General features: G+C 44.0%; 1 protein-coding gene and 1 long non-coding RNA gene across 2 annotated transcripts; both read left to right on the top strand.

Annotated features, from left to right (window-relative positions):
• Nucleotides 1-3,429: 3,429 nt before the first annotated feature.
• On the top strand, nt 3,430-78,664 carry LOC146177000 (putative thiopurine S-methyltransferase). Its single transcript, XM_084581438.1, has 8 exons — nt 3,430-3,575; nt 48,455-48,547; nt 62,825-62,954; nt 68,839-68,891; nt 71,274-71,348; nt 72,751-72,836; nt 77,151-77,195; nt 78,467-78,664. The coding sequence occupies exons 1-8, from the start codon at nt 3,430-3,432 to the stop codon at nt 78,571-78,573; spliced, it is 735 nt and encodes a 244-aa protein (XP_084437564.1). The 3' UTR covers nt 78,574-78,664.
• Nucleotides 78,665-89,533: 10,869 nt separating this feature from the next.
• Nucleotides 89,534-97,824, top strand: LOC146176999 (uncharacterized). Its single transcript, XR_014701598.1, has 3 exons — nt 89,534-89,754; nt 94,507-94,575; nt 95,523-97,824. It is a non-coding gene; the product is annotated as an uncharacterized LOC146176999 (long non-coding RNA).
• Nucleotides 97,825-109,660: the final 11,836 nt, after the last annotated feature.

Here is a 109,660-nt window from a genome sequence, read left to right as displayed (position 1 = left end):
AAGCTCATTGGGCGCAAGTGAGACAAAATGTTGGCTGATAGAACTATCATATATTTTTTTATAAGTTAAGTCATCTTGACATGTCGTGTTATGTGAAACTAATGGCGGAAAAAGTATGTTAGTATTTGAAAACAGTGTGTCACAATATTGTATTTTATCTATTTTTTTCCTTCCTTAACGTTCCTGCCATATACCACCACATGCAAATATGCGTCGGAAGAGAAGGCGTCCAAATCGTTTTTTAGGCGGTAATTGCCACAAAGCCTGTGTTTAAAACCCATACTTTTTTCCACAATTATGGGACCTTATCCACAACAGCACATAACTATGGTACAATCGGGATTTGTTATTATTAGCGCGTTTAGTTCAAAAGTCAATTTATCGCTGGTCACGTGGATCAATGAGCCATGTCTAAAGGGGCACTAAAGCGCAGATAAGAAAGGTCTACATTATTTAGGTTGCTAGACAATAGGTGCTATTGTCATATAGTAGTATCCCGTTCTTCCCAGTACGCCGATTGTTATGTGAACAATGCTTTTTTTTTTATTTCATATATTTCACTTAATTCTGAAAACCTGCCGCAACTATCGTGATCGCCAAGCGGTCGAAATTTCCTGGGTCATACAGTACACATCTCTCATAGCCTTAGTAGCTGTGGGATCTTAAAAAGGCACTAAAGAGAAAAATGAAGTGGGCTTGCGTCAACAAAATGCCAGTTCTGGTTACAAAAAAGAAGCTCTTACTGAAAACACAGCTGGAATAAAGTAGTAAAGAGGAAGAACCGAAATACAGGTATCGCTGCCACAACCGAAACGGCCGAGACTCGCAACTTCAAATAACGTGACGCGCAAGGGATCCCGGACACTGACAAATGCAAATTACATGGCCCGTTTGAATGCGGTAGTAGGTTTTGTCTCTAATATGCCAACATGCTTTATCACACGTAAACGACGGCGAAAAGACAACGTAAATGTGGAAAGGCACTAATAGAAATATGCTTGGCGGCTACTTCAGTTTCGGTTATAGTCCGGCTGAGGCACTTCGTGCGTGCTCATATAGTTTCATTTTGTGCCGGCGGGGCCAGAAATAGGAGCTAGGAGCCGCAGATTCACCTACCCTAAGTGCGTATCGAATGAAGATCATGACTCGGCACGCACCTGCTCTTTATTCTACGCTCCCCGCGCGCCAGCAATCACGGAGTCTCCTCTTGCGTCATAGTGTGCGTCATTCTACCCTACTACGTAGTAAGAGACAACAGTTTGAATTTGACCGGCGGGAACAACAACAAACCTCAACTTGTTATCGTAATATCTCAGCAATAATTCAATTATTTGCTGCCAGATCTGCGGCGACAGTATGACCAGATAGCATATTTGGGTGTCTTTAGTGTCCCTTTAAGCCCCATAAATCAAAACTAATCATTAAGGCCACGCTGGCATTAAAATATTTTATCATTTTTACTAATTCAAGCAGCCCGACTAAAACAGCAAAAGAGCCCTATTGTGACATTGGCTGGAAGTGACTACAAGTATCAAAACAATCATTGTGCAAATTTATATCTCTATCCTGAAACGCAATATTTTTAGGCAGCTCATACACATAGTTGATGCAAAACTGCACTCCTTGTAGACACCGAGAAAGTTAATGGCAACATCGTCAGTATTGATTACTAGTACACATACAAGGTAAACAATGACATATTGAAATGCCAGTGAGAAGGCCAGACAATTTGCTGTTAATAACAGTATCCAATTCATAAAGATAAATTTTAGGGTCACTGTGCCACCTTAATACCAATGCAGTCCCGAATTCAGAATTTAAACTTCACCACGACTTGAAACATTTGGCGGAAAAGGGGTACATACCTAAATACTCAAGAAAAACTCCCACATTACCATCACAATGTTTCAAGCTTTTATGCAGTACTCAGTTAAATAATACATTATTAACCTCTCTTATAAGCTAAAAGCTGGGTAAACACAAGAAGAAGGAACAGGTTATACAGTACGAGGTCGGCAAGTGCTAAGGAAGATACCGTGAAACAAAACACTCTCATGTTTTCCGGTGAGAGAAAATGAAACCGAACTCGGCAGTTCCGGTTTAGAGGTGTTTTCATAAATTAAATGTGTAGATTTATTTTCCTTTAATTTTTTACTCCCTTCCCAAGCGGCTAAACTTGAGAACTTCTGTTAATGGCAAAGCATCTCTTTTTGCGTCGTAACTCTGTCATGCGCAAGTTGTTTTTTTAATGCACAATCCTTTCCCACATAATTCATTTCAGGAAGTGCGACGTAGCGGCTTTTCTTGCCGCATTTTAGCCGGCATAGGCTCAAATAATCTAAAAAGCCAACAAACAGTTATATCTTTCTGGCGCGGTTAGCCTTTGCGTCAGTAATAGTAGCGAGGTAACATTCTTTAAGTCTCGGTGCTTCTCCGCACCTAAGCAGTAACTTCCCTGCCCTGCAGCAGGCTCATCCTTATTGCAGCACAATTATCCCTTGCCTCCGCGGTCAATCACCGGCATCCAACAGTCGCCTGCGTCGTCAGCTTCGCCTTTTCCGGATTCAATACGGAATGCTTTATCGGTTTGTATACCTTACGACTGGTCATCGGTGGGTTTCCGTTGTTCCTCACTCTCTCCATCGTCGAATGTTTGAGGCTTACCATGACAACGCCACTGCCGGTCATTTGGGACACACAAGACGTACGATCATATAAAAAGCCGCTACTTTTGGCCCGGGCTTTCTACAAGCGTCGCCAAATACATACCATTTGCACCATGCCAACATCGTAAGGGGTCAATATGTCTTCTTGCCGGCCATCTGCAACCTCTTCCTTGCCCATCCGCGCCTTTTGATTTAGTCGCCATTGACTAATTCTGTCCCCTACCTCTCACGGCCGCCGGTCATTGTTGGGTTGCAGCCGCCCTTGACCATCGGACGCGCTGCGCTGAAACAGCCCCTCTATACACCATTTCCGCTTCTGAAGTTGCCGAGTTTTTCCTGCGAGCGATCGTCTTGCGTCATGGTGCTCCGCGTATCTTGATTGACGACCGTGGGAAGATATTTCATTCCCGTGTCCTGGCGAAGTACTCCACTCTGCCAACACCGTCCACAAGACATCTTCTAGTTATAATTCATCAGACCAATGGTCTCATCGAACGCTTTCACCGCACCTTGTCCCACAGGATATTCATGCACGTCAGTCCTGACCATAACAACTGGAACACCATTTTTCATTTCGTTACCTATTATTATTATTATCATTATTATTATTACCTGTGCCTATAATTCCGCCGTTCAACGAACCACTGGCTACAGCCCGTTCTTCTTAGTTTATGGCCGTCAGCCAACCACACTATTCGACACCACCTTCTTCTCTGCTCCTGCCTCTCCATCTGTATCGTTGGCCGACCAGTTTTATACACGTATGGCCCATTATCGGCAAATTGCTCTCCACAACACTGAAGCCGCCCAGCAAGAACAGAAGCAGCACTATGACCAGCACCACCACACTGCCTCCTTCTCAACCGGTGGTGAAGTGCAACTCTGGACACCGATCCTCACTCCTGGATTGTGAGAGAAGTTCCTTCATCGCTATATCAGTCTTTACACCATGCTCCAGCAAACCTCTCCCGTGAACTACCGCGTTGTCCCATTGCATACCGTCTCCAATCGGCGTCGGTGCTCAGAAGTTCATATTTCGCGCACGAAGCCGTGCACCCGCCGACCCCCTTCCATCTAAACAGCGTCCAGGGTGGCCGCTTCTTTGCCGGGGGGATTTGTGTGAGTGCGGTGCCAGAACTTTCACCTCTTTCATCTGTACATACGCAGCATCGTCATCATTCACCGGTTTTCGCAAGATCACGCGCAGTGTTCCAGACTGTGGCTGGAATAAAGACGTTTGTTCGAGTGGTGGCTCCCAATATATATCACCAGAAGTCACGCCATCCACAATTAACACCTTTATTTTCAATATCTCATGGTGATCTCGGCTTCGTTCCATCTTTTCGTTTCTGCATCAATCCAAAACATTTCTGTCAAAAAGCCGTTTCACGGTAGAACCTTTTCCAAATAATACGTTTGCGAAAATAGATTCTGTTAGAGTTTAAAATTTTTGTTATGGCGACAATTCGTTCTAACGCAAATTTTTATTCAGCAAAGACCTGAAACTCTGAGAAGCAGTAAAAGAAGCAAAGAGTAATCAAGCTTTTGACGATACTTTGTTTTCTATAGTAAGCCTTGTTTTTATATTTTTCCACATTGATTCACAAATGTGATTTAGTACAAATTTTTTATTTCTATTTTTCATTTTCGGCTGAAATGAACATTCAGGAAGACTGTTCATTTTGCTTGAATTTCTTGTGATGGGTGCTAGTACAATCATCGCAGTTACATAGTCAGAAATAAGTGATAGAATCTACAAAAATGCAAGGCCGTTCTACTGTAAGACAAATACATAATCATTGCTTTCTGTATCTTTGAGGTGCTTTTCCATAGGTGGGCTGTCATATAAGGACCCCGCGTGAAAAACTATTCACAGGCCCTCTAATTACTGCTCACATATTGCTAGTTGGCTGTATATAAAATTGCCCTCAGGAAATGCACTTCCAGATTATTTGCCAACATAAATGCCTAAATTTGTTTTCACAATGAACCTACGCTTTATTTCAGCTACAACTTAATGGCGATGATGGAGACTAAAAAAGCAGAGATCTGAATTATTTCTGCAAATTTTATTTTTTATATTTCGCTGAAGCCAGCCAAATACTTCTAAATTTTTGCGTTATTTTTTTTCCCACTTTTTGTCATGACAAAGTTACAGGAATGTGCTTTAATAATCACATCGGTCTCCATTGTGGCGATTGGAAGCGAATCGTCTCGGCATTTTTGAAAGGGATGTTTAGCTTCACTAGTAGCTTTGTGTTTCTAGGTTTTAGCCTTTCTGAGAAGCTGTATTAATGTAGCTTCAAATTTCCAACATACTGCGTGAAAATTAAAAAATTGCAGGACTTCTATATTTACTGCAGCATTTGTCCTCTCATTTCATTCGCAAAACAGATATTCTTGAAAAAAGGAAATTCTTGACGCTTATCGAACAACATATTGCATATTTTACAGGTATGGAGCTACTACAGTGTTCTTCAATCCATTGGGAAGTAGCAAAAGGTATATTGGAGGCTCTAATAAGATGCAAAAGTTCGCCTTTCGCGGATTACAGAGTTTGTTTATAATCCTTCATTCAAATCTGGGTGGACAGTATATGTACATTCCTGAGGAGAAACACTATACAACACGCAGCCACTGGCGGAGATAGGGAAAACTGTATCGGTTTGCCATCTAGCCACAATGACAGGGAACCGAAAATGGCAAATGCGTGCTGAGGATAAGGGGCACCACCAATACTGTGCCGATTCCAAATATCTTTGCTCAAAGGTTCGCAAATGCAGATTTCCAGCACACCGCCTTTGGTTCGTGTTGTATGCAACCTCTTGTCATGAATTTAAGTTTTCTGGAGAGTAAGAGATGTAGAAAATGCTTGCAGCAGCAAAATGGGCCTGTGTCAACGGCATCAGCTCTGGAAGGCTGCGCCAGATGCAGCTGGTTCACTGTTGGCGTTCACTTTAAGAAATATGACGCAATGCTGCTTGTATTATAGACACTCACCTAGTGTCCTTAAAAAGAAACTCGAAACTCGAAACGCATAACACGCGTATAAAGGAGCTCGCAAAACGTTAGCACAACCAGAAACTAAAACTGGCCATCATGCACACGTTTGAAAAAGCTATGTAGTTATTAATGATCACTAAAATTGGAAGTTTACTAAGTTTGCAGTGTGATCAATAATAGACCTGTAAGGACATATACGCTCCTCTTTCACTGTTGGAATCGACACGTGGTGTTCTGTTCCCTTACCCATTTTTGTTCTTGTTTTTTATTTTTTCCTTCGTGCATGTGGTGTGACCTTGCAATAAGTTAGAAATGATAGCCAGCAGCTACTCCGCGTTTCACTCGCAGGCACGAAAAAAAAAATCGCAGCAGTCGTACATCTCTTTCTGTCTGACATTCGCCCTGCGACGCACAAGTACAGCGGTGAAATCACAAGGTCGAAGGACTGTTTCGGTACATACCACAGTCATTCGAAACCCCACGAAAGCAGCTGCGAAGCTCTTTGCTAACAGCGGATTACAACGAAACAGCCACAAAGCCCCAAGAGAACGGTCGTTAAAAGTAGGCCAGTGTCGGCATGTTGTGTTTGGAGAAGCGTTCATGTGCAGCATCCATATTTTGCAAATAAGGTGCTCTCGTTCTGATTATGTGCCAATGTTCGCCTAGATTCCGACAATATTCTTGTGGATCACCACTAAGAATTTATCAACTTGGATGTCAGAAACACAATAAATTCGTTGAACCGCTCGAGAACGCCAATCATTTTAAGGACTTCCATAATATTTCCACATTAAATCATAAAATTGTTTTACTCAAAGCAGTCATTTCGTGCCAGTAATACATTTAGAACCATTCATACTGACTTCCGCAGCATAAAAGCACTAAACAAAACACACAAAGGGCCCACGCAGCTCGCCATAAAGGGTGATATAGTGGCTAAACAGTGGAAAAGAGTGGTCCGAATATTGTTCCTACGTTGGCATCTGTGCAAAGCGCTACTTTTATCAAGCATCGCCCGCAATTCACGCCAGTAAATGGCTAATGATCATCTACAATGGCACCATAGTAGGCGACGCCAGTGCACGGTTCAATATGGGTTAACAGAGTGTTAACACTTATTGAAATATTCTGGCTACCCTCTGTCAGATCCATTAATATACTAAGCCATTTATTTTGCTTTTAAAACAGAAGTGGGAAATTACTAGTGCAAAATGAGGTTCAATTTTGTTTTAACCTTATGTGATGTTTGCTCTCTAATGCGTAATTTTAGTCATCACTTCAAATAAACATTCACATAAGACAGCAGTATTTCGATGCAAAAATACTGCTGTCTTATGTGAATGTTTATTTGGAGTGATGAAAAAAATTACGTATTAGACAGCAGTATATCGATGCAAAAGCCCCGCCGGGGTGGCGCAGTGTTTACGGTACTCGACTACTGTTCCCAAGGACGCGGGGTCGAATCCCGGCATCGGCGGTCGCTTTTCGATGGAGGCGAAAAGCAAGGTCCCCGAGTGTTGTGCGATGTCAGTGCATGTTAAAGAACCGCAGGTGGTCGAAATTTCTGGAGTCCTCCACTACGGCATCTCTGATAGCCTGAGTCGCTTTGGCACGTTAAACCCCACTAACTAACCAACCTATTTCGATGCAAAACATTTTCACTTGAAAGCAGCAAAACATATTATTACTCCACTTTATCTGTACTATCAGCAGCCATGTATTGAAGGAATGAGAGAAAATGTTTCAGGGGAATTTGTTTTTATTCAATAGGTTTGTGCGCAGCACGATAACTAGATCCATGTTATTTCTTGCACCCTTTTGCTCTAGCGTGCCCGGCAATCATTTGCTGATTAACCCTAGGTTTCAAGAAGTACACCCATGTTTTCAAGTATACCGTCGGTAAACACCAGAAAAAAACATAGGCCTTACTCCAGGACACTGAAACAATGTCTATATTTTCAAACTAACCAGCCGAGGGAGCATAAAGATGACAGTACAAATATAGATACTGCTGAGCCCAGTTCTATAAGCACGCTTCACTAAGCAAAATAGATTTATGTTACCTTGTTTACTGGAAAATGAAGCAGTATTTTACCGCTGTGTTGAGCAATAAGTATGATGTTGCGGTAAAATGACACACGGCTGACAGATGCCAAAAACGAACTGGAAACGCCTTCAAAACCTTTGTATGCGAAAAGCTCGAGAGCCTCTGCTCAGAATAATGCACAGCGTCTGTTTCTTTACGCAAATGTTTTCAACCATAATGTTTTAGAGAACTGTTATCAAGTAATTGAAGCGGCGATATATTTACCATCTGTTATAGAAAGCGATCATATAGCACGAGGAAAATTGAAACAGCACTGAAAATAAACTGGAAAAAAATCCAATTCTCTTAAATTGAAATAAATACATCTTGTTATTCTAAAATATAAATCTATAACAACTATATGAGAACAAACTATGTGCGTTGCATTGCATATAAAGGATCAAATTTACCGGCGCGAAAGCCTTTAAAATATTATGATCATCATCATCAGCCTGACTATACCCACTGGAGGGCGAAGGCCGCTCCCATATTTCTCCCCTTAACCTGGTTCTGTGCTAGCTGCATCCACTTGACCCCCGCGAACTTCTTAACCTCATCCACCCACCTAACGTTCTGCCGCCCCTTGTTACGCTTTCCTTCTCTTGGAATTCAGTGTTACCCCAAGCGTCCGTCGATTATCCTCTCTTCGCACTACATGTCCTGCCCATGCCCATTTCTTCTTAATTTCCACCAGAATGTCGGTAACTTGAGTTATTTCTCTAACCCACTCTGCACGCTTCCTATCTCCTAATGTTACCCCTACCATTTTGCGTTCCATAGCCCTCTGGGTGGTCCTCAACTTAAGTAGAACTCTCTTGGTTAGCCTCCACGTTTCAGCCCCATAGGTGAGTACAGGTAAGATGCAACTGTTGTATACTTTCCTCTTGAGCGATACCGGTAAACTGTTAGTCATAATCTGCGAGTGCTTGCCAACTGCGCTCCATCCCAATCTTATTCTTCTTGTTATTTCTTTTTCATGGTCCGGATCTGCGGTTACTACCTGTCCTAAGTAGACATAATTGCCTACTACTTCCAGTACTTCGCTACCTAATGTAAACTACTGTTTCTTCCCGAGGCTGTTGAACAGCACTTTAGTCTTCTGCATATTGATTCTTAAGCCTACCTTTCTGCTGATCCTGTCTAGGTCTTCAATCATTATTCCCCCCCCCCCCCCCCGAGTTCATCCCCCGAGTTACTAAGTGAGGCAATGTCATCCGCAAATCGCAGATTACTGATGTATTCTCCATCTACCTTTTCCCTAAACGCTCCCATTCCAAGTCTCTAAATACCCCCTCTAAGCAAGCTGTAAATAGTACTGGGGAGATTGTGTCTCCTTGCCTAAAACCTTTCTTTATGGGAATTTTGTTACTTTCTTTATGCATAACAATGGTTGCTGTGCAGCTACTATATATATCTTCCAGCACTTTCACGTATGGCTCGTCTACCCCCTGATTTCGCAATGCGTGCATCACCGCCGATGTTTTAACTGAGTCAAATGCTTTTTCGCAATCAATGAATGCTATGTATAAAGGCTGATTATATTCCGAGCTTGTTTCTATCACCTGATTGATGGTATGAATATGATCGATAGTAGAGTACCGTTTCCGAAGACCTGCTTGATCCTGTGCTCGATTGCAGTCTAAGGTTGTGTTGATTCTGTTAGCGATTACCTTAGTAAATACCTTATACGTAACAGACAGTGAGCTGATTGGTCTGTAATTTTTAAGGTCCTTAGAGTCCCCTTTCTTATGAATGAGGATAATGTTTGCATTCTTTCATGGTTCCGGTACGGTCGATGACACCAGGCACTGCGTATACAGGGTGGCCAGTTTCTCTAGCACGATATCCCCCCCGTCCTTTAGCAAATCTGTACTTATCTGATCCTCTCCAGCTGATTTTCCCCTTTTCATAGTTTCTATTGCTTTCTGAACCTCGTCCTTCGTCACCGGTGGAACGTCTGACTCTTTTTCCCTGCCGCCAATCTCGTTACGATCCTGACTACTTTGGCTGCTGTAGAGATCTGTATAGAACTCCTCGGCTACTTTGACTATGTTGTCCATATTCGTGATGACGTTGCCCGCCTTGTCCCTTATCGCATACATCTGGTTTTCGCCTATGTCCAATTTCTTCTTTACCGCTTTAAGGCTTCCCCCGTTCTTTACTGCATGCTCAATTTTGTCCATGTTATACTTCCTTATATCAGCCACCTTGCGCTTATTGATTAGCTTTGATATATCGGCCAATTTGATCTGGTCTGTTGGATTCGAAGCTTTCATACTCTGGCGTTTCTTAATCAAATTTTTCCTCTCTTTAGACAGCTTAACGGTATCCTCTCTAACTATCCTACCGCCTACTTCTACCGCACACTCAGTAATGATATCTCTGAAATTATCAAAAAGCAAATTTTCTGGTGATCGTTGCCGACACTTCGCAAAAGAAAACTGTTTGGATCGGTTGTGGTGGATCAACAGCTAAAAGCGACAAAAATATAAAAAATACAACATTCTCGTCGCATGGCGCCCCGCATCACAGATTTCGCTGAGTACTTTGCGTTTAAACTGGCTTACAGTCATGCAGCTGCGGAAAAGCGCGCGCTTCTAATTGTGCTTAAAGACCTAATAAAGACAAAATTCTTACTTTTCGGTTGGCATTGCGCTGCTTAAGATGTCAGGCTTGATATTTTTCAATGAGAATTCTCACAATGAAGACTTCTTCGTCAGTTTCGCCTGCTGAGAAAAAAAAGCTGCATATTGCCCATACTGACATCGAACACGTCGCATGGTAGAGTAACGAGGAGACGACAAGAGCGCTTGCTGTCGAAAGATAAGGTATGCAGCCTATCGTGGTCTTATTGAGAGAGATAAAATTTCGAAGGGGCGAAGCTAAAGTTCAGCTTCGGCATGGAAACATGTTCGGAAAGCTCAGTACGTAAAATCAGAAACAAAAACCTGGCTTCAATCCATGCTGTGAAAGGTGGTTGGATAACGAAGCAGCAGTACGAAACCCTTTTATCAATTGAGATATAACTTAAACATTAATGCATGGGGTTTAAGAAATTCTGGATTCTTTACTTTCCATAGTTGCTGGAATGAACTTAATGAGTTACCAGACTGACCCGTCTCCCTGTTATATATGAAAGCGCGGTGACGCCACTACGTGATTTCTATGCCGTTACATTAAGTACATCCCCGTAACAATATGCTTCTATACTATACCCTGAAGCACGCGAAGCTTATTTTCACCTATTTTTGCAGAATAGCAGCCCGTTGAGGATGTAGAGGTAAATGCTAAAAGAAAAGGCTTGAAACCAGAAAAAAAGTTATTTAGATAGAATGCATGCTTTTCGCTAAATGGGGTCCCAAAATTTTAGCCAGCATCAATTGGAAACAATCAATAGAAACGCAATGCGCACTATCACGGCCTTACCAAAACTTACCCCTATCCCTATTATCCAAGAGTTTGCACAGATAAATACGTTGACAGAAATAATTGAACAACGAGAGGCAACAAGGGATATGAAGCTAAAGTATGTTATGCCCATAGCATCCTTGTACAATGAGGTGGCAGGTCGAACGCCACCAATGGCTGACCCCCCTCCGTGGGAATTCACGACTATTACGACAAACAAGACCTCTCGGTTTCGTCGCAAAGAAAAGCTGACATCTCGACCTCTGGTTGATGCACTTCCAGGTACCTGCATTGCATATACGAACGCATCAATTATAGAAAATGGCGGTAGAACAGCAGCTACTAGTCCAACACACAGCGAACTAAAGGTACATAAAGAATATGTTTTAGAATACCCGGACCTGCTTGTGATGGAACTCTATGCAGTCCGCGATGCTATGGAGGCCATAAATAAAATAGATTCGATAACAGAAGCCCACATCTATACAGACTCCTTAGCCGCCATAAAACAACTAAAGAAAGTGACGAAGACGCTTTGTGTTACCCAGGAAATCCACGCACTCAATAAAAAAACAAAGATAAGCATCCAGGTACATTGGACACAAGAAAATGTTGAGAACGCTGAGCAGAAAAAGTTGACCACCTCACACACGAAGTTCCAAACACTAATGCGCCCCCGCCAGGCTCCTTTTCGATGCCCGCTCCGCTGTTCCCATCTTAGCATCCTCTTTAAGGAAAAGTACACGTGCTCTTATTCCTCCGTGTACATTCCCACTCCCTCGTAACTTAACGAGATTGGAGGAGGTTTCTCTTAGAAGGATAAGAGCTGGGGCGGCCCTTACCCCGTCGGTAAAATGTCGATGGGAATCGCAAGCAGACATCAGACCAACGACATGCGCGAAGTGTTCCACACCAGCTGTAGAAGTGGATTTTCGCCACCTGCTATGGACTTGTTCAGGGACAAGGGCATCAAGGACACAGGTTCTGCGCGAAGTGGGACTAACCACAACAAGGGAAGAGGACTTTTCTAAATGGCTCACCGACAACGGTAAGAGCGGGAGCCTGCTCCGGTTCCTCACGGAAAACCATTTACTTGAGTTTATATAATATGCCTTATGCCAAGCTTGCGTACAAAAAAAAATCAATTGTAACTCAGTTAAGTTCGTCGCAGGTGACATATTTACCCACTTTCTCCGAGAAAAATGTCTGTATGACGCTTTTGCACTGATAAGATGGAGCACGAAGGGGCAAGGCGCTGTATAATAATTTTAACCATTCCAACAGGTTTGCATTGCAACTTCATTAAATGAAAAAAAATGAGCTAAAAACGAGTAAATTGCAACTGGAAACTGTCGTATGCTTTTCTTTATTGAATTCACTATTTTAATGACAAAACAGTTTAAAAGCAAAAATAAATAGCCATGTTCCAGTTGATTATATTTCATACGACGTTTTTCAATAGGGTATTTTGCCAGATGAATTGAAAGAATCCCGTGTTCCGTACTTTAAAAGTGACAGCCGAATGTAAGTTGCAGACCACTGTCAAAATTCATTATTTTCTACCAGCTGCAAACTACTGGAGCACACACTTACTACATAGCTGAACAACTGCTTAATAATCGTAATAAATTCTCAGCATGGCTCTGGACGAGGAGTTTCGACTACACAAAATCTGGTTGTTATTGTGAACGAAAATGCCAATGTACTTGATGACGGTGGTCAGGTGCACAGGGTATTTAGACTTCTCTAATTTTTCTTATCAAGTTTCATATTATAAACGGAAACCAAAGCGCGATTAATTGGCACACCGCTGGAAATAATTAGCTTGAATACTCATATTTAGCAAACGGGACACAGTTTGCCAAAATAAATGAAGCCAACTCACGCTTCTACAGGTACGCTCAGAGGTGCCTCAGGAATCGGTTTTCGGTCCAGTACTATTCAATATTTATATTAATGATCTTGGAGAATTTTTGAAACCCAGTGTCAGTGTGTGCTTTTCACTGATGAACGCATTCCTTTTACCCCAATCAAATCATTTGGCGGTCAGCTTATTTTGAATGCTCACCTCTAGCTGCTAGCAATAGGGTGCAATAAGCGTGAAATGGTAATTAGCTTTGAGAAAACAATTACACTCTATGTAAAAAAAAATATATGCAAGAAAAGTTTGCGTACCAGAGCAGCAACAATGTAATTAGGGGGGGGGGGGGTAAAGTATATAAGTACTAGGTGTCACATCAAATGCCCGGATAAAATGGACAAATCACATAGCGAGTATCGATGCTCTACCTCTTTCAGGAAGCTTTGTTTATCAAGTTTCGTATGTTTACATGTACAAGCGCTTTCAGGCAAAACCCATATAAATTCAAAGTCAGACCAAGCCTCGAATGTGCCTGAGTTGCACGTGATCGCTACACAAGAAATTACTCACAGAACCTTGAAACAATTTAACACTCTGCCGTTTGCTTTACCTTTAATAGGTATAAGCGACTGTACTCACCATCCGCCATGTTGCAGCTTATAAAACTGGAGCCATTGGTAGGCACAAGAAACAAGTTCAGTTCAGTCGTTCAGTCGTTTCCGACTCTTCGTGACCATATGGACCATGTCACGCCACGCTTTCCGGTCTCTCACTATCTTCTTAACATCATATAACTGCATCTGCAGTGCCTCGAGGATGCCATCTAACCATCGCGTTCGCTGTCTACCCCTTCTCCGGCGACCCTCAATCTTTCCCAACATCAAATCTTTCTCCAGCGACTGCTCCCTTCTCATCAGATGACCAAAGTAGCTGAGCTTTAACTTTAGAACTTGACCCTCCAATGAACAGTCAGGGTTTATGGTCGACAATATCGACTGATTTGATCTTCTGGCAGTCCAAGGAACTCTCAAGAGTCTTCGCCAGCACCACAATTCAGACGCGTCAATTCTTCGGCGGTCAGCCTTTTTCACAGTCCAACTGTCGCATTCATACATCATAACTGGAAAGACCATAGCACGAGTTATACGGATCTTGGTAGGCAGACTAATGTCTCTGCTCTTTGCTAGGCGGTCAAGGCTAACCATTGCTCTCTTAGCACGTCTAAAATCCTTGCAGTCACTATAATTTTCTCGACAAGGCATCCGAATGAAGAATATATCGCCAAATATTCTAAGCGACTCTCACGCCATAAGCACATCGTCTGTTTTGTGTCCATTTTTGCGCGCACCGACACATACAAATATCATTTTTCCTATGAACAGTTCCGAACGAAACGCTTTGCCCCACAATGCTCAATTCTTTCATACCCCTATTGCAAAACGCAGTGCCTTTCAGTGTCGTCCACTGCGAAACCAGGACGCTTTTTACACTGGTTCCGCGGTGAGTTCTGCTTAGGACGCTGGAGGCCTCCGAGGTTCACTGGAGCAGTGACGGGAAGACACTGGTTCCACTGGTACGATGGGGGAAAACGCTGGGTGCGCCTCTGGCATCCACCCGGCCACTAGGAGAAGCGCTGTGATTACGCTGGTGCCGCACTGAACCCAATATCATTTTGGAAATAGTCGGAAGCCCGGAAACTGGCCGGCGAGAAATAAGACGCATATGAAAATAATGGTCCAAGTAAGCGCTCTGTGCTTCGAACTCGTTGCGCACCTGAATAGACAACAAAGACTGTTTCTTTTTTTTTTTGCGTTCACACGTTTCGTTTGGTCGTTACGAGAGATTGAAGAGAGACCACGGTCGTGGCAGCTCTGATTCTCTCATGACACACTAACGATCAACGCATAAATAAACGTAAATTGAATAATGTGGGCTATCATCCGAAACATACTTCACAGCTCTTTTGACGGAACTCTAAAATGACGACTATTGCCAAAATTCTCACTGCGGGCCGAGTCGCAGGCTTAAAACAGCGCTTACGCGCCGCACCGCGGTTCAGTATAAGGTACACAAAGAATAAATAAAGCGAAGAAAAGAGTAATTCACTGAGCGAAGGGCTAATGAGGAAACAAAAACACAGCGCTTGTAATCTAAAATACTTTACGTGTTTCTCCAGCTTTCGCGCTGTTTCTCGCTCGACGTATGAACCAGCCGAGCCGTCGATCATCGCAATGTTTACCTTCGTGTTTACATAAAATAAGATATAGTTACTAGTAAAATAGTGTTATTGTAGCTCCGCTGCCTGTTTTGAAGCTTCTTTGCACTTTTTTCTCTGAAGGTTTGCGCTACAGCTCCGTGTTGACCGAAAATTACTTCAGTTGTAGCAGAGCATGACTAAACTGACGGCACTGTTAATGTCACCAGCGCTGTGATCCTTCACATGTTAAAATGAATTCAATTCGTAATATATTGCGCATAGGCATTCAGAGCATATCGTTACATGACGTGAAACCAGAGAGCAAGCTTTAATAGCCAGAAAGTTGTAATTGTAAGAGTGGCACCAATGGCCTGCAAACTCTGAAACATGAACATCCAACATCCAACCCAGCTCAATTGGGGTACCCCGCATAATACCGATCCCGCAGGACTTAATTGGTTATAGGATCTCACTCGTCCACATGCTTGTCAAATTTCATGGTGTCGCTACAGCTAACATTTGAGCGTAATCTGGTTGTTGCATTTCCCACAAACACCATAAATTTTAAGTGCAGTAGATATTTTTTAATGAATATTTTCAAATTCATTAAGAGCGCATGTGTGTGTGTCCTCCTCTTCCCGGTCTGTCGTCTTATATAGCGCTCTTTCTCTGACAGCGAAAACAGCTGCCTGGTTTGGCAACCTTTGACCGCTGAAGTATCAACGAGATATCATCCCATGTAGTCTACTATTTGCGGTGCCTGCTGCACTCTTGTATGCACGCCGCGGATGGTGGTCGAATAAGCTTTTTTTTCCTTCCCGAAAAGGTTTCAGTTGCATAATCTGTTTTTTGTTTGAGAAGTCTTCACGCTAATATGTGAGCTCAGTGATCATCGGACTTGTGTCTGGCTTGCTTCCGTCTAGATTGTCGAAGTGTATGGAATTAAAGAGCTCATGCCGTATTATTTAGGCGTACACAGAGAAGCATATTGTTTTTCTAGTATGACAACTTGTTTTAGCAACAAGCGCTCCCTCATATAAAAATGTACATGTCCGATGTTTGCTTCCGCATTGTAAGCCTCGAAAGAGTGGAGGTGTTAGCGCTGTGTTGCTGATTTCTTAGCTTTCGCCCGCCGCTCTTTCTGTCCAAAAATAAGAGGTGAACCCAAGCAAGCATACAATAACGCGAGAGAGGAGCAAAGAACTTTTCACCGAAGCGGAGCCTTCTTGCATTTATGTACGCGTATTACTGAAACCGAATTATTTTCGGCTGATAAACATCTCTGCAAGCAAGGTAGAGACGCCAGATCGAGACGGCAAGGCAAGGGATGCCGTGCGTGGCGTTTAGTGAGATGGTGAACCAAGGTGCGTGCCACAGGCGACGCCGCGGTCTCATGACGAAGGTATGTACACGTGAAAGAAGATAAATGATAGAATAACATATATATGTATATATATATATAGAGAGAGAACGCTCCCAAAAGGCCCCGGTGGCCCACGTAAGGGTTTCAGGGTAAAGCGGCGCACAGCGGATTCGGCGAAGCGTGCCAGCTTCAGAGCGGGCCGCTTCAAAATAGCAAATCCCGGAGGCCGCATTGTTGCTTTCGGTTTCGGTTTTTCGCCAGCGTGTCGTAGGTTGATAAACAGGCGCTTGCGCCACTGGCGCGAAGTAGTTACTGGCATAGTTGAAAAGAGTGGAGGCAGTACCTGAAACAATACAGAACGATGTTGCTCGTGAGCAAAACACTCTCGCGCTGCTTTTGGAGGGCACGACAGGGACGCAAAAATTGTTCGCACGGGCATACTATGCTGTGGGTAAAGCAGAGCTCTTTAAATCGGGTGGTTGCGTTGCATGCCATCTAGCCGTGACAATTAATATTATTTGCACTTTATCTTGCCTTACTTTTAGCAACCAAATCATCTATATTCTGCTACTTCGATCTGTTTTAATTATTTTAATTACATACAAGCCTGAAGTTGAAATTTTGCTTGTAGATTCAACGCCATCTGGCGGAGTTGTGGAACCTCGAGCTGGGCCGCAAATGGCGTCGAGTGTCCTCTCTTCGTATATATGAATAAATTGAAGGCTGACAATATAATCAGTCTGGCCATGGCCAGAGCTCGAAAGAATGCACCACCGGCACCACCGCTTGTGATCATCTTTTGACCATTTCCGTCGGCGCCGCGAGGCAAAAAGCCTCACTATACGACGATAGGAGACCGTTGGTAGTTCTGGTTTCGTCGTCGGTATAGTGTGACACATCAGTGCGTCAATAAGCTAAGCAACCTAATAGCGCAGCCCACAGACTCTGACCGTGCATTTTTTTGAAGAAAACATACCTTACTCTATATCGCTTTGTGCAGTAACATCTTCATCATGCACCTCTACATGAGGGATGCCCACTGTATCAATCACCAAAAAAGAACAAGATACTTTTGCTTTGATATTGCCGCCTGCATTGTAGATGATGCTCCGCCACCTATTATCTTGTGACGTCAGACGAGAACTTCAAAATGGCTGTCGCTCCTGGTGGGAGGAGTTTCCCGAAGCTGATTTTTTCTTTTTGTTATGCGCCGCGCACTAGGCAATAAAACGTTGCAGGTAGAATCACAGATCTGTATATAATTCACAGAAGTATAAAAGGGCAATACCTCAAACGATCCTGTCATCGCCGCTGTAATAATTATATCTGACCCAACCCAATTGCGGGCGCTAGTATACGAAATGCGCTCGCGCATATTGGACTACGGAAATAATGCAGCTGTTGGTCCTCAATTGGCCGTAGAAGGGCAGAACACACTGGACTGTCTGCATACTAATGTACACGCATTCGTTCAGTCCTTTATTCGTATAAGACGTTGTCCAAAAATAATATGTGATGATTTGTATAATAGTTGTTAAAATCTTTATTAAGCAAAAATTCCTGGCTTCTGGTTCTCGCGGTATTGTAAACTGCGCTAAACAGACAGGAAGATGCACATTGATAACTGTTGCTTCCTCAGTGGTCGGCCCAAACAGCCTGCAACTCTTCATGCAGTATTGCTGTTCTAAATACGCAACTACACCGCCTGAACAAGACGGAACAAATTTATAATAGTGATTTTTGATGTATTTCTTCCTTATGATGTATGTTATGTGCAGCTTCCCCGGTTCTCGGTCGCGTATGTTTTTAGTTTTGGTATTATGTCATCGCTCATGCCAGTGTTTATTGTCTAATAAAATTTTTCTAAATGCATAAAATTATTCAGGCCAGATTTTATTTAATAAATTATTGTGAAGTTTTGTATCACAGGTTTTAGAAAGAGCAGAGCGGTATAAAATAATCGCCTAACCATAATCGCAAGTGGGAGAAATTAGACTAGGACTGCTCATCAATTTCCTCCTTTGGGCCCGTATGGAAATAATGTGGGAAGCCAAAGTTCGGCTCGCCGCAGTAGAACAGAAATTGGTCCTATGGCATTCATCTGAGAAGTTGACCGAAATCAAAACTAAAATTCCGCGCACTGTCAACTGTGTTCTCTGCCTATTATTACAATAAGCAGAAATCAGGGCACGGAGGCACTACCAGCGTACGGCGCACTAACCCGTTCGTCGTCATTCTACAGGTGTGAAAACGTTTCGGCAAGAGCTTCCGCTCTAGCGAAGGTTTCGTGGCTGTGTTGCTGTGCCCTCAACTACCATTAACTGCTTAGGCTTTTGAGCGCTTTTGCAGAAACTACTGTGTTCATCAGGTGGCATCGAACCAAATCCAGGTCCTGAACTGGCGCAAATTGTTAGGGATATTAAGGCCATAAAAGGCAAACGCCTGATAAATCTCGAAAACACGTTAGAAGCCGTAACACTTTTAGAAGCTAAAGTACAGTCTTGTAAAAGGTAGATGACTCGAATGATTTGTGTAACAGAAGTTATAGAAAGTAAATTGACGGTCTCAAAAACAGAAGCAGATGATCCAACTTGATAGTTTATGGCCAACCAGAAGATATAGCAGACGCAAGCAATCGCTCGAGCACCTAGTTAAAAAGTATAATTGATAAATATCTTCGACTTGGATCAAGGTGTCATTGAATGCACCCCTCGGTTAGGCCGACCGTAAGAAAAAAAAAAACAATATACCTGTAATTTTGGAACTAATGTATTCGCGACACAAATCAGCTATAGTAAAGTTTGACTAAAAGCTCAAAGAAACAGATTTTTCCATTAGTGAAAATTTTTCTTCAAGTTTTAAATAATTTTGAAAGAAAATCTTGAGCAGTGCTATGCAACAATTCTATAATCACGAAAAAGTCTCGCTTGCTTTCGAAAAATCGTTCATCAACATTCGCACCTAAATTTGCGATGGCGAAGCCAATGACTAAGTGCCCCTAGATAAATTTTAGCGCTTAGATCAAGAAATTTCTACTCAAGCTTCCGTATCAAATAACTTCTAGCCGCAAAACAAAAATACGAAAGAAGCAGCCATCCAATGCCTAGGGGAAAATACGCTCAAAGAACTAAAGATTATTAACGTGATGGCGAGGCCCTGACTCAACAAAACAAAGCTATTAGAAAACTTAATTGGTCGCGACCTGACGCAGTTTCTGCCACAGAAACTTGGCTTTCAAGCCGTATTTCAAGCCACGAATCGTAACCCCCGAATACTCAATTATCGAAGAGATCGAGGCTCCCGTGGCGGTGGCGTGGCCTTAAATGTTAAGAAAAGTTCACCGTTTGCTAAACTTCGTGTTGTATGTGTGTGTGTGTGTGTGAAAACCTCTATTCGGAGGAAGCTTGAGGTAGCCGGGGCCACCTCAAGCAAACACTAGGTGGGCTCCTCATTACAGGAGCCCATTAGCAACCGCTGGGGCTCGGGCTCGGTGGACCAGGGCCTTCTGGCTTGACAGATCGGAGCAGCCGAGCAGGGCTGCCTCCCATTCCTTCCGGGTGGGGTTGGGTTTGGGGGTGAGGTTCGGGGTTGACTGAAATGCCCACACCATGTGGAAGATGTCCGAAGACTTCTCCGCACAGTGTGGGTACTTTTCTGTACAGGCAGGATCAAAGTGTTTTAAAACTGCACGGCACAGCAGTGTTTTGGTGTAAAGGCGGAGGAGTGTGCGTTCCACCACCTTTGTAAGGCCCTTACAACGCTTAGGATAAATTGCATGGCCGAATTGAAATATTTCAGTAATTTTTCGAAAAGTGAGAGCCGGATTGGGTTCAAGATTCGTATCATAAGTGTCTGAAGGCGTTGCCCGGAGAGTGAGCGCGCGGACGGCGGCGTCTGCCGTTTCATTGCCTTCGAGGCCCATGTGAGCTGGAGCCCATACAATCGTTCGAGACGCGGGGGCCGCGAGGTAGTCACTGTTTTGAAGAACGCCGTGCGCAGAGAGGAATGTACCCCTGTTTAATATTTCTGCAGGCCCCTATCGAGTCGGTGATGATGGCTCGAGAGCCCTTGTCTGCGGCGGCTAACGCGATGGGAACTTCTTCCGCATGTGTTATGTCTTGAGGTCGGAACGTTAGGCCATTCACTGTGATTTTTTGATGGACGACTGCGGCTGTGTACCACCCCCCATGGTGAGGGCCGGAGGCGTCCACGTAGAATATTCCCTGTTTGTTCCCATAGTGACGGGCCAGTGTCTCCGCCCGCGCAAGGCGCCTGCCACTGCGGTCGTCACGTGTCATATTAGCCGGAAGAGGGCGTACGTGCAGGGCGTATCTCCAGATTTCAGGAATGCGTACGCGCTATTCCGTAAATGTTGGGTGGTGGATGTGTAGTCAAGCTAATAGGCGGCGTCCCGATGGCGTTTTTGAAAGTCTTTTGTATTGATTGGTCAAGTGCGCCTCTCGGAGTTCCGCGAATGTGTTTATCATCCCCAGGCACATACGACGCTGGTTGGATGTGTTGATAGGGAGATCGAGGCCACGCTTGTACATCTTTCTGAGGATCCCTTCGATGGCGTTCTCATTAAACCTGCGCAAGTGGAGGTAAGGAGTCGAGTAGAGTACTCGACTGGTCACGAATGCATGCGCCAGCCGCAAAACGTCTGTCCACCGTAACCCCATGTGTTTGTTGAAAACCCGGCGCACCATCCGGCCCACCTGGTCCCCCACCTTGCGCAGTTTTGCTAGTGTTGTATCAGCCCGTCGATGTTTGTGGATAATTAGACCAAGTACTCTAATCTCATCATTTTCGGGTATCGGACCGCTGGCCAGAGATAGTTCCATTTTTGTGGTGCACTTAGGCGACGGGCGAATGTGCACAAATTCGGATTTGGACGATGAGCATTGAAGGCCGCAGCAGCGGGCGTAAGCGTCTACGACCTGCGCCGCTTGCTGCAGGTTGGCCTCAATGTTTCCAACAGATCCGTGTTTGGCCCAGATGGTTATGTCGTTGGCGTACAGCGCGTGCTGGATGCCTTCGACCGTCGCCAACTGAGCCGGGAGTTTTATCATGGCCAGATTGAAAAGTAATGGCGAGAGGACAGCGCCCTGTGGGGTTCCTCTCGTTCCCTGTTTATATGGGCCGTGTTCTTCGTCTTGTATTCGGATGAAAGATTGCCGATCTGAGAGAAATGGCTTGATGTACTGAAATGTGTTATGTCCACAGTTTGTCTGGGAGAGATGTTGCAGTATGATTTCGTGTGTGGCATTGTCGAAAGCCCCCTTCAAATCAAGGGCGAGTACTGCTTTATCGTTGAAGGGATAGTCGACAGGGTTGAGAATTTCTCGGTCGAGTTGAAGCAGAACGTCCTGAGCGGACCTTTTCGGGCGGAAACCGAACATGGTGTCTGCGAATGTATGTTCATTTTCCAGAAACCCAGACAGCCTGTCCCGCACTATGGTCTCCATCAGCTTTCCCGCACAAGACGTGAGGGCGACGGGGCGGAGGATGTCTGTGTTTATGGCTTTCGGCTTTCGGAATGAAAGTTACCAAGGCGGTCTTCCATTCAATTGGTAGAGGTGCCTCACCAAGCCAGATCGAGTTAATGAAAGCGAGGAGGGTTTCGTAGGCGGGGTCGGGAAGATTGGCAAGCAGTTTCACAGTTATCTTGTCCCGGCCCGGTGCCCTTCCTCGTTTCATTTTAGCCAGGGCCGCCTTCAGGTCGTGCAACTGAAACGGTTGATCCAGATCCGCGTTCTCTGAATCTGCATACGAGTACGCGGGTCCTTCGTGGTCCTGCTTAGTGCAAAGATGCTGGTCGCGCAGTTTGCATGCCAATTTTGATGTATTTCCATCGAAGCTATGAATAGCTCGTTGTAGATTTTTTTGTGTTTCGGCTCGGGTTTGAGCCGGGTCAATTAGGGCACGGAAAAGGCGCCACGTGCTCCGGCTTGACATTTGTCCGCCGTGTTGCAGCGGTCTACCCAGTTCAAGTCGGCGAGTTGGGTCCGCGTACTCTGCCGCTCGCTGAGTGAGCTCGGCGATACAAATTTTGAGCTTTCGGTTATGGTTTTGGTGGCGCCATCTGCGGAGGAGGCTGTGCCGCGCTTCCCAAAGGTGAAGAAGGTGGTTGTCCACCTCTGGAGTGGCCTCCAAGAGCTGAATTTGTGTTTCCGCCAAACGAAGATGTGTAACCAATCCTTGTGCCCACGCGTGGTATCCTTGTTCATGGATAGAGGCCGAATTGATGTAGCTTTGCCGGAACTTATTCCAGTCGGGGAGCCCAGCTTATGCGTGGGGTCTTGCCAATGGTTTAGTTCTTACAGTGGTATTGATAAGGCAGTGGTCACTACTGAGGGTTTCCTCGGTGTTGATCGATTCTGCGTGTACAATGTTTTTGGTAACGGTGAGATCCGGGCATGTATCCCGGGTCACTGAATTGCCCATCCGCGTTGGATATGCAGGGTCAGTGTGAAGAGTCAGGCCCAGCGTGGACGCGAGTTCCGCTAGCTTGCGTCCCCACTTCTCTTCACGCACGTATCCCCAGAGTGTACCGTGGGCGTTGAAATCCCCCACAATAACCAGGGAGTCCCTGCCCGAAGCCTTTAGAGCGCGGCAAAAGAGTGCTGCGAACGTTACATTTTGGAGTCTGGGGGAACAGTAGATGTTGAGTACGAGGAGTGGTGCATCTTGTTTCTTGAGCGGAAGAAGTGTCACCATCACGTAGGAATATTCAGTGTCAAGTTCTAAGTCAACTAGAATAGCCGTATAATTTTTATGCACGCAGACGCAGGAAGAGGGTTCCTGCTGAAAGGTGATGTAATTTGTGAGGGTGACGCCACTCCCTGGCTCCTGGAGGGCAACCACCGCGGGAAGAGAGGCGAAAGTTGAAATGTAAAGTCGGAGATCCGCCCTCTTTGCGCGGGAACGGAAGCCCCGACAGTTCCATTGGACAATTTGACGGGGATGGCCGAATTGATTCTTGGGGAGCGCATGATATTAGGGCTGCTCGCCATTTTAGGCTGAGGAGGGGTTGTAGTGACGCTGCTCTGGAACCAACAATCGCGGGAAGGGGGGCATCCTCCATACGGCAGAGCGAGCAGTTGTCGTCGTCTACCTCAGGGGTGCGTCTAGAAGTTTTGTTTGTTAGGACGACTAGGTAAGAGACCGCCGGGCCTGCGCGAGGATCGCAAGGAATGCGCAATTTGGTAATCATCGCGGGGATTGTCTCTTGCAATTTGGGGATGGCGTTGACCATAATTGAAATTTGATTTTCTATGGCAATGAGTCGCGCCTCTGTGGCCCCGAAGTGGGTCTCGAATGCTGCCTCCAAGCTTGTTACCGCCTTCGGCACCACGACCTCACTCTCGATTACCTCAGCCGCGGGAGGCGAGGGCAGAGAAGACTGTGTAATTTTGGATTCCAATTCGTTAATTTTCTTAAGCAGCATCTCGTTTTGGGCCCCGAGTGCTGCTATTTGATCTTGCTCGGCGCTACGCGCCCTTGGGAAGGGAGTGGAAAGGGGAAGAGAGAAGCAGCCCCACCCGAACCGCTCACCTGGTGTCCGTTTTGACTGTGTTGACCCAAGCCCTGGTATCACCGCGCGTTTCCGTCGCTTGTTTCGCCAGTCCGCCATGTGGTGGCGACACCTTCGATGGTCGTTTTTCAACACCTCCTGTAGGTGGGCTCTCGATGTTGGAGATTTTCTGGCGAGGCTGATCGCCGGGAGGCCCAACGTGGCGGCGTTTCTTCTTGGGCGCCATTTTTTTCTTTTTTATCTTGGGTGTGCGGAATTTTGCCGCACAGTCGCGAGAGTTGGTGGCATGGGAGCCACCGAACACAGAACACCGCGGAACACAGTTGTGAGGAGCACTCCCTTCACTAGCAGAGCTTGGAATCCGAAGAGTCCACAGGTGTTCGACTGCAGGTTTGGACATGCATCCGTGCGATGCCCGACGGCCCCACACTGGCCGCACGCAGGGATCGTTTTGTAATAGTTTCGCACAGAGACGAACATGTTGTCGTAGTGCACGTAACGGGGCTTCTTTTTACCCGAGAAAGTGATGCGTGCCTTGCTGGATGTTCCGAGTTTCCGGATTTCCAGGATGGTGCCGGCGCCCCAGCAAACTCGGTCTTGGAGAGTTTCTGTGGTGTCCGAGTTACGGACCACGATCACGCCGTGGCATAAGTTGTGCCGTCTTGTCTCTGGTAACCCCAAAGCGGGATCGACCCCTTCTCGGTGTTTATTGCGAAGTCCCCGATGAGCTGGTCGGCTGCCTCGATGTCCGGGGTATGCACAATGATGATGTTTTGTTCTCGTGAGGGTAGAATGGAGACGGCGCGGGCCCGTTTCAGCCCGATTTACGCCGAAATGGCAGTGCCGTAGCCGGTCTCCGTGAACGCCTCGTGAAGAGAAACACTTTCTCTGGGCTTTATGACTATAACGTAGTCTTCGGGAGTCGGTTTGGGCATTGGGCGCGGCTTCCACTTCGAGAACGCCTTGTCCTTGCTTCCCGTGGCGCGCGTCGCGGGAGCGTTCATGTTTCCGACCGACGAAATGGCGGCCGGGGCGGCACCGAACGCCCATCTGATGGGCTTTGTCTTGGGAGCGGCATGCAGCCGCTTATAGTAAAGCTTTACTCCGAATTTTCAATATAACCGTCGAATTTGTCTCCGGTGGTGGGTACCGAGGTCCACAACATTACCTCAGGGTCGTAGCCGCGTATTTGATCCGCGGAAGTCGCGATTTTGTCCTCGGAGGGCCGATTCCGCCAGGCCAGGCGTCGGCGACACCGTTAGGCTTAACGACGACGCCAACTTACTCGGTCAAAAAATGGCCGTAGATTTGAAGAAAATCGGCCCATCTGGACGACTTTTGTATCAAGTTGTTCCGCTTCGTTTTCCGGATCGATCAATGCCAGTTTTGCCGGGGTAAGATGATTAGGGACGTGGCCCCAGCCGCAAATTGGCGGAGCCGAAACACACGCGTCTGCTCACGCCGCGCGATCGCAGCGCCCCCCCTTCCTGTTGTATCATGTATCATTCGCTGAAGCTGCGTTTTGCAGACTACTGTGCAGCAACGCTACAGTTTTTCTTGAGTGTTATTACAGAATCGTGTTTCTGGACATGAAAGCATTCTTGCCATTCCTGGCTACTATTATCAATATGCTTCAAGCTCTACAATAATCTCACGAATGATATTAAACTTTCCGGCGTAGATAGAATAACTATGCAACAAACATAGGCATCCTCAAAAGCTTTTTATTTTTTTGGCCTAATGTTTACGTTCAATATTCATCAAATCATTATAGGAATCACGCATAAGTAAGTAACATCCAATAATATCCTTGGTCTTATAGTAATTAGAAACCGTTTTTGGGTACATGAAACACAGACAGAAATTATCGAAGGCATATCTGATCACAACAAGCCCATATGCTTGTTACCACTTCACTGTTCAATAAAAACGAGAGGAGGCATGCATGCTGCACTAAGTTTTTAAAAGGCAGATGACTCTGGCATAATAATTAGCTACCTCGCACAAGAATTCGCAGGTTTGACTGAAATAACATCGGATTCTTCTATCGGTAATAAAGCAGTCTGGCTTCATATTATTTCTAGAATTTTCCACAGTGCATCCGATCATGTTTTGTTAAAAAACATGCGCCCACAATGGAATAACCATTGAGTAACCAGATATGTCCTACACGCAAAACGTCATGTGATAACTGTATGCAACTTTTCAAAACATTACATTAAAAATAACCGCTCATATCCATCTAAAACTTCCAAGCTAGCGTGCGCAATAGCGAAATTGAAAAACACAAACAAGCAGGTCAATTAACGCTTTTTTCATTTAACGCTGCCTAACTTGTGGAGGAGTAACGTACATAGATTTTGTAATTCTTGTCGTATTACTAATGTTGCGTTATCTGAATTTTCTCCGATTAAAAAGCTAATAATGCCAACAGGTAAAATAAATTTTGAAGCAAGAACCTGAACTACGAAGGTCGGATCCAATGTTCGCGTGGGCTTTATGCTGCAAAAGCCATTATCAGCGCATGCGCAAAACCAAGAGATGTCACGCGCAATGCAGGTGGCCGCCTTCGCCACAGCCGTCGCCGACTGCGTCGCCTGATCTTTCGCCGCAGCCGCGCTCCACTGCGCGCTCGCCTCCTCGCCCTCATTGACCTTTCGTTGCAGCCACGTGTTTACTGCAGTTACTACACATGCGCAAGGAGGGCTTTTCGCAAGTCCTACATATGGTGTCGCCGCCACGCGGCTATCTCTGGAAACGTCCAAAGGGTGGTAGCGGGGGACGGCCCGCACCTCCGGCCCATCTATGCTGTCTGTCGCAATGCGTACTCTTTTTAGTGTGCCGCTCTGTTTTGAGTGCTTTTTTTGACGTAACCACAGATTATTTAAATGTCCACGTATGCGTATGAAAAATGCAATATAGGTAACCAGGAAATTCAGTCGCCAAGCTTCCACTTCCTGTCCTTCGCTCACAGCACTCGAACTGTGCTACCAAAGACGACATAAGCCTGCATACCTACATATTTTTCTTCAAGATCGTAAGCCCAAGAAAAAATTGAATTGCAAATATCTGCATTGGCAAGCTCGTTAATTATAGACATCAGGAGCATTTAAAGCAGTGCTAGAAGATCGGACACGAAGAATAAACACTGAAAAGACATGAGCTGCTATTTGTTTTTGCATTATTTCATCGTCACTGCTCTCCTGCGTAACTTCACTGTGAGCTACCTGTCCTTGAGAGCAACATTTTTGTCGGCAACCGCTGCTGCAAATACCATACAGGTACTTTGTGTCCAATGCTTGGAGTCAGAAGCTACCAAATGCACACTAAATTTGTGCTTGGAGTATATTTATGATGACGTGGGGAAAAGCTACGGCCATTATTATTTTTATTGTATGCAGGAAGTTGTAGCTGTTCTCTTTTTAAAACCACGACTGCGCCGATTATCAAGCAATAACTTCTGAAAGATACTTTCGTCAGGGCTTGTTCCCAATTTACTTCATTTAAAGTTGATACCTTCCACTGGTGCTCTAAAATAAATCGAATGGGCGGAAATAAGCCCTCTAGGCCATCATTGTTACTTTCCAGCGTCATGAATATATACATTATCAAGCAATCACTTCTGAAAAATACTTTCGTCAGAGCTTGTTCCTAATTTACTTCATTGAAAGTCGATGCCTTCCAGTGGTGCTCTAAATATATAGAATGAGCTGAAATAAGCCCTGTAGGCCCTCATTGTCCCTTTCCAGCGTTATGAATTTATACATCTTACTCTAGATATTCTTAATGAGATTGCCTTCCCAGATAGGAACACTGAATTGATTTGGGTACCGGCACATTCTGGCAACCCTGGAAATGAGGCGACTCGCCAGACAGCCCGACGTTTAGTCGGCCAGGCGGTGACCACCTCCGCTATAGGGACAGCCAAGGATAATCTCATATCATTTCACGACTTAGCCAACCACTTCCGCCTAGAACAAAGGAAGTTTCCTACCCCGAACAAGCGGCTTACAAAAAAAAAACTAAATGGCCTGAAGAAGGCTCCAAACAAACTCCTTTCCAAACCCGGTAGTTCTCTCATATATTTTTCCCAGCCAATTTTCTTCTGACTGTACACTGTGCGATGAGATAGCTATCCTAAACCATATACTCTGGGGACGCAAAAAGGACCCCCATCTCCAGAATTAGGAGAAATCCGGCATCCAGATGACTGGAAGACGCTGCTGCGTAGCTCGGTCCCGTGCGTACAAGACCGGATCCTCAAGCACTCCTATGAGGTCGCTAACAGGCTTGACCTGCTGGCCATCTAGTAGGGCAATGTAACTCGGCCCTCTATAACTATCCGGCGAAGTAAAAGTTTCTTCTCTGTCTCTGCCTGTTAAGGTGAACTCGAGTGAAAAGCGGACCCGGCCACTGAGGTCGGCGTACACCTACAATGGCGTGAACGTGCATTTTATAGTTAAATGAGTCCCAAGAATAGGATAAGGCCTAGGCGTATAATTTCTCGGCATCCCACTTGTTCGCGGCGCATATGTCTCTGCCGCCTTTCTTGCCGCGATTAGAGTAGCCTCAGTACAAGGCGTTGCCGCCGATTGATACCCTCGGTAGCTGAACGCTTTGCATATCGGACCAGCCATCCCTACATCGTGTAGTTTATACCGCACATGAATGTACGCGCACAAACTTCTTGTACGGTTACAACACAAAAGGGCCTAAATTGAGTTTTTCGCAACGAAGTAGCGCGCACGCGTCACAATTTTAATGGTCTCTGCCAGCGCAGCAGTTCCGCCGACCAGCCAGACCAACCTTCGGGCAGCGATATTGGATTTCCGTGGCGCCCTCCATAGGTCGTGAAACTTGCGAATAAAAAATTGCTTATAAGAGAACAGGCGTGCGCACTTGCCATGGAAAGAGAAGAGGGTGAAGCTGCTTCTAGGCGACGCAGAAAATCTGCCGATCCAGAAGTGCTAGCTTGGGAGTTGGCTGAAAAGCAGCGAAGAAATGGAAAGCTGCAACCTAAACGCACGGCCGAAACACTAGAAAAACGGGAGAAACGCCTCACTAAACGATGCAGAAAAGAAAGTGAAAAGCGGCTTTTAGCCGCGTCCGCACTATTGAGAGCTGAGAAATGAGTGAAGATAACCAAACAACTACGCATTGTGTTTCGCCTAAACAGCGGCGAAGAAAGGAATAGCGCACCCAAGTTTTCGACTCTGATATCCAGGCTTAACGAAGCTAAGCCACTGCCAATATTTTTTCTCTCGAACTTCACAAAAAGTATGGCAATCTTCCGCAATTCTGCAGCAATCCAACATTATGCATGCAGCCTTTAATCATGTCTGATGCGGGCATTCTTAATCTACAACTCACACTCAACACTAAAAAATCATGCGGACCAGATGGTATTTCAAACGAATATCTGAAGCGATACGCAGAATGGTGCATCAAATACTTAGGAATGATAATGCAAAAATTCCTTTCATTATATTTTTAGCCAATAATAGCAAATTAGCAAAACTTATTCCACTCCACTAGGCGGAAGGCACCACGTTATCCTCTAATTACAGAGCGATATCTCTCAATACAACGTGTAAAATGTTTGAGAATATCATCGGTAGGAACCTAACAAACCTTTTTGATACTCGCAACCTGTTGTTAGGAAATCAAGCCGAAATCCATTGGGGTTTTTCAACAATCACACAGCTTAAAGAGGTCGTACATGGTCTTGCACTTGGCATCGGTAACTGCAGCCAGGCTGATAAAACACTATTATACCCTTAAAAGCATTTGATCGCGTGGCATATAAAAACTAATTGCTAAGTTACTAGCTTTCATTATGTATAGGCAGATTTCAGGCTGGATTACATGCTTCTTAAGAAACCGACCGGAGCAGTTCGTACTCTTTTAGTGGACGTAATCAACGACAGTGCCCGTAACATCAGGGGCCTCGCAAAGATCGGGGCTCGGGCCAATATATAGTTATTTTCATTTAAGACGCTATCAGTAATATTGATGCGGCATCAAACCTTTCGCCGGTGATTGGATTATCTACAAATCTAATAAAAGTTACAAAACTTATATTTCACTCAGTGCATTTCTAGACAAGCTACCCGAATGGTGCAAAAAATGGCAAATGGCGTTAAATACAACTAAATCAACTTGCATGAAAATAACAAGAAAACAATGACCTTACGACTTTGCATACTATATAAACGGTGAAATAATGGAAAAAGGTTCATCACCAAAAGTACTTGGGTATCACACTAATTTATAACCACAGACGCCATGCGCAACCTAATAAAACCAGCACAGCATTACGCAAACAATTTTTTCTCAAATGTCTGCGCCTTGCACCCATGTCAAGAAAACTTCTCGCATACACTACTTTCATTAGATCAGTCTTAGAGTACGCTAACAAAGCTTGGTTTCCTCATTCCGTGACTATGTAAACAAAATAGAGAAAGTACAGCGTAAAGCTTTGCGGTACATTCAGAAAAAGTATGCGGGAAGTGGTTCGTAGACTAACAGTGGCGCCATTTTGGGCTTAACGACGCTATCATCTAGAGCGCACCTACCACGACTATAATATTTATTTCAGTTGATTCATGGCTACCAAAAGATGTAACTAGCAAAATGCATATCGCTCTCGCACTTTCTACCATCAAGGCATAAACATGCACCTGGTAAAACAAATTACTCATTCCACAACGACGAATTTACGTACAAGAAAAACAAACAAAAGCATGATTTCCTACTTCCTTCTCGTAATCACACAGTGGAATCGCCTAGATCATTCGATCATTTCATCAGAATCTTTATCACAGTTACGTCGCGGCTGGAATTTCTGTCATTCAATGAATAATATTCTTGAATAACCAATTAAACTCCCCGCAACATATTAATAGATTCAGTCAACAGTATCTCTTGCTGGGCTAGTTGGTCTGACATAGTGTTTAACCAAAGGAAAAAACAGCACAGCGCCTGTCCCGTCCGTCTTTCTGTGTGTTCTGTCTAATATTTAGCGCTGTTTTTTCCTTTGGGTAAACACAACATTAATAGATTGCTATCATAAAGGAAATATAGTTTCTTGTTTTTCATTTTTCTTGTTTCCAGTTTACTGAAAAACTCGCGATACACCTGGCTACTAGATATGTATTCAATGTTGTAATGTTTTTTTTATTATTATACCTGTACTAATTGGCATTTACCTTAGTTAAACCTATTTTACGCCATTGCGCGAATGCCCTGTATTTACCATACTGTTCCAAATTTGTATGCCTCACCTGCCTTGGCCTCAAATGAGACAGGCAGTAATAATAACAAACAAATAAAACATAAGCAATATTGCGTAAGCAAGCAACTGAAGTTTTTAACCGACATCGTTCACGTCTGTTTATGGAAAAAAACGTCACCAGACACAAAGTGAAACTAGTAGCGGCACCGGAGTGGTGCAACAGCGGATGTCGTGATAATAGTTGTGTCCTCGAAATTTTAAACTCTCGCTTTCGAGCGTCGAAAATGTATCAGAAAGCGTGTCAAAATTGACCGCTTTTCCTGCTGTGCCGAAGCTGGTCATTAATTTGGCTCGGGTCTCAACCTGCCCGTACAATGTTGTTTCACTACCCATTGTCAGCAGCCTATATTAATCCAATAAATTGTGAAGGTAAAAAAGCCAATTTTGAACTGTTGCAGTACAACAACGTGACACACATTGCCGCACCTAAAATCAGCATCTCTGCACAACTTAGTGCCTTTCGTGTTATTGTATTTATGTCCCGCATTATATACGGCCACATCCAGTTCATCCCCTGGATTATGGCTAGACCGTCAGGAAGACCTTTCTTTACGGCACCATGCAAAACATTTCTTTTAGATATGCACAGTCCCGATTAACTAGCGGTAATGTCGTCTCCTCTGCTGCGGAGAGTCCAGAAGAGAAATCAAATTGTTTTGACCATTGTTTCAAACAAAATTTAGGCGCATAGGTATGTACGAGCAGCATGAAAAACATAGAGTGTTGTTTTCCGCTAGAGATATCTTTTAAGAAGCTTCTAACCTACACTTGTCTGACATTCTCACACGAATTTATGTTGTTAATGTAAAATCTTCGATTCTCAAAACGTTTGAATCCACAAAATCGCTGTTTTCATCATGCACGGTAAACTCGATCAACGCTCCACTATAAAAAATTGGTTCGAGCCGGAAGCACACTTTATGATGACTAGTCTACCATCGCAGTGCCCACCGAGAGCGGCTGGCACGGTTTTTGGGCTGTACGCATTACTGGAAAGAAAAAATTTCCTTGAGCGTTCCAGGAAGCAGTAAATAAATTTCGCGAACACGCCAGACCAAATTCATATGCGCATAACTTCGTGCGTATCAGCGCATGTTCTCGTCACAAGTCTGGACTTTCATGACTCTATAGTTTTTGCAGATTATTTGCTATACCAAATTCATTTGGTACGCACAAAGAGGCTATACTATTATTTCCGTGTACATTTAAAATGCTTTCTTGTTTCTTTACTATCTAACAAGCGTAGCACAGGCTATCTTACCACTGAGTGACGAAAGAGTGGGTGGTACCTGCCTCCGTCGGTGTCATTCTTCCTCATTCAATCCAGCAGCAAGCTATCCACATGAAAATGATGATAACATTTTTGTCTGTAAGCCAGCCAGCCTTCGAGCCTCCCTCTTATAACGGGCGCCTGCCTTCCAGCTTGACTATTCTAAGCGTAAGGACAAACACCGCTGTAGAGTCTGACGAGGTCTTTCAGCTTTCCCATAAAGTATTCTTTCTGCGGGTTTAAATCGTTTATTTTTACAGCGTTTTTCAGACATCGATTACAGAAAAACATTTTTCACGCTTTAACAGCCTCCGGTTTTGGTGGTGACGTGGTTAGGTCGCTCGACAACTGTGTTTAAAGAGGCTGGATGGAATCCCGGCCGCTGTGGCCGCTTTTCGGTGGAGGCGAAAAGCAAGGTGCCCATGTGCTGTGCAATGTCAGTGCATGTTAGAGGGTCATACCATGGTATTCGGTATATTACAGTTTTGTAGTTTAACAGATATTAATGTACCTTATTATTGTATTTCCATAATTTGAATACCCTAGACTCAATCCTTATTTTGTGATAGGTGGATGATTGACACCGCGAGGCTCCTCCCACCGACTGCAATCGCCATGTTGAAATGCTTGGTGTTGTCACAAAGTGACACAGGCCACCGCACCGTCTGCGGCTGTGCCGGCGCCGATATGCTGCCAATATACTGTACTGTATTAACGCTTCCTAACCACCCTCAATAAACGTAACAAACATGTTTCTCAAAACAGAATATAGACTAGTGAAACGTGACCTAGTTCAAGGCCAGGCGTCCACCATCGGCGCGACCGCCGCCATTATCCAAAGGCTGCAGTGCCCCCGCCATGAACACCGCCGCGCAGGTCGTGCCTTCCGCGGAAGGCGTCCACGTGAGCGATGATCCCTGGCTCCAGAGTCAGAAAAACATGCTAAATTTTGTTTCACTCGTAATAATAATAGGCATTCGAAAAATGAATACTTCTTGTGAAATGCCGACCCATACGGTCGGAGTTGCTCACCGCCAGCGCGGTGTCCGTGTTTTGATAGGCTAGCTCCGTTGCTAAGGCGTCGCCAAATATATACTCACTTCCTTTATTATGAAGCAGTGGGGTTGAGAGTAAAAAAGTTTCATGATCGAGTGATCTATTTATTAAACGCTTGGCTGATCTGCTACAAAGTGTCGTCCGCTGTGGGTTTGAAGCGAATGTAGGCCTAGCGACGATTAGGGAGCATGCAGCTTGAGCGCCATCGTCCTTCGCGCTAGCGGGCGCCGTTGCAAGAAGCTTGCGGCTTCTGGTGCTGTAAGCCTCGTGAGCTTATAATCTACTAACATGATGCTGGTATGGAGAGTCTTGGGCATGAAAACGAGCAGCGTAAAGACGGGACGGCCGGGGTGCTAGGTGCCTCGATGTAGTGTGCCGCGTCCTGGAGCACTGTCGGGTGGTATCCGAAGGTCGTGCAAAAGCGCCGTCAGACGGCAATATTTACGTTGCGAATTTTATTCGTTTCTTTTGAGACATGTTTGAGTGTGGAACGTGTACGCAGTTCGAGCGGGTCAGGTCGTGTGGAATTCGTACTCGGGCGCCGATGTGCACTTGGGTCCCGCCCACAGATGCCGCTATTCCCTAGGTTAAAAGCGCTAACAGAGGTCGACTAAAATTTCGGTTTGCGCTAATTTCGGTAAGCGGCTTGATTATCTGTTTGGCCTACATTCTCGCAGCTTCGCGTAGCCGCCGTTGACACTGCTCGCGCACAGAACATGTAGCAGACTACACGGCATCGGCCCAGTCGTCACCGGCTGCACAGGTTGCCAGATCAGCTAGCTGGTAACGAAGAAAGGAAAATACTACTTTTAAAAATATCTGCAAGTCCGATAGAGCTGAAACTTTGAGAATTAGTTTCTTGGTACATCAGGAGTAAGAATGCCTTAAACAGCTTATATTCCATCATGACCCCTTAAAGAAACCCCGGGGGTCGAAAGTTCTAAGTCCTCCCATACGGCGTCTGTCATAGCATGAACCACATTGGGATATTAAACCCAACAAACCAAACCTACCTTCAGAAGGACGTATTTTTGAATCATGTGCAAAGGATGTTAACGTATTTATTTGGCTCTGTAAACATACTCCACGTTTCAGGCTCATAACATAATATTGGCAAAGACGATGGGCTCCCCTTAAACATACTCGCATATACCTTCCCGCTAGCCGAGCTGATTTAACACGCTCCATTGATTCAATAGCTTAGACTAACTGAAAATGGCGCTTACAGCTGTTACGATGCCTGTTTTTTGCTCCGCCACATCAAAAACGTAGAGAGAACTTCGAAAATTCAAAATACAATTTTTGTGTTTTTGTCCTTCCACCCTTCACTAGATCGGGCGAAGGCAAGCTGCAACAATTGAGCAAGTTCAATTCTAACGCATACTGCAGCGGCTGTGTCAGCCGTTAATAATTATGAGGATTATTAACGATGCGCCCTTAACGGTGCGAACATTCCCAGACACCCTTAGAGTGAGTTGGGGCAGCTGTTCCGGTCGCAAAGGAGATGCCCTCGACTTACGTGGCAAGCTCAGCCGGAATTCAACTACCTTGTAGTGGCAGAAGGGGGTGGCCATTTGGTGCCCAGCTGTCGCCGGTTCAAGCCAGAGTAAGGGTTGGAGTCAGAAGTAACAAACAAAACAAAGTTTATATACAGCAAGAGACGATACACAGGAATACATAAACACTAAAATTGCACAGACGAGAGGTTCACAGAAAAACAAACGCTAAGCATGCAATTACAGAGGTATTCAATAACACAGAGGATTTACAAGAGATCAATACGAGTGAGTTACAAAACTAAACACCAAATTGTTCACCGGACACTGTCGCAGTCCGACATCTCGAAAGTCACGATGTGGCCGCCATGCAAGACGAGCGCCGCTCCCTCGCAGGTCCGTGGGCTTGCCAGCAGCGGGAGATCCCCGGGAGTCCAGCCGAAGCACTGGCGAACACGCCGAAACCACTGGCTGACTGATTGACTCCACAAGCGGTGCGGTCTCTTTAAATAGGGCGCGCCGCGTCTGTCTGTCAAGGCGCGCTAAAGCTAGCGCACCTACACGCTTAGCTTCGCTGGTTGGAGCGCTCTCTTTTCCTCCCGTCGAGTCGCGCATCGTCATTGGCTAGGTCCAATAGAATGTTCTGGAGACCGCAGGCATTTTCCAGACTGATGAATCACCGTCATCGCAGGGTGATGAGAAGGAGGGTGACGGCGACGCGTACAAAGCTACGCGCGCAGGAGGTTTTTCTAGAACCTTGTGGAAGTTTCGATGCGGTGACGCGCTGGCCTCGCGCCGCGCCGGCTTAGTATACATGTGCGCCGATTTCGTGACAGGCTGCAATAAATGCATCCTCCAACTTTAACACCGTTGTGCTTCACAAGTTGCATTCCCGAGGTCTTGGTAACTGAACGTAGCAGAAACACGTGGCACCATGCGTCTAGGGTCGTGTTTTTGCCTGTATTGGTGTGTGTGCGTGCGTGTGTGTGTGTGTTTGTGTGTGTGTGTGTGTATGTGTCTGTGTGTGTGTGCGTGTGTGTGTGCGTGTGTGTTTGTGTGTGTGTGTGTCGTGCATCGTGCAGCCGTGTGCGCGCTATTGTAAACACTAGTGTGTCAAGTGCTCTGAAAAAGGGGTGGTATATTTTAGTCGTTTTTGCGCACGTCCGTATCTGCCAGCACATAAAGGGCAGGTGGCGGCGCGTTTCCGGTGAACAGAAAAAATCCAGTCGGCTTCGCCTAGTTCTGCAGGTTTTTCTGAACATTCATATCAGACCTCGACGGACGAGTAGGCTTTTCCGAAGACATGTACGGCGCTGAGACCGATGACAGTAGAGATTACTGGATCAACATGTGGAAGAAAGGCAGCGAGACATGGCAACTTCCACAAGTAACAAAGTGAGTATGTCCGCAAACCTGCCAGCTAAGGGAGAGTTTATAACAGTGTGTATCTGAACATCGGCTTCCCAAAAGTCGAAGCGGATAGATGATGCGCGTAAAACAAAAAGGAAGCACTAGGGTAGGACGAGATGATGAAAATGGTTTCACATCTATCAAAAAGGATTGTACACTGGTTGAGGGGCAGCTGCAATTTGCAAGCCAAGCCAGTGTTTCGGCAAGCAGGCTTCCCTTCGGCAAAACGAGGAGTCCCCTGTCAAAATGATGGCCTGGCTTGCGAACAGAGGCTCTCCCTCAACCTTTGATTAGTTCTTTTTCATACTAAGAAAGCGCTTGGGCTTTCGTATCCTATCCTGCGCCCTTGTGTATCTTTGAAGATAGAGGTCTCGCGAGCCAGTTCCTGAGCATTACTTCAGGGTACCACTAGTAAATAAATAATACGTCGTTAAACTTTGCAAGCTTTTGTTTCAGTTCATGTGATGCACAAAAAGTACGTAACAATAAGAAATGATTGCCTTTTTTCACTAAGCCGTAAATTTAGAATACGTATCTCCTCTCGGCAACAGTATATAGCCTTTTTCAAAAAATTTCTTTACAAATTAGAAGACCGGTGCGATGAGAAATAAGGGTCTCTTAAACCACCTGAGATAATCTCTGCTTAGTGAAGCGTTAAATTTGTAGTCGTTCAGTTCAGCCAAATTGTCATATCTAAAATCCCGGAAACTGCGCTAAATCAGTATTTCATTGCAAACGACCTACTGTATTGCAAGCGACTGCAAGCAACCTACGCAGAAAGCCGTTGAACAAAAATTGTTTCCTGCACAGTCATGGTACTCACAGCAAGCTCTTAGAAAAATCTCATTAAAAGCCCCTGGACAGTTAAACAGCCTCGTATGCATTGATTATTTTTCACTGGAGCTCCGTCAAGGTGCACATCGGAGTAATGCTAAGCGATGCATTGTGAGTGCAGCGGTGGCGTAGCGATAGAACATCCGCCTCGCATGCAAGAGGACCGGGGCTCAAATCCCGGTGCCACGCAATTCTCCACCGGAAGAAAAAAAAATCCGCGTGTTGATGGAATTGCATAAACAGGTTTGGGGTGCGACCTGATGCCGGTGAACACCTCCGGCAACGCACTCCCTCACCAGAAGAGGAGTTGGCCACCCTGGTGCAGTAATTGGCCTCAACCTCCTATGATAAGCTCCATAAAACCCCGGCCCTCAGTCACCAGCGGCTGCGGAACAACTTACCACGGCGGCGGTCAGACCTTTGACGCAGCAAGGGGTGCTAAGAAAGCCTGGCTCCGCTGGACAGGCCACCATTGGAAACTGACCCTGGCAACGTTTAATTCTAGAACCCTAGCTAGTGAAGCTAGCTTAGCAGTGCTGTTAGAGAAACTAGAGGACATGGAATGGGATGTCATAGGGCTTAGTGAGGTTAGGAGGCCGAATGAGGCATATACTGTACTTAAGGATGAGCATGTACAGCGTTATCGAGGCTTACAAGAGAGGCGACAACTAGGAGTAGGTTTCCTTGTCAATAAGTATATAGCGGGTAATAAGATGAATTCTATAATAATAATGAGAGGGTTGCAGGCATCGTAATTAGGCTTAATAAGCGGTATAAACTGAAGGTTGTACAGGCCTATGCACCTACATGTAGTTATGATGACCAGGCAGTTGAAAACTCCTATGAAGATGTAGAATCGGCAATGCGAAAAGTAAAGACGCAGTATACTGTACTAATGGGCGATTTCAATGCCAAGGTAGGGAAAAAAAAAGCTGGAGACAAGGCAGTAGGTGACTATGGCATTGGTTCTAGGAATAGCAGGGGGGAGTTACTAGTTGAGTTTGCAGAGCGCAATAACTTGCGAATCATGAATACCTTCTTCAGCAAACGGAAGAACCGGAAATGGACATGGAAAAGGCCTAACGGAGAGACTAAAAATGAAATCGACTTCATAATGTGTTTAACCCCCGCCATTATGCAAGATGTAGAGGTAATTGGGAAAGTGCGATGCAGTGACCACAGGATGGTGAGGTTCCGAATTAGCCTAAATCTGAAGAAGGAACGCAACAGATTAGTAAGAAAGAAACCCATCAACGAATTAGCGGTGAGGGAGAGGGCAGAAGAGTTCAGGATCTCGCTACAGAATAGCTTTTCAGCTCTAAGTGAGGATGACGACGTTACCCTAGAGGCAAGGAACAATAATTTCAGAGATATCATTACTGAGTGCGCGGTAGAAGTAGGCGGTAGGATAGTTAGAGAGGATACCGGCAAGCTGTCTAAGGAGACGAAAGATTTGATTAAGAAACGCCAGAGTATGAAAGCTTCCAGTCCAACAGACCAGATCTAATTGTCCGAGATATCAAAGTTAATCAATAAGCGCAAGGTGGCCGATATAAGGAAGTATAACATGCAAAAAAATGAGCATGCTGTAAAGAACGGAGGAAGCCTTATAGCAGTAAAGAAGAAATTGCGCATAGGCAAAATCCAGATGTATGCGATAAGGGACATGGCGGGCAACGTCATCACTAATATGGAAAAGATAGTCAAAGAAGCCGAGGAGTTCTATACAGATCTCTACAGTAACAAAAGTAGTCAGGACCGTAATGAGATCGGCGGTAGGGAAAAACAGTCAGACGTTCCACCAGTGACGAAGGACGAGGTCAAGAAAGCACTAGAAACTAAGAAAAGGGTGAAATCAGCTGGAGAGGATCAGATAACTACAGATTTACAGAAGGACGGAGGGGATATCGTGCTAGAAAAACTGGCCACCCTGTGGCCTGGTGTCATTGACGGTACCGGAACCATGGAAGAATGCAAACATAATCCTCATTCACAAGAAAGGGGACTCTAAGGACCTTAAAAATTACAGACCAATCAGCTTACTGTCTGTTACGTATAAGGTATTTACTAAGGTAATCGCTAATAGAATCAGGACAACCTTAGACTTCAATCAAGCAAAGGATCAAGCAGGGTTTCGGAAAGAATACTCTACTATCGATCATATCCATACCATCAATCAGGTGATAGAAAAATGCTCGGAATATAACCAGCCGTTATGCATAGCATTCATTGATTACGAAAAAGGATTTGACTCAGTTGAAACCTCGGCGGTGATGCAGGCATTGCGAAATCAGGGGGTAGACGAGCCGTACGTGATAGTGCTGGAAGATATATATAGTGTCTGCACAGCAACCATAGTTCTGCATAAAGAAAGTAACAAAATTCCCATAAAGAAAGGTGTTAGGCAAGGAGACACAATCTCCTCAGTACTATTCACAGCTTGTTTAGAGAAAGTATTCAGAGACTTGGAATGGGAGCAGTTAGGGATAAGGGTAGAGGGAGAATACCTCAGTAATCTGCGATGCGCTGATGACATTGCCTTGCTAAGCAACTCGTGGGATGAACTGCAAATAATGATCGATGACCTAGACAGGAAAAGTAGAAAAGTAGGCTTGAAAATCGACATGCAGAAGACTAAGGTAATGTTCAACAGCCTGTGGAAGGAAGAGCAGCTTACATTAGGTAGCGAAATACTGGAAGTAGTAGGCGAATATGTCTACTTAGGAAAGGTGGTAGCCGCAGATCCGGACCACGAAAAGGAAATAACAAGAAGAATACGATTGGGATGGAGCGCATTTGGCAAGCACTCGCAGATTATGACTAGCAGCTTACCGGTATCGCTCAAGAGGAAAGTGTACAACAGTTGCATCTTGCCTGTACTCACCTATGGGGCTGAAACGTGGAGGCTAACTGAGAGAGTTCTGCTTAAGTTGACGGCAACCCAGAGGGCTATGGAACGAAAAATGGTAGCGGTAACATTAAGAGATAGAAAGCGTGCAGAGTTGGTCAGAAAAATACTCAAGTTACCGACATTCTAGTGGAAATTAAGAAGAAGAAATGGACATGGGCCGGACATGTAGTGCGAAGAGAGAATAACCGATGGTCGCTGAGGGTAACAAACTGGATTCCAAGGGAAGGAAAGCGTAGCAGGGGGCGGCGAAAGTTAGGTGGGCGGATGAGATTAAGAAGTTCGCAGGGGTCAAGTGGAGGCAGCTAGCACAGAACCGGGTTAAGTGGAGAAATATGGGAGAGGCCTTCGCCCTGCAGTGGGTATAATCAGGCTGATGATGATGATGATTATGATGCATCATAAGAGCTTTATTTTACATTGCAGCAGTCTAACCGCGTTCACTAAAAGAGAAGAGATATGCATATAAGCATGTCAGACCACATGCAATAATATTTGCTTATCTCCTCGTAAATATTTCAATAAATGTTTACATTTTTCACATCAAAGCTTGGATTACAGTATTGTGAGTCTCTTTTATATGCTGCGAAAAAGAAGATAGGCAGTGACCCGAGAGGAGCCTTCGAGCTAGGCCAGACATTAAATCAAAGTTCACATTTTCGCCATGTTGTGCCGTCTTCTTGCTTGTCGCTACGTAACACATTGATTGGAGGTGCGGAGTATAATCCCCAATCTCATCTTGGAGCGTCAGCGATATCCGTACGCCAGCACCATTGGCCGAGAGTCCGGGGATATTCCCGCGCAGCTTCGGTCCAGCCTTTTCTGCCCAGACACGATCAGCCGTAACTACCACCGCTCAGCCTCCAACACGGATCTGAACACAAGGCGCACAGACGAACCAACCAGAGCCGAGACCAGACTAAAGACCCGAGGGAACCGATGTACATGAACAGGCCACCCCCGCCCAGCCGCCCGACGCGACCTCGAACCGTCTATGGTGGATGGCGGAGGAGCTCCATGGGAAGCAGATCACCCAAGCATCATCGTGGTCATTGTAATCGTGGTGGCACGCACATAATACTCTTCTATCGTTTCGTGAACCTCCTCATCGTCACTCACCACCAACTACAATGAAGCGATATGTACGATTGCTCGGTGGCCCAAGGAAGTGGTACGAAGAAGACTGGCTGTGGCGCAGGATGAGCTATCGCGCTAGTCCAGCCATTAAAGGGGTAATGACAGGGCCGATCGATGTATTGCTGTTTCATAGTTCTGGGAATAATATACAAGCCAGTAATGTACACGCGCAGTTTTAGTGCCTAGCAAGTGGCGCCTATTACAAAAAGAACGCGATAGAAATCGAAATCGACAAGCTCCTCCACAGAGAGCGAACGCCATTTTGAGACGGTTGCGTTAGGTCACAAGCATCTCAACACACATACACACACACAAGCATACGTGTGTGGGTGTGCCTAAGAAACAAATAAAGAAAGAAAGAAAGAAAGATGATACGCGGCGGAGCGTCTCTGCAATCAAGGCTGCAATATCAAAGGACACGTCTCTATTTTGTGACCATTGAAACCATGTATGTCCCTCATGCAGAAGTGCTTGATGAAGATGTTACCGCACGAAAGAGATATAAAGTAAGGCACGTTTTTTTTTTTCAGCATAAGCATGGTCACAAAGTGGGTTGGACGCTATTAGGTTCCTTAGCTGCTTATCGATGCACTGATCTGTCGCATTACACCCGCAACGACGCCAGCACGACCACTGGTCGCCTATTATCGTAGTGGGGAATTATCAGCCTCGCGACGCCGACGCAACTGATCAGCAACTGATCACCCGATCTGCTTTGGTCGGATCGCGTTAGGAGGCCAAGTGAGATCTTGACAACCGATGAGTGAACGGCTTGAAAGGCTACGCTCGTCTTACTATGATACTTCGTTAGGCGAGTTGGTAAGCATTCATTACAGTACAGCGCTTGTACTGTGGCTTTGTTTTATCTTGTCCTGTGTCTTTCCTGTTCGCGCTGTCTAAATTAACAATGAACTACGCTCGTCTGTAGCTTCAATGTGTTATAAAAAGAAAAACAAGCGACTACAATTCGTATGCTCCCCCTTCTCATAAGCAACGACTTTGGCTGGAGATGTTAGTGGACGCCGAACTACCCGCCCGTTCCCCAACGAGTAGGTGCAGTGCGAGTGCGCGGGGTTCGGGTCTAGAGTTTTGGCGATTACAGAGAGTGCATTCACAATCTTTACTGGTTGAATGTGGTCGAAGAGCGTAGTCCTGGCAGTAGTGACCCTAAATCGACGACTGCTTACATCACAAAGCGCATGCATATTTAGCTGGAAGCGCCGATGTGACAATGTCTGGCGAGCACAGCCGGCAGCTTTCGAACCCGTCGGATACGCTGATGGTGTGGGAAGTGAAGCGCATTCGACACGCGATGAATTCTGTGATGGCGGGACTAAAGCGGTGGTGGAGGCGCACGCTTTACAAGCCGAGAGTAATTACGTTTGGCTATCATGCTCATATAACAAAAAGTAAAGGTGCAGCGCTTAGTTTAAAAGTTTTGTCTGCTTCTCTAATGTCACAAAGTATGCTCTCATGTTGCATGTTTTATTTGAGATTTACTCTTAGTTTTGGACAGAAAGAGCGACGGGCATTTGGTCAGCAATCAGCAGTAAACAATGACCCCACTCCATTTCGCCGTGCTCACGGCGGAAAGGTTTTGGACATGCGCCTTTTATACGCAGGAGCGCTTTATTGGCACGCTAATTCTCATAACGTAAGAATATTATGCTTCTGCTTGTATTCTTAAATAATACAGCATACGGTCATCGATTTCACCCTCTCGATAATCTCTAGACGAAACAAAAAACAAGGTTACACATTACAGAGAAGGCTTAAAATAAAAAGAATACGCGAATAAAATATTTTTGCTAAAATAACGCTCTCAAAGACCACCGTCCACAGCTTGCACGCAAGAGCACAGCCGACACTGCGCGTAGATGAAGACACGGGAATGATACCTCGTTGTGACGTCAGCGGGTAATGGTTGAAATGCCAGAAATCTGCTTTCGATATTAATAATAAGATTCAGTTTAAAAATATCTGCTCAGCCAATTGAGTTCAAATTTCGAAGATTTCTAATTAAACGTGTATGGAGTGAAACGCAAATTTCAGTTTATGCTCATATATTAGCTGCCATGGATCCTATAAATCATTATTCATCCTTCGCTACGTTGTTCTTTAATCATGCTTAAAAACGCCATCCATTATGGTCGTTCTTAAGTGCCGCTTTTTCAATGCTTTGTGTGACTGCGAGCTCGTCTCGCAGTCTACGTCTCGTCTCGTCTACGACCATGTCTGAAGCTGTTCTGCAGTTCTCTTCTTACCCTCCTCAGTCCACCTTGTACTTGATCTTTGACTGTCTGATTTGTTGTTCTATAAAATACCGATGTCACTTTCAACGGCCTATATGACTTGATTCGACGTTTTTTTATCTTTGCCTTTATTTATAAGGCTAATTCTACTCTCTCGCCAGCTTGCTCAGACATCCTTATTCTTGACTGTGTCAATTAAAACAGCATAAAAGGTCGGTATTGTTTCTGTACTTAGCTCTGTTATTAGTTTAATCAGAATTTCAGTTTGGCATTTTGACACTGGCACTTTGATATTGACCCGATAGCCAGCTGCTCAAGCAAAGAAGCAAAAAGCAGGTGCAGTCATGAAAGTTTGTCGGATTTCGTGCAATAGACGTAACTGTTGATCAAACTAACTGGTTAACATGAAGATGATGCTGTCTCAGCACAATCGGGCAGCGCTGTGACCATGCCGGCGTCAAAAAAAATGTTAGTAGGGAAATATAGAACTGCTTGATAACCCATTTTGATCTGCTACTGCATGGTTCCGATGTTCACGGCTGTTCTCACACTGATTTGTCCCTGTGCGCAAAGCATGCGCATCGTCGTTGAAACGTGTAGTACCATGAAGCGCTGTCAAGACTATCTGGACATGAAAATCCACCGCCAGTCTCGAAAAAGTGCGCCAAAGACGTTGGCACCGCGATCAGCTCCCAAGCCTTACCACCTTTAGGCTACATTGTCGGTAATCAATCGTAGATCACAGTTCATTCCCGTCAATAACAACTTGTAGTAATGACTACCAATAGCGAATACATTAAGGGGATTGTGCGGTCGATACCGAGGTGCAGGTAGAAATGATAACTGCGACGGAAGCAGTCGTTTTTTCCACTGCCACTTTGCGGCTCGTAGCCGGCGCGACTCGCCTGGCGTGCTAGCCCCGCTTTTCGACGCGTCGGGCAAATATCAAGGATATATGTTATTATTAAATGGGCTCCTCAGTAAGCCGGCACAAAAATCAAAAGTTTTTCACATACTTTGTTCCATAGCGCCATCCGCCACCTCTGGGATGGGAAGCCAGCTAATCCAGCTGGGAAGCGGCGCGCTCTCTCCTGGTGCGCCAGTGAAAAGCTCTGCACGTGTGCAGCTGTCCTTTTGAGGCCTGAGGTTAGAAGGCAGTCTTAATATACTCCTTTTTCACGTTGTATGACTCTGGCGTAAAATGTGTCGAGTAAATTCTCTTTTGCTTTTTGGAATCCAGTCTGCATGTGCGCGCCCGCACAGAGTATATCCAAGCATTGGGAAATAAAAACACGCCAAGCGCGGAAGCGACGCGAGGTGAAGTAATTATTGAATGCAGGAACGAAGACTAGAAGAAGGCCATCGAGTCAAGTGAGCAGGCGCGCAGCCCAATCGATGAAGACGCGGCTGGCTACCCTGTGTCGGCTCTTCACTTTGTGCTAGTTACTTAATGTCAAAATTTGTAGTGAAGTCATGCTAGATACCTATGAACATGTTTTTATCGCAGAGACGTCTCTGTCGATGGGCTTCGCCTGGATCGTATGTTTTTGTGTTGATTACTGCGCACTCAACCAAATTACCCACAAAGATGTATGCCCGATGCCAAGAATTTATTACGCCCTTGACTCTCTCCAAGGCGCCGAATATTTCTCGAATTTGGACCTCCACTCAGGTTATTGGCAAATACCTATACACGAGGACAGTAAAGAAAAAAATCGCTTTCGCAACTCTCGATGGCCTTTACGAATTTAATGTTATGCCTTTCGGACTTTGTAATACACCAGCGACATTTGAAAGAATGATCGATACTGTGCTTCGAGGCCTATAATGGAGAACCTGTTTATATCACTTGGACGACATTCGTACATTTTCAGCAATTTTTGGCGGCCATCTCACGCGCCTTAATGTAGTCTCACGTGTCTCGTTTCAGCGGGCCTTCAGCTCAACACCAAGAAGTGCCACTTTGCACAGAAGGAAAATCAAATATTGGGACATCTAGTCAGCCATGACGGTAGTTGTCCAGACCCTGAAAAAATGTCTTGAACTTTGCTCGTCCACAACGGGCTACAAAATTGCGCAGTTTTCTCGACCTGGCGTCTTATTTCTCGCACTTTATACGCATTTTGCAACTATTGCTGCTCCCCATCATGAACTACTTAAAGCACGCAGCCCTTTCGTGTGGACTGAACAGTGCGAAACTGCTTTTAACAACCTAAAGCACGCCCTCACATCAGATCCAGTTTTTGGCCACTTCAGTGACAGCGCTCAAACCATGCTGCACACTGATGCCAGTGGTCACGATCTTGGCGCTGTACTTCTGCAGCGCGATGCAACTTCGCATGAAAAAGTGATTGCCTTCGCCAGTCGGACTATGACTCCAGCTGAGAAAAACTACACCTTTACCGAGCAGGAGTAACTTTCTGTCGTCTGAGCTATCCAAAATTTTCGCCTTCACCTATACGGTCGGCACTTCACAGTTGAGACCAATCACCATGCTCTTCGCTGGCTGTCTTTGCTCAAACAACTGACAGGCCGACTTCACCGTTGGATTCTACGCCTGCAAGAATACTATTTCGACGTCACTTATAAATCGGGTCGCCAACACCAAGACACTAAAGCTCTTTCTCGCTGTTCACTTTCGGAATCAACTTGCTGTTTTTCTTCCCAATTCATTGCCACCTCTGACCACAGCCGACCATCTCTTCCCCCGACGTATATCAAAAGAGTTTCTTTTGACGACTCTGAGAACAAACACGCTCTCCGCTCACAACAACTAGCCGACGACTACTGTCGTCGCACCATCGACCGCCTTATCGACGCTTCAGACCCACCCAATGCTCGGCTTCGCCGACAGCTTCGCAATTTCAAACTCGAAGATGGCATCCTACTCCGCTACGTGTATTGCCCTGATGGAAGTCGCTGGATCCCAGTCGTGCCGCGTGTGCTTCGCCCACGTATACTGGCGACTCTCCACGATGACGCTACTGCAAAAACATACGACCGCGTGAAAAAACGATTCGTTTGGCCAGGCCTATCTTCCAGCGTAGCCAAACGCAATTCGACGCAGTCGGCTTCGACTTATATGGTCCCCTACCTCTCTCCGATGGGGGTAACCATTGGATTATAACACGTGTCGACCACCTTACACGCTACACTGAGACAGCACCCGTACCGAGTGGTTCCGCTGAAGAAGTAGCAGATTTCGTTTTGCGATCAATTGTATGGCGTCATGGCGCTCTCCCGCTGCTCCTAAGCGACTGCGGGACGGCCTTCTTTTCGACAGTCTTTGTCCATGTTCTTCACGCGTCATCCACCCTTCATAAGACAACCTCAAGCTACCATTTCCAGACAAACGGTCTGACTGAGCGATTTCATCGCACCTTATCGGATATGATCTCCATGTACATCACACCGGATCATCAAATTTGGGACACTATTATACAATTCGTAACATTCGCCTATGATACAGCAGTACAGCGGACTAACGGTTACTCTCAATTTTTCCTCATTTATGGCCGTCCTCCCACTACAATTCTCGACAATTCCCTCTTCTCTACGCCCAACTAGTCCATATCAGTACCTACCCAGTTCTTATCTCGTATGGCCAGATGCCATACTCTTGCCCGCCTGAACACAGCAGCGTGCCAGGAAGACCGCAAGACTCGCTATGCTTCTACGCATCGCGTGTTATCTTTTCGTCCTGGTGACGAAGTACTGCTTTATACACCACTGCGCACCCCTGGCCTCAGTAACAAATTTCACCACCGCTACCTTGGTTCCTACGAGCTCACCAGCCAAACTTCTCCAGTTAACTGCAAAGTCACGCATGTTTATCCCCCAGCCGATCGACGCCACCGTGGAACTGAAATTGTTGATATTTCTCGCTTGAAACCCTTTTTGCGCCGAGGTGCATCGGGGTGTTAGGAGCGCTTCCGACCACCCGAGTACATTGTGTGAGCCTTCCGTGGATCTTTCATTTGTGCATGCCATGATCTTCTTTCATTTGTACGTACCATCATCAGCGTCCCGCGGCGCCGGATCCGGCACGCTCCTGGGTTCGTGATCGCAATAAAACGCTAGACAAGGCAAACTGTCCTGGCCGTCACCGCCTTGCCATCTTGACCTAGCCTTCTTTCACAATATTATGAAAGCAGTCCTGGATTATCAAATCAGCGCGCACAAAATTTCAAAGCGTGCTAGTTTAATTCAATAACTTGAATGAAACCACACTGCCGAACAATTGTTATTTATATTTGTTACGTGTGCGCCAAGAGGCGAGTAAAAGTGTCCAACCGACTTACGAAAAATGGCAATATCATGTGGCCTATTGACAAACGTTAGCAGTCAAAAATGTGGTTGATTTTAAACACTATGCGCGAAAGAATTTTCGCCAATTAATATCCATTCCCTTACGAAGAGCGTCCACATAATTTTGGGAAGATATCTGCGGCGCTCTTTCCTTAATATTTTCTATCGTTGCCGTTGTTACCTACACGACAGCGCAAGACTTCATATACACGCCATTAAATTCACTGCTGCACTTTCTTATCGCTGAATGCTTATCAAACATTTACTGCTACATTCATTGAATCCCTGCATTGAGCTTCACCTCTTCTCTACCACGCACCATCCTTTAGTGTGTACGTATATTACCAGCTATTGTGTTCTTTGCAACGCAGGTTACTGTCGAATAACCGAGATATTGTTCTGGCTGGAAAACACAATGCACAAGTGTTCATCCCTCTTTGCGGTAAAGCGCATGAACTGAAGTGGTAAGTGCATAATATCTTAAACTTTCGCTGTTTAAAGAGATCCTTTATTGTTAGAATGAATTAAAATTGGTTGAAAGCTGTCTCCATTATGGTCACGCACAACAGAAAATTTATTCGAGCCTGCGATTAGACACGAGCCCAATTTTTATATTGACGGTCTTTGATATAACTTGATAACATTATCCAACAAACATTTTAAAACCAAAAACATGGTTGGTTGTTTTAGGTTATAATGATCTATTAACTATACTCCTTGCAGCACAGCACATACAGAGTCAAAGCGGAAGCATCTAGCAGATTTTAAAGGACATATCAGTAAAGAATAAAAAGCAACAAGAATACAATCCGCAAAACAAGCATGAATTTGACTGCTATAATAGATTATTGTGATCTTCATAGATATCAATCCACAGAGCGGCGAACGGGCTGTCGGAAAATACTGCGATTGACCATAATGAGCGTATGGACGAAATGAGCCTCTACTTTTTTTTTGTCAGGCGAGTACACTTGAAGGAATTGTATCAAAATAGTTGTTTGTTCGTTTTGTTTGCATGAAGCAATATATAAGCTTAATCTGGAAAGCGACTATTGAGCGGTTCGTATTCTAGTGCAGAACATAAAATATTTTCCAAACTGAAGCGCAAGCGCCTGCAGCAAGACAAAGGCTAGATGCGAGAGTGCCAGAGGCTCTGACTAGCTGCAAAAACAGCAACAGCTGTTTGTTTTGAATTTCAACCCGTGTAGTTGCTTCTTTAGGAGCCAGTTAAAAAATACATCGTCGAAGCAAGGTTCGTGCACAAAATGTAATGCAGGCGATTATCTTCTTCTGCACATAGAATGGGGCCGGTGTGCGCCTTTGAACGAAAAGATGACACATGGAACAAATTATTGAGGGAAACGATGCTACGAAATACCTGCGAAAGCATTCAGCGCAGACCAAAACGTTTCCCACTATTTGTAGTAAATTACAACACTGTATTTTTGTTCTCGGTGCTGCGCTATAGCTTTTGTTTTATAAGCTCTCACGACTAAAATATATTATCTACCCAGTGGCACAATTCCAGCTCATTTTTGTTTTACACCAGAATATTGCTCTATTAGTAAATCAATACCAAGCAATAACGTGTAGGCACAGCTGTGCCACTACTGCTTCCAAAAATATTATTATAATACTCTGTAATGTAGGCAGGTACAGTGCGCGTCACTGTACCCGGAACAGCTTGATTGCTATTTTATTATCAAAAGAGCCCCAGACACCCGTATTTATCAGCCAAGAATTTGTGGCAATAAGATGGTCAACATGAGACGTAAATAATGCAGGATTTCTGCTCGGGCCAACTTAACTGCATTGACGCACGTTTCTCCGTTTTCATAAGCAGACTTATGTCGTCCTCATTAAGTAAAAAAGGGACCAGCTTCATTGTTCCAGCGGCAGTACTAAACTTTGTCGGCGGCAGTTTTGTTGATCAGGATAGCAATGCGAGCATCATTTAAATAGGAAACTGCGCCAAAAGCGGTTTGATGAAGTGGGATTATGCGATATGAGCAGCATGTGGACGCGGACGCGGATGAAAAAAAAAACTGCTGAACAGGCGAGAATTCAACGGAGACACATACGCACACACAGACACACGCATGGAAAAGAACGATGCTGCGCTGGATAATAATTTTTCATCGTTTTTTCATCATGTGTGCAAAACAACTATCTTAGCATTCCACTGTATTTTAAGCCGAATATCGCAAGGGAACCAAAAACAGAAATAATGATAGCTGTTGATTGATATTTCTTGACATATGGTTTCAGCAAAAAATACGAAAAGCTCGAAGGACAGATAGATGGATGCTAGTGACGAGCGAAAAAGTAGTGACAAATTGTAGTAGATAGCCCGACATGGTTGTTAAAATGAACGCGAAGTGAATATGCGTAATGGGTTGGCGCAGAATGGGCTCGGAAAGTGCCATAGGCCCTCAAAAGCGCCCATGACCTCTCAGAGTCACTTATCAGCGAATTTGAATGCAGGAAATAAAACGTTTAAGGACCTCGTCGTAAACGGAAAGAATCGACAGATTTGCGAGATAGTGCCAGCACTGGTGAAGGAGAGCCTCCGCAGCAGGAATGGTCCATGTTCGAGGACGACGCTCGCAGTCGCAAATTGTCAATTACTGTTAGATACTGGGTGTGCTGTCCAGCTTTTTCGAACAGCTGCATTATGACCATTAGGTCAGCAAGTCTGCTTAAGTTTCTAATATTTGGTGTCGGCTTGAGTTGTACAGACCGTGGAAAGCACCGCAGAGAGGGAGAGAGAGAGTGTGTGTGTGGTGTGCGCGTTTGTGTGTGTGTTGGGGCGTGTGTGCGTGTGTGCGTGCGGAAGACACACACACACAACCGACAAAGTGTAAAGTACAGGCTGGTCCCAACACCTAGTCACTAAAATGTTTATGCTCTGGCGTGCGAAAGGCTCTCGCGAAACGCGAAAGATATCTGACAAAGAGAGAGAGAGAAATAGAAGAACGGAATAGGCAGGAAGGTTAACTAGGCAATGCCCAGGCTACCGTACAAGTGCAGAGGGGCATAAACGTAGAATAAGAAACAAACCGAAAGATGACTGAGGAAATTGTGGCATGAAGCTAGGGTGGTGCCGCGCGCGTGTATTCCTTACTGTTGAAACGGTAAAATTCAAATCAATAAAAGTAGATTATTTGTCATCACCATTATCATCAGCCTGATTATACCCACTGCAGAGCCAAGCCCTCTCCCATATTTCTCCACTTAACCCGGTTCTGTGCTAGCTGCATACACTCGACCCATGCGAACTTCTTAATCTCAGCAGCGGTGTAGCGTGCGTAGCGGTAGAACATCCGCCTCGCATGCAAGAGGACCGAGGTTCAAATCCCGGTGCCGCGCAATTCTCCACCGGATAAAAAAAAAATCCGCGTGTCGATGGAATTGCATAAACAGGTTTGGGATGGGACCTGATGCCGGTGAACACCTCCGGCAACGCACTCCCTCACCAGAACAGGAGCTGGCCACCCTGGTGCAGTAATTGGCCGCAACCTCCTATGATAAGCTCCATAAAACCCCGGCCCTCAGTCACCAGCGGCTGAGGAACAACTGACCATGGCGGCGGTCAGACCTGTGCTGCAGCAGGGGGTGCTAAGAAAGCCTGGCTCCGCTGGACAGGCCGCCATCGGAAACTGACCCTGGCAACGTTTAATGCTAGAACCCTAGCCAGTAAAGCTAGTTTAGCAGTGCTGTTAGAGGAACTAGAGTGCATGAAAAGGGATGTGATAGGGCTTAGTGCGGTTACGAGGCCGAATGAGGCATATACTGTACTTAAAGGATGGGCATGTACCGTGTTATCGAGGCTTACCAGAGAGGCGACAACTAGAAGTAGGTTTCCTTGTCAATAAGTACATAGCAGGTAATATAGATGAATTCTATAGTATTAATGAGAGGGTTGCAGGCATCGTAATTAGGCTTAATAAGCGGTATAAACTACAGGTGGTCATCATAACTACATGTACTTATGATGACCAGGCAGTTGAAAGTTTCTATAAGATGTAGAATCGGCAATGCGAAAAGTAAAGACGCAGTATACTGTACTAATGGGCGACTTCAATGCCAAGGTGGGGAGAAAACAGGCAGGAGACAAGCCAGTAGGTGACTATGGCATTGGTGCTAGAAATAGCAAGGGGGGAGTTACTAGTTGAGTTCGCAGAGCGCAATAACTTACGAATCATGAATACCTTCTTCAGCGAACGGAAGAACCGGAAATGGACATGAAAAAGTCCTAACGGAGAGACTAAAAATGAAATCGACTTCATAATGTGTTCAACCCCCGCCATTATGGAAGATGTTGAGGTAATCGGGAAAGTGCGATGCAGTGACCACAGGATGGTGAGGTCCCGTATTAGCCTAAACCTGAAGAAGGAACGCAACAGATTAGTAAAAAAGAAACCCATCAACGAATTAGCGGTGAGGGGGAGGGCAGAAGAGTTCAGGATCTCGCTACAGAATAGGTTCTCAGCTGTAACTCAGAATGGCGACATTACCCTAGAGGCAAGGAACAATAATTTCAGAGATATTATTACTGAGTGCGCGCTAGAAGTAGGCGGTACGATAGTTAGAGATTATACCGGTAAGCTGTCTAAGGAGACGAAAGATTTGATTAAGAAACGCCAGAGTATGAAAGCTTCAAATCCAACAAACCAGATCGAATTGTCCGAGATAAGCGCAATGTGTCCGATATAAGGAAGTATACCATGGACAAAAATTGAGCATGCTCTAAAGAACGGGGGAAGCCCTAAAGCGGTACAGAATAAATTGGGCATAGGCAAAAATCAGATATATGCGATAAGGGCCAAGGCGGGCAACGTCATCACTAATATGGAAAAGATAGTCAAAGTAGCCGAGGAGTTCTATACAGATCTCTACAGTAGCCAAAGTAGTCAGGACCGTAGTGAGATTGGCGGTAGGGAAAAACAGTCAGGCATTCCATCAGTGACGAAGGACGAGGTCAAGAAAACACTAGAAACTATGAAAAAGGGGAAATCAGCTGGAGAGGATCAGATAACTACAGACTTGCTGAAGGACGAGGGGATATCGTGATAGAAAAACTGGCCACCCTGTATACGCAGTGCCTGGTGTCATCAACGGTACCGGAACCATGGCAGAATGCAAACATCCTCATTCACAAGAAAGGGGACTCTAAGGAGCTTAAAAATTTTAGGCCAGTCAGTTTACTGTCTGTTACGTATAAGGTATTTAGTAAGGTAATCGCTAATAGAATCAGGACAACCTTAGACTGCCATCAAGCAAATGATCAAGCAGGGTTTCGGAAACGGTACTCTACTATCGATCATATCCATACTATCAATCAGGTGATAGAAAAATGCTCGGAATATAACCAGCCCTTATACATAGCATTCATTGATTACGAAAAAGCATTTGACTCAGTTGAAACCTCGGCGGTGATGCAGGCATTGCGAAATCAGGGGGTAGACGAGCCGTACGTGAAAGTGCTGGAAGATATATATTGTAGCTGCACAGCAACCATAGTTCTGCATAAAGAATGTAACAAAATTCCCATAAAGAACCCAGTCGGAAAAAACTACAGAAAAGTTTCTGATGTTACGACAGAATTTCTGTGCGGTTTTTGACGGGAAACCTGTTGTGACAACAGAACATTCTGTAGTAACATCAGAAATTTCTGTAGTTACAACAGAAAAGTACTACAGAACTACAGACAACTGAATTTACTACAGAAAAACTACAAAACTACAGAAAAGTACTACAGAACTACAGAAAAATCTGATGGTTACGACAGAACTACAGGATGTTTTGTCGTATTTTTGACAAGGTTCTGTAGTTCTTTTCGACTGGGAAAGGTGTTAGGCATGGAGTTACAATCTCCCCAGTACTATTCACAGCTTGTTTAGAGGAAGTATTGAGAGACTTGGAATGGGAGCAGTTAGGGATAAGGGTAGATGGAGAATACCTCAGTAATCTGCGATTTGCTGATGACATTGCCTTGCTAAGCAACTCGTGGGATGAACTGCAAATAATGATCGATGACCTAGACAGGAAAAGTAGAAAAGTAGGCTTGAAAATCGACATGCAGAAGACTAAGGTAATGTTCAACAGCCTGTGGAAGGAACAGCAGTTTACATTAGGTAGCGAAATACTGGAAGTAGTAGGCGAATATGTCTACTTAGGACAGGTAGTAACCGCAAATCCGGACCATGAAAAGGAAATAACAAAAAGGATAAGATTGGGATGGAGCGCATTTGGCAAGCACTCGCAGATTATGACTAGCAGCTTACCGGTATCGCTCAAGAGGAAAGTATACAACAGTTGCATCTTGCCTGTACTCACCTATGGGGCTGAATCGTGTAGGCTAACCAAGAGAGTTCTACTTAAGTTGAGGACAACCCAGAGGGCTATGGAACGAAAAATGGTAGGGGTAACATTAAGAGATAGAAAGTGTGCAGTGGGGGTCAGAGAAATAACTCACGTTACCGACATTCTAGTAGAAATTAAGAAGAAGAAATGGACATGGGCAGGACATGTAGTGCGAGGAGAGGAGAACCGATGGTCGCTGAGGTAACAAACTGGATTCCAAGGGAAGGAAAGCGTAGCATGGGGCGGCCGAAAGTTAGGTGGGCGGATTATTTATCATCTGTATTAAAAAAGCATTCAGCACAAAATTTTACTCAAGAACCATATGATTACAACGTACCGTCAAAACGTGCTCTGCAGTACTTATTTTTTTCTTTGAAATAAGCAAATGTGAGCCCCCATGCAAGTTAAAACAAACCTTTAGATGAGAAACATCGCATGTGGCAAGCAAACATGTTCGATGTACATGACACATACACTCCTTTATTAAAATAGATGCAGTCAGCATTTTTGCTCCCCCCCCCCGCCCCAATCGTAGGAAGGCTCTTCATTTCATTAACAATGCAATGAGTGCATAGTGCTACACAAAACAGATGGTGCTTAGGGCCGACATTTAGGGCAGTCTTTGGTGATCACTCGCTGCCTGCTCGTCGCACAGCAACCGCAGCATATGACCCCTCAGGTTGTGTTTACAGACCGTGCAGACAGATACTTCGAAAGAATCGCGGTTCTCTTTGATATTCCTCTTCTAGCGCAGATCAACCGTTTGATTTGGTAGGCTGCCATTGCTGCGCTTGGCAACAACAGCACGGAATGATGGTTTCCCTAAGAGGACAGACCGTTAGCAACGGGAGGGCAGCTAAGACTTATCGTGCGGCTGTATATTTGGGTCTGCAATATTAATCCTCTTCAAAGTGCGAAGCTGAGAGGCAGCCTTATGGCGTCGTTTTTGTCCTTTCTGCAATTACAGTAAGATGTCTCAGCTTACTTCACCACGCACCAAACTGCCCAACAAACTGCGGTGAGCTAATTGTTGCCTACACTACATGTCGAATTCACCATGTTTTTTACGTGGCCGCCTCAAGTGGCACGAAATGTGGCGCCGAACTTTGGTCACTTACAGCAATGGAAGCATATCCTTTTCATAATGAAACGACATTTTGACATCATCATATATTGTTTACGCATGACGCATTTCCCGTCACAAAAAGGTAGCCAATCAGGTTTCAGGAGGCAGCTCTTGAAATTCCATCCAGGCCTCATGAGTACCGCTGCTGAAAATTCGTTTTCACGCCACGTCATTTTTACGTCACCGCAAAAAGCCATTTCGACAGACCGCAATTGCGAGACACAAATTTGAAACACCTGAATGTTCTGAGAACAGTCACGTGTGTCGAAAGCAGTGCCCCAGTGCTGTAAAATAAGTAACGCGGAAAGAAAACAAAATAAAGGCTAACCATTCCAAATCAGTGCGCTAACCTTGGAATATTTGCGAAGCCTTCCAAAAAAGCATCTAAAGAATTTCAGGTCACAGCATTTAGGATTTTAATGATTCCATTCTCGGACGGCTGCAGTACAGAACTAGAATTTGAATTTGTGACTGTATTATCTGTGCTTAGTAACGCGCTCACTATGTTTTGTTCTCCAGTTAGCGTGATTAAACATTTCAGATATTTATTTCTACTTGCCTTGAATGCGGCCTTTAAAAAGAAAAAGGAAACTAAACCTAAGGAATTTAGCACAACTATGTATTGTTGGTTGAGTAGCTTTGAATAAACGTCCTGTTGGAGAGGCGCTACGGTAGCACGTGATATGAATGAATATAATCGCGTTTTAGTGAACGATGTCTAGTCAATCTATAAATAGGTAATCGACGGAAATCAACACTTGATGCTATATTCGAGTTCTGAACGAAAGATTGAAGTGCACACTTATAGCTTTTTGTCTGGTGACGTGGGCGTAGGGGAACGCTTTAACATATACTGTGCATTGAGTGTTTTAAATAATATTGAAAAACATATCTATTTCATTGTAAAAGTGTTGAAATCAGAATTATAAGCTGCCTATGTTCATGTTTTTTATTGGTGTTGCTGAAATGCACCGTTGAATATTAGTGTTCTTATAGTTACTTCTCATGTAAAGAGGTTTGTCTCTGCTAAGCGTAATTTGCTGTGGTTGGCACCATTATTAATCTTGCACTAGTGAATTCTTGAGAATTAATAATTCTTCTCAGCCACGAGTTTTCATTGTAAATCATAGCTGCGTCAAAGATAAGGATAGTGCAGTCAATGTTGTGTTGCAGTGTCATTATAAATAGAAGAAAACAACAGGGAGCTAATACTGTGCCTTCAGGCATGCCGGATGCTACTTCAGCGCGTCCCTAATGTTTCGCTTCCGTTTGCACAAAGTGAAGCCGATTTTTCAGATAAGCTTGATGTCGTTGCATATTTAAAGAAACAAATATTATTTGTAGTTTGTCAGATATTTTTGATTGCTACACTCGTTCGAATCCCTTGGATAAATCGAGGAAAAAAAGGTCTTTTGCCTCTGACTGTCGAGAGCAAAGGTGAGCTAAAGCGTTCTTTAATGAAATGCGGTGTACTGGACGTAACCAGTATTGATGTTGATCGACCATAATGTATAGGCGATCTTTTACAATTATTATTTTTTAAATTATTTCCTGTACCCCTCAAGGTCAGAGGCGTTACAGAGAGGGAATGTAAAAAAACACACGAAAATAAATAAATTGGGAAATACAGCACAGCACCAATTTTAAATATTTAAATAACCCATGAGTATACAGTTCTAGCTATAGCTTCGTGAAACATCTCGTAATTATTATTTATGGCAATATCTGCTGGAAGGTGATTCAAGTCACGTGCGGTACGTGGCACGAATGACTGAAAAAAAATGATTGGTGTTACATGAATCGAAACCCACTTAATGTGGTTTGTCAGTAGGCTAAGATACACAAAATAGTTGATGGATGAGGCCAATGCGCACCACAGGATGATGGTACAAATTGTGAAACAATGCGATGCGAGATGCTTTTCCACGAAGTGACCGCGATGGAAGAGAAATACTAGATTTCATACTACCTATGCATGGTGTGCGGTTAAAATTAGTTACAATTAAACGTACTTAGTTATTCTGGACCATCTCAATTGCAGTAATATGACTGTCATAAGAAGCATCCAAAAATAGAGCTGCATAGTCCAGTTTGGAGCGAATTAGTGTCGTATAGAGCAGGATTTTCTGAGAAGAAAGAACATTGAAAACGTTGTGACGTAAATAGCCTAGCATGCGATTAGCGTTGCTGATTATGTGAGCAATATGCAGACAGCTCAGCTTAGGTTAGCAGTGATGTAAAAGGTAAGATATTTATATGATGTTACAGATTTCAAGGGTATGTTATCAATGTGGTACACAAGCGGGACAGTAGATTTTCTTAACACGCATTACTTGCATTCGTTAATATTTAGTTGCATAGACCATTCCTTGCGCCAGTTAGCTATAGAGGTAAGGTAAGACTGGAGAAAACTATCGTTACTATAGGTTCTTTCTTTAAAAATAACGCAATCATTCGCTAAAAGGAGATTGAGAGTTAACAAGCGGAGGAAGATCATTTATGTAGATTAAGAACCAAAACGGCAGAGAACTGAGCCTTGGGGAACGCCTCAATGCATTTTTGTAAAACCTGAATTAAGACCATTGGCGGTAACCAACCGCGATCGATTAAGAAGGAAGTACTCAATCCCTTTCAGTAGACTAGGGCAAAGGTTAAGGTTACTTAGTTTTATTAATAGGAGACTGTGACACACCTTGTCAAAAGCTTTACTAAAATCTAGGAATATATAGTCAGATAGTGATGATTGGTCAAGAATACCGTTTAAAGCATGTGTAAAACATATTAGTTGAGTTTCACATGCGTACAATTTCCGAAAACCGTGTTGTGCGAATGAGCAAAAAACATTTGATTCAAGAAAAATTATCAAGGGTTAAGAATATTACATATTATAACATTTTACAACATGTGCTAGTAAGAGAGATGGGCGGTAGTTCAAGGGAGATGTTCTGCTACCAGACGTAGACTGGAAGCACCTTCCTGATTTTCCATTTTTTTGGTAGTAATAATTGGTCATATGATTGTTGAAAAAGTTTAGTCAGCATAATGAAAACCTAGTCAGAAGCGTTTTTAAAAAGTTATCATTAATATATTCACAACCTGGAGCTGAATGAAGATTAAGATTATCAATGAGTTAAATGACACCAAATGTATGAAATAATAATGGAGACAAAGTTGTATAGTTGTGGTTATGCGTGATAGGTATGTGTGCATCAGAAATGACTGAAAAGTTCTCAGCAAAGGAATGGTTAGGAACTGAAGCAACTTGGTCTAAAGGAAGGGAGTCACCAGAAGTTCCGGTTAAAGTAAAATTTAAATCAGTCGTCGGATTAATAACGCGCCAGAATAGTTTAATATGTGTTGTTAGTAATGATAGACTTCTATAAGAATGAAAATGTTTCTTTAAATCTTTTATTGCCTGCATGTACGCTTCAGGTGCAGGCAAGTACGATGCCCAACATTCGCTAATAGGGGAAAGTTCAGCGATTCGATAAAGTGGTTGTTTTTGCTAGATAAGACCTTGATATGATTGCGGTACCGGAGAGCATTAGTGTGGTCGATAATGTTGCTCTGAGGAATGAATTGATCAGTAGAAAGTTTACTTTAGCCGCGAACATGTTCCAGTTGGTTTGAATAGTCAAACCAACCAAAGATGTCAAGAAAATTGTCAATAAAAGAAAATAGTTTGGAGTTGATAGCCTGAAGATTTGCTCGTGGATTATCACGTATCACCATTACCTTTTTGTTAGACTTTGGACATGTTAACTTAATGGAAAAATTGAGGAGAACGCGATCTCTGAGGCATGGCAGGTAAGTTACAGGTGAAACCTTGTCGGGTCCAGTATTCAGGATCAAAACAAGAGTATTGGCAGCATTATCGGTTAGTCTTGTTGTTTGCGTGCACATTTGCTGTAATGATAAATCTAAGCATGTATCTAAAAACTCATTAGGAAGAGATGAGGACGGTAACAAAATTGGAATGTCAGAGCTCCAGGTAATGTTAGCAAAATTGAAATCACCGGGTAGAAATAGCGAAGATGCGGGAAAGCATGAAGAAACTGAAGTATTGGCATCATAAAGTTCATCGCAGAATCTGGGAGAGAAAGAGGGTGGGCGATAACAAACTTCTGTTATAACCTTCTGACAATTATGCGTACCTACTACCCTTACAATTTCTCCATTAATGTGAACCTGTACACATATTGAAGTGATATTATTTGAAATTGCCAGCAGTACACCTCCGCTCCTCTATGTTCCACGATCGCAGCGAAAGAATAAAAAGAATGAGTGCTAAAAAGATATCAGAGTCACGAACATGCGTAGTTAGCCAGGTTTCGGTTAAAGCAATGCTTTTTGCAGAACACCTGTCTGTAGCTGATGATAGCGGGTTAATTACTCAGCTACTATTTGTAGGCGGCGCGACAATTAGTGTTCACAACTACATAGCTTACTATGCACTTCAATAGACACCTCTATTTTATGCACAAGTATTGATATCTAGTTTGTTTATCTGTTTATTTATTGAATTAAAATGCATTCACCACTTACAGAAGTACGTCTGGTACACTTGCAATTAATCATACAGATTTACGACCTCGAATCAACTCGGCCAATTTTATGTAATTCATACAAATATCTACATTTATCTGTAAAAATACCATCTCAAAGTGAATGTAATTATGATTCATAAAAAATGTATCTTATCTAAAATTCTCTACCTACTGCGAATTAAAACATGTATTATCCATCACGTGGTGTGAAGAAAAATAGGTAGTGTCAATGACTCGTCTCAGTTACGGCGCAGAGCAGTTGTGTTAGATAATAACTTCAGTTATAAAGAAGTGCCTAATGAAGAGCAGTATTTATATCCTCTGTGATCTTCCAAATTTCGATATTTATATTGTTTCGTCTATGATATGCTGCTTCATAATATGCCTTGTTTCAATTACTTCATTTGAGATTCTCTGTCGCACGCCAGTTTGTGTGTCATTGCTGCAATGGGCGGAATATCTGAGCAATATTATTTGCTCATAAGCTGTTGTTAAAATAACTGCTGCTGGTAAAATACCAGCGTAGGGCCTTTTGCCAATTTAGAGCGCATGTCTTTTAAAGAAACGCGTGTCAGCATCAAACCTGCTATAGGTGTTCACTCATTATCTACATCACATTTCAGCTTTTCCTATTGCCCCCTTCAATTTTTTTCATGCACGGGATCCAGGTTTCAGGTTAACAAATACATACCCAAAGAAACATTTTCACTATTTGCCTTTCTTCCTGCCTGCTCCACCCCTCTTACCCTTTCTTCCCTTCCCTTGCATTTTCTCCTTCGAAAGAAAACGTTCAATTGTCCCTCTAATTTTTTTTCGTGGCACGGGATAACAGATTTTAGGCTAAGAAATATATACCCAATTAAACATTCTTTCACTACTTACCCTGCTTCCCTTTCTTCTCTTCACTTTAAGTTTCTCCTTCGGAAGAAAAAGTTCATCTAAACCCTGCCAAAGTTAATCGCGATGCCCAGAGGACAAGTTTCATTATTGCAACGTTCGCTCAGTTTGCGAACTGAGGCCCTTCTCACACCGGCTGCACTTCGGTGCTACTATTCTTTACTAGCTGTGTACAAACAGAAATTGGGGTTCATACGACGTGAAATGCAAGACTAGCGTCGTTATTATTATATACCCTTGACTATTTGCTTAGAGTAGCTTCACGCCTTTTTCATAGAACGATAAATCTCTGAGTGGGGCTCTGGAGCGCCCATTAATGCGCGTGTACCTCTCGCTAACACAGTGGGGTTGTGTGCAACAGCCGCTTCCAGCTGATTGTATCTACGTTAACCGATGCGTCTAAGAATTGATTTAAATTTTTGGGGGTGGATGGGTCTGCACAGCGAGAGTTGGCGCTAATTACAACTATCTATCTGTGTTCCGCACGTGACTACTAACTACCGCTGTCGGTTGCTTCAGCAATAGTCGGTAGATCAGGTCACACCAGCATTTCGCTAGTCGTATGCAAATACTTCAACTTAATCGTTGACTTTGTAACGTTTCGGGCAGACATAAAGTGTGTCGAAATCTGATTTGAAAAAATTCTGAATTGGATCCTGGCAATTGCTAAAATTACATTCGCTAAATCTATGGAATCGATTCACCTAGTTGTCCAGAAGGAACCGGCACCGGCTATTGGGGTATGAAACATTAAACTTTTTTTAGAAACGAGCAAATATTTCAAGGTAGACGTGAAGCCACCTGCTTCTTATTTCGTTATTGTCCGTTTCCTTTTCTTTGGGATCTCAGTTGGGACTACGAACCAGCAAGGTTTTTCTCATTCGCGCCCTTATATCCGGCGCGGCATGCTTATGAAAAGTCTTTGGCAGGGTCCTACCTAAACAAATTACATTATACGAACGTCCAAAATGCTGTAAACGTCGACATCATTGTGACTGAACGGTTAAGGATTTCTTTCTCGGCACTACAGCCCAAGCTCCTCGGACAATGCACTTTTGTGCACAGTGGCGCTGCGACGTGGTAGCTACGTGTGGCATTCGAAACTCTCCCATAACGTTGCAGAGACGGTTAGCGACAAGTATTAATTGAAGTACTCTGTTATTTGTTAGACTGGCAAGCAACAATCGGTTAACACTACATTCAGCCACACATTCAGGAGAGTACTCATTTGAGATAAATGATTTCGACAATCTTACATTCGCCGAACCCAGAAAAACCATACAGGAATGTTGCATTCTTTAAGAACGTTGTTTGTTCGAATTTAAACAAATTTTGTGTGAAATCTGTACGCTGAGAATAACAGCAATACAATATATGCAGATCGAAATGGACACGACTTAATGTAACTTGTATTGCTCACTAGCTGGAGCACTAAATCACTGTTCGTGGTTTCGAGGATGTGTCCTTTACGTGTTTCTTTAGCTTAAGTCTTCCTCGTTCCCTCATTGACGACACCCACGCAACACCGCAATGTTAGACAAACGCTTATTCCCATATTTTGATGTAGAACATAGTAGAACAAGAAAAAAAAAGCGGGGTGCAGATTCCTTATTGGCATCCCTCGCATCACGACCACTCCTTGGCGATGCTCATCACGCAGACCCTGCAACATAGGTCAGAAGACCTATCTTTCGCTCTTAAATCTAGCTACCAATGTTGGGTGAGTATTTATTGCGATGTAGCACGAATTGAAAATACTGTTCTCCTTCCAACATTTGTTCTCTTCCTACGTACCTAATAATCAGGTTCCTGGACTTGGGTCATCGCGTGGTAGGCGTTGAATTTATCGAAGATTGTGTGCGCGACTACTTCTCGGAGAACAATTTGGAAATGGAGGAGACAACCTGCCCAGTCGCCAAGTGCAAAGTTCTTCAGGTGAGCAGATTGAGGTTTAGGCGGGAACTTGGCTGCGGCTTACACTGCTTTGTGTGACGTACTAGGGGCTAAGACATTGGACCTAACACCCGCACTCATAAAGGAAACAGCGTTTTTTTCTACCATCTCGTTATTGTACGCTGAATCTATGGTTGATGGCTTAGGTATAGACCGACTTTTACTGACCTTCTGAAGCCAGCGGATGTTAGCAGAGGTACAGTGAATATCACCACATTTAAACGTCGTGCGGAGCTTTAGACCCGAACGTCAAAACCAGTGCCGGTGGGGCTTTCCGTAATATTGTATATTGAGAAGAATATTAGACAAACGTCCTTGGCATATAGGTAATAATTACTAGTACATAAATTATCACTGGAAAGATGAAAGGTTCTTTAGTGCCTCTGACATTGCAGTGCATATTCTAAATTCAGTAAGGGTTTCAAAGCTAATGTCTTTTGGAAGGGCCCTTTATGAGTACTAGCAAAAATGTTTAAACTGAAAAAAAAAATAGCGATGGCATAAAAACTATAGAAAAGCGAAAGAGTTTTCTCCGGATAAAGCAGAAAAAACTCTACAAAATTAGAATTAATTTTTTTTATATAGCGTAAAGAAGCGCAAATATTAGTTTCTCAACTGTCGTTTTCATGTAATTAGGGAACCTGTTTCAAGCTGCAGTCACCCGACATTTATGATTCTGTTATTCGCTGTCAGTCTTTCATCATCATCAGCCTGATTATACCCACTGCAGGGCGAAGGCCTCTCCCATATTTCTCCACTTAACCCGGTTCTGTGCTAGCTAGCTGGTTAGCGCTTGGGAGACGCTCCGTAAGCTCTGCTGTGCCCCTCTGGGGCCAAACCTAGTTTCGAACAACTTTGCAGCCTGGAAAGGTGGTTCGTCTTGGTTCTCACTTTGAGCCTCGGCGGCAGAAGGCGTACAGCTTGCAACAATTCTGAACAAACTGAACCACCTCTGCAGGCTGCGAGGTTCGAAACGGGGTTTGGGCCCACTGCGGAGGAGGGGCGCGCAGCGGGGTTTACGGAGCTTCTCCCAAAAGCACACCCCTAGAAAAGCCGAGCGCCAGGCCGGGAGACGCTTGTACCAATTTTTACCGGTGGGTGTCCGGCGGTGAGTCTCGAACTAACCACCTCCCGCAGCTGAGTCTTTGAGTAAGGTCAAAGTAACTTTTAACAGATTCTGAGCAATTGCGTTTGAGGTGAGGACATTGTTTATGAGTAAGTAATGAAAACGACAAATTCAGTTTTGAAATTTTAATATTCAAGTGATAAGCTCATTTAGATCAGTCTGAACATAATACCTTAGTTTTAGTCAATATCATCGATGCGCATATACGATTACTCACAAAATGAGATAAATCGAAAAGTAGATTTGAATGTGTTTATGAGGCGATAAATGCGCAGTGAGGTTTATCCTTACATATGATAAACTGATAAACTGATGGATTTGGATGTGTTTATGAGGTGGCAAATGCGCAAAGTGAGGTTTATGCTCACATATGATGAATTGATATGGCTGTGGCTGAATAGTGGCGAGAGATAAGGTCATATGCTTAGATGGGGATAACGGACTTTAGAGAGCATTTAATCCCATTTCCAAATTTTTCAGAAATACGGTCTCAAAACTTGATGAGTTTAGAAATTGCCACCGAGAGAAAGGCTGTTTCTGGCATGTAGCTACCATGACTGTAAAATTTAGGACAATAGATAGGTTAATAGATATATACTTTTGGTTGATGGTAAACAGACCAAGATTTGATATTGATTCCGTTTTTGAAAAACATAATTGGGGGATGTCACTCAGTAAATTCTATATTAATCATCGTTGAGGTAGTTGCGGAATCTAGGCTTTGGTAATAAGTGGTCATCAACATCTTCTAATATATATGTATATCTGCCGTATTTCGCATGATCTGAAAAGGAGCACAAATTCCATCTCACTGAAAAAAACAGCTCTAAATTCAAATAGTTAGGACACAAATTACGAAGTTGTTGAGGTTTTCTTTTAGACCTGACATGAACAGTGCTGAAAATGTCAAATGGGCAACGAACTGATCGATTTGGAGACCGATTGTGCCCATTTTTGTGTGCTGAAATACTCTGAGCTGTCTTCAATTTTGTATGCAATATATTGATTAATAAAATCAAGTTAGCTCATTGTGAGAATATCTGACAGATGTGGTCAGCAATCGCAATAAAAACTTCAATCGAATCCAGGATTTGTATATCTCAAGCTAAGTTGCGGTCTAGGTTTGGACGCAATAAGACGATAATGACATTGATTGGACGAGTTGGTTCAAGATGATAATCTTGAAAGCGCAGGACACGAACTAAAGCTTGTTATAAGGCGAGCGTCGCATTGCGCGTTCAAATGGTGCGGATGCAGCTGATGTGGCAACGCAAAGTGGTTAGATGTAAGTGTTAGCGATGCTGAATGGGTTGCGATCAATATCAAAGTCAGAATTATTTATTCAAATATGACCAGAACGTGATAACCGGCTTTAAGAGTTTTTGTCCACTGCTCCTTGATATCATTGCGAGTAAATTCAATCTAATATAATAATAATTCTGGTCTTCTACCACAAGAAAATTGACCGCCGTTTTCACACAAAATATTTTAGGTTTGCAAAAATTACATAGTAGGGCTGTTATTTAGTGGAAGTCAATAAAAACCAGCACATGAGAGAAATTTAGGGGACAACACAGTGCCCTTAGAAGTAAACGCAATTGCGTCGTGCATGTGTTTCCGCGAAATAATGAGCTTCATTCGTTGCCTGTGGGTATTGCTCAATAAGAGCTTTAATTAGCAGTATAACGTTGCAGGACTAAGTCATTTTGTTCTTTAGTTGCGGCGCTTAATACTACTAATTCTTGGTTCAATTGTTACCTAACGTTGCCTTAATAATACATGCCTGCTATCTATTCTATGGAGTGAGGTAGCTAGGTAAGCGCACTAAGCCATCGCAGTGAACCAATCGTCATTGAGGAATATTTGGCGCAACCAACTGGATTAACAAATGGCAGCTATTCTATCCGACCTTTCGCCTTTTGTTTCTTAGCGCAAGCGTTCTAGAGCCCTAACTCCAAGGTTTCCGCTCCCGATTTTGGCCCTATCGGTTTTTCTGTTTCACTGAAGCTGGCCTTCGTGGGAGCAGCCATGCTGGGCACCATATTTGAGATGCGAATCAGAACCACCATCATGCTTAGGTCTTCAGTTAGACACAATACTACTACAGTATGCAAAAATGTTTAAGCCAATTGCCTATTGTTTAAATCAGCCACGTACATAATGTGGTTAAATGGACTGCCATTGTTAACGACGTGCAGAAAGTCTGGCATTGTTGGCATTGTCAGCGTAAATACCGTTAATGACTTTAAGAGTTGGTAATTGGTAGACGACAAGGCTGGACGCTGATTGGTTGGTAGGCTTTTGTGACATTATAGCAAATGTCTCGCCGTCATCAATGAGCCCTTCTACGTTCACTGAATAAATAAAGCTTCTCCCATATGCCTCGAAACAACACTCCACACTGCCAGGTGCTTCATTATAATCCTCTCAATCTGTCTGATATCATCCGCCTACCTTAATCTCTACCGCCCCTTACTGCACCCTGCTATAAGTTACCAACCGGGGCTTCACATTTGGATTGCGACGCTGCGTCCCTACTCTCTAGCCGGTGTTTTTAACATAGTGTTGTAGCTTGCGACGCTGCGCTAATTTGTATATGCCAGTGATAGAGTCACAAGGGAAGGCATTAGTTGTCATGGCAGTATTAGATTGCATTCCACATTGCAAGTCAATAATGCTGTCACTGTTCATTCCAGTTGTGAAGTATGGATGCGAGAGTTGTACTGTGAAAAAGGCTGACCGCCGAAGAATTGACGCGTTTGAATTGTGGTGCTGGCGAAGACTCTTGAGAGTTCCTTGGACTGCCAGAAGATCAAATCAGTCGATAATGTCGACCATAAACCCTGACTGCTCATTGGAGGGTCAAATTCTAAAGTTAAAGCTCAGCTACTTTGGTCATCTGATGAGAAGAGAGGAGTCACTGGAGAAAGATTTGATGTTGGGAAAAGTTGAGGGTCGCCGGAGAAGGGGTAGGCAGCGAAAGCGATGGTTAGATGGCATCCTCGAGGCACTACAGATGAAGTTATGTGTTGTTAGGAAGATAGTAAGAGACCGGAAAGCGGGGCGTGACATGGTCCATAGAGTCACGAAGAGTCGGACACGACTGAACGACTGAACTGAATGCTGTCACTTCAAAGCTTTAAGCATGAACAATAATTTAAAATGAACTTTTTTTTCACAATCGCTGTGGAATGCGCTTTGGGCGAGATTGCAACTCTTTTGAAACCTCACACCCCTGCTGAAAATAACCATACCACCTGCCAGCTGTATCTTTGGGAAAACACCTGTTAATTTGTCCCTTGCTTGATGACGCCACCAGACCAAATGACTTCTCTAGGCTAATGAGGACAATTCTTGAGATATGCTGGATTTTTACCAGAGCTGGAACATTTCTATCGATGTGTTCTGCTATATCGAAATAACAGAGCTACGAACTCGTATTTAGCTGTCATCACCGATCATTGGCCATTATTTTACCGGTGACAGCAAGAACCGGAAAGAGAGTAAGACATTCGCATAACTCATAGCTACGATTTCCAAACCTTGCTCGCTTATAAGCATTATCATTTTTGCAGCGTAAAGTTGCCCCCATTATGCTTAAGCGTGCTCTCCATGCGTAACAACTGAAGCGCTGATATGAATTATCTTCCGTAACGTTCGCCGGAACATGGTCGTATGCTCTGCCCATGCTCGACGTCAACAGCGCAATAAACGGCGAACAATCTTGTATTCTGAGCATGCGCGTTGTGGTACAGGTGAGGCTATATGATTTGCAGTGTGAATCCCCATATCTTATCGTCTAAAGTAGGCCCCGCGGCCCTCACCCATTCGCCAAGTGTACCCCTTCTCCCTCATCTGGAGTTGTGAAAGGGGAGGGAGGGCGGTTCTCCTTAGGCGCTAATATCGTGCTCTTCTACCCTTACATCCTCTGATCGCCCCCTCCGCCCTTTCGACAATAAACTCTATGCACACCAGCTGCTGGAAGCCGATATGACTTTCTTTATACTTACATTCCGTCCAAAATATGAACGCGTGGGCGGGCGGAAAATACAGCGCCTGTGGACAAATGACAGGACGGTGACACACACATTTGCGAAAAACATTACAGTACTCGTTCTGTGTATATCTACAGAGCGCTACGATCCTATATTGAAGAACAGAAAGCAACTGACCACGGCAAACAAGCTCTACACAGCACAGCTACAATACATGCACAAGGTGTTCGTTCAAGCGGTGCGAGGCGCACGCCAGTTGCGTTTCTTCGGAAAAAAACCAAGTGGAAACTCAATCTTTTCAAGTAGCCTTTTGCAACATTTAAGAGCGAGTCATTTTGCTTGCCACCTCCGGCAAATAGCTTCCGCTATGTCAGCGGGAGAGCTGAGGCATGACACCTCCCTTGCGTGTCCGAGAGGGCCTGCAGTCAGGCGCACCGACGGTTTGAATCTGTCAGCAAAACTCGTAACCGCGCTGCTTAGACTGTCCTGCGGCGGCTGTGAGCGGCTGCAGGTTTGCATTGAGCGCTGCGTCGTGGTTATGACAATGAGCATGATAGAGACTGAAAAACACTTGAGGTCATTTCCTGTCGACGTGTGAACAACTGCGGGGTTGTCGAGCCGCAGCATTCGCATGATTCAGATCTTTCGGTGGCAAATACCAGTTAGTTCACTCTCCTGATATAACAAGCCGAGAATCTCATTTCTAGCAATTTTTTTCACGCAGACATATCGCTTTCTATTCCAGACGCCAGACAATCGGCTGCGGGTTTTCATCTGCAGTATTTTCGTGTTCAAGAGGTAAACAAAACCCTTCATACTTGCCTGTCGTTGTTTCTACACCGAGCTAGCTGCCATACGGGGCAGTGCTGCTGTTTCGAAAATGTGTTGCATTTTACGTAAAAAAATGGTATGGAATTGACGTAGTAAACCCAGCAGAACACATGAAGGGTTTTTCACTCAGATATTGGTGAAGTTGTGTAACGAGCACGCTAGAGTGCATTGCGAATTAATACGAACAGAAGTCGTCCAAGGCTGTAGGACGATTAGGTTTCTGAATGGAAGTTTGAAGCCGTGGCTTGACTACGCTACGTAAAGCCGGGTTTTGTCATGTGTTTCTCGAGTTCCCAGGTCACCGTATATATCCCAGGCCTTCAACCACAACAAAGTAAAAGGTCAAAAGGGAAGGTCAAATGCCAAAGGTGGAGGTGGCAGTGTGAGAAGAGTGAGTTTAGGTAAGCAGGCGCCGTATGTCTGACGTGCGTTGTGTCATGTGAATACTAATGCAAAGTCTCGAACATATTGTTAAGTGGTGGCATAACAAGCGATGAAACACGGCGGCGCAACAGAAACATAACGACGTGATGACACGACGATGAAATATGCTTTAATGGCCAGCAGGCTTGGCGCCAGCGCTCCGACCCGCGCCACTGCCCGCTTCGTCATCTTCGTAGCAATATATAGGGGCGCGGAGCGCCTCCGTCCTTAGCCATGCCATGGAGCCAGAAGAAGAGCAAAAGAGTAGCCGTAACCAGTACAGTAGAAAGTTGGCTAATTCGGACGATCCAGCGGACAGTGCGTTGCAAGCAGAATTTGAGGATGGTACGAGCATTGCGTAAACAGAGCGGTCGAAACACCAAAACAGCGTGAGCAGCGAACACGTATCCAAACACATTGCTTGGATCCACACACATCCCAACATACTCGGTTTATTGAAAGCTAAGCAGCCGTATTTTTCCGCTTGCCTAGAGTACGTTTTACACCCGAGCTTGCAGATGGAAGCCACAACGATTGAGTTCTGCTTGGCTCGCTGCAATTATCGGAGGCTCCACAAACTGCAGCTTAGAGACATACAGCGGCGTTTTCTATTATTGGCGCTGGTGCTGCTTCCGCCGTCGAACCGCATACACCGAATGCAAACGCAAATGTACATTTGTGAGAATCTGAAAGACTTCGTGTGCGGGATGCCACGATGTTGCAAAAGGACTTCGTCTCGCTTCTTTCGTGTTTGCATCTTTATACCCATTTCACCTACGGTGCAGTGACCCAAAAAAATGGCCCCGGAAGAAATATCCCCGGTAAAAATGTCCCTATTTGCGAAGTAGGAAAAAATGTCCCCGAACGGGGCCGAAGTCTTGCGCTATATGACGTACACTGCGTTTCCCCGTGGCGAGACGCAATGATGAATGATGCATGTTAACTTTATTACAGTGGTTTCAGCTGTCGGCTTAGAATTGATCGCGAACATCGAACTGATGGGTGCATTCATGTCATGTCAAGTTCCGGAAGAAATCTTTTTAGGGCCGGTTTTGGCCTTGCCGCTTCTTCAGGGGACTTTTCTTCCGGGGACGTATCTTCCGGGGAACTTTTTTCCGGGGACGCTTTTACCTACACCCGGTTACCAGTGCATGTCATCTCTAGCACCGTAAATAAAACGGCATCAGGTAGCAACGTAGAGCAAAAAGAATGGCGTCCAGAGCAACTGAAATATATATTGACAAAAAGAAATCCTAATGGATCTCGGGCGATAAAGACACCTTTGGTCACTTTGTCATCGTGAACGTTAGGAAAAGCACCTGATACCTGGGTAATTAATTGTGAGGATGCCTTGTAAAAAGCGGCTGGAAGACACTTGCTCATTAGGGCAGCGTTATCCACAAAACTGTTGCTGTTCAGTAGACAATGCTTGAAAGCTTGTTTGAGGCGTACGTCACTGGATAAGGTATAAGATAGCAGGAAGCACTGTCAATTAAGCAGAATTATTCGTTGTATAAGAATGCCGTGCACTGCACAAAGGACTCATGCTTATTGCGGGGTCAGTATCACTTCATTTGCAATAAGTGTGAAAATAATAAAATGACCTTTTGGTGTCACCACAGTAGCATCTCTCAGCAATATTGTGTGAGGGCCCATCTATCATCTGTTAAAAAATTATAATATTACTGCGGGTTTTTCTTCCTAAGCAGTTGTACGTTTAGTGCTCTAAATATTGGAATTGGTATTGCTATTCTTCTATTCGAATGCTCTAAGCAGAACCGATGTGGTTCTTACTCCATTATTCCTCGTAGTTTACATCAAGCTGCTTTTGTCTAAATAAGTGAAACGAGCATTAATGAATGGTCGCTTTCAAAACGAATATTTTTGTGGCTATTATTTATCAATTTACTTTCTCTTCTGCTGTAGGGAATGTGCAGGACCCATGGATATTGTATGGGATAGATCTGGGTTCACTGCCATCCCAGAGAAAGACCGAGCGAAGTGAGTATACCTGTACGCTTAAGGGGTGCGTGTTGTTAAATTGTGCAACTTTAATGTCTCCTGTTTGAACCCACGAGCTATTCTTTCGAAAACATAAAACTGCACTGCGTAATTGTTGTTCCTGGACACTGTAGATAGTAAATAATTGTTTCAACATTTTCAGGCAGCATGCGTAAATTGTGCTAGGCATATTTGCTTAACGCATTTGACATGTGGAAACTACGTATACGAAGACGCGGGCCGCATGTTAGGTCGGGCTGTTTAATGTTTTTCACAACCATAAAACAAATTAACCTCGGAGAGCGCATTTTATTCGAAAAGCTTTTTGTTACTCCTCTGCGCGCTCCTGTAAAGCTGACTCATGTGAGCATTAACACCTGTGTTGCTTGCAAGGTCTTCAAATAAGGTATCAAGAAAATACAGAGTATTGATATAAAAATTTTCTGATGGTTGCTGCATAAGTTGAAACCTCAGGCTACGACGCACGAAGCGCGTTGTTGTGAATGCCGAGTCGCCATGTGATCTTTCGGAAGAGCTCGCAACAAGATGTTTTACTTAAATGATGCCTCCGCCCTGGCTGTCGCTTCGTTTATTGCTACTGTAAAGCACTCCGGCACGTGGTAATTTATAATGCATGTTTTTAATATTGGAGGGAATAAACATCTTTCACTCGTCCAGAAGCTCTCGTTCCGCTTGCTTCGTGACTAGCCACCTCTGCCAGCCGCTAGCGGGTGGTAGAGCACTTAACTAAAAAACGAAGCACTAGATTTTATATACGGCCTGGACAATAAAGATGCCGAAATAAGTGCTTTTCTCGCAGAGGCGAAATAAGTATTTATCAAAACAGAATGAACATAGCTCCCAAATATTATGATTTGTTTTATTGGGTTTAAAGTCCTAAAGCGACTCGTGTTGTGATAGACGTTTTAGTAGAGGCTTCTGAAAATTTCGACTACCTGGGGTCCTTTAACCTGCACTGACATCGCACTGAAGACGGGTACCTTGCTTTTCATGATGATTGAAAAGTGACCGTCGCTTCCGGAATACGATCCTGCATCATTGGGCACAGAAGTCGAGCGATATAACAATTTAACAACGCGATGGGGCTCAAATAATAAAGTATTAGGTGTGATTGTATGCTCATGGAATACCGCAGCTTGACGCCAAGAAAAATTAGGACTATTCTCGTTCTTCCGCATTCTACTGCATCGCGCCGGCTCGTACTAAACCCACGTTTTATTCCTCAACGATGCATCCGCTCAAAGTGAAGAGGTCGAGGCCAAATTAATGTTTCCACCTGGTTCGCCACAAAAGGTTTCCACTATATGCATTACCGAAGTTGAGCACGTACGTGTTTCTGCATGAAGTCTTGCTGCAAATTACAGTCATATTTCTTCCTTAGGTACGCTGCGGTCTTGAAGTCTCTTCTGGCACCAGGTTTCTCGTACGGTATGCGGGCGCTGGTTTATGATGTACCATCGTACAAAAGTAAGACTTGTTTTCTTCCTCCTTGAGTCATTCTCGATTTAGCAAACAGTGATGCTCCGTGCCGTACAAGAAAAACGTAATATTGGCGCCGTGAATATCAATAATCAAAATAATTATGAGCGGACAAACGAAGCAATTTTTGTTATTTTAAGTTTTATTACAAAAGCCTATTGCCGTCAGGTTACCGAATAAGATTTCAACGTGCGTTCGAGCGAAAGTTCAGACCGTCGATATGGGCTCACATAGCCTGTCTCGGTAAAGCGTTAGGCATGTCCCTGTTATGTTTGACAGTTAGGGCCATTATTGTTGTCCTGCTCATATCAACAGATGCGTACTTATCCCCTAGGTTGCCTTTGTAGTTGCCCTGCTTACTCCGTCAGTTCATAGAAGAAAGTAGGGCTCTTAAACTATAAAACGTTGCAAGGCTATTAGAGTAACTTAGTGTAGCGCTTTCCTCAGAGCCACGTAATAGAATCTACAACCTTTTGCCATTGGAATTTACTCAGAGAGTATGGTAATGTTCATTGTGTAATTTCATTGCATACCCTGGCTCGTCGTCGTAAGTGAATAATATATAAGTAAGTCGACTATCGAGTAGGCAAAAATGAGGAATTTTTCTTTTGTTCCTTGAATAAAGACTTGGGCACGTTTGATGTTTAATTTACAGATGTAAACGCTTTACCGTTCAAAAGCTACATCGCTCTAAGGGAGACTGCAGTGGAATAGTCCGAAAACGTCTATAATATAAGATTCTGCCACTTGCATTATGTTCACTTATTACACGGGCGTCGTGCCTTTCGAGTCTCTGAAAAAACGGCTGTCACGGCCTGGTTTGAACTCTTGTCTTCAGGATCAGCAGTATTGTGCCTTCGCTACAGAGTCGCGATGGTGTGCCCACTGGTTTTTCATTCAAGTAACTTGATACTGCGCTGAAATATTATGGCCCCTATACTCTTTCCTTTCTTGCGTTCCTGCATTTCCAACAAGGACTCCTCCGTTGGGAAACTCAGTTATATATGCTGTCACGTGTTTTGATAGTTTATTTAATTTTGCTTCTGAATATGACATCTTTACAAAACTTTACTTACCACTCTAACTCATTTTTATCGCAATTGCAAATGAGAAGAAGCATCACAAAGTGAAGTCTACAGGCCTGCCTCATACAGACCGCTGAACTCATTTATCAGTAGCTATGAACAAGGGGACCGATTTCTTTACTTCATGTGTGATGCTGTTCAAAACACAAAATATTTGCTTAGGATACATGCGCGTTACGCTGTGCACAAGACTGGGAACAAACACGTGCTCACTCATGGCTGTATAAATGCATTATTACCGTCAATTGCACGGCAATCATATAGTTGATTTAAGAGTTTACTTCCTGAAAGACATAACTGCACAGATAATCAGGGAGAAAGAGAATAGACAGCTAAAGATATCTCATTGACTAGAATAACATAAGGGCGGAAGGAGGCCACATTAAAAGCCTAATATATCATCTGGCTTTGCTCTCGGTCTTATGTAGCATATAGAAAAACAATTCAGCCCAATAGCCACGTGTGTAGGTGAAGGAGGACAGGCGTTATCCTAAGAAAACAGTTCGAATGGGGACGATGGATACGAACACGCAATCTTCTGTTTGCAATATGTTCTTAGCATTTGTGCAGCCTGTGTCAAGGAGCTTGAATGCTCAGCGTGTACCACGGCATCGCAGGGAATCTGTGCGCGAAAGATGCCGCTCGATGTGTCGACAGCCAATGTTAATGTTCGCCGATCCCACTTTTGAGAGTAGAGCCAGGATATTGTGAGCCTTCCAAGGATCTTCTTCTTTCACGTGTACATACCATCGTCATCGCCACCGGGGGCACGCGCCTCGGTTGATTATTGGAATAAACGCCAGGTACGGCGTCCCTTGTCTTGCCGTCTCGACCTTGCCGTCACGACCTGACCTTCTTCCATAATATAAACATCGAGTACTTTCACGGTGAATTTGGCTGGCGGCAAGAAATTATTGTTTTTATTGACCCTTTTGAGCCTCGAGATCGGAAAAGTGTGAATTTATTTATGAATATAGGGCTCCACATAAGCATTAATCTCAAGTTTAACATAGGGACTCAACTCCCGCACTGCGTATAAAATAAAATATGTGATTTCAAGAACACTTCATTAACTATCAATTCGACATTTATATATACACACGCACTATAGCAAAGATGGCACACATAAGAAATTGACTGTGGCCAATAATCTCGACAATATCAATGAACGTGATTAGGATTAAAATTCCGAGGACAATGCAGAATATTCACTAGAGAAATGCGTAAGCTTGAGCGTTGATGTGTTGCCTGAGAGCTGTGTCAGCGGGATTCTGGGAGTGACATATACTGCGCCTTCCCTTTCCTCTGAACCAGTTATAGAACACCTGTGAACTTTGATGAGTTCAACGAAACGCTGGTTGTGTTAGACAAGAAGCGCCAGATGTACCGTGCGTAGTATCTGCGCTAAGGGTTTCGCACCTCTCCACTGTAGATGTTACACTGCTCTCGCTCTCGCAAGTTGGTTGATTACCTCTATTTAGTCACTTTATAAACATTTCCATCAATTTGTGCATGCAAATCATGCCCTTTCCCGCTCGTTCGCATTCAAGGATGTCAAATTTCCTGCCAACGGAACATGGGCTACGTCGCCGGATGTCGAGTGTCATGTGGAGCCATTTGAACGTCGCCTTTGCACTTTCCCGTTTATTCGACGTCTTATCGACCTAATTGCTTCTAATCGATTACCTAAATAACCAACATGCACTTACGTTTCCCCAGAAAGCTTATTTTCATCCTCTAATACAAAACCATTCTTTTTCACGTAACTCGTTTTGCTCGAACGTAATCGTGTGTACTAACTCATGATGAGAGGAACCTGCCGACAACCCACTTAATGATTACGCGTTAGAAACAGCATGTGTAATATTTGCGGCCCGCAGCAAGGTAATTGAAACCAGCTTTTTAGTTTACATGAATAACCAATTTGGATGACCTCGCGTCATTTTCAGTTGCATATTTGGATCATTTTTGAAAATAAGAAAATATTTCAATATGCCTGCAATCGTAGTTAAAGGCATAATTTGAAATAGATAACCGCGTTTCAGTGAGCACGTTGATATCCCAAGAATTGCACGTTCGGTATTTAAACTGAAGTATTTTAGATAATCAAATTGAAGAAAGGTTCACCTAAATAGCATTCAGGATTGAGATAATTTCTGCCTGTTAAGATTATTTAAAATGGCCATGAATTAGTGCATTATTCAATTTTTCGGACGGGTAAACCTAGCTGCTTTTCACTAAATTGGTTCAATTTTATTCAGCTATCGCTTTTTATATGCTTATCATATAATGACAACGCATAATTAAGTGATACATAGTAAATTTGGGTCGACTGTCAGTTTCGTATTTAGGAAAGTATGCATTATTGGCTGTCTTAGCTAAAGTAGCTCTAATTCAGATGAGCTGCTAAAGCTTAAGGCGAATTTCCAGTTCTGTTCATGTGCCTTCTTTCTCTTCTCGGAGCGAGGGAGAATCTAGCAACATTATCGCCATTATTACAGTTGGGCCACCACCACTCGAGACACCAGCTGACATCGGCTGCCCGCAGTCGTGCTTTCAGTAGAATAAATTGGCTAAGACATTGTTCCCGGCTTTGCGCTTACCTCGTAGGGTTCTAAACCTCCTTTCCTTTACGAGCTCAGGCCGTTATATGTTAGTCCTTTCCTATAAGAACTTTCCCATTCCCTGATGCGCAAAGCTCAACACCATTCCTTGTTTACAGTATAAGCAAAGCCCCTTCTTTAAAAGCTAAGTCTTTGATCTCGTTTGAATTCTCATCTAAGCCATTCTAGGGTGCCCCTAGTAGTTAGAAGTTTGGTTTTCCGTATCTTGTTATGAAGTCATTATAACTGGCGGCCACATAGGTTATTTCAAAATCAGGCTGCATGCTTCTTTGGAAGTGGTGGACACAGCTTCAATTTATTTGTCCTACTGATGCAAACTTTATAAGGCAATGGGTTTTCGAAGAATGCATATACGTTCTTTTTCTATCATGTCATTGTTTTTTCACGAGGTGAAATAAGGGGTACAATAGAGCATAGAGTGGAGTACTAGCTTTATAATAGTTTAATTTAGTGAAATAAAGTTAGTTATTGGCTTTCTTGGTGCTCATTTAAATGTTTCAGTGCTTTTCTTCCCCGTGCATACAGATATCACTCCTAAATGTGGACACCGTATTAATAATCAGCATATCGACTAATCTTTTTTGTCTCTGCAGTGTCTCCTCGAAGCACAGACGAGGATGCCCTACAGAAACATTTCGGTAACATTATATTTTGTTTCTCTTTCGTTTTTTAATTATTTGTCGCACTCCAGATACCCAAATACCATCCGGGAGTCCTGAATACTTCTCGTTATATGTAGACCTAACTATTTTCAAAAATTACTAAACTGTACAACCGGTATTTCTCAGTACAGAGGTAAAGCGTGCCACTCGTGCAGCAGCACGACCACCCTCAAATTTACGTTTTTTGACGATGAACGCACCAAGTATTTGAAAGTGTAATTCGACATTACGAGATACAAATTCCCGATAATTTGTTTTGCGGGCGCTGAACTGTTTCTTTTTCGGCCAGAGTGCAATGCTAGCTGAACCTTTATTTTTATCTCCAGTGAGGCCACATATTCTGCAGGTAGAAATTCGGAAGGATGTTAGTTGTCTACATGCTGCAGAGAAACGCAACAGAGAAAACGGCATGGCAATGTGACGATATAGAAGTTTATAGTAGCGCAAAACCGTGCTGAGTTTCTGTTCTCTTCCGTCTGTCACTCTGACGGAAGAGCAAATTTTTGCCGCACTCCACCTATAATGTGAAGTAGACGGTACCAACATGCACACTGCTCTCTGAAACGGTTCGCCTCAGTTTTTGGAAATGCCTCAAAATTTGGTGCCGTGAGCCAAACAAGACCGTCGGGGTTTCGTGATGACTCCAAATAAAAATGGGCAATAAGGGCTTCGTTTTGTGGCTACCCTCGCGGATCCTCGTTTGGTACAGCACTTCTAAACTCTGCTAATCATTAGTTTCTTGTGTTCCTTATATTATCTCATATTCGCTCCTTGAAATACCATCACAATCTATTGCGCTGTGAGGGATCACACGACGCTAGATCAGAAACACTTAAATGAAGCTTGAGCTATTAGTCAGCTCTCAATTAGTTGCCAGCTAAACTAACTCGCTGTATTGAAAGCAATCCTTTACTAAAGCGCTTTATTGGGGCACTCTTTGTTGGCGCTCCGCGCTTTAATGACATTTCTGCATACGTATTGATAGAAACGTGTGATCACCTGAAAATTGCGCTAACCTTTCAAGACAGGCAGGAGTATTTCCACGTGTAGGATCACACAGTATATAAGCTTCAACGAAAGCTTGCACCTTACATTATTTATGCCCAGCACCATGAAGGTCTTCATTTAATGCGCTCGACGATTTCATCTACACGTACACGCATACAGTGTGGGAACAGAATGATGTAAACTACTTCATGACATGTGTGCACTTTTTAATCTTATTTATTGCTTTACCCTGAACCAAGGTGATGTCGGTAAGCTTCGTCTCATCGAAAGCACAGTTGTAAACAGCGAGGAATTCCTTGGCGGAGCCGGACCGGTCACATACAGCCTATGGCACCTGAGTGGATGACATGAAGAATTCGGGAATTCCTCGCTCTAATACACAGAAGGATTTATGTTGGAGCACGTCAATTAACTGAGACATCATACTATGCGTGACGCGGTCGAAAGTACCAACAGAGAAGAATAAAACAGTGGAGCGAGATACACAGGCCTGCAATGATTGCCGTGATTTTAGGTCGTTCACCTCCGTCTATCGTTGTCTTTCCGATCACGCTATCTTTAACAAGCAGCTTTTCTTTCCTTGACATGCACCCAGCAGATGATGGCCTCCATAATAATACAATTCGTTTGCAATATTTGGTGTTTAACGCCTATCTTTCGAAACTTATTTCTTTCAGATTTATTTAAATACACTCCGGCCTCATCGAGGTGTGGCATGATGGGCAATTTAAACGTAAAGTGCAGTCAACTGTCAAGAGCATAACAATTAAGCATCAGAGATTTGCACCAATGTTCAAAGCAATTTCTGAATCAATAGAGGGAGCCTTAATGAGCGACGAGACCCGCTGTTCACCACTAGATATGAATTGGAATATGGAAGCTGATGCAGACGCGGGATTAGGAGAAACATTTAATCAGTGATAGCTTCTTGCATACGAACGTTGAAAAATTTCAGATATTCACTAAACAGCAAACCAGAATGCATTAGGACATTAGGAGTACGGTGGAAATGATTTAAACGCTAATTGCTCATAGGGAGAGAGAGAAAGAGAGAAACGACATCTGGAGCAAATAAAGTTGTTTCTCTCTTTCTCCTAATGAGCAATTAGGAGGTAATGACACCTGGGATAAGAAAGGCCAATGACAGGGCAAATTGCTCTCATGTCGTCAAAAATGAACCGTACTGCTTTTCTTTGAACTAATTTAACCTCAATTAGTTTAGGAAGTGTTCTACATTATAGGTGTACGCGCTAATTCTGGACAGATTATACGTTTACGTTATCAAATTTGTTTCGGAGGCACACATGCAGAAGACCTTTCAGAAGGAGTGATTGCTTGGCGAGTCCATAACAGTGGTCAAGAGTGTAGCTTCATTTCTTTGTTTGTCGTATAGGTTTTCAGCTTTTCCACAATGAAATCTCCACGTTTTTTTATTGCTACATATGGTATTATTGTGTCGTAAGTAAGAGAGTTTAAAATAAAAAAGAATGCACTGAAACTCATGTTACATAGAGTTACCATGAATGAGTAGGCTTTCGAAGATGGCACTGTGTGATTACAGAATGATATACACAAAGATAACAAAAAAATTATATGTATTTACTATTTCCTCTATAAGAAAAGAATCGATAACAGTGGCACATATTGCTGTTGACGACACTATAAACACACACCCCATTATCGGGATCTATCGAACAAGCCAAGAGATTGGCACTCCGAGATATCCGCTTATTGAGGTTACACCTGATTGAGTTGAGGCCCTCAAGCAGAGGCCGAGCCTGTGCTGCTTACAAATACTGTGATGACAGTGGCGTATATCTAAAGCATCTGCTAGGACCATAAAAAGCTCTAGAATCTATCACTTTGTCATCCATCGTGTCGCGGAAGCTACCGACCTTGCAAGACTTCTTAGACGGCGGCCCGAAGGACTGAATAAAGAAATGTGAGCTCTTAGCCCTGTACAACTCCTGATCGGACGACCGGCAGCTACAACGTGTTTACTCCCTTTTCGCCCATTGATGCAGCGCGCACACGGTTTGAAAACAAAGAGGCCAACATAAGCACGTGAGGTTCTTTTGACGATCTATTAATGGACGCTTTCACCATCATGTTGTAATAAGAGCCATCTGAGCTTCTTCTACTATTGGAGGTCAGCTGGTAAATGACAAATTCATCGTTTAGTACGTCTTGATGATATGAAGCTATCCCGATGGACTGATCGCAAAGTGTCGATGGGGAAAATCCTAATGTTTTTATGAGGCGCATCAAATAGCAAATTATTGTTGGCCTAATGCAACATCCTCCCTCCTCATTTCCTAACATTGCCACAGAAGTAATACCAGTAGGGCATGGGCCACGCAGGAACCATCAGGAAGAAACCATATAATCAAAAGCAAAACCCAGGAACGTTGTAGTCAGGAACATTTCTTTAAAAGCACAATCCTCCAATGCATATTTCACAAATGAATTGCCGAGAATGAAGGTCCTTTTGTAATGGCGCTGATGCAAATAAACGCAGAGTGTTGTAGAAATTTTGTACTCAGGTAATCAGGTTTTTAATAGATTTACAGGAATGTGCAGACTTAAATATATATGGATCTGCTCTACATGTGCAGGCAAACTCCGTCTCTACACTAATAGCAGTCCATCGTCCATGTTGAAGCGTGCTTTGTGGTACGAATATTTTCTTCCCGGTTTCTTATATTATTAATCATAGCTCTGAACACTGCCCTCAGTTGCGGAAATATTACACGTCGCAGTCGTGTTCAAAACTAAGCGGGTTGCATAATTGCGGGGAAAATCTATTTCTCTTTTCCTATTGTTTCTATAACCACTGAAATGCACATTGTAGAGGCTGAAGCTGCTTTATTCCCTTGTATTGCACTGCTCTCTGTTGGCGTCCTTTGCAAGCATGAAAAAGCACTAGCCACCTCGCGCAATCTCAGATCCACGACCGTACGACACAGCTTGCTGTACGTGCAAGTAATAAAATACCACGGTACACTGCTCGAGTCCATCTACTGCAAAAAACGGGAAATCAATGCTAAACAACTGGCAGTCAGCAGCTGGGTGCGTTCAGAAAATAAAGGTAATGAGATCCGATGACCGTTCTTTGTATTCGAGAAAGTTTGTATCGACGTAAAGAAATGAAAGCAGGAATGTCTCGACACAAAGGATTGAACCTTCGCTTTGCAAAAAATGGCGTAATTTGCTTGAAAAAAAAAAAGTTTATTTTTAGGTGCGGAAAACACCATCCTTGCCATTTAAAAAAATCGCACGTTTGGAGGCCTGCCACTCCCGCACTACAATTTTGCCATCTATTATTTGTTATACATGAAAGCTGCGCAATTTTTACGTTAACAAAAACTACTAAAGATCGTGTTGCTCTTGCAGTTGATCAAATAAAAATCGCAGTTTAGCTTCAGGAGCGACACGATGCAACAATCTTCATTTTAAACCTTATACACTGCCATGATACCTTAAGTTGTTAACACTAAAGCTTTTTCGCGTTATTATGCGAGTTATGCTCTTAATTTCACGCAAAATTTGGAGCTCTAGATTGCCAGGTGTGTAATCCTCAAGCCAACAAATTCACCCGAAATGTGAAAACAGCACAAAATGGTCAAATTTGATTCCACTATTAGAAAAAGCATCTTCGACTTTTATTAAAATCACTCTCAAGAATCCTCAGTACCTCAGATTGATAGCGCAGTAAAAAATGTTGAAATATATTGTTCAACAATATACATATAAATATGGAACCTAGAGCTTGGCCTGAATATTGCCAATATATCTGAGATATTTGAAGCTCTAGAGTTGTACTTTACGTGAGCCGACGTGCGCACTCGTTCTACCTCTACTCTGTGACGTCACGGTTTCTATGCACAGCTGCACCCCCGTCGGCGCGCTGGTTGCTAAGGAGAGGAGGTGGTTGCACCGCTTTGCGGAGGAAAGGCTACAGCCGGCCGTCGTTGTCGACTAACAGTTACTCGCCACTGCGAACCACAACTCTGGTACTAGCCGTTACAAAGTCTGCAGCAAGGAGCGGTCGTCTGCACACAGAACAGATGGATAAAAAAAACACGAATATTTCGCGCGCATTTTACTCCACTTAGGAAACACAGCTTACCTACTGCGTACAGCAGTGCACTTGATGGCAATTTAACTCTTCTTAATAGGAACCCATCGAGCCCTTCACTAATGGCGCATATCACAGATTATGCACAGATTTATTCGGGAGAGGCGCTGATAGATGACAAGGATGACAATGACGATGAAGTTCCTTTAGTGAGAACAACCCTTTGTTGCCATGACCCTTTCCGCTCCTCAGTAGACTTAAGCGCAGTCCTGTAATATTCTTTTTTTGCGTTGATATGCGCGTGAGAGAGAATGATAGGACGTGTCATGTGCGTACACAGCTACTGTTCTGTACATGTAGTCTAACATGATTACAATGTTATTGCGTGGACGTCAACCAAGAAAAGAAACAGCGCCATTTCCGAGAATCCTCGGACGTGGTATAAGGCAGATTACAGACTCCTCACTCTTTTAGCCACTACAGCGTACTCATAGCCTGAGTCTCTTTGTGACGTTAAAGCCCACAAACCAAACCTGTTAGCAGCATTCACTCCTGTTTTCTCGTTCTAATTCTCGCTTTATCGAACAAGCAATCATGATATTGATGTTGGGGCCTGCGCGTTTCAAAGTTACACCACTGGCGCGTGCAGCGTCGGGGCGCGGCGCATGGATAATTCGCTAGCTATCTTACACCATACTCAGTGCTGAGGCAAAGCCGAACCCCACCGTTGTCAGATCATGTCAAGCACGCATGGTTGTAACTTTCGAGAAAAACAGCAGCTCGCCACAATGACACTAGGTCACAATTAACGTATACCTCAAAACAGGGACAGAGATAAATACATAGCGCAATGTTCGTCGGTGGAAAAATTGTAGCACAGAACAGCGAACGCTACTGTAATGGGCTGCACAGAAATCACGCAGGATATAGTCCTTTTACACTTCATCGAAATGCGGCTGCCGGCACACACGTCGCAAGTGACACGTAACAGTTCTGCCGCAGCCTCCCGCCGCTGCCTTTGCCGCCGGAGGGAGCACGAAATTACAAGCGAAACGCAGCGCCCGCTAACAATATAAAATGTTATTGACGCTATTTCTCTACGCTCTTCCCACTGTCTCACTAAAATCTCTTCACTCTTATCGCATTGCATGAAACCCTTCCCGGCAACATTTTCCTATGTTTATTTATTTCTTCTAAAATATTTGCGTTGCGTTTCTTCTTTGGCTTTCCTGGTCCTTTATTGCCTTTCGCTTGCCTTTTTTTTTTTTACTTTTTTCCCGTTCATAGTTAGGAAGTTATTACGGTCATCCGCTATTTTTTAACTGCGCGAGTCTCATAAATCAGGAACAAGGCCCTATTAGATTAAGGAAAAAAAGCTAGCTTGATGGTAATGGTGAGGCGCACACTGTTTTCAGTGCCGTTTTCCCACTCAGAGTGAATTGCGTCCGTAGCAAGCTCAAGGCACACAGTCATCGTTCACCACGCGTCTACTCCACATTTGAACAGACAATATCCGCATCCTCCATTCCTAAATGCTTCGTGAGTAAGAAAATGCTTGAGAAAGTTACTTTGACTCGCAGCTAACATTTACAAAACCTTTTGCAACCAGCACTTTAAACAGTACAACATTGTCAAAATCACATAATGACAGGATCATACCCTGAAAGCGAGGATTAAACATTTCAACTCGTAAGTGCAACGCTGACGTCAATCTTGCACGCTTTAGGAGTGTCCAAGTGTCCAAGTTCTATCTATGTACAAATGTAAAATGTACAAATTCGGCTCACGGGCGCTCACCTTCGTGCCACTGCATGGTGGTTGAAGGAGTCAGATGGACACAGTAGCAGTCGATTGGAATGTAGCTACAGTATTTAAGTTCCATATGCCTTGCGTGCAGAGCATATCACTCGACTGGTGACTGAGGTAACATTTTATCAAGACATCGGACACAAATTTTACCCTGCAGAAGTGAGGACATCAAAGCAGACCCCTTTTTAAAGGAAATGTAATAAAGGAGAAAAACCTATTATCCTGCAAAAAAAGCGAACATTTCTTTACGTCTGTGTTTCACCTAGTAAAATTTCTGTCACAAGGGTGTGGGGTTGGCTGTAATTCTGGCGTCGTCACAGTTGTAACTGTAATTGTAGTGTGTTTAGAAAGTAGCTCACCTGTGAAGTAAGTCTTAGCGCGGCGCACATGACGGCACTGGAGAGTGTTGGGCCGCCGACAGCGTCGCCAAATCGTCATTACGAATTTTACTGAAATTAAAACCTTAGAAAAAAAAAACTGATCTGCCACGGGATAGACCGCCTTATTTCCATTATATAGTTCTAAACAGCAAAAGCGATCCAATTTCAGAGCCGCTTTATCACTTGAAATATTAACTGCTCTTTCTTGATGTTATTCCAAAGTGCTATTTTCATATTAGCGATTCAAAAAAACGCCAACTTTTCGTGTTCACCAATATTAGGCCATGTTTTAAAGCAACTACCAGCATTTTTATTCCAAAATATTACGCTGAGATTTTTCTCATGTAAATTAAACCGGAATATGGTGACAGAAGTCTTAGATGTTTTAGAGGGCGACATCTTGAAGCGTGACCTTGAAAGGTTGGCGTGTTCAATCCCTCGTGTATATTTTCGGATGCAAGCGGTACTTTCTATCAAACTCCCAGCCGTATGCTGCGCAATACATTGCACATTGTTTTAAGTTAAAGAGCCCAGGTGGGCAATATTTCCAGGATATCCACACCGCGCCTCTCGTTGCTTGAGCTACTTTAAGACGTTACAGCCGATAGACACAAAACATGGCAATCTTGCTCTACTTTTCAGTCTAGTATGGTGATTTGAATAGAATGGATGAATCCGCTATCCTCAGCATATAAAGAAATTTAGGATAAAAAAGCCCACGTACTGCACATTGTCCACAGGAGCCTGTATTGTAAGAAGTCAAGATCCGTGAAATGCGCTGCGAAGGACATCACTCAAAAAAGTATTTTCCGATATACGTCAGAGCGAAAATATTGTAGGCCAACCTTTGTTTAAGCAGCTTTTTTGCATCCACGCCACGGTTGTTTTTGGAGCACCTGTGCTCAAAATGCACTTCCACATAAAGCAAAAAGCTATTCAGAAGTCGATGCTTGTAGGATTTCACACCCCAAAGCGACTCACGGTATGAAAGACACCGTATTGGAAAACTCATAAAATTTCAGCCGCCTGTGGTATAAATTTCACTGACATCACACAGCACCCGGGTGCTTTGATTTTTGTTTCCATCGAAAAGCGGCCACCACAGCTGGGTTTCGATCCCACATATTTTGGTACAGAAGTCGAGCGCCTAACCACTGTATCTCCGCTGTGGGCTACTAGCAGTCGAGCAATCACTGCAAAAAGAACTAATTGGCGAACTTCGACATTATACTTCATTTACACAAGGCCACGGCACACTTGAGCAATTTGAAGCATTTACCTTTTATGTTTTTTGATTAGAGGCTAAGATACAATGAAATCGGTTTAGCGATGTAAGTCGCAATGACAAACGAACCCAGCAGGCCGACATTACCTTGTCCTTACATACGCAGCCAGTACAAACTCAGTACGCGCTAAATAAATCTTTAGGGGCAATTTATTCAGTGGAAGCGCGAAATTGTACTCCTTCCGACTGCTCTTTACTACGAAGGATTACCACAATAAATATTACAACCAATTCTTGTCGAAACTTCAAGTGGCAGCTTGTTTATATGGTCATTTTATGTCACACTAACGTTGCTGATTAACTACTTTTATTTGTTATTTTCAGCAGGCTTTCTTTACAATATAAAGTAGGTAGATTGATTTATGACTACCCCATAGTTCGGAATTGATAATCATTTCATTCGTTTTCTAGTTGTGACTCAGGTAACAAAAGCGGCTCATTTCGCAATTTACACCCAATGTGCCCTGTTGTCCTATTTTGACAAAATGTCTCTAAAATCATAAGTACTTCAAACGTGAGCAATAAATTTTTACTGCGTGGCTATTTGCGAATATTGAAAAAAATAACAGTCAGAAAAAAATGTAACGTCGAAATAAAACATTCAGGGCTGCAAGGCGGAAAACAGCACCTTTTTCTGCATTCAACGACTCTTTCCACTTGAAATCTAATATATGTCAAACGTTTGGCATGTCTATTTCTTCAATGTGGCTGACCTTGCAGAGGAAACTCATAACAACCTTTCTATAGCCTAAAAGTTTAGTGTCTAGAGCTGTTTTAAAAAGTACATAATAAAATTTGAATTCATACAAACCGAACTGGAAGAAAAAGGAACTAAAGCTCAATAAGAACAGATTATTCTATGAAGGATCGAACACGAAAACATCGCAACTACAACTTGTGAAAGCATTAATTTAATGACAAATGCAGTTACCTGCTAGATAGGCTATAAATGTTATAGTAAAGTGATCGCACCTGTCTCTGCACATGTTTTACATAGAACACATTGGCAAGGAAAACACATGCAAAAAGGGCCAGCCTGTTGTTTTTGAACTCTTCATGAGAAAAAATAGGAAACATTGATTAACCAAAATTCCATTTTGCCACCTAAAATAAGCAACCTGCGATGACACCTGCTCCCACCTTCTGACATTATGTTTTTTCACTAGTTCGCCCAATTTTTGGAAGATATAGTGCTTGGCCCTGTCCTCTGCCGGCGACCACCTGCCAGCGCCAGACTGTGATCTTTTGCTGACAAAGCCTACGCTGGGATCGCCGATGCCCATTCTTCTATATAATGACATCTTTAAATCTGGTGCATAAAATGTCACGCCAACGAACGATCTGTCAAAATGTGAGTGGGCCTCTCAGAACTACAGAGCGGTAAGCTTCCAAATGTATCTGCACAGAATTGAAACATCGCTGAGTGGCGCGGAGGGCCCTAGCGAACAGTGTCCTCTCTGAGTGCCTTTTTGCGTGCGGGAGTGTTTTCTCGCTGTCGGTCTGAAAACATTCTGAAAGCTTGTTACATGCGCGCGCTCCTGCTTTAGAGAATGTGTATTTTGTGCTGTTATCCTCAGCTCATTTTTTCTCTAGGGAGAAAGTAATCGCATCGTATGGGAAGCGAAAATTTAGAGGCCGCCATCGACTGATTGTTCGTGCACAAAGGCGTGCACACGTTTCGTCTTTTCGTATTGTGCTCGCTCGTCTCGCTCTTCTTGCTTCTGCAGTGTACGTGTGCTCGCCGCGTATTATTCATACTTTTGTCACTTTCGTTTCTACCGGTTTCGTTCGCGTGAGTTGCTGGCCTGGAAGTCGGCGATCAAATCTGGAATTTAGATTTGAAGTAAATGAGTTTTCTTGATGCTGCTCCACGTGATTAAACACACGTGGTTCAAACTGGACAGTCTTAGAATTTGACTTCTTTTAGGCACCAAAGCAGTGGTGCTGAGATGTATATTTCCTGGTCTGAGAGTTTTCGGCGTGACTGCCTATTAATTTGAATTCTTAACGTCTCACGGCGCGGAGGAGGGGCATGTCAACGGAGTCGATAAAAGCATCCAGGCCTTTTTTACGGAGGAAGGCTTGCGCCATGTTGACCGACGACTTCGACCGCATTTCAGTTATCGTTCACATAAACCGCTCCTTACTCTGTGCTTGGTACTTTGGATCGATGGCGTGAGCAACAGCGTCCCTACTTTGTTCTTGGAGGTAGAGATGCACTGCGCAAGCAGGCGGGCGGACGGCTGTACGCAGCAGTGTCTGTGAACCCCAGGTAACGGCGCCAGCGTGTCTATATCGTTGAAAGTGCGCCTCGTACCCGCCTCGGCAGCCTGGGGCGATGTTTAAAACGCGTATCAGGCAAGCGTTTTACGGTCCTAAAAAATGGCCCTACTTTTCTGATAGCTCATAATTACTGTCGCCAAATCACCATTTGGCCGAAAGAGTAGATGATGCTTCCGGGACGTCTCTGCTATGTGCTAAGTGATAAGATGGTAGATAATCTATTTCAACAATTTAGACATGAGAAAAAGCCACCCCATTAAATAGAGGAACGAATTACTCACTCTTCGTCTTTCTCTTGTCATAATTCAAGTTTACCTGTTGTGCTCCCTCCAAATATCGACCCGTTTTGTACCTTTGGGACCGGCAGCTAATGGCTAAGTGTCCACACTTGACTGCCGACTTTCCCTGCATATTATTGGGTGAAGGAACAATGGTTATGCAGTACGATAACGCTCCGTTCCTGCGCTTTTTGTGTTTTCTTGGCCGCTTCCTTAGTTTATGGCAATTGTTAGCGTAATTTGACATGCGGAAAGCTCTAAAAACGGTGTGCTAACACAAAACTTGCCAATTCGCTTTTTCCTGACCTCCAATAAACCTTTTTACATTATCCTCACAAACTAATCGCCCCCTACTGTTTCCACGTGCTTCGCTGACCCACCGCAATTCGTGGTCGTATAAGATTTTCAAATTGCAAGCAATGCAATCTTCAAAATAGCAGTGCTATCACATATGTGCGACTGAGTTTTGAATATCGCATGATATCTGCCACCTTAACTTCGCATTGCAGGGGATGCCGTTTTGCACGGCCGCGTAAGTGCAAATAATATATCAAAGACCCGTTGTTGTGTCGTGCCTTGTAGCCTCAGCTGATATACAATTGCGGTTATCTTTAAATTGCTGCCAAACTCGACCTTGCGGCTTCGATAATAAGCATATATTGTGCTTTTCCTGATATCCTCGTAGCTTTTCACTCGACAATACAGGCACAAGTAGGAGAATGTGTCTCCTGAAGGAACCAAAACGAAAGAGAGCAAAGGAAGACTCATCATCCCCTTTAGGCAGCCGGGACGCTCCTTCGGACATCCAAAAGTTGACCGCCGATGAATCTAATCAGCTCTCCGAGCTTCTGCACGCAACAGCTGTGCCATTGAGAGAGCGATTGAAGCGGAACCGAGGAGCACAAGGGGAGCGAAAGACCGAGTAGCTTGCGCTGAGCGAAAATTCAGGGAGGGAGCTCGGCAGTGCCGCGCCAAATTATCGAAGCATAACTTTCTGCTTGGTCCCCTTAAGCATCTCTTCTAAGGCTTCCTGAAACATATTGCAAATGCTTAGCCCAGAGGCTAAGCATATCGCTACGCCAAATAGGCCCGAAACGAAATACATTGGGCTGAACGTAAGCTTAACTCGGCAGCAGCGACAGCACGAAAGACCACTGCTTGAACGTTGCTGTGCCTTTTCGCAGTTGCGCCTCCTACGTGGCTCGGCTGCCCACGCTGAGGCTGACGCAGGAATACGACTGCGCAAGTGCGGCAGAACTACCCAGATCTGCGAAGTGCCTGTGGCCACTCGTGGCACGACAAGCGACCATCTTTCAAGATAAAAGACGGACTGCTCGGAGCTCCCAGCACTCGGTGGCAGCGGCAGCAGCAGCACGAAAGACAACTGCTTGAAAGTTCCTCTCATTTTTCGCAGGTTGGTGTCGTTCCTTGTTAATGCTTTTATGGATGATGTGCTGCTTGCTGCCACTGCCGCCGTCCTAGTATCCTGATATCGTTTTTTTTTACTGCTGTCTAAACGCACCATGTCGACAGACTTTTGTTCCTCTTGCTATAACAAGTTTACGCCCGATGAATTTTCGGCCACATGTGTTAAATGCAATCAGTTGTACCCTCTCGGAACCTGTGCAGGGTTGACCGCGAAACAGTACAAAACTGAATCGGAGTCAGCCAAGCAGAAATGGGAATGTCCCACATGCAAAAATTGAAAGAGCAAAGGAGACAATCAGGGCGACAAGCTGGCTGGGGACGAGATTGCTTAAATTAAAGCCCTACTCGTTACTATAAATGGAAAAGTAGACGAGCTCATACCGCTTATAGAAAATGTAGCTAGCATTGAAATTGCTGTAGAGCTTATGTCAAAATAGTATGACTAGGTACTAAAAAACTAACCCCTCAGAAAAAAGACACACATGATATTCAAAATTGATTGAAAGTTCTGGAGCAAAAGCGAAACGTTACGAAATGAAGTAAATGATCTTGAATGGAGGGGCACGAGACTGAACCTTGAATTTCATTGGGTTCAAGCCATTGAACCTGTAAATCGGCTAGATAAAATAACGCTTTGGCAGACACGATAGGAGTCTCAAGGCCTTCGAGCGCCGACGTCGATGTAATTTACCGCCAACCTGCAGAGGCCGATAAGATCCCAGGAATAATAGTTTGATACACCAGGCAAGCTGTCAGAGATGAGCGGCTGGTCAGAGATGGACGAAAACAGAAACATTGCGATTATGAGAAATATGGGTGGTCATAGCCTTCATGTGTTGCGACTGCCAAATGACTAGGCAAAACTAAATGCATATTACTATGTCTGGCACAGGAATGGAAAGGTATTCATGCGATAAACAGATGGCCAGTCGGCAATCGTGCGGAATATGCGTGACTTTTCATCATAGCATGTTACAATTTGTCCAACGAACGGGTTTAAAATCTGTTGTCGAAGTTTGAAACGGCTAATAATAGTTACATTCTTCCACAAAAATGTAAACGCGGTTGTAACGAACAACCGCCAAAGTTCACTAAAATGCCTTCATTTAAACGGTCGCTCACGCTGCAACAGAGAGGCAAAAGTGGATTGTTTTATCTCCAGTTTTTCTTTTTTGTTCGATTCTGTCATGTTAACTGAAACTTGGTGTAAAGACGATCAAGATAACTTTCGGTTTTAATGTTATCTGTCCTGCTTTAATCGAAATAATTGTCGTGGTGGCGGAGCCATGCAAATGATGAAGACGAATGCGAACTGTGAACTGCTACATCTTTTTGTACGCTATGTGATTATTTTGAAATATTGTCAGTTCGTGTAAATAAGCATTTGTTTCTGTTTACTACCAGCCCTCAGATGGAAATGCGGCAAACGTTTTCTCATTTTATGGGCAGTTTCTCGATTTTCTTTCTGCAGATAGTGACTGCATCGTCGGCCGGCGACTTTATTAAAGATATGTTGGCAAACAATAACGAAGAAAGAAACATAAAATTGTTTATTACATAAAACAGTTGCGATAATGCAATCGATTACCTGCCCGAATTACGAAAGAAAACAAAACACTGGTAGATCTTTTTGTGAAAAATTTTGATAACACAGACATCACAGCGGGAGTTATACCATGTGGTCTTAGCGACTATCTGCCGATATTTGTAATGGTAACGAAGTAGAATTTAGAGGGATGCAGAAGCCGACCACCTATTTATTTTCAACCTATTGCTATGAGAAATTTAGGCAGTTTCAGAAATGAACTATTGTAGACAAATTTTACATGGCTAATAGAGATAAAGAATGCCGATGAAGGGTACGAAAGGTTTTTGAATCAGTCCCTGCTGATTTATAAGCTACATTTTCAAACAAAATTTTTTATGCTAAGTAAAAAAATCCTTGCATAACTCCAGAACTACGCCGAAACATCAATGAAAAAAGCATGCTTTAGCACCAGTTTATTAAAACAAAAGATCCCAATACTTTAAAGCAATTTAAGACGTATCTCAATCAATTAAACAAGGAGGTTAAAAAAGATCTAGTTAAATTTACTCTGAATTCCTAAGTTGCTTAAAAGAAACTGACCTCGTATGGAGAAGTTGAAATATCTTTTTAAACGCAAAAACATTTGCCGGGAATCGAGAAGTTATCATGTAATGACTGTGAAGTGTCTAGCTGTGCCTTGCAGATTCTAGTAAGAATTTATTTCATTATTCTAATTACGGTATATTTGAAGATTGTTACAATCCTATGCCGGATAGAAATAATTTTTGAGCTTTCCTAAGCCCTCTAACAAAACATAAAGTTGCATCAGTTTTTTCTTCTCATTAGGTAATAGTTAAAGTAGCGATGCTGAAGGAGTTCAGATACGTCGTGTGAAATATATGTTGAATGTCCTATGTCAATATTAAACCCATATTTTTAGCCTTTGCCTAGCAAGTGCATGTTTCCCTCAGCGAATGCAAATCGCTAAAGTAACTATGCTGTTTAAAAAGGATGACTGACATGAATAATTACTGACCCGTCTCCGTCTTACCTATATTTTCGAAAGGCTTCGAGAAGCCTATCTATTATCAGCTTTGCCATTTCTTTGATCTACACAAACCTATTTTACAAATTTGCAAAAGGTCTTCATACTTCCAAAAACGTTTACCACAAAACTTTTAAATCTACCATACAACAGTCACTCGCAAGGTCTTTAACCCAAAACAAACATGATAGCAGAAGTCAAAATTTAGAATTATAAGCTAGCACTTGCTTTCTAGCCCGAATTAAAATACCATCTTGAATCTTTGCATGAGTCGTTGCTAATGGGAAAACACACTGTCTGTTACCCTGCCCGTCATAAAGAGGAGTAAATTGTACCAACTCCTAGAACCAAGTACGCAATGAAAAAATTATCCTTGACCATTCCAACACTATTAAACAGCTATACAAAGTCAGGGACTTACCTGTTTAGAATATCTAAACACGAATTATGACAGCTTCACGCCATACATGCTCAAAAGCTGCACCTGTGTTCCTGTGATATGTATGCTTACTCCTGTGTTTATTGTACTGCTTTGTATCCTCTGTAACTATTCTTTGTTGCTTTATTTTCTTTGTTTCTACTTTATTTTATTTTGGGGCTCCTAAATTGCGTAGGGTTTATATGTATACTTGTGTGTCTCTTTTCGCGCTTTATTGTTGCCCTGTAAGGCGGCTATGGGCTTTGTAGAGCAGCCGTTTAGGAGCAGCGTTTGCCCACAATCTCCTCTATCATCTAGATGGAAATAAAGAATGTTATTATTATTATTATTAGTATTAAGATAACATCTAAAATACGGTGAGGTGTCAATCTTGAATTAAGTACTAATCTCTAAAGGAGACAACTTATTTTTTACCTAACCTAAGATGGTGTGTGTACATACCCCCCCCCCCCCTCCCCAAGATGAAAACAAAGTAGGCATAAGAAAGAGTATGTCAAAGTTGAGATTAAAGTACGGTGGTTAAAGGGCTGTAATGTTTGTAGCATCTAGGGTGCTTAACGAGTGGAAGAAGTTATGGGCGGTGTTCATACCGCGGCCGCTTACAGCAGCTCACAGCAGATACTCAAAGAAGCAAGATAGTGGGAAAATAAATTAAGGCTTAAGGGTTATAATTATTATCCGTCTTTGTTCCGGACGCTGTTGTTAAAAATTCCCGCTGTAATTATCTGGATCGAAACCTGAACCCGCCGTATCCCACAGTAGCTAAAGAAGCCCTCTCAATGTTCCCGAATAACGAATTCATGGTTCCACATAAACACCCAGAGTTATATCCATTCAAGTTTCATGTTTAATTTATGGGATTTAACATCCGAAAGCGACTCACGCTATGAGAGATGTTGTTGTGGAAGGTTCTACAAAATTTCGACCATTTCGACAAGTTCGTTAACCTGAAATGAAATCGTGCGTGGAGCACACAGATGATTGCCTCCATAGTAAAGCAGCTGCCACGGCCAGGATTCGATCCCTCATCCTCGCGAAGAGCAGACGAGCAACCTAATCCCTACACCACCACAGCGGGTAGTGTCTATGTTGATTTTCAAGCGCTCCAGTGAAGAAAAATACAAAACGATTGGAGCCTAGGATGGAGCGTTACCACCAATAAATGGCCCTCGATGAAAACAGTTATGCTCAAATCGTGTAAACTGTAATAGAGGAAAGCTACAGCAAAGTCTGAACGAATTATTTATATTTATGAGCCGCCAAGGTGGTTGAAATTTGAGAAATCCACTACGGCGTCTCAGCCTACGGCGCTTTTGGACGTTACACGGCATATACCAAACCAAACCATATTTAGTTTAGGGATTTAAACTTACAGATGCATTCAGGGAATTATATAAATCACCGTTTGAAAAGATTAATGCCTAGATATCTATGAATTTAATAAGTGTTGAAACCACAGCTTCTTCCATCCGCTGCTCGCTGCTGCTTATTGTTTATCCATCATGAATATACGTATTAGGGCAAAACAACGATTATAGGTGCTTAATTGATCATGGAGGGGTTATCTAGTAAACTGATCTTGGTTTTTAAAAGCTACAGAGTATCCTGCGGAACGCAGGTGTTCTGGGGTTAGTAGACGCCACTAGGGCCTAAATGCTTTACTCATGGTGCTTACGTTAACAGCTATACTGTGGTAAAAGATTTACCGCTTTTTTTTTCCTTTTAGCACGTGTTTCCGATTGCTGCACCAACGAGGACGCCGTGATATTATAACAGGAAAACAAGAGCTGCTCTGGTGAGTGAATGCTGGCAAAACAGCAACATTTGAAAAGCAAAATTTTAACAGAGTCAGCTTGCTGTTGAGACAATTAGAAAGAAACCATCTCCTGTCATCACATCAAGCTCAGCACAGCTGTATTTACCTCTCCTCGTCAACGCCTCAGTTTTTGTACCTCTTTCTTTCTTTCTTCCTTTCTTTCTTTCTTTCTTTCTTTCTTTCTTTCTTTCTTTCTTTCTTTCTTTCTTTCTTTCTTTCTTTCTTTCTTTCTTTCTTTCTTTCTTTCTTTCTTTCTTTCTTTCTTTCTTTCTTTCTTTCTTATGTCCTTGTGTTGTCGTTAGAGCAGAGGACTTCACCAGTAATAATGAGTCTTCTAGACGTTAAAGGAATGTGAACATTGCTTAGAACAATCTAAGACTCTAAGTGTCCAATTGGTTCAATATTCATCAACATCACGAGCCCATGCAATTTTGTGTAAAAGAAATACTCCTCATCATTTATTTAAAATTATTCAAGACCCACACCAGCTGTCTGCAACAAAGGACAAACTTTTCTCCATATGTGCTCAGATTAAGGATCTCCATGTATTATAAATTGCGAATGCCTGTAGATCCGGGCTCAGTATATCAATATCCTCCTTAAAGCACTCATTATCAGTATTATCACCATTATATTTTATCCAGGGGTTTTGAAATGGCTCTAGAAAAAACAGTTTAATGTTTTGAGCTTCCTCAGTTTTACCATATGGGTGTTTTTGCACAAAGTATTAACATAATTAATCTTCTATCTCTTCCTATTAGAATTTTTCTTTATGTCGAGTCCGTTAGCAGTTTTTAATGTTCGTTTTTTTTTAGGGAAGAGCAAACAAATAGCACAGCTATGAATTTTTAACGACTTTTACAGTGCAACATAAAATCTGCACTTGTTCCCTTTGTAAATTTTTATTCCTAATCTGTGTTTTGCAGGTGCTAAAAGGCCTTTCAAGTTTACTGCCCTCTAGGAACAGAAGTATTTCGCACCTTTGCTTGACAAAATGACTGCAGCTGTGTTGTTTAAGTCACCCCTCTTGCTCTTGGCACACGTGTACCTCCTTTCAGATCAAACATACTCAAATGAATTGAGCCTTTGCTATACCGCAGAAGAACTAGCACGTGTTCTCCTCGCACGTACTACTTCAAACTCTCATGTGGCATTCTTCACAAGTAACCGCCAAATAGAGAGAAGTGACAGAATACTGATGAGAACGTTTCCCGGAAAAGTAACTAGGTGGGCGCGAACCATGACTGGTTTAGAAAAGTATGTTCTGGCAAACAGAGCAGTGAACGTCGGAACCGTGGTTGTATTCATGGGTTCACCGAGCGAAAAGATTGCATTCGTAAAGAAGGTCTTATACACACCCACCCGGCCACGCCTATTAGACTGGGTTATATTCCATGACACAGATGATGTCGCGAAGAAAGAAAATCTGTTTTCGTTCCAAATTCGTTCACGCTACTTTTTCTGCGACGGAAGCCCTCTGGTTTCAGTTCCGTATAAGGCAAACAGTCCTTGCTCTGGGCCTCATGTTTCTATCTTGTCTACAAACTGTTTGCTGGAAACCCGAGGAAAAGAGTCGGCACTCCGCTTTCCTACGTCAATGAATGAAATAACTGTCACTTGTTTCCCTCATCCTTCTGCTCCTGGAAGCTGCGACTGGCCAGGAGGAGAGTCAGCGATACTAACCGCACTCAATGCCCTTAATGTAACCACCAGAATGGTCACCTACCAGGACGATAGCACAGCGGGCATGGCAGTAATTAATGGATACATTGACATCCTTTTGAGAATATTTATGCCTCATCCTCGGTTTTTTGAACTTCTACGCTACCCACCAACTTTGACCGTCACGCAAGAATTTTTTTACACGTGGAAAGATCCGGAGTTGACACATGTCTCGTTCTCTTACGTATTGACCCAGTCGAAGTCGGGCTTTATATTTGCACTGTTGGTTCTACTGGCATGCTGGCTGGCATTAACTCTTAGACACCTGTTTGAGTTGGGAACCAAATGCATGGAAGCAAGTATGGATTATGGAATGTTTCTTATCGCATCGCTTCTGTCTACATCAGCACCAATTCACTTGGAAAAATGCCGTACTTCTAAAAGCTTTCTCCCAGGTCGTTATGTGCTTCTGTTTATTTGGGTAATTGGAACAATGCCTCTCTCTGTGTACTTTCGAGGAGAACTCACCTCTCGCCTTAGTGTGGTAGTTCCGCAAAATTTCCTCGATACCATGGAAGAGCTGGAGTCGGCTTTAGACGAAGGTCAACTGAAGCCCTGTTTCATTGGGGAGGGAGCCGAATTCCTTGGTGTAGATGACAATACACCCGCTGGTTCACCTCTTGTGGAGAAGATTCGTCGAGCTTACAATAGCGCAAAACATCCTAAGAGTCTCTTTTCCAAAGGCACCGAAGGTTGTCTTCTCTGCGCAAAGCGGAAAGGGTTCACTTGTCTTCCATCTGGGCTGCCCAACTGTGGCAAACAACGCTATAAAATCGAGTATGTAGAATCGCAGGATTCGTTTGCCGCTTCGCCGGGGACTACAATGGTGAGGAAGGACTTTCTTTACGGGCGAATATATGGCAACATTTTGAGCCGCCTAGTCGAGACATCCTTGTATCGCTTACCTGAGTGCTCGTTTAAAGAGGAAGCCTCCATTGCGGCTTTGCGAGATGAGTACAACAAGAAAGCGCGTATCACGCAAATTTCTCACCACCGCGGGTTTTTTATCTGTTTTTGTGGGATGCTGTCGTGCTCATTTGCGGTGTTCTTAATGGAGATGGCATTCGGCTATAAATGCATACTGCCCACATTCTTCCGCAGTAAAGAGCGATTTTAATTGTTGACATTTATAAACTAGCAACGCACATGCCTCTCCTAATGAATATATAGAGAGCTAGACTATTGACGAGCTGCTGAATAGACATGTCACATGCTGTCTAGCTCATTTGCTGTGTTCTTAATGAAGGTGGCATTCGGCTATAAATGCATACTGCCCACATTCTTAAGCAGTAAAGAGCGATTTTAATTGTCGATGTTATAAACTACCAGCGCTCATGCCTCTGCTAATGAATATATAGAGAGACTATTGGCGAGCTCCTGAATGGACACGTCACCCGTCAGTACTCTGGACGGCCTCCGAAAACCTGAGTGACTGTTTTGTGTTGTGCGTTCAAACAATATGTGTATTGTTAAGCGGGGATCCAGGCACTGGTAGCGGGCACTGGTGACGAGGAAGACAGGAGCGGTGGTGACTTAACTTGTAGACAGCTAGTCCGCCAATGCACTTCCTCTTCCTCAGTGATCTGTGGGCATAATCGGACCTTCTTAACAATCTGGCCCTTGCAGAAAAGAGGAGCAGTCCTGGCGACTCATGCAGACGAAAAGATAGCGGGATTGTAATAAGGCTTCAAACGGTCGACGTGAACGATGTCACGCCCACGGCGGCGAAGGTCGGTGGAAGCAGTAATGAAGGATGGTGGTAGGGGCGGTAGGGGAAGGTGTTGTCGAGTGTAGACGAAGGTTAACGTCCGTACAGCCACAGATATGGCGAGCATCGAGTAGTTAATTGAACGGCGGTGTTATAGGCCATAGGAGAATCTCGTCACAATAGGTGTGATCGGAGGCGACGTACTTTGACATCATGTCACGCAATGTGCGATTGAAGCGCTCTTTGAGGTCATTGGTTTGAGGGTGGTATGCGCTGTTTGTCCGGTGGATGGTCTGACATTCGCGCAAGAGCGCTTCGACAACATCGGATAAGAAGGATTTGCCTCGATCACTTAAAAGTTCACGGGGGGCCCCGTACCGCAAAATAAAATGACGAAGAAGAAAAGACGCGATATAAGGTCCGGTGGCCTCCTTAAGTGCTGCTGTCTCCGCATAGCGAGTAAGGTGATCGACGGCTACGATGATCCAATGATTCTCTGCAGGTGGATACAGAAGAGGTCTACACAAATCTATGCTAACTCGACCGTATGGTCCATATGGGCACGGAAGATGCTGTAGTGGAGCCGGATGATGGTGAGGAGGAGGCTTGCGACGCTGGCAATCGATGCACGAACGCACATACTGATGAAGGTATACATACCGCGTCAGTAAAAGCGTTGTCGCAACCGTTCAAAAGGTAAACACTCCCATATGGCCACACTGCGGATTGTAAAAGTAAGATGCGTAGATATCACAACGGAGCTGGCGAGGTACGGCGAGTAGCCACTTATGGCCATTTGTCTTATAGTTGCGTCGATAGAGGAGACGGTCACAAAGGCCGAAATGCTGCGCTTGACGACGAGGGGCGCGAGTAGCCGGCGAAAGTGACGAGTTCGTAGGAAGATCAATTAGCGAAGTTATTCACGGATCCTTGCGCTGTTCCGATTGCATGTCGTCGATGGATAGGGGACAACGGAGCGTCAGGCGGCACCGGCGAGCGATATAAAGCGTCTTCGTCGGAGTGCTAGCGCCCTATACGATGCATGACTCGGATATCAAACTCTTGTAGTCTAAGCGACCAGCGGGCGACAGGGCCGATGGGGTCCTTTAGTGAAGACAATTGTCAACACAAAGCGTGGTGGTTCGTAACAACATTAAATCAGCGCCTATACAAGTATGGCCGAAATTTTTGAAGCGGCCAAACATTGGCCAAGCATTCCTTTTCTGTCACAGAGCCTTGGTCAAAGTTAGACTTGCGCACGCCACAATGTGTTCATCAACACCGGGTTTTCGTTGGCCAAGAACTGCGCCAAGGCCGGCGTTGCTGGCATCGGTGTGCAGTTCAGTAGGAGCAGCCGGGTCAAAATGGCAGAATACGGGGGGTGATGTAAGTTTTGTGCGCAGGTTTGTAAAAGCAGTATCGCACGCCAGCGACCAGGCAGAAAGATCCTTGTGAGCGCCGAGAAGTCTCGTCAGAGGGGCAATGATGGTCGCAAAGTTACGAACGAAACGCCTAAAATAGGAGCACCAGCCTATAAAGCTCCGTAGTTGCTTGATAGATGTAGACTTCGGGAACTCGGCGACGGCGCGGAGTTTTGACTGATCAGGAAGAACGCTATCCTTGGACACTGAATTCCCTAAAATAGTGAGTTGATGAGCGGAAAAATGGCACTTCTTCAGATTGAGCTGCAGACCGGCGTCGCGAAGACAATGCAAGGCAGTTTCAAGGGGAGTTAGGTGGGTCGCAAAATTCGCTGGAAATACGACTTCATCATCTATGTAGCAGATACATGAGTGCCACTTCAAACCACGGAGAATATTTTCCATCGTTCGTTCAAAGGTGGCGGGCGCGTTACACAGCCCAAACGGCATGACATATAACTCGTAGAGGCAGTCGGGAGTGACGAAAAGCTGTGTTGGGGCGATTGTCATCAGCCATTGGAACTTGGCAGTAGCCAGATTCTAAATCTATGGAAGAAAAAATTCCGCTCCATGCAAAGTGTCCAGCGCGTCGTCTATGCGTGGTAGCGGATAGACATCCTTTCGTGTGATTGCATTAAGGCGGCGCACAAAATCGAATAGACCCGTCTTTCTGCTTGACTAAAACGACCGGGGACGCCCAAGGGCTACTGGAAGGCTGAATGACACCTCTACTGAGCATCTCGTTGACTTGCTCATCAAGAATGCGGCGGTCTGAGGCTGAGATACGATAAGGACGTTTGCGTAATGGGGCGTGCTTACCAGAATAGATGTGGTGGGCAACAGCTAATGTCCAACCCAAGAATGGCTGCTGGTTGTCAAAGGACGCTCAGAGTCGATTCAGCAATTCGAGCAGCTTGGTGCGTTGATCTGGAGCGAGAGCACTGTCGATGGCTTCGTCGAAGGCAGCCAGAGGCGATAAAGACGACGAGGACCGAGGTGGGCTAAGGGCATTGTCGCTGTCGGAGATTGTGTCGGCACAGGTGGAAGGAAACGGCGGGACGGGAACAAAATGTTCTGCTCGAACAGGCTCGGCATGCCCAACGCACTCGCCACGTTGCAACGTGAGTGGTTAGAACGAATTGTTACTAATGGGTAGTTCGGTGCGGCCCCTTCGTACACTAAGGACGTCGCAGAGGAAGGGAAGACGGCGTCGCGAGAAGAAAAGGGAAGATGGGGTGAAGAGCACTGTACAATCTTGAAGAGAGGCACAGTTTATAGGCACAATCGCAGCAGATGAAGGCGGGATATCAGTATCATCTGCAACCTAGCATTTGGCTTCCCTGAGAACGTTAGTGGCTGTCGGTGAGATCCACAGCGGAGAACGCTTTACTTCGACATGAGCGCAATGAATTACGGCACGATTGGAACACAAGAAGTCCCATCCTAAAATAATGTCTTGGGAGCAGTCACGGAGAACTATAATACTGATGACATAGAGAACCCCCTGAATGGTGACACGAGCCGTGCAAGTACCGAGCGGTTCAATGTGCTTAGCAATGGAGGTGCGCAAAGAAACACCAGAATACGGCAGAATAATTTTCGTAACAAGCGGCACAGTCTAACGTCAATAACCGACACAGCAGCACCAATATATATAAGCTCAAGAGTACAAACATGTTCAATGGTAAGTTCGATTAAATTGTTCGGTGCCGAAGCAGGGCTTGCACTGGTCGACGAAAGCGCAGTTCTTGCCTGAGGAACTGCGTCGGGTAAGTTTCTGGCATTATAGAGGTAGAGCGACGACACGAAGAGGCTGAGCGTAGGTCGTTGGAGAAGTGGTCAAAGTGGGACGAGGGCTGAGGTGGCCCACGGGTTGGGGACGGCGGCTGCGCGTAGGGTACCGGGCTCTGATCGAAACATACGGGGCCGGGCGACGGCCGCACAGGCGTGCAACATGGAGAGTAAGACCGCGTGCAAAGCAAATGGGCCGGTTGTCAGATGTGCGCCGAGGGCGTAGATAGGTGGTGCAACGGCTGAGTTAAAAATGCCCGCTGGGGCGGACCGTACGATGGAAAAGGCTTAGGAGGGGGTGGTCTTGCAGCAACCTCAGCATAAGACAGTGGAGTGGGTCCGGGCGTCGGGACAGCATCAGCATGAATGAGCGGAGCTGTTAATGTAGCGCCATGAAGAGTAGGTTGTCAAGGGGGCGGAACTGCGCCGGCTACTTGTTCCTGAATAACCTGGCGTATGGTCGGAGCCAGGTGTGAGCTTAAATGCGGAGCGTTTGGAATTACCGATAATTGCCGTGCAACTTCTTTCCGTACGAAGCCTTATTTTCTTGAATAAGCGGGGTGCTGACAGTGGCATCAGACATAGCCGAGATCGTGGCTTCTGGTTGTCGAGGAACGATGGCATGGCGACGAAGGTCGTCGTAAAGTTGACACATCGTGACAACATCACTTACAGTCCGGGGCTCGTTTGCTAGGAGAATGTTGAATACACCTTCGCTGATGCCCATCATGACGTGGCGAATCTTCTGGGCTTCAGTCATCAATGCATTTACACGGTAGCACAAATCTAAAAGCTCTTCGATGTAGCTACTGAAGGTTACTTCTGAAGGTTACTACTTGAAGGTTACTACTGCATCCGCTCGCTAAAACGATGTTCGGTGCGAAGCTTGCGGACCGCAGGGCGATCGAAGACATCCACAAAGCGAGACGAACTAGGCCCAAGTGGGGATGTCAGCCTCGTGATTTGTGTACCACAACTTCGCTAATTGATCTTCTTACGAACTCGTCATTTTCCCCGGCTACTTGCGCCCTTCATCATCAAGCGCAGCATTTCGCCCTTCGTGACCGTGACCTCTATCGACGCAACTATATACCAAATGACCGTAAGTGGCTAATTGTTGTATATAACATAACGTCGTATGTAACATAAACATAATAACATCTTGAATTGAGAGTCTTTCCCCTTTTTAATGATGCCTACTGTAGGTGCATTCTGATTGAATTGTGAAACAAAGCATAACTTGACCCCTCCGAATGCTAGGATCAAATCGAAATCTTGCTTTTTTTTACCAGGTTTGTTGGTCTATTTAGTGCTATGTTTAAATAATTCTTTTTTATTCATTTGTCCTGCATTGTCAGCTGCGAAATGTACTCAGTGTGTCGTTCAAAGGCATGAATTTAAACCACTGATTTAGCTCCCGAATGCTATTACGCTATGAAGGATGGAGTAACGGAGTCTCCCTGAAATTTTTGCCTGTCTAAAGTTTTTTTTTACCTTGCGCTGATATCGCGCAGTAGACTGGCTCCTGGCGTTTCGCAAATGCTATTGATAAATTATGTCGAAGAAGGCTGTAACCTTCGTTTAAGTGCATTAAAAGGATTTTTACAGGCTCTCGTTCAACAACGGAGTTCTGAATGACAGTGAGAGGGCAGAAATTTTTTCAAGCATACTTCCCTGAAACCACAGAGCACATCGTAATTTTTTAATTTACTAACTCACTGTCCGCGAAGGAATCAGAGATGAATCGTTGAAGTAGCGCAGTTGTAGACCAAGAAGGTAAAGCTTTCCATTCGGATATAGTTCTGGGAAGTAACTATTTTTAAATTTGTTTATGCGGGCTAAAATTGGTGCCAGTGAGTGTTCCTGCGTATCTCTGGTTCTCATCGTACAATGAGCTTTGACGCATTTCGGCAACCTCGTTTTTATTTTTCCTTGTAGGCAGTGATGAAGCAAGATGAGGCGACTAACCTTCCTTCGAGATTCTATGGTGTGCATGTTGTGTTGTTTCATAAGCGTAGATGGTGAATCATGTCTCCTATATTTGCCAGATATAACTTCCACAGCTTTTCTTTGCACACGCTCGAGTTGTATGATATCTTTCTTATTATGGGGGTCCATACAACCGCCGCATACACAAGTTTAACTCTTACGCAGTTGTTATAGGCAAGACGCTTAGTACTGGCAGGAGCATTCCTAAGTTTTCGCTTAACAACCCACAGTTTGCGAAGTGCAGTTAGCGGAAGTTTCTGATACGTGTTTCAACAAAGTTAATTTATTTGTAAGCGTAACACCCAAGTATTTATATGGCTCTACTTGTAAGATATTATTGTTGTTAAGCTGATATGTAAAGGAACACGGGTATAGTTTTCTTGTTACTCTTAAAAGTACCGTTTTATCAATGTTTAGCTGCATACCCCAATCTGTACACCAGTGGGAAATAGCTTCTAAAGTACCCGGATTATTTCTTGATCCTTTGTGCACGCAATTTCTTTAGATACAACACAGTCGTCGGCAAATAATTGGGCAGAAACCTGTGCAGGAATAACATCTAACAGGTTATTGATGAAAATTAAAAAAAGGAGCGGGCCCTAGACACTTCCCTGAAGCACACCAGAAGTAACATCTAACATCCCAGAAGAACAGTTCCTGATTGTGACGTAGTGTTTCCTATCACTAGGTAAGGATTGATCCAGTAGACAATACTTTGAGGAATACCAGTACATTCCTTTTTCAACAACAGTTTTGCATTCGAAACCCGGTCAAAAGCTCTAGAGATGTCTAGGAACAACACATCGAGTTGACCGCTGCCGTCCAACACACATCGCAGTTCATGCACAGTCGATAGCTGTTGTGTGACAGTTGATAGCCCTCTTCGAAAGCCATGTTGGAATTCAGATAACACCTTGTTGCCTTCCAAGTGTTGCCAAATATATGATGCTATAATTTGTTCCAGCTTTTTACAGCACCTACATGGGATCAAGATTGGTCGATAATTCGCGTCAGATAACGGTTCACCTTTTTTGAAAACTGGGACAACACGTGCCGTGTGCCATAGTGCTGGTGTTTCACCTGAGTCTACCGATAACTGGAAAAGGCTAGTCAAAAATGCCGATATTTGTTCGGCGTAATGCTTTAGAAGGGCATTTTGTATTTCATCCGGTCCTGCTGATTTGCTATCGTCAAGTTCTAGAAGCATGACAAAGACTCCTTCACAATTTACTTTATGCTTTGCGATTCTGTACAGATTGAACAGTGAAGTTCGTATTTTTCAGGCTTTGAAAAAATGCTCTGGAAATACGTGTTAAAGTGTTCCGTTATCTCCCGAGAGTCAGCAGTTGAAGTTTTGCCAATATTTACTTTCTCAATGTCAAGATTGCTGTTTTTTAAATAACCCCAAACCTTTTGGACATCGTTGCTAATGAACTTGTTTAGACCATCGGAGAAGTGACTTCTTTTTGATTCGTTCATTTGACGCAACATTTCATATTTTATGTTAGCAAAAAAGGGCGTTGACTCCTTGTTTTGCCCTTAGCCTCCTAATTGTACGCTTAATGGGAATAATTTCCCTGGTTATCCAAGGGTTACGGCTACGCTTGCGGACATGTTTCGATGGGACAAGCCTATCGATACAAAACCTAACTGCACCAAAAAATTTTGCCCACAAAGCTTCGACATCATCTTCAGCTGCATTAAGAACCAAGTCCAGGTAGTCAATAATCGAGGTGTCATCTGTCCGAAAGAAATCTTTTCTCTGAACTGATTTAAGCGGTTTAGCTTGCTAAGATGGTAATATGAAGGACAAGTATATTGGCTTATGGTCCGATATTCCGCTTTCAACTTTCACGGACGCTTCTTGAAATATTTCGGTAATAAACAAAAGATCCAGAAGACAGGTGCCACGAGTGGATTCATGCCCCGTTTGCTGTAAGTTTATTGAAAACATAATATCTGAAAGCGTATCACTCCCCAAGAAAGTTGCATAATTGATATGGTTCCAGTTAAACGAAGGAAATTTAAAGTCACCTATAACGTTTTTACCTCATAGCCAAAGAAGATTGTCAAATAGATTAGACATGCACATATCACCTGCATTTGGGGGGCACGCAATGGATTGAAGGTAGACGGATGCCTTCATCCGGTACACAAAACCATGAAGGATACCTGGAATTGAGTCACAGTGCCGTAACACACGCTAGCTGCTGACATATAGAGCCACGCTTTAACCAAGCCGTATGAATGTTCCGGCGTGGCCTATAGGTAACGTGAATCCAAGGATCCTTGCCTCCCGGTTTCTATATCAGCCTCCAGTAAGAAAAAGAAGGCCCCATTTCGGCAACTCCTACCAAACGAAACACCCGGCAACCCATTGTTCGATCAGTGCGCGGCAATGAAAGCTGGCAGTTATGATTCCACAGCGCCATGCTATGCTATTTTTACATCACAATGCGGACGATGAACCCGAAGTCTGATTTTGTGATGAAATGACAATTCACGTTCTCGCGGCAAGAGTACCGATCCTATATTTGCATCCAGCTAATTCTTCAGCACTGTCGTTAGATTATAAGAACAATGACTTTGGTTGGGGCTTTTGTTGAAGAATTTGCTTTAGATATTATACACTAAACTTTTCGCAGTATTCTCTTACGAGCTGCTAAGTACAACACAACTAAAAGCTACCAAACAATCCACTTGGAAAAGCGAGCGAACGATATGTACTCCTTTGATCGTCACCCCCAAAACAACAATTGGAGCTTGCTTTAGGCATATCATACATCAGAGATAAAGTTTATTACTCTTCAGATTTTCTTTCCGCTGAAGTGTAACCACAAAAAAGGAAAATAAAGACATTCTGCACGCGACATCGCAAGCCACGCACCTTCCGCCCGAACCAGTACTGCTTGACCAATGAGAAGGGCGAGCCAGATTCTGCCCTAATCTTTCTAAGAGAGCAATTGTACGCAAAGCGTAAAGAGTTTTTTCCCCGAATAGCTGTCGCGGTAGCCCAAAATTAGAAACGCGACGTCAGGTACAACATGCTCCTGATTTTTTGTCCAACTCGCGACGCAATCGAGCTTTGTTCAGCATTCAGGGTATGTCATACCATTTCACTTACCAATAGGCCACAGTCGTCTACGCAACTTCGACGCTAGTTTGCGTTAGGTATTCAAGTCGAAGACATAGGGCCTAACGAAACGCTAAATGCCCACTGAGACGTGAGGCACTTACCTCGCATTTCCCTATCCTAAACCAAACTCAAACAAAATAAATAAATATTTTCGCGGAATGAAATGGTGGTGGTAAATGCGCTTCGCGTCTACTCCTAGGCGGCCGAAGTTTGAGATCGTCCTAAGGTTTAAATTAGTATTTTTACATTTTGCATAAAATATCCATTGAAAAACTTCTGCAAGACATACGTACAGTGAGTGCATGCACAAGCTACTTCGAATATATCAGGCATCGAAAATATCTTCGGGTAGAAAAGTTCCTTCATACTCTTTTGATTCCAATAACCAAGACTAAGCCATGACTTGCAAAATCTGTTCACATGAGATCCGGTGCGCAAGATGAGGAACAGAATCGCATCATCCTCCTCATCAGCCTGACTATGACCCACTGCAGGGCGAAGGCTTCTCCCATATTTCTCCAATTAACCCGGGTCTGTGCTAGCCGCATCCTCTTCACCTCTGCGAACTTCTTAACCTTATCCGCCCACCTAACTTTCTGCCGCCCCTTGCTACGCTTTCCTTCCCTTGGAATCCAGTTTTTTACCCTAAGCGACCATCGGTTATCCTCTCTTCGCACTAAATGTCCTGCTATGCCCATTTCTTCTTAATTTCCACTAGAATGTCGGTAACTTTAGTTATTTCTTTGACCCATTCTGCGCGCTTCCTATCTCTTAATGTTACCCCTACCAGTTTTCGTTCCATAGTCCTCTGGGTTGTCCTCAACTTAAGTAGAACTCACTTGGTTAGCCTCCACGTTTCAGCCCCACAGAATTACATACCGTGTTGTATTGCGTAAACCGCCTAAGGAAGCCTACTTTCCTGCTCTGCAATGCAAAGGCGCGTTAGCTGCGATAGTGCGGATTTTTCTAACGTTATCAACGTATCCACACACTGTGGAAATATTCTGATAAACAATCCCTGACTACATTGTTTATAGCAGATTGTGCAACTGCATCACAACTATCATTGTATCTTCAGATTCTCTTTTATTAAGTTGTAGATTTTGCCAGTTTTTTTAAATATACATGTTTCTTTTCAATGCACGCCTTATTCAAGTAGCGAAGCAGGACGCACTTCAGGAGCGAAACATTAATACTCTTCATACTTTAGACGGTGTCATTCATTAAGATGAAAAATATTTTCTATAGTATTCAAAAGCGGCCTCTTAATTACATAAAAACTGACCGCCATGATTCTTAATTAGTTTTGGCTACCTCACGAAACACGTAAGCAATATTTTGTTACATATCAAATTCTCGACAATCTAGTAAGCACATAAAAGCTCCTTACATTATTTCATAGCTCCCTCATTGCTATTGCAAACTGCACACCCTAATATTTCTTAGCCCGTTTATCAAACTAAATACAGCGGAAATCGATATTTAAAAGAAAATTGTTTCTACGCACAGGAAGCTGAGAATATGGAGATACATACGTACATATATCTTGCTACAGCCCACACTTTCCTTTCAATTAAAATATGCCTAGGAAAGCTGAATTTAAAAAACATAGTTGTGCTTTAACTCTGGTTAACCAATTGCGATAGCAACGGTGGAAGCTTCTTTTGCCTGCTGCATTATTCTCCTATCATGCCCTATCAGTGTAACGTGCTACATCATAGGGGACAAATAGGCTTACCTTTTAAGATTATGACGCGAGAGTATAGGTTACCAGCCTAATTTTTCTTTTTCTTCATTTCCTTCTTCTTCTTCCGCTTCCTCCTCCTCCTCTTCGGCTGTTCAAAGTCAAGCATGGTCTCCGCCGAGACCACGCGATGGCTTGCAACCTGGCACAGTATTGCTATTCAACTAAATAACCCTAACTGCTATGCCTTCTTCGTTTGGATGAGTAAAGGGGGAAGGTAATTACCGTAACACGAGCTTTAACAACCGCAGGTGAACAGCACAAAGAAATCAGTATATTTTATTGCTAATGATGTTTACAGAAAGAACAAATATGCAGATCGTTTTAGCGCACATAATCTTTTATGCAGAAGCTGCTTGCAGAAACGATTGATAATACTAGGCCCAGCAGACTGGCACTCTTTTCCATGGCCCTTAGTTTTGCTATATATGGATATCTGCACAACCAGATATATATAACCACGCACCGTCGTATCATCCCATTTCGCGGAAGACTGCGTTTTGTTTTACCTTTTTGGTCACTTAGTTGTATATAAGTACATCCTTTTCTTTATACCGCGCTGGCACAAGCGACATCAAATATTACCCCGCTCCTTCTTACTTATTGCTGCGATAACTCGGCGCAGCAAGGGCGGAATAAAAACTTTGCTTCGTTAACAAACTTTTCAAGCATATATGGCAAAAGCGAATGTGGTTAGGTTGAACTTCAAGCTGTACTCAACGAGTTTTGACTTCCATTAAGAGACTGAGAAAATGATGCGAAGCCAAACAACACGCGTCCGCGATTCCCGTTAAACCTATCCAGCGCAGTCGGTACTAGGCTGACGTCACATGACGCTCACAGAGTTGAGGTGGTCGCTTTCCGCCGGTTTTAGAAGTTATGTGCAGACATATGTTACGTATTGTCGGAACCCAGAAACGCAATAAAGCCGGCACTGACGTTACGAGTGCCGTGCGGGTCAGACCACAGCGCTGCCCTGGCAGCTTTTGTGAATGACTGAGTGAGCACAGGCGGCTTCATTTGAAAAACAAGAGGATGATTAGATTCGCATGACAAACTTTTTTTTTACAGCAAATCTCCACTTCTAGCATGCTGAATGTTAAATCTAGTTTTAAATGACCTCCAGGGGAAGGCGCGCCGCCGCCGCAGCTGTGCGGGTCGCACTCACGTCCGCATGCGCGCCGACGGTTGTTGCACCGCTGGCTCCCTTTTGCAAGATGTCGCCCGCGACGCTTGACGGGAATAGCCGCCACACCGCCGTGCTGTGGTCCTTCAATGTGCGCTGCGTAGTCGAGTCTTTGGGCTCCAAATATTCGATTTTCCTAGCTCTGCAACTTGGCTCACCCAGTGATTCGGTGTTGTATTATGAAATAGCAGCGCTCACCGCCTAGACAATCCGAGACGATCATCGAGGGAAGGTGGCTGCTCCTGGTCCTTACGGGACTGGCGACGCAAAGGGCCCGCGCTGCTTGTGGCTGGGGTCCTTTTGCTGCCTAGTGTATCAGTTGTTCATGCCACTGTCGCGCTTGGCGCTTCTGCGGCAAAGAAATGTC

The sequence above is a fragment of the Amblyomma maculatum genome, chromosome 10 (assembly GCF_055883805.1).
Source record: "Amblyomma maculatum isolate TAMU_Amacu chromosome 10, ASM5588380v1, whole genome shotgun sequence".
Classification (NCBI taxonomy): Eukaryota; Metazoa; Arthropoda; class Arachnida; order Ixodida; family Ixodidae; genus Amblyomma; species Amblyomma maculatum.
The sequence above is the reverse complement of the archived record's forward strand: the minus strand, read 5'-3'. Positions and strand labels throughout refer to the sequence as shown.

Excerpts from the sequence above, each read along its gene's own strand:
- LOC146177000 (XM_084581438.1), top strand. The coding sequence starts at position 3,430 with ATGGCCCATTATCGGCAAATTGCTCTCCACAACACTGAAGCCGCCCAG. Across the intron at positions 48,548-62,824 it reads AAAGCGCATGAACTGAAGTG|GTTCCTGGACTTGGGTCATC; the intron begins GTAAGTGCATAA and ends CCTAATAATCAG. Across the intron at positions 77,196-78,466 it reads TGCCCTACAGAAACATTTCG|GTGATGTCGGTAAGCTTCGT; the intron begins GTAACATTATAT and ends CCCTGAACCAAG.